Genomic DNA, 129,956 nt, shown 5'->3' with positions numbered 1-129,956 from the left:
TATGCCCCTCGTGTATTTCAATAATCTGCAAAGGTTCTTACTTGCCACTTGAAAGAAATTGCACTTCAAGGGGACCCACATGGCTTGTCCACCACGCAGGCTTCACCAAAGACACGTGCCATTATGGGGCCCGTAGAAAATGCTTGAGTTGGGGATAGTGCAAGTCGGTATTGGATTCGTTCTCATCTACTCAGAATCCAATCACAAAAACCTATAAATAGCAAATGGAAACCCAGGCAAATGCACCCATCAGAAATTGTGAAAACATAGAGAAATGTTGAACCAATATGATTCCTATCCCTCAGTTGGCTACCAACAAGAAACCTATGTTGTGTGCGAGGAGGGTTCGTACACCCCTAGTGGCTACAAAACCGGTGTCCTGGGCATGCACATGCCCCCTAGCATCACCGGCCCTCCACCCTCAACCCACTATATGATGGCTGAGTGTGGCTACCCTAAGCCACAAGAGGGGATGTGGAGTGGCCCTCATAAGCACCACAATGAGTGGGATGGCAAGGGTCATGACCCCCACAAGCAAGGCTATAATACTGGTTACGGTGGCTATGCTCAGCCACATGAGGGGCATAGCGGCAAGAACAAGCACCACAGTGACAGGAGGGTTAAACCTGACCACTACAGCCAGGGATACAATTCCCCCGGATATGTGACTGGTGATGGATATGGTTCTGCAATGCAGCCTGTGGGGTATGGGTGTGGCTCTACTTATGAGGGCCAATGTCCCAGTACACACCATGAAAAGGTGGAGTACTGGGGAGTTAGGGACGTAAAGGACTGAGGCATAGTGTGAAAACATGCCTAATATACGGCCTTGGCAATAGCTGATCAAATAGCTCTCTAAATAATGCTCAAGGTGCTTACTTAGTAAAGTACTCTGTGTTTTCTGATTAAGCAAAGACAAAAAAAAGATTGTACTAAATAACATGGTATAAGACCTGTGTTTTCTTCTACCTGTTCCTTTTCACTTCCGGGGCCACTGAAAATACATGACAGGAATTCTACCAAATATAAACAGTAAAAGAAAAACGGGAAAAATGGGAAACAACTTATGCATACCGAATACATGGACTTAAAAAGTGTTGCAAGTTGTGTAGATATATCAACCTCTGTGGAAGCAACTTAATTTCTGCTGCTATCACTTTAATACTAACAATTGAACCATCGGATCTGCAGTTTCTTTAGTCATGTTATTCGCAAGTTGCTTCAAGTTCTTGTACGATGGTTGACAAACATGTGTTCAAATTAAAAATGAAGTACTCATGAAAAAGAAAAACATTTGGTCTTACAAATTTTTATCTGAGTTTATTTCATCATGTCCTCAAAGGCACAAATTTATCCAACATAATGTCTGCGGCTCATGAATTACTTCTCCTTGAGCTTTTAGCCTTTGATTGAAATTCAAGCTCGTTTTACCATCAACTGTTGTGCAATCCAATCACTACTAGATACTTACGAGTTCTTAGAGTACATGAATCATACTGCTTATCTGTCATTGGGATTGTTTTTGAGCTTATAACAATGATTCTCTCCCTTAGACGTTTAAACTTATGAACTAAGTCCTTCTGGTTATGGAAGTATAATTAGCTAGTCAGCAGTACTGTTCTGTTTATCTTTGTGATCTAGTTCATTACAGCGGAAATTGATGGAAAACAGACATTGAATAAGTCGTTCAACTGTCGACAAAATAAGTGATGAAAGATTGACGTTGACATATCCAAAGACCAAGAGAAGAACTAAAGAACTTGTGCTGTTTCTGATTAGGGTAGTCCTACGGTACACACCCCTTATTAGGGAGTGTACCGTACGCATCATGATTTTAAACCCTTGGATTTCAAAGTAAATAATTCGAACAATCCATTTATTAAATCAATTTATAAAATAAAAAAGGGCTTATCAGGTAACAGGTTGTTCTCTCCTCATTGACTTTCTCTCCCTCTCCCTCATGTGTAAAATAATACAAATTATATAACATAACCACAATTGTTATGACAATACAAAAAATTGACACTTTCTTACTACAATGTGTCGTACCAAAAGAAATCGATCAAAAGATACTAGATACAAGATCAAAATATATCGTAGTACAATCAATAATTATTATACCCAAGCAAGATACATGTTTAAAATATCACAAATTAAATATTGTATAACTTAACATCCTAACAGTTCTGATCGATCATTTTAAAAATACACTGACTAACAACATTTAGACTGTACAGTCAATTTATAGTATTTGGTATGAAACCTTGTCCTCTGTTGTAGTTGAATGTAATGTAGCCATAAGACCGTGACACAATAATGACGATCAAATCCGTTGAATTTTTTATGTTTGTTGATTAAGTCACCTACGTAAATTTTTGTCTCAATCAGGTTTAGAAAGCTCCACCATCGGCACACAAATTGAATAATAGAATGATATTTTTCATCCAATTAAGTGTCTAGTTATAAGCCATCAACTTCATTCTTTGTACGAATGACCTAATTAATATTATGTAAAAGATAGACGATTTTGATAAAATAAAATAAAATAAAATAAAAACACCTTACGTGGGGCTCAAATGGTGCATTATTATATTTTAATGTTGTATTGAAATTGAACGACGAGATTTGTTGAAGTATGAAACTTTAAGGACTAACTATGTAATTTATCCTAAAAAATAACAACATTCTTTAAAAAAGAAGAAGGAACGAATGGTGTAAGACTTGAACGCCAGATCTTTTAGATAAATGTCCAAACTCCAACACTTTATCACTATGGTACACAATTGAGAATTTGTAATTCTAAAGGCTATTAATTATATAATATTTTCTTGTATGTAGAGGCTTTATTTTCAGGCTAAAAATTTGAGAAGACAGAGACCTCAAATGCCTCTGTCCTAGTGTTGGGCCTACACTTGTAGATCATATTATAACCTATGTCATTGGTGTAAATCAATATGTTGACTATAATAATTTTTTTTGAAAGAAAGTACAATGACAATAAATTTACAAAATTATTTAGATTTTACTTCCATGATCTAGTTCCAAAGACCACCATTAAATTTTGATTGGACTGCATAGAGTGAAAGTTTGACACCGATTCATGTGTCAAATATATAGTGCCAATTGTTAAGTGCACCGCCCTAAATATTAATAAGATTAGGTATTAATATAATTAATTTCACCAATTACAAAAAGAGGAGTAATTTTCACACTCTATTTTTTGATATTCACACTTATTTTTTTGTACTCAATTTTAGTATCGAAAGTGTATGCATATGAGACAGTAGGATAATTATTTTTTTAGTGACCTCTCATTTTTCCACGAAGGAATTTTGATTTTTTGAATTAAATTTTGTAGAGAAAGAATTTGATTTAGACAATATTTTGAGAGGAAATTGTAGTTATATTCAAAAATTTGGGTATAGTACTTACTGAATTTGTGGTATGATATTTTGTTGATTATAACTATTGTTAATTGAACATTCTGATTGAATTTTTTTATACGACACATTGTGGGTATGAAAACGTCAGTTTATGGTGTTGTTATAACAAATTTGGTTATATTACTGAATTTGTGGTATTTTAGACATGTGTTATTACAGAATATTTTAATTAATTTCATTTGGTACGACACATTGTGGTAAGAAAAAGTCAATTTATGGTATTTGTCATAATAATTATGGTTTGTTATATAATTTGTGGTATTTAAATATGTTTTCTTTTGATAAGACACTTTGTGTTAAGAAAATGACAATTTTAGGTGTTGTCATAATAATTGTGGTTATTTTATAAAATTTGTGGCATTTTACAAATATTTTTGGCTTGAGTATAACAATTGTTGATTCTGGTACGACATATTTTGATTTTGTTACGGAATATCATATGAGTCAAAAAAAATTTGGTACGATTCATTGTGGTAAGATAATTCCAATTTATGGTGTTGTTATAACATTTGTGGGTAACATTATTTAATTTTTGATATTGTACGCATATATTTGGTTAGAGTACAAGTATTATGGATTTCGGTACGAATAATTATGGTTACATAATGACAATATTTTTTAATTATGGGTAACCTGCTAATGACCTGTTCAACAAGTAAATTTTAATGTACAAGTCGTAACTAGAATCATAAATATGCATTAAAAAACCAAAAATCGGCATAATAAAAATCACAAATTATCATAATTTAGACATACGGTAGACCCTGTGTACCATAGCTTCCTCCCCCAAAAGATGATGCCATTAGCATTATTGAAAAGATGCGACAAACGAAAAAACTAAAGAAAAATTCCGTAGGGGCGAATGACAAGTGACGAGACATTTATTGAGAGAACCATCAACAGTTGGGACTAGGAGGGAGGGCTGATGGTGGTGGTGTGTCGGCCCGTCTGTCGCGATTGAATGGCGAATTATTCCTGGCTTTTTGGACCAGCATTTTTGGATTCTTGGCAGCAATTCCATCTCGAATTATCAGAAAAATGACAAAACTAAAGAAGAAAGATCCCTTTGAAAAGTTTAGTGGACATTGGACAAGGACAACTCAGGAAGGCATAACATGATATCATTTCGATATCATTTTGAAATTGGAAAAAAGAAGATTAAGATGGTTTTAAATGAGTTTAGGGTGGCATATAATTAAGCATATCATGCAATAAGGGAATCAAACTATCGAGCTTTTCCACACTGAAAAAAGAAAGAAAGAGAAGGGAACAAATCCAAGATACAGTAGTTTGCTTAACAGAGAGGAAAGAAACATAATAAACGAATCTGGTTATATGAATCCTGCTGCTGGCTACCCACAACAACTACAAGGCTATTTTTGCTACCAGCAAGGTGTATCATGTACCGACCATATTATTACCCAACTAATGACTAAGTGACATTTTATTCAAGAAAACTTGACAAAGGATACATCAAGTTGGGGGAGAGGGGAGGGGAATCCAACCAAAGGTTGAATGAAAAAATAACCAAATGGGAAAAAAGCCCAAAACACCCGGTACCCAACCAATGACTATTACAGGCTTACAGCTATGTACTGGGGATGGTGCCTACTCAATTCATGGCCTCACGTCTGCACTCTAACCATCACAGGATGGTTAAAGGAGGCCGTAATAATCAGCAACATGAGGGTTGGAAAGGCATGAACAAACACTGAGAAGGATAGTATGGTACATGTTACCATCACCACAGCCAGGGCTACGATGGAAACCAAGCATCCAAGTTTTCACGTTGTGGATATTGGTCTTACCTAGAGGTGTCAAATGGGCCGTGCCGGCACCGGCACGGGGCAGCACGGCACGTCACAGGCACGGTATTGGCCTGGCACGACACGACACAGCACGATTGTAGTAGGCCCGGGGCACAGCACGGGCATGGAAGTGGGCGGCACAGCACGGGCACGGCACGAAAGTTGGCCTGGCACGGCACGGCACGACACGGTCGTAGACGGGCACGACAGGGGCACGGGCACGAAAAGTGGACAGGCACGGCACGGCACGGCACGGTTCTAGCAAGGCACGGGCATGGGCACGACTCGGCAAGACATGGGCACGAAAGGGCACGGCACGAGGCACGAGAAAAAAAATTAAATAAGCCAAATGGCTTTTTTTTTAAATTTTTAAAAAAATTAAACAATTTCTATTGGGTAAAAAATATTTGTTTACCTTTTTTTAAATGTAAACAACTAAGATATTTAATTTTTTTTAAAAAACAATTTATTAAAAAATCATGTTTTTAAAAAATTATTTTTTCACTTTTAAAAAACTATCAAATTTTATTCGGTAAAAATATTTGTTTTGTTTTTGTTAGTAAAATTAAATAGGCTTTGAACTTTTGGCTTGCAAATTTAACATTACAATACAAGATAACAAGTAAAATTATAAAAACTTATCAAAATATTTATGGTGCAAGAGTAATTTAATGTGAAAGGAAACGTGCAAAAGTCATATATTATTTACCCCAAACGGCACGACACGACACGATTGACAAATGGCACGGCACAGCACGACACGATTGAAGTAAACAGGCCGGCACGGCACGGCACGATTGACAAACGGCACGGCACGACACGACATGATTCAAGTAAATAAAGTAAACGGGCTGGCACGGCACGGCACGAAGCACGGTTAGCACGAAGTTAAACGGGCCATGCCGGCGCGGCACGGCCCATTTGACACCTCTAGTCTTACCATATGGTCACGGACATGTCCATGGGGTACCTCATAATAAGGTTCAGGCAGCGGGTATGAATACGGAATACCCAAACTACCTTAGTTTTCATAACAAGTTTTCACATTGATGGACTGATATATTAAGTGTATATGTAAGGAAACGGTTTGGCTATAGCTCAAGCACCACTTTAAATAATGTTACGATGCATGTGTACCAGCCAATCTCTGTATTAGCTGCATAATAACAGCATAAGCAAAGATACATAGGTTGAATCACAAGAAGCAAACTAAGGGATGTAATAGAAGGATCTTGGTGAAACATCTTCCTTCTGCTTATTTATTCTCCCCCGTACTTCAAAACATAAAACGTAAACGAAGATGGTACCATATGACTAGCGGAGCAGTAAAGATAAAACAAAGATAGTGCAATAGGACTAGCTGAGGCAGTACCAAGAGAAGGTGGTAGCAGTTTCACTGTCCTTCACATTTTCTGGCATCCCTGGCCCAGTGTTTCAATGCCCCTTGTTGCATCATGTTCTTGTAAAGTTGTTCACAGTCGACATTTTTTTGAAATTTGTTTCCTGAGGATTTTTCATGATGAATGCATTTAAAATGACATTTTCTGAATTGTGTTCTGTAAAATTGATTCTAGAAACTGCAACCAGACAATGGCTCCTGCCCTTGGCAATGAATCTGTTGACTGTTGCCATTGAGTAACTTTTGTTGCCTGGACGGCTGGACCTGTGATCAGCTGCGTCACTTAGCGTATTTGGATTTTGTCAGTGATATAAAGCTTGAAGCACATAAAAGTAGCACTAAATTTACATATTCCACTTACAACATGACTTGGAGAAGTAGTACGTTACACAATCTTACACACACTTTTTGTTCAGATACCCATTCCTACGACTCGAACTCATAACCACTAGTCCTCACGCCAAGTCACGATCTTTGGATAACTGAACCAAACCAAATCGAGCCTTATGTCTCAATCAATTGGGGTCGGCTACATGAATCTTTTTTTTCCATTGAGCTCTGTTAAGGACCACTTGTTTACTCAAACCTATTATACTCATATTTTTGCGCACAACAGTATCTAATGTCAATTTAAGTCTTCCCATCTCCATAGCGTTACTACCCAAAGCTATCATATCAGCTCTTTTAACTACTGCATCTCCAGGTCTACGGTAGACATACCCAAACCAACTTAGCCTATTTTCTATCAACTTCTCCTCTATAGGTGCTACACCTACCATCTCACAAATCGTTTCATTTCTAATCCTATCTCTTCTAGTCTTGCCACACATCCACCTCAACATTCTCATTTCCGCTACACTCATCTTGCACACGTGTTGTTTCTTAATAGACCAATATTCTGTCCGGTAAAGCATCGTAGGTCTTATGGCAATTCTATAGAATTTTTCCGGTACCCTCTTGTCACATAGTACACCCGTAGTGCTCCTCCACTTGAGCCACCCCACTTGGATCCTATGGATTCATGTCATAAAGATCTGACGGATTTTTTTACATGTTGGCTGTCAGTTACCTAACACACAACCCTCCGCCTTCATGGTTGTGTTTACTTTACCAATCGAATAAAGTGGCAGGAAATCGTTTTGTATCAAGTGATTATCAATTATCCTAGAACAGTTTATATGTGATCCTATCGGGAGAAAGAATCATATCATTAAAGGTGAAGAAGCTATGCATTCCAGAAGCTATGCCAAAAACCAACCTAGTTTTCAAACTAGAGAAGAATGCTGCTGCTACTTCTAGCGTCCGCCAGTCTTATCAATTCTAATGCAACTGATAGGAATATTGATAGACGCGTAAATTGTTCATATACGCGTCTCATAATCTATCTTTGCTAAGTTTATTTATATAATATTACTTGGAGATTTGTGCTTTTATTTTTGTTGTAGGTATTTGAAAGGTTTGACACAAAAAAAAAAGCGTAAAGTTAAAATATTAAACGATGTCCAAAGGGCTGAATCGCAATACGAAGTTAGGAGTTTGGCACTGGAATTAACCGAAGTTAATTGGCCAACGAATTGGAAGTTTAAATGAGAAATTGGACTTGCACTGCTTTGACTAAGGATGGGCTCATGATATTATAATAATATCTTATTTTAGGGTTTTTAAAATTAAAGGAGGGGACGGCATCAGTATTACTTATAAAAGGGAGATTACAAGCATAAGGGGCATGACGCCTTCGGGAAGAGAAAAGAAAGAAAAACAGGAGGAAGTCGGCTATAGCAACAAAAAGAGAGGACTTTTTGGAGCCACGCACAGAACAGAAAAGAAAGCTACGCATAAGTTCCGAGGCGAGTTGGCGTTCACTGCTGCGCAACAGAGGAGCAATTAGGATTGGTTCATACTTACCGAAACCTTTATTCTCTTGCATGGAGTTTTATTATTTCGTGACTGTTCATATTTTCTTCATGTCTGGCTAAATTTCTTCTCTAGGGTGTAGATGAAACTCGAACTTTGAGTAACGATGTTTATGTTTTGATTTAGTGTTTTTATTATTCGAATCGTGGTTGTATGATATAAGGATTTATTTGCGGTATTAATTTTCTCTATCAAATCTTGTGTACAATTTTCTAGATTTTTATGCACGTTCATGCAACAGTTCTTAATTGTTCTGTGATAGCTGGGTAAGATGGGTTATGCTCCGTAAGACGCGTCGTGCTATTAGACGATCCGTGCCATAGAGACGGATCGTACTAGTAAGACGGTTCGTGCTAGGCGGCGATACCTCATGCTATTCGGTGATTCATAGAAATCTTTTGGCGATACCGTGAGGGCCCGCAAACCCTAACAATATCTGGATTGATTCGAATAATAGACATTTATCATCGTATAGAGATTGTTACAACGGGTCGAGTGGATTCGAAACCCTAGATCTTTTCTCTCATAAACTCTCACTTTTTATTGCTTATTTTTATTCAGCTTTAAATATTTTAGAAATCAACAATCAAATCTCTTTTCGAATTAAGTTAGAAATCAATTAAAGCAATCGCAATTTAGCCTTCGTAATCCCTGAGGATGATACTCGGAGTACTTAACCGCTATCTTTTAGGTAGTAATAATTATTCTGTTTTATTAATTATTTTTGATATGGAAACGACACGATCAAATATGCTAGTGTAGTTTAGATATATCCGGTCTAAGAATAATATTATAGAGCCTTAAAGATTCCCATCTCTCCTTTCAAGTTTAGGCCACAAATTTAGACCAAGCATATTAGCTTTGTCGAAAATAGAAAGAAGGGGAATGAGATTCTACCTAATCCCAGTACCAAACCATTAGTCTATAAATGAGGTCGAATAATACAATGTTAGACGCATTGAAAACCAATTCAATTGATTTTACTGACCAGAGAAACGCAAAGAAGATCCAAAGAAAATGCAGCATGGAAGCTCAGCGCATCATGCCAAGCGTCAACTCCGCCCAGTAGCTTCCGAAGACTACAAGGTGCCCCAAGTTCTTTAACATCCTTCTAATTCTTACAATTACTTCTACTATTTACAACGAACAAATTCCTGATTTGTTTTTTCTATTTGCTTTCTAGTTCATAGGTAACCCGACAGGCCAATAATATTAGTCAAATGGCTCCTCACTAGTTGGCATATCACCTAATAGCATTGATTTCATGCATTCGACAATTTACACATACATGTATAGATTACATGAAAAGAGTCACAGATATAGGTTTTTTTTCATATAGACTACATCAACAAACAAAATTCCTTAAATGGGCGGTCGATCCAATAATTATGCATCAAAATTCTGCTTACAACGCCCAAATGACTCTATGAATGGATTGAAATATGGAGACTCCTATATAAATTTTTTGTTTTTCTTCTTATGATTTTGTCTCGTAATGTTTATGTAAAAAGCTTATCAACCCGTGCTACTTTTAACTTGGCTTCGTTAAACAAAACTTTTGGCTCTGTCCCTACAGGTGCGTGAATCAAGGTTTGAGCAAATGCCAAGTGGGCTCCTTGATCCTCCTCCATATTCAAGATTTGAGCAAATGCCGAGTAGGCTCCTTGATCCTCCTCCATATGCAGATTCTTACATGAAATCCTACAGCTTTGATGAGTATAGGCCTGAAACTCAACACAAGGTTGTAGTGGTGGACAATCGACTCGCAAAATACAAAGTTAATGAGGAAGACGAGGATGTCAATACTGAAGCAGATGATTTCATCAAACATGCGCATAAGAAGTTTCAGATTCGCCAAAGAACAGTGTCTATTTTCGATTGAAGCTTTAAAAAAAAAATCAGTAACTGAAGACCAAATACCTAATCCATAAACAATATCTGGGAGTGGTTTTACAAATAATTCCTCCAATACTAGTTTTCGATGCTTTTATTTTTTTAAGTTTCTTTTTTTGTTATGTCTGTTTTTTATTGTAATGATTAATCAGTAAACCAAGGGAGGATTGTAGGAATACAGTAATTGAGTTTGTTTTTGTTTATATGGAATTCTTTGGGGAGAATGAAAATGAATTGCTTCCAAGTGAGAGGTGCAAGTTCCTACCTAAACCCCATCTTTCACTAGTAGTGAAAATACGAGATACCAATGTTGTGAATACTGTACCGTACCAATTATGGCCGGTACATACCGCTTTTCCACAAAACCGGTTCCTCAACCCTCTGGTTTCGTTCCAGTTCAAATACAAGCCATACCGGAGAATACCAGCTAGTTTCTTTCTTTGAAAAGATTAATGACATCATCCCACACATAAAAGCAATTTACAGGAGACAAACCAAAGAAAAACAAGTACTGCTAAAAAAACTGGATTTATCTTAAATCCTAACGCTGTTCAGAATATTATCCCTCAAAGAGTGACGATCTTGCGAGGTTTCGCAATAGATAGTGGTTATTCATACCTCAAAAAGTTACCCATCTTTCTACCAGCAAAACGTTTTGTGGTAAAGTTTGTTGAAGGAAATCGCTAAATTGACAACCATGATGCCTGTAAGAGATGCATCTATATTGCACAATGGGAGGACTGCCATAAGGGAAAGGCCATAAGGATAAAGGTGACAAGCTTTCTGAAGGTAAAATACAGCAGCCAAAGGCGATTCAATATCGACGTCAAGCACAAGCATAAAAATGAAGAGAGTGAAAAGTGAACCATCCTCTGCGTCTTGAATGAACTCTTTGAAATTGATCAAAAACTGATCCACAGCAATAGCCGCACGACACTGAGACTTACAAACAACATTTCACCAGAGTATACACCAGTTTGTTGATATTCACATGCAGCAGTTGGGACTATAACATTGTACAGGGGTAGACCACCTCAGCAAGAAATCGGCTATACAGCAGCGGCTAAAACACTTCCAAATTCTCACTTATTCTTTCAAAATCCAAATGTTCACAAATCAATCGAACTGTTCAATGAAGGTAGAACTTCACACTTTCATTAAACCTCCCGATGAGGGTCATCAGAATCAGATGCAGCCATAGAAGAAGGAAGCCAAAGTTCAACGCGAGTCCCACCCACTCCAACAGCGGCATCTGTTCTCCGTGGCGATATGACACGGACAATGCACCCATAGCTTTCCAGTATCTCCCGAGCAACAGTAAGCCCTGCAACAAAGTTCCATGTCATGTTGTCTTCGATCATACCTTCTGAGAAGAGGTCCGCTCCGAATGGTGCAAGAGAATGCATCTGTGTCTGCAAGAAAATGAAGCCGGAAAACGATTCAAATATAAGCAATTACAAGTCCCACAATTCAACACAATAAGTCCACAGATCAATAAAGACAACACACTCTATTTTTCTATTTAATTTTCCTTCTCACCACCATATAGCCATCAAAACTGCTATAAATCATAGAGTAGCCTCTAGGGCTGTAATCGAGCCGAGTTGAGTCGAGCCGAGCTTTAGGCTGCTTGAGCTCGGCTCGCAAATTATTGATACAGCTCCAGCTCGGCTAGCGTAGGCTCAACAGGTGTGGAATCGATCTTGAACAAGAGGCATGGTGATAAATTCTCTCTATACAAGTTCTGTAGTTTGGTCAATGTGGGACTGCTGTAGAGCCCCACGCATTTACTCTTAACATTTTACTTGTCCCACATCGGAGAACAAGAAACCCACCAGCCACTCCTTTCTGTATAAAACATTCCACTCCCCTACTCCTCTTGAATCAAATCTCAATGCCCAAGGCGCTGACACTTGGCAGCCTCTTGTCCAGTCTGTCTTAGTAATACAAACGATGTGTGTAATATATCTGCATATGTATATGTACACATAGTATATATATCTTTGCTCAAGCCGAGTTTTCAACAGCTCGAGCTCAGCTAATTTATCTAACAAGCTAAAATGCTAGGCTCAAGCTTGTTTGTTTAGCGTCCGAGTCAAGCTTGAACGAGCTCTTCTCGAGCGGCATGGCTCATTCGCAGCCCTAGTAGCCTATTGGGATCATGGACTTTTGGAGGTACTTTGAAACATAGCCAGTTTTTGTTCTTATCTTTTCCTCTATATTTCTTTTCCTGCTACAACTATCTCCACTATTCCAATATCCAAAATAGCGTCAGCCTGAGGAAGATACAATACATGCTGTTAGCACCTTCCTCGAGGAATTGAACTTGTTCAGTGAATTTGAATATCTCTATTATTTTAAGCAGAACACATTTCCTTAGATCCCAAACATACAAGACTTGGAAATCGTACTCTATTCAACTGTTCGAGTGACATAAGGAGGCTAAAATGTATTTATGATCTCTAAACGGGCAGCAGGAAGAAATAGGCAGTATGCAACTTTTTACCATGTAATGCATATCCGGTCCATCATCATCGATCATTACAAGAGTGCCACCTGCTGGTGCACCAGTAGACACAATTTCAACCTTGCCCCCAACTTGTGTGCGCAATAAAGCCCCCTCAATTAGATTGCTCAAAGCCTGGCGCAGAGCAGGTTCTTCTACATCAACCTGCATAGATGGTGAAAGTTCACATAGCTCAACCAAGCGTTGCTGCTTACGTGCCAGAGGTTCAACAGCTCCAACCAAATCTTCCAATACACCAGAAACATTGCATGGTCTTCTGTGACAAAGGGAGAGAGAACAGAGAGACCAATTAATATCTCAACAGACTGTTCCACAAAAGGAGAGGATAAGGAGCACAAACTTCCAGACAGATTCAAACAGAATGAAAGAAAACAAGGGCAAAACCGTACCTTACACCTTCTTGTTGTAGTGGTGCAAGAGCAAGAGGAGGCATAGGCATCTCTAAATCATTGGATCTAGAGGAGAGTCCATCACTTTCCACGGAGATGCTGGTGGACGTCTGAGACCTAACTGACTCAGGATGGACATAAGAAGAGCGATGCACTTTGTTCCATGTTTCTTCATTATACCGCACTATATTAGCCTGGAAATCAGCACAATTTAAATAAATAGATATAATACTGTAGTTGGACACCTTGAAAAAATTTACACCCTCCCTCTCCTCTACCATGCTTGAAACCTTAACTTTGGGTTACAACAATAAAGAGGAACTGACAAACAGCAAAAGTTGACTGGTAGGGATGTATAAATTCAAGGCGGCATCAGAAAAATCCAGTTTCATGGACAAGCTCAAATGGGAACAGAACGAAATATATGACCCCAAATCACAAAGAAAATTAATGTAATCAAGTACAACATGTCTCAAAGAAATAGAAGGCAATCAGAGAGAGAGAGAGAGAGAACCTTTGTCAGATAAACAGCATCCTGGAGTTGTTGAAGCGTTTCTCTCATACGATCACCTTGAACTAAAATGTCTTCAACAATGTCATAAGAGATCTGAAAATAAATATTCATGATGAAAAATCTATGTTACTACCGAAATTTGGAAAGTGTAGAAGTCAATAAATACACCCATGCCATGGACGCACCCACCTCACTTCTCTTCATGTGAAGAGACAACATTTTACTTAAAGTTCGAATGCTAGATAGAGGTCCACGAATCTGCAAAACTAAATTGGTGAGAATATAACAACAAATTCCTAAATTCATTTCACAACCAAGGACAACAAAAGAGAACATCTTACTTGTTCAACCAAACTACTCATCCTGATGTTATTTTGCCATGATGATTGCTGGAGCAACATGGCTTTCTGTAAAACAAAATGGAAAAAATCCGCAATTCAACTTTTTATCCAACACAATTCAACATGATGGAAGCAACAATATGCACACAGAATCTGAAGCTTCAGTACCCACTGCGATACCGCTTTCCTAAAAGGAACAAACTGATTACAACTCATATTCCTGAGGAGTGTGCATAGTTGTTTGACAACCAACAAAGTGCAACACAGCTTAATAACAGGGTAAAGACTGCTACTCGCAGACCAACCATAAATTGTCCTACTTAATGCACCAGGACAAAATCAAAACTGATACCTGCCAAACAAATGAATTATTTATAATTTTGTTTTGTGTTACTAGGCATCAAAAGCATGAACCTGGCTTTTATAACTATAAGATGAGGTCTCATGCGATTTTGTAGTAATAAAACCTGGTACCAATGCCTTTGCATTTGATCCATCCACTGGTATTACTTTAAAAGTATACTACTATACTCCTATAATAAAATTATTAATACCTATTTACCAGTGTAGCTCAATAGGCTACGGCCAAGACTGCAACATTCATCAGGAAGACAAATATTAAAGAAACATACCAAATTGAATCAATTACTTGTGTCCCATAGTACTTCAATAAGTGTCGTACAAACCAATGTTTGAAATTCCATCCCCGACCCAAAAAAGAAGAAGAAGAAGAATGAAACTAAAAGAGAAGAAATAATTGAAAAGGGCTGAACCTGATCCATCACATATGCCATAGCAAGAGAGCGAGAAATGTTATTAGCATTTAATCTCTGCTCTGCAGTGAACTTGGACATTTCTAATTGGCTGTTCTTGAGAGCTTGGATTTCCCATGATTTTGTATCTATACATGGTGGAAAAGCATAAGATTCCTCTGGCAATGGGCATTGCTTTATATCATGCTCTTCCCTTTTCAGCTCCATCTTTGGAAGTTCAGCAACCAAAAAACCCACAACAAATGGATGTTTCACCATAGGGAAGACTACAGCCCTGCACTCGCAAATAAATTCGGCCTACAATTCAAATCAAAATCACTCAAAATTAGTGAAGAATGAAGAGGAACAACAAAGAGTGCAGGTCCAACTCATACAGGGACTGAGACAGAAAAACATCGTACTTGTTGACTTGCAATGGCAGCTTCTGCTGCTCTTAACCCTGTTGGGTTACTAAAACTACTGAACAATACCACAATATCAGTCGCATCAACTGCTGGATAGACAAAAACTCGGTGCAGCTCCAATCGGTCCATGACATAACTTCCAGCTGGTCTTACAAAGACCTGCATGATCAAACATTGAATTTCTCAATCAAAACTTTGAACAATAAATATCCAACAAGAAGAAGAAATAGTATTCAAATAGTATACCGGATTGAGTTTTACTACAAAATTCACCAAATCAAGGGATGCTCAAATTGTTTTGCTCTTCACTATTCACACAACTATGTCATTGATGAAGGTTTTACTCAAGTTTGTGCATATGTATTTGGGTTTATCCATTGAAGTACCTGATACCAAATGAATCTTTTGCCTAAATTTTAACACAAAAATGAGTAAAAATTCAAGTAAGGGCTGGAGATGCTAATAGCATACACTAGCATTAACAACTTAAAATGGTGAACATTAGCATGCATAGCTATGAAGATACATTGCTCTTGTTTGCTTGTCAGTTTTGAGATAAAAGAGTTGTATAGGTTTGCGTATTTTCCTGTCTTTAGTCACTTTTTTAAACATTTTAACAAATTTTTTTATTTTTTGAATAGGAGCACGCTATGTCCATCCTAAAAGTAGAAAATGAATTAGAAGTCTGATAAATAAAATCACTAATGACGAAAAAACACAGATGGCAAAGTAGTCAAAAAAGTTTGGAGATAATTGTTTTGAGAGGAGAAAAGTACCTCCCTCCGTTCCAAAATTGTTAAACAACACGAATTTTCAAAAAAAAATCAAACTTCTTTCAACAATTTACTAGTTATCAATGAATTCTTTTAATTTATGGACAAAATTTGAATGTTTTCTTTAAGAAATGGACTATTTTAAACGGATCGGACAAACATTTTTGAAGGAGGTGGTATTATGCAAAGTAATGTGAAATGATTCAATTCAATTAGCAAACTAACCGAGAGAAGAGCATCGGGATGGACGATTCGGCGAAAGAGATCCAACTGTTCGACGCAAAGCCTCTGAAAGTCAGGACTCGGCATCACCAGTCCTTTGCTCTTCGCTCCGTCCTTTTCGATCCTCTGCACGAATTCCACGGGGGAGGTCGAGGCCTTGCGCAAGGCCCATGCCACAGCCGAAGCCGAAGACACCGTGACTTCTCCTTGTTCAGACTCATCGATAGAGACGTGGCGGAGGAGGTTAGGGTCGGCGAGGGAGGAGGAGGAGGAGGCGTTGGTGGTGAGGAGTGAGAGTTGGGAGGTTCGGTGAGTGGAGGTGGAGGTGGGGAGGCAGAAGGAGGAGGTAGTGGTGGTGGGGCAGAGGTGGTGGGTGAGGGTGTTAATACAGTTGGTGGTGGAGAGAGGTGGTGTGATGGTGGAGAGCAGCATCGCGATTGATTGATCTTTCCCACAATGGACGGTCGAAAAAGAAAAAAAATTCAGTCCCGAGGGGTACCACTTGGTACTTGCTCGCGCATCCGAGCAGTCCATTTCATTTTTAAACGGCTTAGATTTGGAGAGAGAAAATGAGAGGAAAAGTGTTGGGGTTTCAATCCAAGCCGTCCAAAAATATATCGGATAGCTCGAATGCTCTGAGCGAATACTACATAGAATATACCTGCTCGGCACTGAAAAATCTATCAAATGGGGGAATATTTTGAGACGGGCAATGCTAAGGACACCTCAAAGTTTAAGTTGGTTCAGAATGTCATCTAGTGTGGGCGTTCGAGCATTGGGAGGACGAGGACCTTTCCGCCCCCTGCGTTTAAGATATCTACATTCAATTGTGCTCCGGAGACACGGTCGAAGCACACCTGCCAGGTTCGCCGTGTTTGGATATTTTGTATTTATAAATAAATTATCTATCTATAAATTTATATTTACATGATGATAGGACCCACATTACTATTTAGTGGATATCACAATCAATCACTTGTAAAAGAAGATGTACAAATTGATGTGTTTCTTGCATTTTTGTTTTGAGACTGAAAGGCTGCACACAAACAAAGCCGAGTCGATCTTTGGAGTGTCTGGTATTAGCTCGTTTAAAATTAGTATCTTAGCTCGACGCCCAAATAATTGAGCTCGAGCACGGTTTGTTCAAAATTAAGCGGTCTGTGCTTGTTTCATTTATTTAGCGTTCATGTGTTAACAAGTCGAGCTTTTACAAACGAGCTGACCTTTTTCTATATGAGCCGAATTACAATTATCTCGAACTTGGCTCACTTACTAAATGAGCTTCAAACTCTAGTTTGCGCTCGACTTATTTACTAACAAACCGAGCCCATAAAGAGTTGAGTCTTGAATTGCTCGTGAAACAGCTCAGTTTATTTGAAGCTCTAGACTTAAATGTAGGAAACGGTCCGCCTGTGAAGTAGTGGGGTGAAGCTAGGTCACATAACACGCATGTGTAAGGGGTGCACATGGTCCAAATCGGTTTAGTTTCATAAGAATTCGAAAACTGAACCGTTACTCATGGTCATGGCCATACATCTATTGGACGATGAGCTCGGTTTTATAATAAATTGAGGTGCGCGTAAATTGACTCCGACACCTAAATTGTAAAGCAAGTGATTGATGATGAAGTGGACCGAAGCCAAACCAAAATGAAGCGACCCACGTGTTTGAGTTAGAACGGGACATGATTAGGGGGTGTGTTTTTTCTAGATTAAGTGAATGATATTTTAATATTTTCTGAATTTTGTGTTAGATTCACATAAGTTTTTTAAGAATTTTTGATATTTTCTGAATTTTGTGTTAGATTCACATAGGTTTTTTAAGAATTTTTAATATTTTCTGAATTTTTTGTTAGATTCACATAAGTTTTTTAAGAATTAATCATTCCTTTGACGAGATAAATTGAACAAGTCTAAATTATGATTAAAATAACTCAAGAAGGCATCTCGGATCCTTCATGCACCAAACAACCTTTTAAATTTGGTAGAAAAGAATGATAAAACTGAGGTCTAATTTTTTCATCCAATCGAACTTACAACAATTTACAAAAGAATAAAAAAAAAATCACAAAATCCAGTCGCACCCCAATTTTGCATGAAACGAACGTCCATTTATTTATTTTTTTATTTTTATATTGGAACTAGCATCATATTACACAACTCAAAAATACATTGCGTCACTTGTTCTAACTTTTTGAATTATGAATATAGAAAATTATTCAACTGGTGATGAAGACCAAGTTCCACGCTTCGAGAATCCAAATCGTGTTAGATGAGTATTTCGGTTTACATTTATTAACTACTCTATAAGTTAGAATATTGAAGAATAGATGTTTCCTAAATAATGAGCAAACCAAGCTGTTTGCAAATGCAAAAGTACATTAATGAGAGAAATTTGTTTACGGAGCCGGCCGCTGCAAAGCGGCTCTTTATGAAGCTGAACGATCTCAAGTATCATTTTCGACAATCAACGGTTGAGATATATTTTTAATCTTGATCGTACAAAAATATTTTGGACGACCGAGATTGCGCGCCTATTTACGGTGCTCTGAAAATAAGTTTTCCTCGTAGATTAATATAGAGAGACAGAGAGAGAGTGTTCACAAGATAAGAGTTGATATAATTTATACTCTCCCAGCCTAGCACAAATGACTCTGTGGCCCAATGGATAAGGCGCTGGTCTACGAAACCAGAGATTCTGGGTTCGATCCCCAGCAGAGTCGTGCCTTGTTTATTTTCTTTTTTTTCCAGTCACTGCAGCAGATTAATTACGCTTAAACCTTTTTTTTTTTCAATATATAAAAAACCTACAAGGTTGACCAAAAATGGAAAGAAATTTTCTGTTTTTTTTCCCAGTCACTGCAGCAGATTAATTACGCTTAAACCTTTTTTTTTTCAATATATAAAAAACCCACTACAAGGTTGACAAAAAATGGAAAGAAATTTTATTTTGAACAGAAAAATGACAAAATCACCAGAAATGCTACACACACATACAATCTGTGCACAGATTGTGCACAGATTTTGTTGTGGGGCCCATCACGGGTCCCACACAAATCATCCGAGCCGTTCATTAAATGTAAAATATTTTTTCAAGGGTCCCCGTAAAAAATAATCTCAATCCGATACCTATAAATGCTCGATCCAATCGTATAACTTTTCATTATCCGAAAATCTGAATGAAAAGTTAGATGGTTGGATGAAATACCTATAGGTATTGGATTGAGCTTATTTTTTACAGGGACCCTTAAAAAAATGTTTTACATTTAATGAACGGCTTGGATGATTTGTGTGGGACCCTTGGTGGGCCCCACAACGAAATCTGTGCAAAATCTGTGCACAAAAATCTGTACCGGTAGCAGGACTCCAAAATCACTACAAGTTTCAGAGCCAATTGGCCTACATGGTTACAAATATCATACCCAAGTGTCATCTTCGATCCATTGATTACAAAGGATCGATACAAAATCTTGTTGACATCAATAATTCTACCTATTCATATGATATTTGTCCGATCCCATGTCTACTCCGGACAATCAAACACGCTCATATAGTGAAAAAGCTTGGCACATTTGGAAGGAAAGAAACGACTTCGTGTTTAATCATCTGGAGGTAAACCCCCTGTCTACTGTGGTTAGAGCTTTCAAAGCTCAAACTGAATTTGGATTAATCTCGGCTATTCAGAGAGAGGTTTTGGAGCACAATGATGCTCCCCCTTCTGCCAATCTGGCCTGGAGAAAACCAATCCCTGGTAGCCTGAAAATTAACTGTGATGTCGCAATTCCCCTGGATAGTGAAAAAGCTACAGCAGCAATGGTGGTTCGTAATGAAGTAGGTGAGCTGATTGATGGTTCGACTGCTACCTTCCCAGTCTACTCAGTTTTACATGGAGAGCTAGAAGCGATCAGGAGGGCATGTCACATGGTTGAAGGCCTAAAAGTTAGCCAAGTCATAATTGAATCGGACAACAGGAGGGCCATTGAACTCAGTGTCTCAGAACTTGTGCCCCCGTGGGAAGTTTTTGAAGTAGTAATGGACATAAGGAGGCTGATGAAGCAGAAGAACTTGAAGATGGAATGGGTGAAGAGATCTGGCAACAAGATTGCTCACCAAGTGGCAGCATGGGCATCAAAAGGCCAACTTCAACCTGACTGGGTTTTTAGCCCCCCCATTGCTTTATTTTCTTTGCTGTATGCAGATGCTTTTAATTCTGAGTTGTAGCCCTGAGGGCCTTTTTGTCTGATCAAAAAAAAAAAAAAAACACGCTCATATAGTTACAATTTTCATCATTGCGAGTGAAGAGACTTGTGACATGCTTGGGTGACCGGAATCTGAGGAGGATCCGAGAGCGAACCGTCAAGGATCCGATCGGCCACCCAGTGGTTTGCAGCTTCAGTGTAATGGATTTTATCCCAGCTTATGTATTCAGATGGGTTGTTGCAAGGAGCTCCAAAAACCTCTGTCCCATTCACTAAGGCCTTTTCCCCACATTCCAAACGGTAACCCTCATGACAGCCGCAGCAGTACCCGAGAGGATTAACAAAACCTGCATCCAGAGAAAGAGAGAGAGAGAGAGATTATAACTCTTAAATTGTTCATTGGCATCCTATAAGACAACTTTCAAGAACAGGCGTGGCCCCATGAATGTGTCTCGAATTCAACTCGGGTATCTACAGATGAAGGGTCCCCCGTCGCCATGAACATTTCGTATAATATGATGTGATAGTCGGTACGTTTAGACTAGCTTGAACACCTTTTTAAACCAACTAGAGGACTTAGGCAAGGGGACCCGTTAAACTGGGGGAGACTAACGGAGGTTAAAGGAAAAGGTGGGCTTGGATTCAGAGACTTAGAAGCCTTCAATCTAGCTATATATGCTTGCAAAGCAGGGTTGGAGGTTGTTTACAGGTGATGATTCTTTGCTATACCAGGTCTTTAAAACGAAGTATTTTCCTAACGCATCGTTTTTGGAGGCACAACCCAAACGAACTTCATCTTGGGCGTGGCAAAGTATTTTGGCAAGCAGGGAGATAATCAAAAGAGGATGGCAGTGGCGAGTGGCTAATGGAGAAAGTATTTAACATTTGGGAAGACCCATGGCTTATGGACCCGCTCTACCCCAAAGTCTTGACGCCTGATTCGAACGATGGGAGGTGCATGGGAAAGAGTGAGTGACCTGATCGATAAGAATACCAAGAGTTGGAACATAGCCCTAATTAGGGAGATTTTTCTGGAACGAGATGCTACTCAAATTTTGAACATTCTCCTCAGTTCTATGGGCTTGAAGGATGGTAAAATTTGGAGAAGGACGGACCATGGAAAATTCTCAGTTAAGACTGCCTATGTAATCGCGAAGGAAATGGCTTGCGGGCAAGGGACAAATGGCGGTGTTGGAGGACAAACCAGTGATGGAAGTAACGATGAGAATAAATGGCGTAGGATCTGGAAAATTCAAGCACCCATGAAGGTTAGAGTTTTTACGTGGAAGTGTTTACATAATATTGTTCCAGTGAATGAAATTCTTTACCGACGCACGATACCTGTTTGATAGAATGTATCCTTTATGTGGGTTGGAAGCAGAGACAGTATCCCATATGCTCTGCCAACGCGAAAAAGTGGTTCGTGTATGGTTATCATCACCCTTTCGGTTTAGACCAGAAGTTATGATTGCTACTCAGTTTGAAGAAATGTGGAAAAGAATGGGTAATGCTACTGTTGAAAGCGGAAAGTGGGATAGTTTGGGACTCTTTGCTCTTTATCTGTTGGAATATTTGGAAGGGAAGGAATGACAAAGTTTTCTCGGGTTCCAGGCAATCGGAAGAGAGGAATCTGCGCTAAGGCAGTGGCGGAATTCACGGAGTTTGGGCAAGCTATTATGGAAGAGAAAGCTGGACATGGGGATAATCATTCAGAGGCTACACTTTCATGGCAGAAAACCACCACCAGGGTTCCTTAAAGTTAATATTGATGGTGCTTTTGTGAAGGAAACTGGTAAAGGAGCAGTGGGAGTAGTAATAAGAAATGAGAGGGGTGAAATTTTGAAAATGAAAGCTGTGCCTATTTCCTTATGCTTACTCGGCAGAGATGACTGAAGTTTTGGGTTTTCGTCGGGCGATGGAAGCAATTCAGGAAATGCGCGGCAACAAGTTTATGTTGGAAGGGGATGCTCAGAGGATTATCAGAATGTTGCAAGGAATGAATCGTATCAGTGCCAATTTGGAAGTGGTTATTTTCGATATTTTAGAGTTAGCTCGTAATTTATGTTCTTGTTCTTTTCATTATAATCCTCGTAGTTGTAATAGGGTGGCTCATTTGGTTGCCAAGCATGCCGTATCTCTGGATCTTCTGCCGACCTGGTTGGATAATTTCCCAATTTGGGCTCAGTTGGAAGCTTCGTTGGACATTTCTTTTGATTAGCTTTGAATAAAACTTATTTGCCGATGGACACCAAAAAAAATAAATAAATAACACCTTTTTAAAAGTCGTCAAATTTTTCCACACAAAAGCTTGAAGAAGCCCACCACAAACTCCGCGCTTTTACAACCCCTAAAGCTACGTACCGGGCCTAACTAAGTCAACAACATCAAGTTCTCGAGATTCGAACTCACGAGGTCTGATATAAAAAGTCGCAGAAACTGGCCAACTGAGACAACCGAACGAAACTAGACGAACTTACCGTGCGCATTTGCTTCGCTGATCAGAGAATACTTGGCTGAGTAGATATCAACATAGATCAACGATGCATCTTGAAATCTAATCCTGATCTGGGACACCTTGTCCTTGAGCTGTTTGTTGAACTCTTGAGCCACCTTATTGTAAGACTTGACACAGCCAACTTTGTCAGCATTGCCTGGTTTTGGTGGACAGTTCGCCTTAAAGTAGGCCAAGCAGCCTATGGGGCCGGTATTGTGTATCCAAAATGCCCTTGCTCCTTGTTGGTATAGTCTCTGGAACAATAACAGAGAAAAAAGTGGAATCAATAAATCGCTCTAGATCGGTCTAAATCAGACATCTTATTCTGGTTTTTTGGAAGGACGGTTCCGTTCGGTTTGGTTCTGATTACGAAAAGTTATGAACTTGTTGGTTACGGTTTTGGTTTATGGATTTATGCTAAAGAACCGCGTTGAACCTTCTGAATTATTTCAAATACATGAATTCAGGTAGCAGTATGGATACTCTTTAATTAGTCATTACTTTTTCTCACTGTATTACTGTAACTCGTGAAATCAATGTATATGAATGTTGCATTTCTATTTTAATTTGTGAGAAACAAAGAATTTGAAACGTTTAAATGTGCTGGTGAGTTTTTGGATTTTGCTTCTATGACTAGAATCAGCTTTTGCTATACTTCAATATAGTCTAGATATAGTGGTCAGTTATTATGTACCGAAACTGTAGAACCAACCCGGAACCAAAACTAATATTCGTGGTCTGGTACCGGTGATGTTCTACGGTTCAGGTTGGTTTCTATTTCTATAGAACCATAGGAGTTGGGCTGGATTCCGTGTTTATCTTAGAATCGAACCAGACCGGTCCATGAACAATTATGCACTCATGAGAGTGTAAAGAAAATATGAGCAGCGCATGAATTTTGTTACTATATTCCTAGTGATCAATGCAGTGCAATTGAGAAATCAAGTTTGTCAAGTTGGTTGTCTTATTTCTCTCCCCAGTGGTGACATGAGTTCAAGTCCCACAGGAAGGAGGTTTGGGGTTCAGGCCAGGCTATGGATAGCCTCTGAACCCCCTGTTGACTAACATACTAACACCCCGCTAACCCCTGCCGATGTATACTGTATGACAAAAAAAAATAGAGTGCAATTGGCAAGATGAGTTTACCTCTAAGGCCAAGGCAAACACATCAATTATGCCAGGAATTGAAGACTGCACTTGCTCCTCTGTCTCCGATGCTAATCCATGGAAAAGATCATTCTGTCCAGTATCCATTGTATAAAGGGCGTTTGAGAAATCATCAGGTGCTGGGAGCCTCATCTTGGCACATGAACTCTGAGCTGATCAATGATCATGCCATGAAAAAAAAAAACTATGAAAATGAAATTCACCAGTAGCCCATCACGGTTCCTACGATCTGAGCCGTTTATTTCATACTCTTTAATGTAGTTCATCTAAAAATGTGAAGTGATCCGATAACTATTATCGTAACCGGTGTGATTTTATCATAATTTTCTACAAAACAGTGGATAGCCTAATTTCAAACTGTACTAATCCTACAATATTTCGAAGCAAAATAGAATGAGATCGCACTGTAAATCTGTAATGATTCTTTGTTAACCCTCGGGCGGTAGCCTAGTGGTAAATAGCTCACTCCCACAGAATTTGTTTTCAGGAGGTGGCAAGTTCGAGGTGTAACCGGATTGTGAGCCTCTAGCTCTCGGTGTGACAGTAAAAAATCTACCAGTGATAGGTTCCTCATGGGTCTACAAGTTTGGAGTCCCTATAGTCACGCTCAAAGAGATATTGCCACAGCTGGTTGTCCCCTCCTGCATCTTTTGATCGGAAAAAGAAAATTATGATCCCCTTGTTATGAAGGATCTCCACAAAGGGCTTACAAATGAACAGTTCGAGTCATTGTTATGGATCTTACGGATGGACAGCCCCCTCAAATCGATGCAAATATGGACTTGGTCAAGCTAGAATTAATTCAAGAAAGCCAAGAAATTTTTTTTTGTTACTACTAGCATTAGCCAGAGAAGAAATGGAGTGAATTACTTGTTCTGACCTTGGTTGTACAAATCGATGGAGCGAGACTTGAACTGTTCGAACTGAGAAAGCTGTATATGGAGATGCACGGGGTTCAGGCCAGGAATTAGCTTTATGGTTGACCCACTTGCAGCAAAATTTGCTCCATGGCTGAAATTTGATCCAACTGAATCCAGGTATGCACTCAAGTATGGCAGTCCCAACCTCTCAGCTGCACAAATTGAAAGAGAGAGATGATGCTTATGGTTTGGCTCTCCATAATTTCAGTTTCCTTTGTTGTGGACTACTGCAACTAAGGATATGACCACTTAAACAGTAAAATGGAAGCAAGAACATTAAATGGAAGGTGCAATTCAATAAAAAAAATTTACAACTCAGGCGTCCAGGCCAACTTACGAGCACATTGACTAATATGGGAATTAATCTCACCGCTCACTTACCACTAGCAATAGACCCAATTTGGATGGCAGCAATCTTGATGAAAAATCTGCATTGGGTGACGGTTCCTTATGACTTTGTGAAGCTAGATCACATGTTTGTAAACTAAGTAGAAATCCGATTCTAGTAATCTCACATTCTACTTCACATTATTAAAGGACCGATTCTAATCGATTTCCCAGAAGTTGTTTCCCATGCAACATTCTTGAATTAAACCAAACACCTGAATAAGATAAGTCCAAAAGTTGTTTTCTCTATATACATTCTTGAATTGTTTCAAACGATTAGATTAGACACTCCTAGTTTACGAGGTCAGCAAAGAGGTTTCCATAGCATACAAATATAGTCATAGGTCAATTCTCCAGGAAATGAGTCATCAAGCACGATTGACCTAGGGTTTTTTTTTTATATATAATTAATTTTCTCATTTCATTCTTCAATGTCTCTCTCAATCTGTTAGGGGGGTTTCTTAATGACGATGAGATCTCCCCCTCCCCGCTCAACATCTCCGACTAGTCGACTACAACCCCACGCTTGTCCAGGTAATAACGAATGATCGGGTCTGTTCCTTAAACTAACCAAACGTTTACTTACTCGGTCCAATTCTCACTTTCCGTTCCTGTTTTCGACTGGTTTAATGAACAATTATGCCTTCTGTTAATGCAGTTATGGTCTGGTTTGGGGTGGTCTTTTAGTCTTATTCTGGGCTTCATGTTCTCTGGTGGTCTTCCAGGTTTTGGGTTTGGGTCATAGGCTAGTTTCTGGTGTCTTGTGTGTCTGTTACTCTTGTGTCTTGTTGATTACTGCTTGCTTTGGATTGCCCTGCTGCTTTCTCTATGTTTGATGCCATCCTCTTGCTGCAGTTGTCTCCTATGTTGCTATTCTACTATATCCTGAGCCTGCCTTATTACCTTCTTTGAATCAGGCGGTTCAAACTGGTTTTGATCTTTGCATTGGTTGCAGCATCCTCCCATCATAATGGGTACCAGGTTTGGGGACAGCCCGTTTATTATTATGCGTTTGTCCTTCAATGGGCCCCCACCTACTGCCGCTATGGGCTGTTTATTGAATGGGGTAGGAGCACTTGCTCCACCATTGTGTGACCACAGTAGGCCACGACTGAAGAGTTCTTCATCCATGGGTTATGGGCAACGGAAAAAAAAGGGATGTTTTAAGTTACAAGGATGTCACTGTTACGTGTTCTAGCAAAAGGGATGTTCTAGTGAGAGGTCTTGTGTAGAAATTCTATAACAATTAGTAGCATTTCTCTTACCTAGAAAATCGATAATCAACCGCCCATCGGAAAACCGGCCGGAAGGTTTACCGAAGAAGGTCTGCCCGTACGGAGGCGGGAGGCCGGCCATCGCGGCCGACATGCCTCCGGTGTCGGAATTCGAGTCCCCGAAATTGAAAACTGCTGCAAAATGACAACTGCCTGAGTGACCAAGACTATGTTTCTTCCCCTGCCTCCTCGTGGCCCTGATAACAGAGAAACCAAAAACCAAAACAAGTCCAATAGCCACTGTTTCCATCCTCTTTCTTTTCCCCCAAGGGCCCTTCCATCTCTTTAGCGTACTAGAATCCACAGAGGTCATTTTCGTCATACAAGTCAAATGAATTTTAGAAGAGGTAAAATTTGTGAATGGAAGAAAATTTTGGAGAGCGTATTAGTTTCTAATTAATGGCAATAATGGTTGCTCATTTAGTTCTCAAAGCACAGAAAATAACGGAACTCGTTGGTTAAGCTTGTTTTCTTTTGGTAAATTACATTGAAGTATTGAACATGGCTCAAATCTGTTGAAAAAATAATACTACTATTTCCGGACACAGACCTGGAGAAGATTTGTGCTGTGCCCGGAGTAGTACGAAACGTGCACCGGATAAATGTATGTGACTGCATATTACATTTACAGGATCATGCGCATCGGACATATGTACGTGATGTAACCCGGACTCTTTTGTGGGATATTGTTTTCCTAACACTCCCGTCATTTGTATCTGCCCTCGACATAGAGCGAACTGGAAATGGTCTCAATTGATAAAACATGGTTAACATAAAACACGGTTAACATGTATTTCCTCCCTACATCAACTCAAATTTGAGTAAACATGGCCTTTGGGAATGAAGAATTAACCTCTGTATGAGAGAGAGAGAGAGAGAGAGAGAGAGAGAGAGAGAGAGAGAGATTGATATGCTCCACAGTCCATAGCAGACTGAGCTTTTAAACGAAGTTTCACTCAAATTCGATTAAAACATGACGCAAGTGACCAAATAAAATTGAGAATTACGGTCTCAATCCCAAGGATTCATTCACTGGATGGAAGGAATGAGGTTGCCACAGGAGCGAATTCAGAATTCATGGGTTCCGCTGCAGTTATTTTTCCCAATGAGAATAAAAGCTTCTAATTCTCATGAGCAGATTGATAACACGTTAAACATCAGCAATTTAGAGAGAGAGACTGCAAAACCGCAACGCCAAGAATGTATATCACAATTAGGAGTCTTAAGGACAACACATAACGGTTCAATACCGTACCTTCATACATATTTTAGAGAAGAGTCGAAAAAATGCAATTTTACAAAGCTTAGAGTTGTAACAATCAATCAGCGCAAGAGTTCCCGGTGGCAATAGTCAAATAAATCCTGGCCCCATTCCTCAGAGCAAAATTAAGAGAAATAAACTAAAAAGGTAAAGAAATATTATTTCTTCTAATTGCCAAAAGTAGAAGGGAGAACTCAATGAATCCACAGCCAAACTGAAGGCTCACCATCTTCTATCCCTTGACCCTGGCCTGCCAAAAAACAAAAATTCAGACATTAGCAATATTTTGTGACAAGTGCATACAAAGAACTAATCGTATCATTCTCAGTTGCGTAGTAACAGCGGGGACAGTTACTGCTATTGCTGCTGCTTCTTGTATAATGCCTAAGGAATGTGTCAATTTTGTTTTCAAGCATTAGGACTAATTAATTGCCTAACCAGAGATACTGGCACAAAAGGATTCACGAGCCAAACCCATTTGGTAGACAGACAATGGCAGAAACGCGAGGTTGGAACTTTCAGAAAAACAGAACATTACACAGGCAAGAATGATGGATAGTCATGTTTAACAACTGTACACGTAATTGTACGTATGATACTGCTATTGAATAGCACCATTCATGCACTACGTCTCAAATGTTACTTTGCACTGTCCTTATTCTAAACAACGCAAATAAAGTAAAGTACACAACAACAACAACAGAACCCATGTAGTCCCCAATCATTGGGAGTATGGGCGGGGGAAGATTGGAAATAGACCTAACCTTTGACAATATGCACAAAGTGATTGCTCTCAGAATACCACTGAAATAGTGGCCCCCCTATACCTGTTTTGTAGTACAAATAAAGTAATGTGAAGAACTAATACCACATTTTGTCAATTTTTGTAGTAAAAGAATTGGCAGAAGCATTTATACACTTTTTATCTCCAAAATTGATCAGCATATTCAAAGTGTACCATTTTGAATTTTTGCAATTGTAACGAACAACGATCCTTTTGGATATGTATAAGATATTTATAAAATGGAGTCAATCAACACAGCAGTATCTTTACATTCTTCTCAATGCGTGGATGGAAGATTGGCTCTGTTCCATTCCTGCATATTAAATCAATGTACCATACATGCAAGATTGCTGTTTTACTAAACAAACTAGGGCTAGTCTAGTTGCTAACATTTGTAAACCCACTACCAAGAGCTCAGAGTGTCAAGTCATGCCGAAGGTAAGAATTGATTATTAGTTCTCCTGTATAGGAGTCTTTCGTTGCTAGTTAAAATTTCTTTGTTTGATGCAGCTACTATCGTATCTCTTTGAATGTAATTCTCCCACCGTTTGACATGAAAAACAAGACATTACTGTTCACCAAATGTCATGTGCACTACATATTATGCATGCTGGAAAGGCTTGAATAAAACACATTCGGATTTGCATACAAAAATGTTAATCCCAATAAGTCTCCCTGCTTCCTTAATTTCCTATTACATTCTATGTTTGGATGTTTCCATTCCCACGTGCCAGGCAGGGTTTCACATGAGGGAAAGTGTTGGAAAGCTGGGTATACATTGTTCGGCCCATTTCCTAACAACCTAAGCTTTTTGGAACAAATGGTGATTCTCACGAAATCGTGCAGTGGAAACCTAACCTATATACAAGTTCAATAACCAGGGCATCAGATCTTGAAGGAAACTCATGAATCGGGATTTTGGTAGAGAAAACTCATACTTCCTTGAAAAAACTGCAAGAGGAACAAAAAGCAGAGATAAGAAAGAGCTATTGGTTGCATTACATACCTGTCCATGTCCCTACTGCTTAGGAATCCACCTTCCCTGCCACCTTGAAAAGATCTTCTATCATCACCTTGCCTTGACCACATATCTCCCGTGCCACGTGATCGAGGCCTGTCCATAAACTCCACATTTCTGGGCTCTTGAAATGACTGAGGAGGGGGCCTCTCATGAAAGCTAGAAACCCTGCCTGCTCCAGAACCCGGCCTCTCAATGGCTTTCTGACCAAAGCGGACTTTGTCATCCAATTCCCTGATCAGCAGCTCCAAATCCCTTTGTCTACTAATTATTTGATCATGCAAAGTAGTCTGGTCCTCACCAGACCCTTCCAGGGGTTCACTGTTTGCATGTGAAGAAGATTCGAGTTCCTTTAGATGGTCTATTTCTTCTTTCAAGTTCTTCTCAGCCTCTGTCTCAGGCCTGAAACGATTTCCCTCATTTAGAGATCAAGAAAAATGTTTTAATAGTGGGAGAACTAACTCACACAGCAAACCCATATAGCAGTGGAAAACAAATATGTCAGACAGTACGCACAACCATGAACGCAACGAGATGACAATTCAGAATGCATCTAACAAACAGCAATTATTTAGTGCCCTTCAAAATTAGCCTCAGGGGATAAAAAAACTTGCCAGCATTCGGAGAGAATTCGCTAACAAACATTGTATGTAGAGGCTAAATAGTCCTAGCGATACAGACAGCAATAAATATTGGTCGTGCAAAACATAAGGCTCTCCGGGGAAGGGGGGGGGAACTTTTGCAAAGCACATTCCAATGTCAAAGACCTTATTGACATGATGGTCATCACCACTAAGACTTTTAAAGGAAACAACCAGGGGTAAGACAGTCTGAGAAAATAATTATGTCAGAATACAAATTCCATTTTGCAGAGAGAAAAGCACAGGTACAACTGCAAATGGATTCATCAGAGCCAATGGGTCAGAATTTCATGCTAAACCCACATATAACCCCTTCCCAAAATATATGGTTCAACTGTGAATGTATGCATAGGAGTGTGTTACTATTAGTTTATCTCTTAGTTCAAATTCTTCTTAGCCTGTCTCAGGCCTGAAACAATACGTTAACTGTGTCTGTTGTCTAGCTTAGCTACTGAGCTTCAACAAATAACTAACTTAAATGGCAAACTCAGAGAAGAATGGTGAACACATTAGTCAGACAATGTGCACAACCATGGATGCAACAAGATGACACTTGGTAGGGCATCTAAGTTAACAATCAGTGCTTAATTCGAGCCTTGTGGGCTTAAAAAAAACTTAGAGAAGCTTGCCTCCACGGTATTTCAGAAAGGATTCTCTGTGAAGAGAAAGAAATATTAAGGACATGTCATCAGCACCACTGAGAAAAGTACAGCAACAATCAGAATGGAGAAGCTTAAGGTAGGTTGTGAGTCCTGGGTCAGAGTAATGAAAGTCAATGGTGCAAAACATAAGGCTTTACCTAGCTGTAAACGAAGAAAGAACGAAAGAAAGAAAGAAAGAAGAGAGGCCGTCGCAAATCAGGTGACATTAAAGACCTTATTCACCGGGTGGTCATCACAAGCAAAACCTCTAAAGGAACCAAATGGGGTAAGGTAGTTTGAGAAATTAAATACTTCACCTAAACTTTCTATGTGTTTTTAGCAGAAACAAAGCATCAATTTACATATACGAGCGTAAAATGAAATAAATGAAGTCAATTGGCAAGAATCTCACGCTAAAACCACTTATTACCCCATGCCCAAATGAAACTAATGGTCCAACTTTTGATATATTTACATACAAGTGGCACATTTGTTGATATTCAAAAGCTGTCACCTGGCCCATGCCTTTTCTAAATCCACAAAACTTTCCAACTCTCAGTCATTTATCTCCCCCTTTCCCTTATCAGGAGATCTCATCCCATCAACATAATGATAGAATTAATCATCTGCCAACACCCGAAAAGTTTTCCGAGATAATGTAGCTCCAAGTAGTTTCAACAACATAAATTTCCCTAACTAGATCAAGAAGCACTTCATAAGCGTAAATTACACCACTGTCGAAAAACCTTATCAGCAGAAGCTAATGAACAAATACCTACATTACGCCAAAAAAGGCAACACGCGAATTGGTTGGCAACATACACAATTTGGCTTATGCAGTATATCATATCAACAAGAGGAAGGACCTTTGTAATCATCAAGAATCGTTTATTATCACAAACGCTGGTTTCCTTCGTGTCACACCATTTCATTTGCATTGCACCCATTGGATACTGCCTTTTTAATGGCGAGAGTCGTTTTTGCACACTGTATTTTGTCAAACTAGCAAATGAGAAATAGGGTAGTAGCAACAACCTTATTTTCAACAACCTTTATTTTAAGCGACAATAGTTTATGAACCTGGGAGATTTTGTATCCATAAAGAGAAGTCTAATGTATAAGAAATAAAGAATGAATGATGAAAATGTGGGATCAGGGTTTGGAACTCTGTACAATCTTTAATACAATTAATTCTTTTTTGCATGCCGTCACTGAGACAGTTCTCAGTCCCCGAACCTAAATGACAATAACAACCTTGCATTGGATTTGAGTATTGTTGCTGCTACAGATATGTGCCGAAGTTAATTAAGGACAAACACAACAAATGAGCCATCTTAATCATCATTCCATAAAGAGCTGTGTAAGGGGGCAGAAACAAAATCCCAAGTCCTTTCTAAAAGGAATTCTTGAACAGTTCTATAGTCAAGAATCCAAAGTGCAAGTACACAGGAAGTGCAAATTAATAACAAGTAGGTATGAATACCTAAAACAGCTTCTACGTAGAGATGTATAGCACATCTTTATGATTAGTCATTGTTTCCTAATATACCCACAAATAATATAAGACATCATAATTCTGGCATTAATTATTAACTCAACCTTCCCAAAAACAAGTAGATTTGTTACAAAAATATGAGCATAATATAATAACTGAAAGGGTGCAAACAGACAGACATCAATAGCTTATATGGGTAGTAAGTATTACAGCATGTTACAAGAACCGATAGTAAAAGGCTATACGCCTCAACATAAAGAGATTAAACCCTAAATAGCTTCAACAACATAAATCTTAGATTGTTCACTGAAACAGAAATGCTGCTGCTATATTGTAACTGGTAACCAAACGAAGGCAAGGAAGTAAACAAAACAAACCTGTCAACCCGGCGATGCTCCAAATCCAAATCAATCTTCCTCCAATCCATACCTTTCTCTTGAAGCAAGACTTCCCTAGGCTTAGCATCCCCGAAAGGATTCACCTTCGGCCTCGGCTGCTTCACACCCCCTCCTCCTTCTGTCCCCTGCAACCCTAACCCTTCAGACCGGCTCGACTGTGCACTCGAAGGCCTACTAGAATGCTCACTCGTCGGCCTACTACTACTACTTCTCTTCGCCTCAATCTCCAAATCCACTTTCTTCCAATCCAAACCCTTTTCAGCCAGCACCTCCTCTCTAGGCCTTGCTGTCCCAAATGGGTTCGGCTTATTACTACTAGTCTTCACCACCGGCTCAACCACCCCACCTCCTCCTAAACCCTCTCCTCGCGGCGGATCCAACACCAATCTCCGCCTTTCCAACGGCTGCTCCCTCTCTCCCTCCCCAAATCCAACCCCTCTAGACCACCTATCCGGCTCTGGCCTAGAATCACGAAAATTCGACCCGAATGTAGATGACCTAACTGGTACCATTGGCTTTTTCCCCGCTCCCCAATTGTCAACCTCATCAGCCCTAGACATGCCCATACCACCAGCACCGCCACCACCGCCACCTAGGGCACCATACCGATTCGAGCGCCCCGAATCAGACGAGGGCAATGGGAAAGAAGATTTCTTTCCCATTGCCCAGTTATCGGCCTCGTCAGCCCTAGACGGCTGATCGAAATCCGAAACCCTAGAGGGCGGCCCACCCCCCCTACGATCGTCATCAAATCCCCCGTACGATCTACGACCGCCGCCGCCGCCACCACGATCCTCATCCCGATCGCGGCGGCCGTAATTAGAAAACCCCCCGCCGAGCCGCCCGAACGACGACTCCTCGCCCGGGGCCCGCTGCGTGGGCCCCGTGGGGAGGCGGAACATCTCATCCGGGGTCAGGCCCCTGCTGGGCGGGGGGACCTGCTGCTGCTGCATGTTGAACTCCTGCAAGGTCATCTTTTTCTTCTTCTGTTTGGTGGAGGAAGCCTCTTTCAGGCTGGGAAAGTTGCCGGCGCCTGCGGCGGCGGCGGCGGCGGCCTGGGCCTTCTCCTCGGCCTCCTCGCGCTCGGCCTCGGCGGCCCATGCGCCGATTGGTCCCCAGGTTTTCGACATTTTTTTTTTTTTTCACGATTTCGATCTGAAAGGAATGAGAAGCGTTCGGTGATATACGTGCGTGGAGTGTTAGGGAAATGGACAGGCTCCGTATTAAGGGAACCGGGGCTCCGAGATCCAAAGGGTTATACAGTTGTTGCCTGTTGGTCGTTTATGCCTTTTTGTGGGGTATGTTGTGGGGACGATCCAACCATCCATCTTGATACGGATGGTTCAAATTTAATTTGAATTCCTACAAATTTGAATCGTTCATTATTTGGACAAAAATTCGAGTCGTCCATTGCTTAAATAAACTGCCAAATCAACCGCGCTATACCGAGTAGTGCAGGGGTGCACTACAACGCTCTCAATCTCTTCAACACATAATCGTTGTTTGATATATAGATACATAATCGTGTCTGGAGTTGTATTTTGAAATTGTGCACTTAGCCTGACTCGTGTTTGAAAAGTTAGGAGCTAGAGTAGTAGAATTGTGGCTGTACTTTTAAGAATACTAGTGTAATTTCGCGTGCTTTGCATGATGTTGTGTACTCATTGGTGTAATTGTTTATGTATATAAAATAGTTCAAATTAATATTTAGTTTTGAAAATAAAGAAATCGTAAGAATAAGTAATTGAATGAAAGGTTATTTTTACAAAAATAAAAAAATAGTATTTTATAAGCAATGCCAAAGGAGTTCTTGTACGAAAAAAATAACATAAAAAACAATATTTTGGAGTACCAAATTATTTTTAATTTCGTAGTCTCAAATAATTAATTAAGGCTATTGTAATTTCATAGATTAATCAAACATATGCACTAAAACTGAAGACAGTTACAAATAACTCAACCTTATTAAAATAAAGATTATAAGGAAAGATATTTCTGATTCCTTCAGGACAAATTAAACATTGCATAAACATATATCAAAGAAATAAGTATTTGGATTAAAATATAAATTTCTTCTCAAACAATAGTAACAATAATCAAGATAACGTCATGGATTAGATTCTAAAATTGTGCGAATAATTATGCTTTTTCGTCTATGTGTTTTGGAAAATAACTATAAAACCTTGCCGCAAGAGAGTCTTTCTTCAAATATCATACAAAAGTAGAGCTCGATTTACTGAGAGCACACAACAAACTATCATGCTGAAAAAGATAGAACCATAAAAATAAAACAATTAGAAAACCCCAGAAAGAAGAGACCATTCAAAATACTTACAATTTGAAGAATTTCTAACAAAATCATAGTCTAAGGTTATGAAATCTAAGAGAATGAGAGAGAGATCGGGGGAGATCTAGTAGGAACGAGGAGAGAGAGATCAACAAGGATTTCTTTCTTTCTAATGGTTAGATTGAGAAGATGTATAAAGTTTTTTCTTCTTAAAAAAGCAAATAGGGCCCTAAAATACCCATGGAAAGCCTTTTCTTCTTAACTAAGCAACCTAAAATATCGAAAATACCCTCGAAAAACATTGTCTTCTTGACTAAGCAAAAGAGGACCTTAAATACCTAAATTACTCTCGAAAAACCTTTACTTCTTGGCTAAGCAAAATAGGACATAAAATACCTCCCAAAAGCCTTTTCTTCTTCATTAAGCAAAAGAGGACCCAAAATATCTAAAATACCGTCGAAAAGCCTCTTCTTCTTGACTAAACAAAGTAGGATCTAAAATAATCTCAACTCAAGACATCCAAAAGAAATTTGAAAGACGAAATCTACAAGGGTAATTTTGTCGTTTGACATGGTAGCTTGGCTTGCCTTAAATTAGGGAAAAGAAAGATTTTTTTTTTTGTACCTATAAAAACAATATCCCTTAAATTAGGAAAAAAAAGATTTTTTTATACCTCATTTTCTTCTTGACTAAGTAAAAGACCTAACACTGAAATGCCTAAAATATCCCCATATCTTAACTCCACTATTGACAAACTACAAGGACAAATTGGTAATTTCATGGTGTGGCTTGGCTTGCGATCCTACGTTCTTTTAGATCTTCCAAACAAGGCGAATTGACGACCATATCCTTCAACTCAAACTATAAGGGTAATTCTACGATGGGTAATTTTGTATTTTCACGGCATGCCTTGGCTTACTATCCTATCTTCTTTTATTATAAGTGTATTGATTCACTGCAACCCCAATGAGTTTGGTCAAGTGAGCTTGCGAAGGCAATACGCATTTGTACTCCTAAGTTTGTATGTTCGAATCTCATGAAGTCAACCATTCTAAAAATTGGGGTCACTGGAAGATTTGTCTAGTCATTACCTTCATGACCTTGAAATTAGTCGAGGATGCAAACAAGTTAACTTGGATATCTGGCTAACTTGCGTGACATGATGCGAATTTTTCTGTTGTTTAACATTGATTTTTTTGAACACCAATTACAACAATCTCTTCCGTGTATAAAACAAGGGAGTAACAATTTATTTTGATAGGTAGAAAGAACTTGAAACCATGTTTGTTTTGGATCTCTAGACCCAGCCGTTCCACTCATTATCCCAAAAAACTTCCTCAAGTCTCAAACCGAACAAGGTCTGAATGTCTCAAATTTCCATGTTGTGGTTAAAAACATTCAGTCTATGGGAAAATAGAGAGCGGGGGGTGGGAAAATTCCAGAAACAAGAAACACGTTTGTACAAATAATTGTACGACTCACAATGGGTGCGCCCCCTGCACATTCTACTTTGTGTTTTATTTTTCTCAAAACAATTAAGGAAATTCCTGAGTTCTAGAAAATTTGGAATTGTTGTCTGAAGACTTCTCAACCAACACTACATTTTGCATACAAAATTTAAATTTATAGTTATATATTACTACAAGGTAACGACGAAAATTGTATGTATGTACCACTCTAATAATATAGTAGTACTGTCATTTTAATGCTTGTGATTAGTGATGCAGTCGCGTGACGTGGTATCAAAATTCCTTCTTAATTTGTGATCGATATTTATTCTAGGTGATCCGTTCATGCTTCTTACCCCATTTATTCTTATTATAGGTCTATTGCTTTACCATTTTTAAATACTAAGTGATGGGTCAAGACTGGTAAATGGTAATCTTAGGCAAAAAGTATCTGTAGTTTGAGACTGTATTCACACCGTACTGTACGTGTAGCGAAACGAAGAAAATAAAAACAGTATATACATTTTCTAATTAGTGGATCGTTTGTTATTTAGCAGGTGGTACTACGAAAATTGTAGAGTGTGGTGGCAGATCTTGTTGGCTACATGGCATGAGCTGGATTTCTAGGGGCGGCAGAGTCCGACTTTTAGAATATCGATCTTAAATGAAGATGGACCGAATTAACAAAGACAATTTCTTATCGACATAGTACAGTACTACGAATTCATTACATAAACTTATATTCAAATAACAGGGTAAATTTTTTTAAAATGAAGACCGAATGTATTTTTATTTGCGATTTACAAGCAGCTAATTGATTAAACCCTTGCTCACTTCTACGGTCCCCCGGCCGTTAAATTCAGGATAATATCATTATCGCTCACGAGGCCAGGTGTTTCACTACACAAGCATAAGAAGAAGGGGTTAAAGCTTTCATGGCAATTAAGTTGGATCTTAAAAAAAACATATGACAGAGTTAGACTGAACTTTTTGGAGGCTGTGATGAAGAAGACGGGGTTTCAGGACTTACGGGTGAAATGGATTATGCTTTTGTGTTTCCATTATCTGATACTCGGGCGTGGTTAAAGGATCCAAAACGTGTGAGATAACCCCCCCTTATAGAGGTCTTCGAGATCCTCTCTCTCTCTCCTTACCTCTTTAAGACGGTAGCAGATGTTCTTCCCTTGTCGATTTCAGAGGCATATGTAAACAAGAAAATCAAAGGGTTGAGAGTGCGCATTAGGGGGCCTATACTTTCCCACCTCTTCTTTGCTGACGACTCTCTAGTTTCCCTAGAAGTACCTGGTGGGATTAAACGCGGAAGCACCTAAGGACCGAGATTTGAAACACAACCATAATCACAATCAATGGAAGTACGATGAAAAATAAAATATAGAGAGACACGCAAGAATTACGTGGTTCGGCAATAACATGCCTACTCCACGGGGAGGATCCCGTTCTTTTACTATGAGACATGCCTACTCCACGGAGAGGATTCCGTTCTTTTACTATGAGCGAATTAGTACAAGAGAACACCCGAATTTGAAAACCCAAACCCAACCTCTTATACACCCACTCTCACACCAAGTACAAGACTTGACTTTTACACTTACACACCGGAAAGTCTACTGGCACAGCAAATCTGTGCACAGATTGTGCATAGATTTCTATGTGGGGCCCACTAAGAGTCCCACACAAGTGATCTGAGTCGTTCATTATGTTTAAAATATTTTTTCAAGGGCCCTCGCGAAAAATAAACTCAATCCGATACCTATAAGTGCTTGATTTAATCATCTAACTTTTCATTCAGTAGACTGGTTCCTTACCCACACTGTTTTTCACCTCATTCTCTACGCCGAAAATACTTCCTCTCATGCCAATTTATATGCACCCACCAAATCCATGCAATAATAACCATTTGCCCGTTCCCAACAAAGGAGTTGGAAGGTCACACGGCAAGAAAGAAATCAGCCAACACCAGCTATCACTTCGGTTCCAGAGACAAAAAAAAAAAAAAAAAATCATGTGCAAGACTTTTAATTAAACTGGAATTTGAACCATCCCAACAGTACCAACAGAGATCTGCAGAGCTATCAAAGGATATCCTGAATAGCTTATGTGAAGCTTCAAGAGAGTCGGCGAATTACCATGCATCAGAAATCTTCTTCTCAACTAGCACGCCAACTTCTGCGAAGGAAAAAATTGGCCTCTGGGATGAAGTAAGGGACTAAATAGCTAGGCATTCCAACTGGTTGGGGGACACTGAGTCGAAGAACCAAGCTCTTTGCTTGTGTACAAAGAAAGATAAATGGAGAAAATTAAAATTGATTTTGACACTCTACTTTTGTGTCTTTTTCCTATTTGAAATTATAACAATATCTTTTAAAGTGAATGAACACTAATAAAATAAATGATAATTTCACATAGAATAAAAGACAAAAAGTGAAGTGCCAAAACCACTTTCCAAAATTAAGGGGTGGAAACAAAGCATGTTATCTCAAGCGGGGAAAGAGGTATTGATTGATTAAAAGCGGGGCTCAAGGGAAACAAAGCATGTTATCTCAAGCGGGGAAAGAGGTATTGATTGATTAAGTCCTGGATGGAAATGGGTGTCCGTTTTCAAAACCAGAAGTTGGAGGTGTTATGCCAAGTTATATTGTAAAGGAATGGGATCCTCTCCGTAAGGGTAAGCAAAATAACTGTCAAATCGTGAATCTAGTCCAATACCAATAGTGTGGTTTAGAGTTTGATTTGGGGTTTGGGCCTATTTTTTTTGGCTATTTGGTGTTGAGCTGTAATTTTCTTATTTGAACTTTTAGGCCTTTGCCATTAGCTGTTTTTACTTGTCTGATCTGGGTATTTTAGACCCATGACTGTTCCGGGCTTGACCCAATTCTCGGGCTTTGGCCCTCAAGTGTTTGGGCTTCGGCTCTTTAGGCGTTGACCAACATTTGGTTGGATCCCCCTTCCCTCTTCTCCCTACTTGATGTACCCTATCAAGTTTCTTAATAAATTTTGGCCATTTCAAAAAAAAAATAAAAAAATCCAAACTAAATGGCTTGGTTTAGTTTTTCAATAATGTGATTGGTCTCGATTTTAAAAAAATAAAAAACCGTGTTAAATGGTTTAGTGTGTGGATTTATGTTAATGTTCCAATTTCAAACCGATCATTTTATATGTGTGTGTAAATAATTTGTGTAAATAAATTGAATAAATTTTTTTCATAATAAATTAATTTTCTAATACTATAATGCTCCATTCTACCACCCTATTTTTTCCTATTATTATAGCCGATTCTTATAATTTCAATCAATACACTAAAGATGCATGGTTTAGATTTAGTCAATTAGTTTTTTTAATCTTTTTTCTCGACTACTAATTTTCTAATCTAATATTCTATTCCATGACCTTATTTATTCACAACTACCGGTATTCTACTCATTTTTGGTTGATGTTAGTATTTTACTGACTTTTGTTGATTTTAATATAACTATTCCTAATATAAGGGTAAAACCGGTAAAAAGAACTCAACAGTGCGCAGAAAGGCTGCTTGTACAGCAAATGGGCACAGCTATCGTGGTATGGGGTTCATTTGGATTCCGAAAGACTGAAGAAACGAAGCCAGAAACCCTAGGAAATGAATTCGATGAGGAGTATCTTCTCTCTCCCCAGCGTTGCGCTGAGATCACCGAGCTTCGAGCTTCAACAATGGCGGGGGATCAGGGTGAAGGTTCGGTACGGAAACCTAGAACAGGCGTTGACGTTCATGCAGAGGAAGATGCAGTCGAGCGGGATCGAACGGATGATAAAGCACGAGCAGACTCACCACATCAAGAATTCGGAGAAGCGCGTCTTGGCCCGTAAGAACCTCGAGCGAAAGATCAGGTCTCAGGAGCTTGCGAGGAAGCTCAAGTCTATACTCATTAAGAAAGTCAGGTAATCATATACAAACCTCTCTTTAAATAATCTCTCTTATAGCTTTGCAGTTTAGAAATTGGAACTGATTAGAAATTGAAAAATGTTGTGGCTGTTTCTGATAGGATTGTGGACTAAAACTGGAAAATTACGGAAGTAGAAGTAGGAAAGGGGAATTATATTGATTGATCTCAGACTGGATTACACTTGGGAACATTTTGTCCCATTTCTTAGGTCATAATTATCTGCTCCCTTCTCTCACTCAGACTGGATTATTGTTTGGGCTGCACTTTTGATCACCGGAGGGTTCACAAAGTTATGGGTACTTCCCGAGTCGATTAGGATTGTTATGGCCCTGCCCTTAACAGACCCCAGTACCCTCATAGTTCTTAATGAGTTGCTCCCAAAAAGAGCATGTGCTGAGATGTGCATATCATCATCTGGTATAGGTTCCTCTACATCTTGAGTGTCTTGTCCTGTGTCATCTTCTTCCTCATCCTCCCCAATCATGAGATAGAGCTGTTTCTTTTGACATTGGTGGCCACGTACTAATTTTTCATCACAATTATAACATAAACCTTTTTCTCGCTTGGCTTCCATTTCCTTTGGGGTCAGTCGTTTTATAGGAAATGGTACTGCACTAGAAGAAGCAGCAGCTGAAAACTTAGATTCCATTGAAGTAGTATTTGGATAGCTCAGGATCAGATCTTACCCCATTTGAAGGTCAGGGTTTAGGAATGGTCAGGGTTGTAACCATAGGAGTCCAGCCACTGGTGGGTGGTTTGGGCAGGACTCTTGATCGCTTGGCCACTGCTTCAAAACTCTCCTTCTGTAGTTGCGCAAGCTCCATTGCCTGAGTGATATTGGATGGCTGAAACATTTGCATTCCTGCCTTGATATCATGATTATCATCCCTCTAACCACTTACGAAGCAACTTACAAAGAATTCCTCTGTTAGGCCCATGGTACGATTAGCAAGCTCCTCAAACCGCTCCTGGTAGGCCTTTACCATGTTCGACTGTACCATGTTCGACTGTCTAAGTTTGGTTAACTCCCCCATCACATCCTCAAACGCATTCACCCCAAACCTCATCTCCAAAACGTAAACTCCTTCCACAGTGCTGGTTTTTGTGCCTTCTCGAACCATTGGATGGCTCGATCATCCAAATGCATCACCGCCAATTTTACCTTCTGTTCCTCTTCGATTTTGTTAAATTCGAAAAACCTCTCGCATTTGTAGATTCACCCTGTTGGATCTACCCCTGAGAAATGGGGGAAATCGATTTTTGCAATTCGTGTCTGTACAAAACTGGAGCTTACAAGGGGTGTTTTCTGTTTCTCATTAGACGATTCTACCAATTCGCCTTCTGGAGTCAAATTTTTTGATGCGAGCTGTTCACATTTCAAACTTAGGGCGATGATCAGGTCCTTGAGTTGATCTATCGCATGCGATTGTTGGGCTATTGCGTTCAAATGCTGATCGGCGTTTTCCTTGAGTTGTCGTAGGGCTTCCTCGGCTCTTTTCTATTCTTGTGCTCTGGTTTCCGCCATAGGCGTTATGTCCAAGGAACTACAGCTCTGATACCAGTGATAGGATTGTGGACTAAAACTGGAAAATTATGGAAGAAGAAGAAGGAAAGGGGAATTATATTGATGAACTCAGACTGGATTACACTTGGGGAACATTTCGTCCCATTTCTTAGGTCATAATTATCTGCTCCCTTCTCTCACTAACCTCCCCTTTATATAAGCTACTCCCTAACAGAAAAGGGAATAAAACAGAAAATGCAAAAGGAAAAACAAAAACAAATTGGGAGCTAACAACTCGTAACAAACTCTTCAACAAAATAGCACTCCACCTCTCTGTTGCTTGTCCATTTATCCAGCAGGAGCACCCTCCGCATCAGCGTGCCTCTGTCCAATAGAATTGCCACATCTAGCAAGGGGTGTATCAGTTTTCTTGCATAATTGAGCACCACAGTACTTTGATCAGGGGCGGGTCCAGGATTTTCATTAAACGGTAACAAATATGTAAAGAAAATTTTTGTACACAAAAAAGCTCTATATAAAATGAACACAAAAAAGCTCTATATAAAATGAACATATTTATTTTAGTTGAGGATTTATTACGCCTATTTTGTTGTGTGTGTTTTGTTTGCTCAGCCTAGTTTATTGTGTTTTGTTGAGCTATATTATCTATTTATCCATAAATTTAAGTGAATTTTCATTTATGGGGTTTGCTTGAACCCCATCAACATAAAATGCAGCCGCCCCTGTCTTCGATACACTTTGGATATAGAAAACCAGAAAAAAAGAAATAGGAATGAAGCTAAAGAAATGGAGGATTACAACCAATGGTAGTTCCGAATTGGAATCTGAAAAACACACGATACAATAGCAAAGGCTGGCTCCCTCGCCCCCTCTCTTATACACAGCCCAGAACTTGAGAAGGAAAAGTTGGTACAGGAAACGACTCAACGAACCAAACATCTAACAGTATAAACAAACCGACTCTCTAATTTGCACTTGAACCACCAAGCACCTGATATTTACAAATTAAACCCCAGCCGTGATCATTTTTCAGCCTGCATAGATTACCTAGCGGTTCTATGGTTAGGCCATATCCAACCCTTATTTGTACCTTTCATTCAAATTTTTGTAAGAATTTGAGTAAAAGCTTTATTTGGGATGAAGTGCTCTAAGATAAACTCAAATCTTAGCATGAGTGTTAGTAAAAGCTATGGCAAAGTTGTAGAATTGAGAGGCACAAAATAGCCTTCTACAATTTGATTAGATGTTTGAGTCTCCCTTCATTTGAGTTAAAGTTTGGGTAAAGGTCAATTTGGTAAAGGTTCGAGTCAAGGGTTGGAGTGAGTTTTGAGGTGTTTTACTCAATTTTTGGTTATGCATAGAAAAAGGGCGAGAATTTTGAGTTTTACTCAGGTATTGGTTATCTAATTGTATGTTTCTTAAGGATTGTGATGAAAGTTTTGAAAGAAACTTTTTTTTGGTACCATTGCTTTATGAGAGTTTTGATGCAAATTGTTCAATTACACTATGCAAAAGAATTGTTCAATTGCGCACGAACGACGTAGTTAACTTCACCAGTAGATAAGTTTTGAGATTTGTCACAAGGTAGTTTCCATTACAGGGAAGGATAGTATGTGTACCAAGTCCGGAGTTGCTCCATAGTTTGGCTCCTTGGATATTTCAACTTGTTTCCTTGAGGGATGACAGTTCATTCCTTAATATATTCGATGCACAAATTCACCCGAATGGTTTATGCTTCGGGACCTCGTTTTACCTTGTTATTGGAACCCTGTACTGTGTTTCTGTTGATGATGTTTTCACATGAGTTTTCCCATCGAAGTACCTATGCATTTAGCAGAATAGCAGGCCTAGTTCTCTAGAACTTTTGTTTAATTGAATCTACGGAAGATCCAATTTTATACAAAATCAGATTCATCATTTTTCAACTCATATTGCCAAGGTGACATTGCTTGCCTTAGAACCTTTGTTTTGCATTTTATAGATGTTTCATTTGAGGAAGTTCAGTTTTTTAGAGTCCATTCTTTTGAGTATAACCATTGAAGTCTACGAATTAACCAGGCCTAGTATCTCTAGAAATTTTGATCGATTGAATCTACCGAAGGTCCAATTGTTGTACAAAATCAGATTCATCATTTTGAACTCCTATTGCCAAGATGATCGCTTGCCCTGGTGTGTTTGTTTCGCATTTTACAGATGTTCTCTGGAGAATTTGGTTTTTTACCGTCCTTTTTTAGTTTGTATGATAAGTAGTAGGAGTAATTTGCAATAAGGCGGATTTGAAAGTGCAAATGGATGGGTTGGTGGGAATCAACTACTTGTCTACCATTAACAACTATTGGATAACAATCAACTATGTACTTTCACTGACACAATTGCACAATCTCTCTCTCTCTCTCTCCCCACAAGCGTACAAACTATGTATCTTGTATAAACCCCAGGAATGATCCACAGTCATTGCTACCTTAAGATTTGTATAGTGAATGAAGCTTGATTTTATTTATGGGTGTCATTTTCTAATTCAGCCTTCATAGCTTACTCATCTCTTTATGTTGCTTCATCCATTCTGACCAATTTTGACCCCAACTCATGCCGACTCTTCAATTTTGACCCCATTTTTTCTTACCCCAATCATTCCGGATTCTGTTTGTTGTCGTTCCACAGTTTGCCTTTCTGGTTTCTGTTTAGTCTATAGGGGCAGATCTCTATGGTTGTATGAGCTATTATTTCCAACGTTTCTAGTTGAAAGAGTTCTTCACAAAAGTTTCTACTCACATTGTCCATGGACTGATTTATCTGTGAGACTGGCTACTCTTATGCTGACGTGCTCGATTTCCATGTGTGCAGGGGTCTATGAGAGCAGATATGAAAGCAGTGATTTTGTTGATTGGCTTCTTACAAAAGGGACTCTCTATATGGCTTCTGATTCACTAGTCATTTATTATTCCCCCATCAATCCCTACTTTCTGGACTTTAGAAACAAAGCAATTGAGTTGGTTTCTTCTGTATGAAGCATTTTAGACATTTGGTCATTCACAAGATGGAGTTGTTCACATTTATCTGCCACATTCACCTGATTGGTAATTCGCTTTCCGTATATGCCTATAAATTCTTTTCTGTCCCCAGAAGCATTGTGTAATCGATGTGTAAGATTTTTGCAAATAGGCCTGAGCTTTTTGTCTCATCGAAATGGGATTATTTGATTATAACCTTGAATCAGGCTGTCATGTAAAGTTTAAAGTTTTCAGCATCGAAGCAGACCATCAAGAAAGTGTGTTAAGGTTGCTGGTTTGGAATAGGTCTGGCAAAGTCTTGTGGTTTTCTGGAGGAATATCGAGAGGAGACAGAAAATGTGAATTATATCTCCTACAAAATGATGACTGTTCATGTCAATAGTTATCGGCATGCTTATGCGATACAGTTACTCTACATTGTTATACTCTAAAACCGTGACATCGTGACCTATCACTGTTATGACGACCGATTCCGACATTTCAAACCTTGGATTAGGCCTCACTAAATCAGGAATGTTTTCCGTCAAAAGTACTACCAGATTCTGCAGCTGTCAAGAAGATTCATGGGACCTTTCTTCCCCCCAAACCCTAGAAATAGAATGGATCAAATTTCTAACAAAAACAATTATGTACCTTGTCGAGCCGGGCCCAGCAGATAGTATCTATACATGCGACCACTGGCGATTTGGCTTCCAAGAGAGTTGGAAGTGACGGCTTGCTTGTTTAGAAGCTCTTCTTTTCAAAACGGTGTGGAAAAACGTCACAATCTACGCAGATTTCTAGGAACTTGTTTATGGATTGAGTGATTCAACAAAGCTCCGACACAGTATTGCAATCAGTTATCGAAGATATTCGTGTTCTGTTTATCTATTTCAAGTCAGTGTTTGTTTGTAAAGTTCAACGCTGTTATGTAATACCAGCCCATCTTTTGGCTACCACGGCCACCAGAAACATGGGCAGTGTATTGTTCTTGTAACTCTCTCTCTCTCTCTCTCTCTCTCTCTCTCCATATATTCAATTTTTCAAAACGATTTAATATGATACGAGAGACCAGTTAAAAGATTCTATGTAAATATAAATAACTAATGTAAAGTATGCGATATAATTCCTTAACTAATGTAAAGTATGCGATATAATTCCTTAACTAATGTAAAGTATGCGATATAATCCCTTTCTTGAATAACTTTAAGCATCAGCACGAATTGGTAATGGTGGCCTCGTATTTTGATAAAACCCAATAGGTCACTCGATTGCGAACATGACGGTAAGTTCGATTTCCACCGCAGCAATAAATTATAGTACTATTGATCTCTCTTTGTCTGGTCGGTCTAGTTGTTAACTTCGGAGTTCTAAAATTAATTCATGTGCTCGTAAATTGGTTTCGACATTTGATAATCGGAAAATTATTCAATACTTTGAGAGTATATTCTCTCCTCTCATATAACATATGGGGCCTGTACGAGATCTGCATGTAGGTCCCACATGTTATATGAAAAGATGGATTAATTTGTACTCGTAAATTGGTTCGGACCCCTAATAATAAGAAAATTATTCAATACTTTAGGAGTATACTCTCTCCTCTCATATAACATGTGGGGTCTGTACGGAATCTGCATGTAGGCCCCACATGTTATATGAGTAGATGGAGTATACCCCGGAGTACTGAATAATTACCCCTAATAATAATTGTGAAGAAATCATTTTATAGCTTGGGACAAAATCCTACAAAATGTTTCCTGGATAAATATACCCTCCTAGGAATGGCAACGGGATGGGACGGGGCGGATTTTGGCACACCCTGACCCAAAAATTATTACCTGGCCCCGACGACCCCGACCTGACTGGGTATTTTTTGGGTACCCGTTCCCAACCCAATTGGGGAATGGGTTTACCCGCCCCGTCCTATTCCGTAAGAAATTAAAAAAATTGTTAATCTAAAAGTAAAATAAAAGAAAATAGTTATAAATAAAGTGGTAGTTTAGTATAATGGTGAAAATATAAAGGTAAGAATATAAATTTTTTTATATAATGATACTAATATTAGGGTAAAAATATTAAAATTTTAAGTATAATGATAATTATATTAGGATAAAAGTATATTTTTATATATAAATATATTTCGGGACGGGTTCGGGGCGGGGTGCTTTCACCCCGAACACCCCAAACCCGGTCGGTTTTAGGATTTTAACCCCGATCCTATACCCGAAAATGAGGTGAAAATCCCGGTCTGGTTGGGGCGGAGTGGGTCCAATTGTCATGCCTGTACCCTCCACATGATTGTTCAATGCACTTGGCACCATCACATGATTTCCTAAACTCTTCTTCCATCACACATTTGTGTGGTTTCTACCATAAAGTGTGTGGAGCTCGCACAAATGTGTGGTAGCGAAGAGTTTGGACCAAGGACAGCACACTGCACAACAAGTCCCCATGTTCTGTAGTGTACTGTGTGTCATCTAGATTATCCGTCTCGACAATTAATAATTCAAATTTAAAAAAAGATCTTTCAAGGAAAAATTTCCTGAAAAAGTTTCTAAAAATCCAAACCATCCGAAATACTTTTGAACGGTTGAAATCGCACAATACCATGCCATCAATAGGTGCACAACACGCCCCCGGCTTCCACACTGCACAGCACGCTCCCATGTTCCGCTTGGTGCACCGGGACATGGAATAATTACTCCCTCCACAGAAGCTCAAGGCCTGAAGACCTGTGCAACAAATTTTGGGCAAACGGGTGCTTACATTAACAAGCCTTCTCTCATCGAGGTTTTGTGTCGAGGGTTTTAGGAAGTTTAAGGCTGAGCTTTGGAGCAAAGCTCGCTCGCTCTCTCTCTCTCTCTCTCTCTCTCTCTCTCTCTCTCTCTCCATCTGTGCATGGACTATGGACACTGTGAGACTTCGCGTTGAGTTCGAAGATCGCCACATTCTGAGCAAGTCACAGCGATCGGAGAGACTGAAACGAAGCTGGCTCCTCCTTAAACCTCTATCACAAGAGACCATCTCTGACCTCTCCTCCTACCTCCTCGACATTTTCGACCTCTATCACTCTTGCCCTAATGGCCTCATCCTCTCTGTAAGTCTCTCTCCCTCTCTCACTACACGCCCTCGTATCACTCGAACGACGTAGTACGTACCATTCAAGTGTTTAAACTATCTTGTTTCGCTCAAATTTCATGGCTTGTAATTGGGTATTCGATGTAATTGGTGTTGCAAACCTGTTGTTGATTTCATTACCTATAAGAATATCAGTACTCATATTGGGGGAGCTTCTTGATATTCGAGTAATTAATTATTAAGGGTGTGTTCCGCTTTCCCCCTTAAAAAATAAATACTTATTCGCAATTTTCAAGCTTAAAAATAATAGGCTTACTAAAATAAAAAAAATATGCAATATAGATCTTGTTTGATAGAAACCATGCAAAAAAAATTGAAAAATTATTTTCGTAGGCCTATTATTTTTAAGCTTGAAAATAGGTCCATATTTTATTTTTTAAGTACTTATTTGAGAATCTGAAACGGCCCTCTAAGTGGTCGTGGAAACTGCCATAGGGAGCCTACAGTTAGTGGTGGGACCTTAAAAAATACGTGGTGTTGAGGGGTATTGAGGAGGGCTGCAAACGAACCAAATTGCTCGCGAGTGTCTTGTGGCAAGGCTCGTTAAGGCTTGGCTTAGCTGAGCTCGAGTTTGAGTTTTAGGCTCATTTAAAGAGGCTCGTTCAGTAAATTAGGCAAGGTCATCTCGTTAAGCACTTGGCTCGATAAGGGCTTGGCTCGTTTGTGGACGAGCCAAGCTTGAGCTCCAAACGGGCGGAGCTCGAACAACGGAGCTTGAACACTATAAAGTTCAGCTTGCCTCGGCTCGTTTGCACCCCTAGTATCGAGGCACCACATGGCAGTGCCCCAACACCACCCCATATGTTGGACCCTACAGAAATGTGCAGTGTTGATAGGTGTTGGTGGTGCCCCAAGTTCAAGTTCACCCAATAATTTCTCCTTGATATCCACAGCCCCTTTGGGATAGCAAGAAAGGAGGAGAAAAGAAAAGAAAGGAGAATTCCATCACTTGTTTGGATAAGTGAAATAGGTTGTTTGAGGTGTGAAGTGGATAGAAAGGATGGATTTTTATTGGTCTGCTTTTGTTTCTAATTGAATCTTACCATTTTGGTGAGAAACCATGACTCTTTCTTTTCTCTCCTTTTCGTGTAATTCGAAGGGCCTGTTTTTGAGTGACTGGTAATTTCTGTGGTTGCTCAATGATTCTGAAGTGGTTTACGACTTGCTAGGGTTTTGACTGATTTGTTGCTGCTTATTGGAGGAATTCGCATGATTTTTAGTTTTGCGTTGAGGCCACATTCACCCAATATGATGGGTAATCCTACAAGTAGTCTTACCGGGCTATTAGAGAGGGATTACAAATACCACATCCGAAGGTATTGTATTTCCCATGTATGGCTGTGGGGATGTGCAATGGATTTGTTATCCTTCCGCTAGTAGTTGCATGATCGAGTGCTGGAAATGAGGTTCTATGGGATATACAATCCAATTGCATGTCTAATCTGGCTAGTCAGACTGGTCCGAAAGTGTGTTTGATTGGAGCAATTTCATCGTAAAAAGTCATCACTGTTTTCCATGTCCACGGCTGAGTATACCATGGTATTTTGCTTGAGCTTTTTCCACTTAGATGTATTTTGAGCACGTTGTTATTATTTTCTTGCAGATGGACGGCTTTGTGTTGCCACCTTTTGAGTCAACATGTATATTAAAGGATAAAGATGTAATCAGGTCGGTTGACACTTGGACTTTGTATTCTTTCTGATACTGTCAGATTGAAATTTGAAACTAATTCATGTAATTTTATCCTATTTCTTTTTACTAGTGTCAAAAGGAAGGGAGAACTGTTGTCTGAGATTGTTGAGGTATCTGATGGAATAAATTTAACTGAGGAAGACGAGATTGAGGAGAAGCAACCTGTGCTCACCGATGTGCCACTTCTAGCAAATGAGGAGTTTGAAAAGGAGACTGGTGGTTACCAGAGTGAACCTGAAGAGGATGAAGACAACCAGTCAGAGGATGAATTGCATGTGGAGATTTCACCTGTTTCCAAGAAGAGAAAAGCATCAAAGAAACTCCAGAGCTCTAAGTATGTTTTAAAACCCGTATTTGCACCCTATTCTTGTGATGTGCATAATAACTGCAATAGCGTGGATCATACTCGTATGGCAACGTTCATTCTACATCAATCGGTGGTTTTTTGTTGTGGGAGCAATTCTACGTAGCAACAATTACATCCTTAACTGATATAGCCATATGGTATGAGGTATCCATACCAAATAAAGGCAGCACAACAACCCACATATTCGCAGCCAGTCTAAATAAAGAAGCAAGTGATCCGTAAATTCCCTGCCTCCTTGCACTTATTGCTCCACTGAAGGATGCTTTTCCTTCTTTTATTCTGCGGTCCATCTTTCGAGTATTCCCCTGGGCTTACAACCTCTAAAAATGGAACCTTTCTAGTTGTTCTTGATTTCCAAATACCCTCTCAATGGATACATCCTTTAAGTTTTACAGCTCACAGGTCCCCATTGGACGACTTAACCTGAAACTTGTATTAAATTTGCATTATCTCTTGGCATCAGCCCACTCGATTTCACCATTCCAAGTCCCTATGTTATTTATCCTGAAAGTGTTCTCCAAATTTCCACAATCCTCTTTGTGTTCTTTTTTCTACCTAGTTGATCATTATAAGCTTAATATCGTTGTTTTACTGGGTTCATGCATCTGAATTTTGGAACTCAAACTCTCCCAACAATGGTGAATTGCCTGTTTTCACTTTCTAAAGTACATTTCTGTTGATTTACCAACTGCCCTATCTTTCAATCCTTTGATTATTTAGCTGATGCTTTTAATTTTGTCCTTCTAGTTGATGGTTATATGAGCATCTGTCTATCAACTGTTTAAACATGTGAACGACAGGAAGAAGATTAAACGTCACAAGGATCCCAAAGATGTTGAAAATGGTTTCCATAAAGAGCAGCAGGAGGGCTGTGAACACCACCCTGGAAAGAGTATGGACAAGAAGAAGAAACAGAAAGATTCTGGTGTAAAGAGTAAAACCAATGCAGAAAGTGCCCCTAGCGCTGTTCAAACAAATGATGACATGTTTGAACGTTCGCCTACTCTAAAGATGTATGTTGTGGGGGTTCTTTAGTCTCTCAAAGGAGAAGTGTTCGAATTTTATATTCTTTTGTATGGGTTTAATTATTTAGTTTGTTAGCTTTTGACGAATGAACTTTTCAAAATTTGGGTGGAAAACATAGTTTAGTTGTGCTCTTTATTTTACGTTGAGTTTTCACTCGACCCATGTATGAGCTAGAATTGTTTGTTTTATATGCTCTCCAGTGTGATTAGGCGGCTCTGACTTTAGGATGTATTTGGCTATGAGTTGTAGACAACTTTTGTGTCAGTATAAAGTTCCATTGTGATTTGTGAAGATACCTCCTAAAACTGTAAATGAAAGACAAACGGCGTATGCAACTTAGGAATGCACATGCTTTGACTTGCACACACATGCGGTGCTGGAGAGAGCCCCCTTTCTGCGTTTACCCCTCAGAAATTACGAGTCAATGCATCTATGACCAATTGAATATTAACAGCTAAACACTTGCCATGGCATTGTTGTCTTGATAATGTTAAACACTTTATAGTTTTTTTTGCCTAAGGTTCTTTTTCTCTGGGGGAAGTCATTCTCTGGTGGTGGGGAACTTGAGGTGGGGAAATGGAGGCTCAAGGCTTCGTTTGTAATCCAGTTTTGTTTGATGTGACTGATTTGGAGAGAGCAACAAGAGGACATTTCCAGGTGTGGAGGAGCTGTTTTTTTTTTTGGGTGGAAGGAGCCTGTTTATATGCCAAAAAGTATCTTGTCTGTTTTGTATACCTGGGATACAGGGATACTTTCGCTTACTTTGGACGAAATTGTCGAGTTTGGCTTACTTGATTTTCTTCTGCCGGGGAGTTCTCTGATGATAAACCGTTGCTTCTTTGATATTTTTTTTTAACCATATGTTTATACACAAAAATCTTTAGTCATGATATATATGTGCATTTTTGAGACTTGGTTGCTGGAATCTGTGTATTGTAGGTCTGGCCAGCTTCAGGAAAATGGGATAGGATGCAATAACATAACTCAGACACCTGATGGAACCAGAAAGGTCTGGAATGATGTAAATGGTTTAATTGGTTTAAGCTTTTCTAATGGGTTTGTCTTTCCACGTATGAATTTAGGTGTTTCTCCTTCTGTTGTACTTCAAACTGTGGTTCTAGTTAATGGTTTAACTAATACCTACCTTATCTCTTTTCTCAGGTCAGTAGAAGTTCTCGGAGGAAAAAAGCCCGGAGGCAATGGTTACGGGAAAAAGTAAAGGCTGAAAAGAATGAGGTACTTTGGCCCTGACGACTTAAGAAATTGTTTCCCCCTCTTGCTCTCCCTACACCCCCTCCTCAAATAATGCTATCTTTGGACCATTTTTTTTTAAGGGTATCTTTGGACAGTTTGTGAGCTCTTATATGCAGGTGCATGAGATGCAATCTCCTGAAAAGGATGAGCAAGAAAAGGATACACTTGAGAGTTCTCTACAAGATCTAGTACAAAACCAAGAACGTGAAGCAGATAATGAGATTTGTGAGATTGTTGAAGATGACAAGATCGTCCCCATTGTGATTAGGCCAGGACATATTCGCTTTGAGCCACTGGAAGAAGGTGAGGTTGTCTCTGTGTGTTTGTGCTTGTATCAACACATTCTGCATACACGTTTAGATCTGCCTGCATTGATATGATTTGTATGAAAATTGAGGTTCCAGGAAAGATAAGTGTTTTTCTTAATTTATCATTTATGGCAGTGGCCTGCGGCCTGCCATAAGTTTGAGCTGTTGCTTGAATATTCACGGCCTAGAACGGAAAAAGAATTGGGCGCTACCATCTTATTGTTATTTAGTGTCGTACTAAACGATTTGGCTTGATTACATGAGCCATCTACTATCAGGCATTTTGCCTGTTTAAAACTGTAGACATCATACTGCCATGAGACGATTAAGTGCTAAGATGTGAATTAATTGGCTAGAATCATCACATCATAATGTTTTTAGTTCTATGTGGCTCATCTTCTGAAGGAATCATTGCACTTCCAAGCCCTGGTTCTTTTATTTTTTTGGTTTCTTTCAAACAGCAGCTGCCCTAGTTGAATGCTATGTTACTAAAGGCATGTCTAAATCCCTGCCCCTGGCCTTCATTCTACACTGGACAATTGATGTTTGTTTATCACTTTCTTTTCCACATCTGAGCTTTGAGTATCTATTGAAAAGTTTAGATAGGGATCTCTTACAACTGATAGGTGAGAGTTCCCTGTAACTTCTCTACATAAAGAGGTTCTACAGTGTGCATGAATCCAAACTTGCCGTAGCCCGTAACTTACTGTGCTGAATTTCTCATAACGGGTGTGTATGAGTTAGGGACTAGCTGATCCTAGAAACCCGTTTGTTGTTTTTTTTTGTTCGACTTTGTTTTTTCCCGGTGAATGTAGATCATATACCATAAGACCTGCGAATACAGAAGGGATACTACCCTTGGCCAAACTGAATAAACCAAAAGGCTACAACAAAAACCCTACTAACTCTTATCCAAAACCAACCATACGCGGAAAAACTTTTGCCACTAAGAATATTGGCAGATAGAGTCCAAGTCTGGCAAATTTGAGAGCTAAGGTAGCAATTCTTGATTCTCCTCCAGGAATTTGCTCCCCCTTTGATGTTAGTGACTATAGAGCATAAAACTGCCTCACCATTTTTAGCTTTCCTCTGGCATTCCTCTCATGCCATATGTGATATAGATATAGATATAGATATACAATACCAGCTAGGGCCAACTTGAACATAACACTAGCCAAGGTCTTCCCCTTCACATTCCCCAAAATCCACGCTAACTCTGTTCTCCAAGGCCAGAAGTCCTGTTCTTACCCATTTTCCTCTATAGATTTGCCCAAATCAACTTTGAATACATACAATCAAAGAAGAGATTGTCAATAGTTTCTTCCATTCTACTACAAAGAAAACAATGGGGATCGAATTCTACCCTTTGTTGCAAGTCTAGCTCTGCAGCAATTCCATAAAATAAATGCCCGTCTTGGGATGTTACCTTCAAACCAGACAATGTGGTGCCAAGGGACCTTCTAACCTGCTTCACTAGTAGCTATCATTGCAGATTGCACTGTAAGTATCCCATTAGCACGTGGAACCCATCTAACAAAATCAACCCTATCTGGATTTGCCGCGGGGAGTTAGGTGAGGGGTGGGTGGGACAGTCCCTGATCTCCTGAATAGCACCGCTTCTCTGCCTAGGCCATCTCCGCTCCCCATCATTGATGATTGATGACACCTTGGTCAGATTACAAACTTCCCACATCTCTGACTGCTGCATCTCCATATATGTCTGACAGAGTCACGGAGGGTCTTGAGGGTGCCAATTATCCAACCACAAGAAGGTGTTGCAGCCATTACCCGCTATGTATCTGATCAAGGGCTTAGGGAGAAGTATGAGATTAGACAATTTCCTGATAGTCGAAGAAGAGTTCTGAAGGGCCTTGAGGCTTACCGTTTGTTTTTTTTTTAATTATTTGTGATGAAGTATGAGTTTGTTGGATAAACTGGATAAAGATGCTTGCAAGGTGGATAGGGAAGTAATGTGCAAATGGAAACAAAAGTAATTGAGAAAATTGACATATTTTAAAACTGCATGCTACGACAAACTATTTCTCACATTGTAATAAGTGAAGTATTGGCTGCTGTTACCTATTTTTAGTTTTCACCATAACAGTAGATGAAGCAACAAGTTTGATGACTTTTGAACAGAGATCTAGATAGATTAATTATTGTATAAGTTCGTGTTGATTTTATTGCATCCCTTTTTCATGATGTGGAACAGTGGGATATGGAATCCTACTGATGTTAATCATTTACTTCTTAAAATGGCACAACACTACTACTTGCATGCAATACCAATGCAGATCTTCTAACATAGGGGAATTGTTGTTGAATGCAGACCAGGCTGTCCAGCAAAATAAAGTTTACGTGGTATGTTTGTTTCATGCTTTGTTTTTATATTTTCAATACTTATCTTTGGTTCCAATTTATTCTTTTGTGGACTTATGGCGGCGTTTTCTTTCCAGCTTGCTCATTTTGAATAGCTAGTTCACAGTATTCTCTTCCTGTATATTTAAATCCCTTCATAACCAAAAGTGTGTTTTATCTCCCGTATGAAATTGAATGTTTGTGTGCTGGCTAGCTCCACTTTTTGACAAAGTACACGAGGCTGAAATTGTTTTCTAAATAAACGTGTATCCAATTGAACGGCTTGGAGAAGATTACGCAAAAGGAAATTTACTGGAAGAATTACTCTTGCTGTCGGGTGTTACGTTCTTCCTCTATTCCTGCAACTTTTTGTCTAGAATTACACTGAAGATAGTTGATACTCCTATCTCCCATCACCCATTATCCAGCAGTTTCGTACTAAATGTTTGTCAGACTGGAGTTCTGTTAAGCTCTGTTTTTGCGAAATATTGAGTGTGTATTGAGAGCTCACGGAATACTTCTCCTCTTTTTCTTTGTGTGTGTGTGTGTATCAGTATTCCCACCAAAAAGCATGAAATAAGTTACCCATCCTTGGATGTGTGTCTTCCTACTTATGCTTTTATTCTTTACTCATGGAAGCTTTGCATTATCATTTAAATTGCAGCAAGCCCAGTCAAGGCTGGTATAAATATTATTCATACACCTGTTCTATACTTTTATATGGAGATTGAGCTTCTCAAATCATGCTTCAGGAAACATTTAAGTGGAACGGAATCACCAGCAAGAAAAAGGGTCAAAAGTGGGGTACAGAAAAACTTCCATACCGGAGGAATGACTATAAGGAGTCCAACAAAGAACATTCTGAGATGATAACTGCAAAAAAATTGAAACCTCCAATTGATCCCATTGACTTTGATAAGCTTGCACCATTTACCGGCTTGCCTAAGGTAGGTTTATATGCACATGTATAAATAGATGTATGTGTGTACATGTGCATATTCTCCTTGCATGGGTCTTTGTATTTCTCCTCTTAGTTGATGTTAGTGGACTTCGTTTACCATTGCTTGACAATCTTACCCATTAACTTTTTAACTCTCCTACATTCACTATCCTATTAAATTGATATGTTGCCATTGTTTTGCAGGAAGGGGATGTGATTGCATATCGTCTACTGGAGTTATCATCGACCTGGACACCCGAGCTTTCCTCTTTCCGAGTATGCCTTTGATACCACTGGTGATTCTGCAATTCCCATTAGGGCAAATGCAATACGTTTAACATTTTGTTGTTGCTTTAGGTTGGGAAAACATCTTGGTATGATCCCGTATCCGGAAAAGTTCTACTAACACCCATCCCAGAACATCCAATTATCTTCAAGAAGCCGGATGAAGATCGATGTTCAGAACAACCAGATAACTCTCTTTACAGGGAGGATGGATCTCTAGAGGAACAACCAGATAACTCTCTTTACGGGGAGGATGGATCTCTAGAGGTACTCGAGCTTTACACTATGAACTCTTACACTTCCTTTCTTATTTTGATTAGCTACCAATGACACATGGATGTATGAGGATTGGTGAACACAGTAAAAGGGTACATGTACTGTGGCAATTTCAAATACTATACATGTACTCTGTAGTCTATCCAATTTTTTCTTGTGCCCCCATAAAACTGCACCAGACGCCTTACTGTACAAGTTTGAAACACCAAATCTCCTCTCTCTCTCTCTCTCTCTCTCGTGAAACTTTTTCTCTTCTCTTGCGATTTTTGATTGTAGATGCCTAATATACTATTAGATGTTGATATGTTTCGTTTGTGTGCTGATTATATGCTAAAATTTGAATGTTTGTAAGTCATTGATTTAATTCTTTCTTTGAAAAAAAATTAGGCCTTCTGATTTATGCTCATTGCTGGCAAACTCGGGGGCTTTCATTGGGTTTCTTTAGATTAATTCTGGGGCTTTTGAAAACAGATTATTGAAAAACTAATCTACTGATGAGTACTTTTGAAAACAGCTTATGTAAATAATTCACAGTTGGGAATTAGGATTAGTAGATGCCCTCACTATCATAACTGTCTATTCATGGAGGATGAATAGGTGACCCCACTGTGTATTGTTTCTGGACCTGCCCAGGAAAGGTGAATTTTTGACCTTGCATTTCAAGTTTGTGAAATGTATGAAATTTTGTTTTTTCTGCAGATTGATTTCTTGTCACTTGTTGATGTCCGAATTGTCAAGCTTGGTATATCACATTCTGCAAAAGCAGTAACCAGTAATGTTAATAACGGTTCCACAGCCAACGAAGCTTCCACATCCACGGTGGTGCCCTTCAATAACGATAAACACACTGATGCCCCCACCCCAGGTACTTATGATTGGTCACCGAAATGGTTTAGTTTTGGTTTTCTATTCAGTGGAATGTCCTGAAAACTGTGCATATTCTTGACTGCAGGAAAAGAAGGTAATGAGTGGGATGAAATCAGCCAAGCTCTAAGCGCAAAGAAAGAACAGCTGATTCGGGAGAATGGTTGGAATAAGGAGGGTTCTGGAAAGGGCTCATGGTCTTATAGAGCCTTGAGAAGCAGTGCACTTGGCCCGACAATGGCTATTCTAAGAGCAAGGAACGATATATAAGAATGAGTTGTTACCTTGTGTGGGTGGATGAATATGTTATGTACTTTTACAGAAAGAGAAGAATCTCCCTACTCTTCGAGCTCTGTTCAACATAAGAAGCTTTTGAGCTTGAGCTTTTGTATGGGGGCTGGAACCCGAGTTTGCTTCTTGGTTACTCTGCTTTATATCGAGGAAAAAATAGCAAATTTGTTTATACTGTTGGTTAATCATGTTTGTTTTTTATTGGATTCCAAATATCAAGGTTTGGCATTCTCTATTTCTGTTTCTTTGTTGGGACTTTTGGCCTAAGGGGAAGATTGGCCAGAAAATGGTTCCTTTAATATTAGGGTATCTTAGCTTAATTTTCCATTCCATTCTACGCTGTGCTTGTCCACCTGCTGTACAGAGGTCAACATACCTGGCATTGTTCTCAATTTTGAAAAAAAAAAAAACTTATGATGAGACACAAACTTTTAAAATTTAGCTTAGGAATTCGCTCATCAATCATTCTCCAACTATAAACACTTACATAAACATTTACACAAATTCACTCACAATGAGGTACATACATACTACGCCTCCAATGTGTGTGGAACCTACTAAAAGATGCAAGTGTGTGTGCTTATATAATAATTGATTTGCTCACTTCCAAGGTGTTTCAGGTTCGTAACTTCACTGGTGCTATTAGGGCTGTCCAAGAAAAATTGAGAACCGTGAAATCGGTCCGGACCGATTCGATTTGTGTTTTTTGGATTTTGTCCGTGGATTAATGATCCGAACACGGATTTGAAAATTAAAAAACCGTGAGATACGGATTAGGATTGAATTTTCATTTCAAAACAGTGGATTAACCGAACCGGACGATGAGATATTTAAAAAAATAAAAATATAGATATGTGTGTAATGAGGAATTTTCAAGAGAGGGATCCCTCATTTTGTTAAAATGAGGGACTTTCATTTTCCGATCAAATTTTGAAAATCCGAACCGTTCAATGTGCGCAGAACGTAATTTTAAGGGTTCCCGCGAGAAATCAGCAAAAAATATGACTGGGAAGGGCATCATCCGAGCAGTTTTTTTTTGAACCGTTCAATGAAAACTGCTCGGATGAAGCCCTTCCCGGTCATTTTTTTTGCTGATTTCTCACAAGGACCCTTAAATCACGTTCTGATTACTTTGAGCGGCTCAGATCATCGAAATTCAATCGGGAAGGGGAGTCCCGCATTTTAATAAAATGAGGGATCTCTCACCAGAACCTAACTCTGTGTAATATATATAAATAATTGTAATTTTACTAATTTGCTTGTTTGTTTTGAGAAACAAATTTGCTATTTTTTGTTTGGTTTTTATGGGATGTAATAAGTAGATCATGCTTGACTAGAATTTGTGTATTTTGGACAATGATTAATTTTATTTGCTTGTTGTCTTGCAGCCTTTACCATGTTTATTGCCTTAATGCCTTTACAATTTGGGATAAAACCGGGATTAAACCGTGATTCACGGTTCGAAATCCGAACCGAACCATGAGACTTTTGAATTAAGATTGGATTGCATTTTCTAAAATCGTGAGATACGGATTAGGATTGGATTTATACGAATCCGATCCGATCCGGACCGTGGACAGCCCTAGGTGCTACTGCCTATTGCATATAGGACTTTTCCCATCTTTAATTGCCCCGGATACTTAAGTTGTCTGTGTGTGTGTGAGAGAGAGATGAACTTTAACCTTAGAGAGAGAGAGAGAGAGAGAGAGAGAGAGAGAGAGAGAGAGAGAGAGAGATATGAACTTCAACCTTCCAGAGACTTTTAGTTGGGGAATATCAGACTTGATATTAAATCAAAAAAAAAAAAAAATCAGACTCGATAAAATGTAATTCCATACTTTCAATGAACAACTCCATAACATAAATGAAAAAACGCAACTTCCCCGCCAAATTCAAGCCCAGCAAGGAAAAGAAAAGAACTTGAAGCAAGTTTCCTTAATACACAAGTGGAGCGGTAGCCAAATGGCAGGTACCATGTACTCCATGCATTTGATAGAAGTGCAAACCTCATTAACTACATCTAACAATGTTACTCTCACCGAGCACGAAGTTCCCTTCATACAATCCAACTGAAAGTACTGAAAATCGCAAACATTGGCCATGAAAAGCAACACCTTCGGCGTTGTGTTTAGCGAAAGCTATATCAACAATAAGGTTTGCTAGATTTACAACAAGATTAAAAGAAAATCGATTGCATATAATTATTCATCCGACTGCAATTATTCGCTTATATACTCACTCCTATATGCATATAGAGAAGGCTAGTCTTCTGTACATGATTTGTCATAAACCCAGTGGCATACATCACACAAGCAGAGTAGAAGCACTTCTACTGCCTGGGATGCCAATTTGTATGAAAAAATCTGCAACAGATCGCTGACCATAACCTCTTAATCTGGATGTTTCTGGAGGGTTTGAATCATCTTTCTATCCCCTCGGTTTGTCGCCTCAGGTCTCCGCCTTGTGAAATGAGAACCAGTTCAGATGATTTAGGAGCTGCTCTGGCTCCTCACCTTCTCTCACAATCTGCACAATCCGTGGAAAATCAGATAAGAAAGTTAGTCCATTACATTTTACAGAACGAACAAAACAGAAGTGCAACTAGCACCCTTCTGCAATTTGTAGATCGTGAAGTTTGGTAGGAGTTGGTTTTGCTACAAGCCAATTGGGTTTTGAAAAAGGCGACTGGCTCTAGGACCCAACGGGTGTTTGGTAGTGGACTTGAACTGAAATCATGGTTCAACAGAGGCATTTTGATATACGAACGAATCACCATAGGTTGTGCAAACAGCATTTTTGGATTGGGTGTGTAAATAATCAAAAGACAAGCTCATGTTCACAAGGCAGTACATAATGAGATAAAGATGTTGATCATAAACAGAACTGTAACTTCCAATTCCAAGTAAACTTGTTTAGGGAGAAAGTCAGAGAAACTACATGGATCTAGTGGGCGATTTATTTCAGAAAGATCCTCTACTTTTTCTCAACGCAAAACATTTGTCCAGTGGCTGCTATCCAGACAGTATACATCATACGTGCAGTCACTTTCACAACAAAACCAGAAATCCAGGAATCAATATTGACATGTTTGAAGCCATGCTAGGCAAAAGGCAAAAGGACGCAAATATTATAGAAAAACTAAAGAGGCAATATACCTGCACGGAGGAATTCAACGGCAAACCCATCTGTTTAAGAAAGTTGCAGCCAACCGTATCCCACTGGATATGACTATTTTCGCTTCCCTCATCACTACTGATCAGTTGATGCTTCCCGTCTCCGCAAGAAAATTGACGCCCCAGCCATATGTACAAAACATTAGCATTATTTGTCCCTGAGCTTCCAACTGAGTCGTATGTTAGATACACAGATGTAGAATCTAGGTTATTAAAGGGGTGCATATCTACTTTATCCAAAGTAGGCCACTTATAAAGAACCAAGTTGGTTACTTCCGCTTCTGTAACACTACTTCTTGCATCACTTGATGGAAGATCAAATGCATCATATTCTCTCCTTTCAATATCACACTGTAATTCATTGGGAGGAACATCTACCATTTCAGCATCCAAAAATCCTTCTTGCTCACTCTGGTTGCACTCGACATCCCTCATCACGCTATCCTCTGAATCAGGTAGAGAAAACGAATATGATCTTGTTAGGCGCTGTGGAACTTGAGATGTCTCATCAACTGAAGGAAGCCTCATGCGCGGCGGAGGATTACTCCCCCTGCGCTCAGCAATAGAGAGGGTAGTTCCCTTGCACGGAAAACAAGCGTTTGACTCCGTCAGTACATGGTTACCAGAAAATGCTTTTTCCCAAGAATGAGAAGTTCTTTTACAAAGATAACAAACATTTTCCCCCAAGGAAGTATCATTTTTGCGGTAAGGATTTGGAGATTCTAACCCAGACGGTGAAGACTGAGATGATAAATACGACAAGTCGGACCAGTTAGAAGAAGAGGGTGAGAAAGTAAACGAACTGGAGAAATCAGATGTTGAAGGGGAGAGTGAAGGGGATTTGGAACCGAACTTTGGGCTACTTTCGAGAAAAGAAGAAAAAGAATAACTACAACTGGGTGTTGGTGACGATAAAGGATCAGTGAGAGGATCAGAGAGGCTGCCAGTTGGAGAACAAAAGAAGAGATCCGGTGAACCAGATTTACAGCTCGAAGGCAATGGAGAATCAGGGTAGTCTGATCCATGACTTGATGTAGTGGCTTCAATGCTCAATTTAGATGACCTTATAAGTTCTTTCAAATTCCCCCTGGCAAACTTCTTTCTCAATATGCCCCAGCCATTTTCCCTAGCCGGAAGACAAGTTTCGGATCTAGCTCCAGACAGTGGAAAAGGCGGAACAATCCCACCAGAAAGCGCCTTATGGAACATTTCAAAGTCCTTATCATAAAGATCAACCTTCCTTTCACCATCAAACGCAGAACCATTTTCACCGCTACCATCAGCTAAGAGTTCTTTGTTCACAATAGACTCCCAAAATTCAGATGGCTCTTTACCTTCTTCGATGGTCACAACTGGTCCCTGTGCCATTTCATATCTGATTACCTGAAAGGCAGCTTCCCTTGCAATATCCGACATCACTGAGACACAATACTTCCCAATCCACACATAAACGGCCGAAGGAACATGAATAATGAACGCTCCTCTAGAATCAAGGCCTTCAGCACCTGTCTGACTCAACATTTTTGGCACAAGATGAAGGGGATCATACGGGGAGTGAGGTGCCATATGATACATCCGCAACACCGAATTCGGGCTCGCCAGAAAGTCCAATGTTCGATTCTGGCATAGTAACAGCTGGCAAGCAAAACCCATGTTGGGATTCGTCACCCCACGTGCCGCCTTCACATATTGGAAAGCATCTTCAAAGGTTTGCTTCTTCCACCACATGAGGTATGCAATAACCAAAGAGGTCGATCGTGACACCCCTTGGCAACAATGGACGAGCACTCGCCCACTTTGTTCTCGAACATCCTCAAAGTAATCAAAAACATCATAGAGTATACTCGTGATATCCTCAGACGGGCTATCATGCAGCCAAAGGGTCTTATATACAAGCTCATTCTTAAAATATTCAGGACAAACAAAACCAACGCAATTCAACACATGGGTGATCCCATTATCGCGAAGAACTTCCCGGTTCTTTGCTACCGCATCGCTCCCTAAATAAATATGATCCGTGATTCTCGAACACTCCTTGTCGAAAAAGGCAAGCTTGTCTTTTTTGCATTCGAATTCTCTTTCGGGTTGTTCTGAGTCCAGGTTCAGAGTTTGTTTAATTGACCCTTTTGCCCCGGGGGTAGGGGCTTGAGGCCATATGCCAAGATCATCAGAGCCTGCCTTTGGCCAGTCCTCAAGGTTCTTCTGGGATATCCAAAGGGGTTGTAGAGGTGGAAGACACAACCTGGACTTATTGTTCGGTTTCGGCCGAGGACTAGGGGTTCTAGGTGACCTGTCAGTCCACGAAACCGACCGTAAATATGATTTCCGATTAGCACCACCACCACCACCGGCGGCGGATGGCCGGCCGTTGTCTTGTTCTTGCCCTAACATCTCCCAATCGTTGTCAAATTCTACAAATACAAAGAAAGCTAATTGGGGATACTTCTAGGAAAGGGGCAAAGTAACAATCAAGATTAGGGTTTTGAAAATAAGTAACCCAACATTCAGAATACCAATTTCTCTGTGCCTTTTTTTTTCTCAACTAAAACCTTTGACCATCTTCCTCCACATACGCAAGGACCATGTCTCTATCTCTATCTCTCTCTCTCTCTCTACATATGTTTCTAGAGAGAGGAGGAGGAGAAGAAGAAATCAAACAAAAATACGACCAAGTAAAACCTAAAGAAAAGCTGCCAATAAGAATAACATAGAGAGAGTAAAGTGCATAGAAAAAGACTTACTTGAACAAGTGGATCGGTCTTTGGGGATTTGCAGCCGACATTGAATACCCTATAACATGGGAATCAAGACCCATTCAAAGATTGTGGAGAGAGAGAGAGAGAGAGAGTGTTTGAAGGAACAAGTCAGGTAGACCAGAAACAGAAAGCAAGAAGCTGTAGAAGGAAGAAGAAGTGGTTGGAGGGGTGGGCAGTTTTGGACCCAAACAGAATCAGTCAAACTGCCACGTCATAGTGCTTGCCCTTAAAGCACGCATGTCAAGTCATGTGATGTCATTAAAATTCTTGTTGAATAGGAATTGAATTTAGCCCAAAAAAAAAAAAAAAAAAAATGGAAGTTTGGCATGTTTGTAGTTGTTTTTAGAAAGTGGACACTATGGGACCGCATCATTTCCTAAGTAAATATTTCATCCGTCCCGATTTATTTGTCTATTTTCACTATTTGAGACTTCATATATAAGTGTCTGTATGTTTCAATTTATAATTTTTTATATGCAATATAGATCTTATTTAATAGATCTCAATTAGGTCTAAAATATGATATTTTTGAAATTATGTAAAACATTACAGATTGTGAGATATAGATAATTTTTTAAAAGACACGTATGTCGAAATTGGACAAACAAACTGGGACGGAGGGAGTATGATCCGTGATTCTCGAACACTCCTTGTCGAAAAAAAGAGCTGTGGTTACATTGTTTGTACACTGGATTATGTTAGACCCACTTCAGAAGATTATCAAAGCCATTCAATTTATTTAAACTATGTTTTTAATAGTTTCTGTAACAAAAAAAACTCATTCGGATATTGATAAAAATTTGATCGATTTTTTGTTCCTAAATTCGCTGGGACAAAAATTGAATGAACTTGTCTTTTACAAATGAGATGATTTTTTCACACAGACTCTCAAAATAATATTTCAAGCAAATTAAACGGCTTCAATCAATAATATAGGATCTCAAAATGAGTCCCACGCAATACGGTGTGAACCAAATGGTGTACCCCTAATCAGGCTCAGTTAGCATCTCTCTCTCTCTTTTTTCCAGCACAGTTAGCAAACCCTTTGTCCAAGTGCACCTCATTGTTTTGGTTTCTATTCTGTCTATGTTGAATGACAAAATTGTCCTTCGTATATGCTTTTCTTCACTCATGAAAAGGGTAATATTGTAATTGAAAAGGAACTTGAACCCAAACAAAAAGAGAACCGCATGTGGATAACATGAGAGTGTAAAAATCAAACTCCCTAACTAAAGTTCGATATTGTTATTACTAGGATGAAGATTTTTTTTTTTGGTTCAAATGGGAGTATAAAAATTTGCACACAGATGACTCCACATACTTCTTCTAAGGGTGCGTTATGTCAACACCACATATTTATCTGTAAAGAATTCCACTGCACATGCATCAGGACCATAACTTAGGTCATAAGATGTGTTCAATCTCAAGATGTCAACAGTGCCGAAAAGTACATTCTGCCCACTTACTGACAATAAAAATTTGAATCCAAACATTGAATGATTCAATCAAGACCGACCTAAAATATTTGGTTGAGTGGGGCCATACATATATTTCCAATTAAAAAAATAACAAAAATATTTATCCATATAATTGTTTTAGTTCACATTTAACATGGTAAATGCTTTAGCTTCAATGTATTACCCTCTTTGACACAAGTTTGAAACATAGTAGCAATAGCAATATTTTTTACAAATAAGCACTTAAAACAAAAATTTACCTTGCTGGGATTCAAACTCAGGCACTTTCTACGGGATAGAATGTACTTTACCACTAAATCACCAATAGAACTTCTTCTATATTGTGGACAAAAAAAGAGAATGTGTGTATATATATACACACACATGTACACACTCTCTCTTCTTTTGAAGGGGGCCCTATTATTAGCCCAAAATTTGGAGGCCGTAGCAGCAGGCCTCTTGGGCCTTGCCCTAGGGCCGACCCTGAATTCAATACTTGGATTCAAATTTTTGTTGCCAGTACTTAAAAAATAAGAGTCTTACCTATTGAATCGAATGGGTTAGTTAGTGTTGGAGGAAGAAATATATTGCCAACAAGTTAACAGGAAAAACTATTAACAGTTGATTAAAAAGAACTTATTAACAAGCAAAAGGGAGAGCTAGGACTTATGAAAATAAAAAATAAAAAAGGGAGGCTAGATGAGAGCAATTTTTGTTCACCATCGCTTTGTTCACCCTCGCAAGGGTATGCTCATTCCATGTTTTATTACCATAATCAGAACTGTTCATGTTGTCTAAATTCATTTGTTAGGAGACTATGCAAAAATTTATCTTAATAGGAGACTGATAAGCGATTGATCTAAAAGTTCAATAATTCAGTCAAGAATTTTAGAGAAAATAAATAAACTCCTAGATGAAGCAGTTATTGATATTCGATTGAGCTGAATTTTGTCTAGATATCCTAGAAAATGAATTTGGAAAAATTGAACGATTTCAATTAGAAAAGTGAGACATGGAATTAGCATACCCTCGCTGAGCGTGAACAAAATTGCTCTCGGGATAGGATGTTAAGTTGCCTTCGAACCCTTTAAACCTCAACCGACCTCTTATTCTTCAATTCCACTCTAGACCCACAATTTTAATTGGACCCTGAATTTTGGTAAGTATCGCAAATAGCAACTCTCAGAAAAACAGTATTTATTGGTACTAGTAGAGCTATGGACGAATTATTGTTTGTTTTTTAAAATAATACACGAATATAATTCTAGACTTAGGTCATTCTTGTACAAGTAAAACAGGAGGGTTTTTTTTTTCAATATCATATAAGTCTTGTTTTTTTTTTTTGCAAAGACATTCTTCTTTATAAAGTGTAGGAAATGAAGGACACGAATCATCATTATCATGAGCTTCGGTGGCACCAAGAAAGTGAAAATTTAGTTCGAACGTACATTGCGGAAAAAGATATAGCCAACTAGGATATCTGATGTTGCTGTCCCAAGCCAGTCTCAAAGGAAAAAATGCTCACAATTTATGTATATGCTCCAATAGCTATTAGCAATACTTCTATTCGAAATACTCATTTATCATTACGTGCATGAGATCTACACGAGTGTGTGACTCTTAATAACTCTTGGAATTTCTCGCAAAACAATTAAATGTGGGGCTCAAGTGCAAAAAGCCATGGTTAGGTTTATGACAATTTGTTATTTTTAGGCTTATTTAAATGGACATCCCTGAACGATGACATAGGGTAGCTTCAGACAGTTACGAATCAAATCCTTAAACACAACATGCAAATGATCATCATTTCATCCATGTTTTAAATTAAGCATTGAACTAGATTTTTAAGGTTTAGTAAACAACTGTAAGATTACCAATTTGACCTTGGAATTGATTGGAGAGCGTGGGCAAATAATATGTGATGTGGTCTTACGTGCAGATCGAAGAGAGATCGTTGGCCAAGTGTGTCGTGAAGCAAGACATGTTGCTTGTATCCATAATGTCTATACTTTATGCATGTATCTACCCCAAGATATTTCTTAGTTTAATTACGAATGAGGGTTAAAGCAGTCACATGTCAGTCAATCGTCATCGATAAATTTTGATTAGTATTTTTAGAAATCGACTGATAGAAAGGGTGAATGTGGTACCCTACCATATTTATAGGTGGCTATTTATGTGCTTCTCAAGTTTAGGAGGATAAGTTGATTATTGAGATATAATTGAGGGGTTGTCTAAGAGCATCCACAATGTAATAATCAAAATCAAAAGATTGTTAAAGTTAGCAATGTGTGCTTAAAAAAGTGCTCACATTGTAATAATCAAAGTTAGCAACCTCCTAACCAATAATTAAATTTATGCATTTGAATAATCAAAAGTAACAATATGGGACTTCACATTGCTAACTTTAGCAACCCTCTAAATAAATAATCAAAGCTGACGTGACAAATTTTAATTATTCACTTTTGATTATTACATTGCGGATGCTCTAAGTTACCAAGCCTACTCTTTTGTTGTTTGAATAAATTGGCACTGATGTTGATCGTAGACCATAGTTGAATTTTGACCAACTCGGCCATCAATAAAACAAACAACCAAAATTGCGGCTTGAAAGTTTCAACAAAATGATTCAAATCAAATAAATAAAAAATTAAATAAAATTGAGAAGCAGTCCTTTTCATTGTGACAACGTTTTCTACAGTCGCACCAATTTTATTTTCAACTACACTATTTAAGTCCAGTTTCAAAATGGAATCAGACTTTTTAGCAGTTTGCCGAGCACTGCACGGAGTTAGTAAATTTTTTTTTTTTTGAACGCATATATACTGTTATCCTATAAAACAATATAGTATTTCCTTTTACGATTAGTCTCGTTAGTCTTATAGTAGTGTGTTACGGACCTTAATTTGAACGTGTCCGTAATTGGACTGGCCCATTTTATCGAGTTTATGGGCCGGTTGGCTAGTAGAACCTGTGGTCCTAACTCTCATATTGTCCTCAAAAAAAATAAATTTTATTTTTGCTGATTAAAAAAAAAAAAAAACTTTTATATTGTCCTCTTATCACGGACCGAATCTCCTATTTAAAGGCCTCCAAAGTGCCGAATCCCTAATTTTCTTCCATTGTGAGAGTGAGAAAGAACTCGACGAGCAAAGGAAAGCTCTCGAGGAAAGGAACGAACCAAAGCCTTTGAGAGGAACGGGTGGCTGATGAAGCTAAAAAGAAACGGGAGGCAAAGACGAGAGAAGAAAGAAGGCCTCCACTAAAAATGTGAAAATGCACCTCAACCATTAGATCAAAACAATCCCAACCCTCCACTAAAAATTTGTCTTTATGTGGTCCTTACACCGTTGTGTTTTTAATTTTTTTAAAAACGCTGAAAATGAGAGACTACAGAATTTGTCCCAGAATTTATAATCCAATATTCTATATAAATTCTCCGGTTAAACCGGTCTTAAAAGAACGTTTTGTAACATAAATAGTGCAATAGTTTATAGCCGTAGAGATTATTCCACCCGTATTATGTTCAACTAGGCTAGATGTTCTTGTTGGGCCCCGAGTGCTCCCATAAATTAAGGGGAAAATGACGGCCTAGGACATATTTTGATAATTAATACCCGCCCAAGACGTGATGAGAATATTTGTTAATGCTGAAAATGTCATTGGCGGATATTAATTATCAAAATACGCCATTGACCGTCATTTTCCCTAAATTTGGTAACACAATGCTACTTCCTGCGTGCGGGTGCGACGTCGAATGTTATAAAGAATTTAATTAAAACTCTTCCGAATACCAATTTTATTTGATGGAGATGGTAAAAAAGCGATCCGACAGTTGTTTCGAATTAACGAACAGTTGTTTCGAATTAACGAATGGCCACCATAGAGACAACAAATCGTTCAAAATAAATGGCAGTAAGTCAGTCCCCATCTATCAAAGAAACAAAGCATATGTGATAGTAGGTCAAGGTTGGTGGGCAAGGCCCAATTAGAATAGTCTTTTAGATGGTGTCATTGCATGAGAAGAAAAATATGTGCAGGCATGTCCATTTGGTTGAAGTCATCACAATCACTCAGCACACACAATGTGAGCTAAAGCTACCTCTCTTTCCATTATATCCATTCTATGTTTACAAAGAGGACACTGGCGGGACCTTAGTTTAGGTACGTGTGGTGGAATTTTTTACAGATAGTAGTGTTGTGTGATGGGATAATACTCTTTGGCAAAGGTGGCGTCACACCATACTTGCACTTCCATTTTTGTAAAGGAAAAAAAGAGTTCCATTTGAATCTCATTCAATTAGGTAGAAATCATCGCTTGGGTATGGAGTATGAGCCTATGACCCTCTGTTTTCAATAGTAGGAGTAAAAAATGAGTTTTAAGATGTGCCTGCCAAACAATCAAAGCCCAAAAATGAGATAATGGGAAGTAGAAAAGTAAGGTGCCAAACACCCCGATAGCAGAGTAGCACCGGTATGTCACAACCATCAAAGTAAGTTTTTGACAAATCAAATGGTTACTTCCGATTAAAGTGGTCCAAAATGAGTTGTCAAATAGGCTCTTTTACCCCATTTTAGTGCCAAAAACAGAAGGGTTTATTGGATTTTCTCTCCAAAATTTCACTCTAGTTCCTTCAACTGCTATGGTGATTGGCGAATGTCATCTCATTGAACTTAAGATGCCCACAAGGTGGTTCATACATCTACTTATAAATAATAATATCACCCTTCTGTCTCTCTAGCAACGTTTGTGAGACTGACTGAATACGATATGTGACTAATGTGAGCGTGACATTTCTCTACCCTCATTAACACCCTTACAATTCTACCATAGTCCTCATTCTAGTCATTTGCAATTTCACCAGAATCTCACTTTGGTCCCTCGAAGTCTAATTTTTCCATCACAACGTCATATGAGGCACAATTCCAGTTCTTAGTTACCTCGCCACCTCTAGGGGATGAAATGCTAACATTTCAACTCAGACTTAAATTTTAAAGAGATTGACTGTAACAATTCCAAGTTGAGGAGAAGGATATTTTTGGGATTAAAAAAAAAAAAGAACAGGGAATTTATGACTGATAAAGAGATTGACTGTAACAATTCCAAGTTGAGGGGAAGGATATTTTTGGGATTAAAAAAAAAAGCAGGGAATTTATGACTGATAAACGAAAGGAACGACTGAACGAGCCGAACAATTGATCGCTCAAGCTTGATTGGAAAACACAACGAGCTTTGATAATATCTTCTTCAAGCTTCGCTTGTTTATGAGACGAATCAATCTCAAACGAGTTTTAACCTAGACGATCTCGAGTACCTTGAATTTTTTAATCATCACGTCAAATGAGCCAAACAACGTTCGAGTCAAGGGCGGAACCAGGAATAAAATCTACCTTGGGCTAACCCAAATTATATATATATATATATATATAAACCAAAAAGAGGCAAACTTATATATAAATACGTATATGTTCAAAAATAAATAAAAGAGAAGTACAAAAAAATGTACACTATCGAAGTTGTACCCTACGATATTTCACAAAATAGAAATCATCTATTATCAAATCTGAGTAGATGTTTTGGACAAGATCTCTTTCGATGTACATAATCATAGAATTCACTAGAAAATCATCCTCCATTTTGTTGCGCAAATTAGTTTTCACATGCTTTCGAGTTCATCCGGTTCGGAGTATCAGTCCAGTCGCCAATCGAACCCTTCGAGCATCGCTGTTGAAATCGTTGCTTCAGGCCTTCAGGGCATTTGTCTAGGTGTAATAGATGACAAAACGGGGATTACGATTGACGAGGGAGTGACAAAACGTAATGCGTTGTGTGTTTTTATCTCAGCAATTAGGCTGGGTTGTAAAAAATGGGTTGGGCTAAATGGGTTAGGCATTGTATGGGCTGTGTTTTTACATATAATTTTTTTTTTTTTTTGGTTTTTTGAAGATCACCTGGGCTACAGCCTACTGTAGCCCAGGCACAGTACCGCCCTTGGTTCGAGTTTGGTTTTATATTTTTGAAGGCTGTCAACTCGACAGTAGATCATCCCATATATTTAAAAACAAGAACAAAAATCACAAAACTACAAAACAAGAACAAAATGCTACACAAAAAAGGCCACTCAACACCGATGTCTAACCCAACACTCCGCTCATGGAGGTGGATGGAGGATTGCCACAAGATCTTGTTCCAGCCGCAGTATCGTCACTGAATTTACATCTTGACGCTTTTACCGTCGCCGTTGGAGAGCTCAGGAAACCATTGCCCATCTGACCTGATTCAAGAGCCATACCGAGATCTAGAACTCGAGATTTGAGTCTCCATTATTCAAAAAAATGACAAGGAGAGCGAGAGATCTCCTCTCCCTAAGAAAAGAGAGTCTCAACCCTCTCGCAACCTCAAAGGTAAGAGAGGAGAGGAGAGAGAGAGCCTGGATCAGCAAGGGACTAAGAGTGAGAGAGGAGAAAGAAGGAAGAGATCGGTGAAAAGAGTGGAAACCCACCACACGAAGTCTCTCTCTCTCTAGCACTCTTGCCTCTCAAATTCTATCGAGCTTTGTTTGAAATTTTAATGAGCATAAAAAATATTCAAGCTTGATTTGTTTATATAACAATTCAATGTCAATCGAGCGAACACAAGCTTGAACTCAAGAAAATTAATTCATTTACCAGCGAAGTCCCGATACGGATACGAAGTAGCTTTTCGTCGATTAAAAAAAATAAAGATTATCAGAATTAGTAGTAGCATAAAGAGAGAAACGAAGCTTAAAAACAACTCTATTATGGGCCTCAACGCATCCTAGGAGCCCTGAAAAAAAAACAATCTAGAACCAGATTCCCAGACTCAAGCCCACAACACTCTTAGAAGTGGGGACATTGGAGGGTTCGGACTTGGACTAGGGCCCAAGTACACCAACGACTCTCTCTCTCTCTCTCTCTCTCTCTCTCTCTCTCTCCTCGCAATCGCCCGACGATTCCTCCGTTGCCGAATGCAAGGTTCTCTCTTTCTGTCTCCGTTCAATTCACTCTACTGTTTTACTCGACCTTATAGCTTCATTTACGCCATTGGCATTCTAATTTCCACACACCCATATGCATGTTGATCAAAAACCCAATTTTGCAAACCCACAAGAAAATCGATGCTATGCATTCGATTCTTGAGACACCCATTTTGATATGTATAGAGCTCTTGGCTATTCTCGACTAATGTACCGCGCTCGCATAGCTAACTACGTCAAAACCGGCCTCATTGATCAAGCCGTCCAAGTGTTCGACGAAATGACTCAAACAGACTGTAGAGTGTTCAGCATTGACTACAACCGTTTTATTGGCGTTTTAGTTCACCATTCCCGCTTTGATTTGGCTGAAAAGTATTATAATAAGATGGTCTCAGATGGGTGCTCTTTAACCTCTTTTACATATTCAAGATTCATTGTTGGGTTGTGTAAAGTTAAAGATTTACAATTCGTTGAGAAACTTTTGGATGACATGGGTAAACTCGGGGAAATCCCGGATATTTGGGCTTTCAATGTATATTTGGATCGGTTGTGCACCGAGGGTTTGGTGGACAAGGCTTTGGAGGTGTTTTGGGTGATGGCTGAGAAGGGGAGAGAGCCTGATGTTGTGAGTTATACTATTGTTATTAGTGGGTTGTGTAGGGCTAGAAGATATGAGAACGCCGTCGAGCTTTGGCATTTGATGGTTGAGAAGGGCGTTAGTCCTGATTGTAAAGCGTGTAGGGCGATTGTTTTGGGTTTGTGTGATGGTGGGAAAGTGGATTTAGCTTATGAGCTTACCGTGGGGGCAATGAAGGGTGAAGTTGAGTTTAACACGTCAATTTATAATGCACTTATTCATGGGTTTTGTCAATCTGGTCGGATTGACAAAGCTCAAGCGATTAAGACGTTTATGAGCCGGAATGGGTGCGAACCAGATTTAGTTACGTATAATATTTTGTTGAACTATTGTTGCAATGAGCTTATGTTTGATGAGGCAGAGAAGTTAATGGAGAAAATGAAGAAGAGTGGAAAGGAACCTGATGGGTATAGCTACAACCAACTTCTTAAAGGCCTTTGCAAAATCAATAGGTTGGATAAGGCCTACCGGTTGATGCTGAAGATGGAGGCAAAAGGGTTGGTTGATGTTGTATCTTTTAACACAATTATTAAAGCACTCTGCAAGGCCGGCCACATTAAAAGAGCTTATAAGCTGTTTGAGGAGATGGGCCAAAAGGGTATAGCTCCAGATGTGGTGACGTTTACAATACTTATAGAAGGTTTTCTGAGAGAAGGTAGCCCAAATTTGGCCAAGAAGCTTCTAGATCAGATGAGTGGGATGGGCCTGTCACTTGATCGAATATTGTACACTACAATTGTCGACCATCTGTGTAAGACTGGGAGAATAGGGTTGGCTTACAGCATTTTCTGTGACATGGTAGAGCAGGGAATCACCCCTGATGTAGTTTCCTATAATGCATTGATAAATGGGCTTTGCAAGACTTCTAGAGTAAGTGAAGCTATGCTTCTGTATGATGAGATGCTAACAAAAGGATGCCATCCGGATGAGGTGACATTCAAATTGATCATTGGAGGCCTTTTACAAGAGAAAAAGCTTTCGGCAGCGTGTACAGTCTGGGATCAAATGATGCAGAAGGGCTTCACTCTCGACAGAGATGTTTCTGAGATTCTTATAAAAGCTATCCACTCAACAGATTCCTCTTGCAGGAATATCAGAAATGGTTAGTATCTTTGTAGTTCTATCTCTTCATGCTTTGTAGAGCTGTTAATGTTTTCATGCATGCTTGTGCTCGTTGCAATGCCAAGTCACGCACACTGAAAACCTGAGAGAAAGAAAGAAAGAAGAGAAAGTTCTAAAAGAAGTCACCGATAGATGTGATATGGACCACTGTTCTCATTTCGTAGTACAATTCCGTTTGGATGAATTGTGAACTTTTAAAAAATTCACGGTCCTATGCATTAAGAGATGGGTCATCAGGTGTTTGAGATGGTTTGCAGATGTATTCTAGCATGCAGAAATTCATGTATGGCTTTTGCTTCAAATACTTTTCGTAGCCACATAACTAAATATGCCATGTAGAACTAACTGTTGAACTAACAATGTATTTTTTGGGTACGGAACTTTTCAGGTTGAACTTTACGAGTCTTGGTGCATTTCTGTTACACTCCAACAAAAGCTGCTCAGGCAGTAATCAACGGATGGATACTCACTGCTGATATGCATCTGCAAACAGAACAACTCGTGATGAATCCAAGCTCGAAGTCCTGTTGCAAAGGTAGGGCAATCACATGCGTCAAGTTCTATTTTGTTTTTTTTTCTTTCCCTTCTGTTGAATAATTTCTTTGTTGTCAAGCACAGAGTAAAGAAGAGCAAGAGAAATGCTCTCTTACGATTCTGAAGGGATACTGATAGCAAAATAAAGCAGAGACCTTCATAAATGTAACCCGCAGGGATACTGTTGTATTTGGTTGAAGACAGTTCATATTACTCAACAATGGAGGTAATTTCCTAGAGCGAGAGCTGAAACAGCTATCCAATGGTGGTATCAAGCCAACTGATAAACTGTAACTTTCGAAGCAAATTCTTGATTGCGGCCGCAACTATATTCGATAGGTGATTTAAGAAGGGCTTAAGCTGCAAATGGCTGTTGATCCTGATTTGCTGATAGATAATTTCTTTATTTTTTTTACATTGAGCTTAGGAGTGGTGAGCCCCTGCAAGAGCTGGCCGCTGCCTTTTTTTTTTTCCCCTTCCGGGCTAGTTCTTGATTTCCTTGAGATAGGAAGTCTATTTCTGTGTTTTAGTTATTCTTTGGGTTTGACATTGATTAGGTCGAATTGCACATTTATGTTGTATTTTAGGTCCCCATAAGGTGATGAGCTTATTTTTGTGGATAGGCACCATGTCTGCATGAGTCCCTCTCTTTAACTTCATCTCACGTTAAAAAAACATGTTCGAGCAATTCTTTTACATTCACCATTTTCACTTCATCACGTTAAAAAAAACCTTCGAATTCCCGTGACCCATCACTGCAAGACAAACCCATAAATTTTAAACTTTGTCTGCGACAACCGCAGCCTCGATCCATATCCCCAGCCACAGCAAAAACCCACACTTCGATTTCCAGCCACAGCAACAATGCCCACAACGAAACCATTAAGGAAACTGTGGATTTTTGTTGAATATGCAGTACTCCTTAGGGTAAAAACACCCTAAATTGCTTGCAACGTTGAAGCACAAGATGTGAGGAATCAAACAAAATCTTGTGATACAATTCTCCATACTAACTGCAACAGACTATATATTCACAACACCAGTGACTTGTTAAAAGAATGTTGCTCACATTTTTTACAATACAAGTATACAATATCGTAGGAAAACAGTTGAATCCAGAATTTCCATGTCCAAAGAGCAAAACTGCTGTAACAGCATATATGGTACAAAACTCGAACGAGAAGATTTCTTCTCCCAGCATTGGATAATTTACACAAGTGGAATGATAATCATCGCCCCCATTAATAAGCCAAACCAAACCAAATCATCCCACTCCACGCCACGCGCCAAGGATCTGAAAACACACGTCCCCAGTATAGATAAAGCATCCAAGCATATTCTCCTTAATATCTCCGCAGATATTCTCTGGTAAAGAAAGGGTGCCTCAGGGCTTCATGAGCTGTCATTCTCATGGAAGGGTCATATCTAAGGAGACCTTGCAAGAGGTCTATGAGATCTCCAGCGGAATGATCAACGTGATGCATTACTAGATTCTGCCAACGGCAATTAACAAAATTATTTTCAAGAAACAGAAAGGCAATATGTGTATTATGTACATTCATGATCAGATATAGGAATCACCTGAAGACGGGGTAGCTTCATGACAGCTTTAATGCTATCCCTGGAGGTTGCACCCTCCGGCCAATCCAATCTGCCTCTTTTGACATACTTCTCAGCATGTCGGCTGGACCACAACAAGAAGCACCAAGAAGAAATTAACAAATTGTTGTATTACCATATAGAATGACTTATAACACTTGTAGAACAGCACCCACTCTACTCTTCTCAACATGTGTTCAGGTATGGGGCCTAAAACCCTCTCCATCATGGCCAGGTGCTCCAAGTTCTCGTGTGTCTGGAACAAAGCTTCTCCCTGGAAACCACCACATATTTAGCATATGGATTTTCCTCTAATATGTTGGATTTAGCTAACATACATAAGTGACAATAAACATACAGAGCATAGTTCCACCAAGATACAACCAACACTCCATATATCACAAGGATAGCTCCATCCCAGACCTGAAAGTATAGAAATAAGTGAAATAAGCTTCCACCCATTCATGTAAACACTATGGCAAAGCACGTGCAAAACTTTTAATTTAAGCCAACTGATTACCAAGAATAACCTCAGGTGCACGGTAATGCCTAGTAGATACAATATAGTTGTGTTCTTGATGCTCATACGCTGTGCTACCAAAATCAATAACCTTAATAGCACTTGACTTTGGCAATCTCTTAAAACAAGATCCATCTCTTGGTGAGCAAGATCCGACCTGTAATAAGAAGTACAATTGCTCTTCCCATATGAAACAAGAGGAAAGGAAAGGAAAATGGCTTGAACAAAAAATGGAACTAAAATGTAGGATATAAATAATCTTGAAAATAAATAAATGAGCTGAGACGCGAGATTGAAGTCTTTGAGAAAAGCAGCAGTACCTTGTAGTCAGGTACTTTCACATAATCAGGTGAAATGAAAAGTATGTTCTCAGGCTTCAAGTCAGTATGAATGAGGCGCATATCATGCGTAACTGCAATGTTAAACCAAAACAGCATAAGTAATTTAAGTAAAGCAAATGTAAAAAACTAAACAGCCCCATGCATTTAGTATGAAGACAATTGTGACAAAAGATTGCTTTCGAGAAAGAGAGCGCGCGCAGAGAGAGAGAGAGAGAGAGAGAGAGAGAGAGAGAGAGAGATGTTAAAGGGTTCAGATATCTTTTACTGGAACAGATGTATCATGTTTGAAAAAGATAAGCGAAGAGCAGATGTATTGACAACACACATGCTACACATTCCAACAATTGTCTGCCAATCTCGCGGACTAGATCAACCGGAAAGGAGCGGTAATTGTTTTTCCGAAGAAAATCGAATAAGCTTGGTCCAAGCTTCTCAAAGACCTGTTGACATCATTTCAATTCATTGACAAGTCTTAATCCCCGGGAAATTGTAAAGTTGGGGAAATCATGTCGCTGAAATCGATTCTGTACTTACTATACAAATATGATTACGATAGTCAAACCAGTTCCGTATTTGAACACAACTGCAAAGAATAAACACACTTAACCACCTAAGCAATAACATAGAAACCCAAAAATAGAGACAATAATCCACAAGAAAAACACCATTAACTATGTGAGAGACCATACTAACCGGCTGCCACATCTATCATATCTTCCAAGCAATTGAAGCACATCTATTTCCATCATTGCTGCTTCACGATATTTCTTAATGCTTCTTACAACTTTTATGGCAACCATCTCTTTTGCTTCCCTATCCCAACATTCGAAAACCTGGCCAAAGGTACCTGTAAAATAAGAAGGATGTATGAATAAATCCATGCCATTGGGGAGCTTCTAGATTAAAATTTAAATTTAGAGCCAGAGAGAAGTGAACAGGCTAAGGCTAACCTTCACCAATTTTTCTCAGAATCTTATCTGCAATTAGAAAACCAAAGAAAATAAGGTGATTAAGATTTGTTGGCAGGCATTAAAAAAAAAAAAACATCAATGTTCAACTATAAGTTGTACGTCTGTTTAACTCCACGAAATAAATTAAAAAATAGGTAGAGCAAAACATCAAATTGAAGAGAAATCAGTGGAAGGATTGTTTTACTAATCAAAAGGACTTTGCTCTTGGTTGGCATCACCTATTGGGTAAAGGACATAAAATATGCAACTCCAAAAATATCTTGAACACCCAATAACAAAAAATTTACGTTCTCCACGTCCAGATTCTGATGCTAAATAATTATTTTCCCAATAGAACAAAATGCATTTTACAGCCTCAATATAGAACTAAATAGAGTAGCTGAAAATATTGCAGAGAAACATTGAAGAAGTAAAAATTGTATTACAAAAGGTTAAAATCCTCTTGAACAAACAGGGAGGTAACTCGATAGAAAAGTTCAAAATGCAGAAACAGTAGTACACATAACAAAAATGCTGAGAACAAAATATGTCACGTATGATGAAAAAACGAAATTACAGCGCAGAGTTAAATTCTCTCCGAGCTCAAACATGTAATGTCCATCTTTGTCATCATCTCGCCATGGGGGAGAGCCTTTTTGAGCCAATCCTTTTACGAATAGACTAGCATGGTCTGCGACAACCCTTGAATGTCCAAAGCTCTTCACATTTCCAACATCTTGCCCATTATATATTCCTGATTGGGCCTACACACAGTCATCCATTCACACTCCGCCAGAGAAATATCAAAGAAAATATCCCTTCCCACTAATTTTTTTTTGTTTCTCTCAAATATACTGAAACAATATCAGAAAGCAAATTTTAAATGCCAGATGATCATTAGCTAGTATTTCAACATGACCACCAAAAAAAGAAGAAAAGTACGAGTCCATATCAATAACAAAAAGCCAAAGAAATTTTCTGGCAGTTATTAAGAATAATAATACGTAAATAAACAAATGAGCATGTGTATTCAGTATTCTGCAGAACAAGGAGGTCAATCTCATCACGAAAACTGAGCCAAAAAAGTAAATGTTGATAACTACACCCTACACACACATGCATGTACACATATGAGCTTATTTGATAACACAGTTCAGCGTTTCAAATTTATGAGATGCAGTGGCTTGTAACGGTTTGACGAAGCAGAATCATCTGCCATTTACCATAATTTAGTAAACTGAAAATGAGTCTTAACATAAGTCAGAGAGACTTGATCACCAGTTACCACTGCATGCTTAATGTGTACGTATATGGTAGTTTTCATTTCCATTCTCAACTAATTGATGTTATTGTAAGACTCGTACACTATGGATTCAATCCCTAGCAGTATAAAAGTCAGTAATATAATTTCCAGTGCTTATCTTCCAGTTTTATCAGACCAAAAACCTGCTCTGAGAAAAACACCAGAGTGAGCAGCACCATATGGACAACCAAACCACATTACGTAGTGCATCCACCTTTCTGAAGTCATAGACGATCGAAAGTATATCAATTTGTTTAATAGATGACATTAACTAATGTATCATTGCTCTCCAACCACCTTTAGAAAAGATAAACAGATCAGAGTAGGATGGCACCATTGCAAAAATTCCTAGTTCCTTAGGACGCCCCTGCATGAGGTCCTGACTCCTGAATACATGAGGAATGCAGAGTGTCTTTTAGAAGGTGAATAGGAAGATGCCGTTCATCATAACCAACTTGTTCAAGCTCTCATACAATCATTGGAAAACTCAAAGCAATGCTAGTCTGCTAGACATATTCATTTCCCACCGTCTAATTCAAAATAAATGCTGCATGATTCCACGCTAAGATTGATTAAACTTTGTAAATATATATTCTTCTGTTTCTCAAGGTATCCAACTATTTCTATCCTTTTCACTTCAACGCAAACATAATCCGCCTCCCCACTATGTTTATCCCAAATCTTTATAAAATTATGGTTATAATCTGTGGATATGATGCTTGTACAAGTGGTGAAAACGAAAACTTCAAAGAGGCTACCAGGAGGAATCACTTTTGCCTGGGTGCCAAATGAATCTGAAAAATCACCAACATTGCAGTGAAACAGGAATAGACTTCCATATGCCCACTAAAACGTCATTAGGATGCAAAATGAACCAACCTACAACCTAACTCGTCAACCCTCTTCCCCTACATCTCAAATTCTCGTTCCCATTACATTATCCAAAATATAGAAATCAAAACACCCCATTCCACTGAGATATCAGATGAAACCTTAGGCTCCATTTGGAGAGACACCTATTTCAAAATAAGGGCTTTGATAATCTATTCGACAATAAAAGGAGCCTCCCTGTAATTGCTTAGAGAAACCAAAGCTAAGCAAACACAGCCTTAATTTGAAAACTACATGTAGCCGTTTTTTCCATTGAGATTTGTCGAGTGCCACGTGTTCAATGATATTCAAAAAAACATAGATTTTTTCGAATTATCGCCTATGATGTCCCCTTAGTACTACTCTCAACCGTAACCATATCATTCCTCCTAATTACCACATCGGACTTATAGTTACCTGGTGAAAGTATAGTGAAAATGGGTTAGAGATCGATTATCCGTATTGGAAAATGCTTAAGGGACAGCAGCTCCCCCAACTCCGAAAATGCTAACCACAATCCTAGGGCAGTGAATAATGAGTAAAAAGTGTATCGCTATATCCCCGTAAAGTATGCATTGAAATTCTAACTTATTTGGCAATATATTAGCAAGACCCATCTATAAAATTATAGGGATCCACGAGTAATCAAAATCAATTATTTTTGAATCACATAAATAGTCATTTCAAAATGCATCACAATAAACTGCTAAACTAAACTATCTAATCAGAATTTGGGATTCAATTACTTTTGAATCACATAAATAGTCATTTCAAAACGCATCACAATAAAGCTCCTAAACTAAACTATCTAATCGGAATTTGGGATGTCCCTATGACATGTAGAATTCATTCCCGTGAAAATTCACTTATAAAGAAACAGAGCCTAAACTAACAAGTGAATTACAAAAGGAGACGAAACCTTATCCCAAATGTAAAGACTTCACCTTTGGAGTATGAGAGAGGTCCCAGCCTAACCTCGGACGCTTCCTTGGACGGCGATCCATGTGGGAATAAGGATATTGACGATTCCCGCACTCCATTTCCATAGATTGATCGAAGAACACATGAGAGAGAGAGAGAGAGAGAGAGAGAGCCCTAGAGAGCTCGACGTGACGTGTAACGAAATGGGAACCGGAGAGAATGGATTATTCGAATGCGACGAGAAGCATGGGATTCATTTTTAGCCCCGTGATCTTCACCGTTGACTCTTTTTTCTTTTTTCTTTTAACATTGTGACTTTTTTTTTTTTTTTTTTGGAACAGAAACATTGTGACTAGTATTTAATTTTTTTACAATAATTCTACAACCACACTCATTTTACACACCCAAATGCAAAGACTTGGCCTTGCTTCGTTTGGGTTATTTTTTGTTTTTATTTACTCTCACCGTCCCATAATATTTGTTCGATCCGTGAAACGAAGACTACAAAATAATGCATTTCTTTCGAGAAAAAATTTAAATTTTTTTCATAAGTTAAAAGAACTCATCGAGATCTAGTAAATTGTTGAATTTTTTTTTCACTTTTCTTACAAAAATAATATTAATTTTACGTCTCCGTTTTGCGGACCGGACAAATATTATGGGACGGAGGAAGTATTTCTTTGCTTTTTTAATCAATCTATTTGAATTATTTATTCGGCTCAATAAAAGGAGAGTAAAATTCAAAAATTATGATCTGAAGTTTAAAATTTTTATTAGAGACAAAAATAATCTGAATTTTAGGATATTTTGAAAGAGCTTTTCACGCTAATACTCACGCTTGTGTACTCCCAATTATATGATTTAGAATCGGATTTCCACATGTAAGATATTTGATAACATTTCTCATCCCTATTCAAAAAAAAAAAAAATCAGATAATTTATGTCTTTAGTAATCTTTTTTAAGTTTCTCGTTGTTATATTTTACTTTTAACATTCCTCTCGTGGAACTGAATAAATAATTCAAATAAATTGACTCAAAATAAAAGGAATAAAATGAATGACGACAAAAATATAATTAAAAAAAAGTTAGGCCAAATCACTCAAATAATTCTTAACACAAATTCTCCATTTCGCACTCATATTTTTCACACTTTTCTTTCTCACGAATCGCAATAATTTAATATACTTTGAAACAACTTTTCACACGCATGCTCACGCTTATATATACATATACACTCGCATCATCATTCGACTCATAATTGGATTCCCACGTTTCAGAATATTTGACTGTATTTCTCATTCCAATATCTCCATCTGATTTTGCTGCCCAAGATACGTACGTTAAGTAGGTAACCCTTCAAATTGTTCGAAGTAAAATCTATCTAGATAAAGAGTCCTTTTGTATTCTAGCGAACCTGTCTTTATTGGCTTACTACGGCCGCATTCTCTTGAATGTAATTTAAATTTAAAAGTTCTGTCTTTATTTGAATTGTTTTTACATTTGTTAATTTTGCGTCAAATTTTTTGGATTATTATTCATCTCGACGAGATGAATTAGAAAAGTACAAAATTTTACTTTTACCTATATATTTAGAGAAATAATCACTTTTTAACCAAAAAAAAAAAATCAATTGACCACTTTTTGCTTAAAAATTGTTATTTCTCAAAATACTAACGTTATAGTACTAAGGTTAAAGTAAAAAAATTTACTTTTCCCTTCCCGATTGCTCTAGTCGAGACGAATAAATTATTCATAAAAATTTGGCATAAAATTAACAAATGCAAAAGAAGTTCAAATAAGGACAAAACTCGCAGATTTAAGTTAAGTTTAAGAGAACGCAACCTAGGATGAAAACGGACTTTGGGTTGGTGTTGTGCAGTGAGGTGCACAGAGTCGTGTTACACACCTCCGAGCTGTTGGATCGTGCATCCGACGGCTCGGATCTCATATCGGAAACCAACGATCGAGAACTGTTCATTGCCGATATGAGATCCGAGCCGTCATATGCACAATCTGACGGCTCGAAGTTGCGCAGTGTTGCGCACACCACTGCATAGCACTATCCCCAATTGGATGAAAACATGGACAAATCATTCCTGAATCTTTGAAATGGGTGAGGATTTATTGGATGTGTACTGGATTAAATATCGGTAGAAGAGTTCTAGCTGGGAAGGGAGATAGTACGGATTGGGGGAACTATCTTGATGATCGAAACTCTAGTAATTTCTCTTCTCTTCTGATCTCTTCTCCTCCTTTTCAGTCTCGAACTTAAGCTTCGGAGGGGTATTCCGGGCAAACCCCGACCGGGTAACCATACGGTTCTTCGAGTCTTGCAGGTATTCGATCTCGTCGAAACTGTACTTGGTTCCATTCTTGTAAATTTATTTTTCTTTCCCGTTTTGTGTATTTTGTTCGTGTCTTTTATTGTTAGATTCAAGTGATAATCATTCGTCTTGACGAAAAGAATCTAAAACATAAGTAAACTTGACGAGAAGAATCTAAAAAGTAAGTAAAAAATTAAGACGAAAACAAAAAATTACTATATTTAAATATTTACAACATTGATCCATATTTTTTTACTTTTTCAATTCATGACGAGACGATTTAATCTAAAAAATTATGACAAAAAACTAAGCAAAAAGTTATGAATAATAAAAAATACCGAAATAAGTTTTAAATTATAATATTACAAAAATCCAACCTTAGCACGATTTTCAGAGGCTTGCTTTTCCTGGGTGAAACCCATGCATATATGCACCGTCCACAATAGTGTTTACTGTTATGTTATGAACTGTTTGTATTAATGGTATTATTGGTTTGTAATAGGAGTGTAATATACAGTAATAAAGTACATGTCCTTCTTTTTTTTTTAAGCAGTGGTGAGTTGTATGAAATGTCATAATCAATAATTGGTGTAATAAGTGTAATCGGTGAGTTGCATGAAGTGTCATAATCAATAATTTGTGTAATAAGTGTAATCGTCCTTGTAGTCGAGATAAGTTTTTTTTGTAGTCAAGAAATATTGTCAATAGAAGACTAAGAACAGTAATGTTCAATTATATGTGTATTGTTCGTATTCTCCTCCTTACTCCTATAAACTCCTATAAAAGGAGGAGGCCTCCACCGATGTAAAGGCAGACTTAAGCAATATATCTGTTGTGTTTATATCCCTTGTATTTGTACTCTCTTGGTCCTAACATACTTTATGTTTGTACCCACTTCGTGTCTTTATTACTGTATATTACATCACTCCTATTAACCAAACTTATTCAAATATGGTTGTCACACAATTCTATCTTAGGTGTCTCGTAAATATATATAAGAGCCTAATCTTAGTACAGTCTTGCTATTGTCAGCTCATTGGGCTGACGATAAGCTTATCACACTAGATGGCAAGAAAAACACGTATTTCTGCGTACTTTTTATCCCTTTAATATACATTCACACACTCATTATTGTCAGCCTATTGGGCTGATTTTAGAATTTTCCATCTTAGTATATTACCATAGCAGTAGTGCATCATTTAATACACACGTGATGAACTTTGAATCAGTCTTTGATGGAATTTTGCGTATGTATATATATATATATATAGGGGAAGAATTGTAATTGGTCTTGGTCCATCCTATCATTGTTTCCCTGAACTTGAGAGAAGATGACTTGTATTACACATAATGGAGTAATATATACAAGGCGTGGAGTTTAAGTCATATTATTATATATATTAGTCTTCTCTCAGAATTCTTCATTCATTACAGGGGTACTTCTTTCTGGGTAATTTCCCATCCTCTTTCTGGTTAGAACTCCCTCAGAAGATCCACAAAAACAGGTACGAATTATGGGTTTGAATTCGTGCTTTCCAAGGGTCGTTCCTTTAGTTTAGTCAATAATTGCGCGCAGCAGCCGCACTTTGTTATGGTCCACTGTTTGGTTTTAAACTTCCTATGGATTGAGGTCAAAACATCAGCAAATCGCAATGATATATCTATGCTGCCATGTCAATACAACTCCCATGCTTACCATAATATTTTGAAAATCGGAGCAATCTCTGAATTTAATTTGCGATATTTCGCTTGAATTTCGCAACTTGTGGGTTTCTTGGAAATATCTGCATTTCAGTCTATTTAATTTGTGGGTTTTTCTTTGTACTGGTGATATTTTTTTCAGAAAAGATCAGATAGTTTCATTTTAGTGAATTTCTGTAAGAGGAGAGGAAGGTTGGTTTATTAAATTTGGGGGCTTTTCTTGTACTAGATTGTAGAGGTGATGGGAGGTAAAAGTTCGAAAGAGACGACCCAAAGGCATTTCCCATCGTATAGTCACCAACCGTACCCACAATCGCCTTACCATCAGCAGCATCCAAGCCATACCCCTCGGCATCACCACGCCCCTGCACCATATGAACATGGGGGCCATACCCATCGTAAAAACCAGAAGTTGGAGAAGAAGTTTTCAATCATATCTGATGATTACCATACACTGGAACAGGTTAGACCATGTACAATTTTCTTTTGTGAATTGCTCTTTTTTTTGACTTCCTTCAACGATTTTTGGTGTACCTCTGGATATATCCATACTAATTGGGCACGCAATGAATGTTGCTAAAACTCTTGTATCAGTAGGAATTAGGATCTTGCATGACCTTTCACATTCTTGTGCACTGTTGTATTAAGCAAACTCTCTAATACCATTGTTCTGAAGTGAAACATGTCCATTTCCCTGAAAGAGGTAAAATTGTGACTTCTAAGAACTCCGATTTTGCTGTCAATTTAGTTGTCCTTGGTGCTGGCTAGCCTGCATCGAGAAGTAAAGTAAGATGCGACGTAAAAGCATCTCAACAGTACAAATTCAAGCTCCATATCCGCCCGCCTCTCTGAGCACGTTTCCCAGATCATATTTTGACCAAATAAACCATCTTTGTATCTGCCATTCTCCGCAAGGATAACGTTTGTCAGTGAAAGACTACAACACTACTGCAACATCCGCAATAGTGATCTCCTGCAGAATTAGATTGTAATCCGATTGTGTAGAAGAGCTTGAAAAACTTAAAACAGATAATTAAGGTTGGCTGGGAGGGAACCGTAACTATGTGCCTAACTTTTTAGTGTCAAAAATTGGATTTTGATCATTTCTAGATGTGCCAAACTGGGGAATTGAGTGCCAATGATGGTTTTTCTGTTTTGGACAATCGTGCAATATCGGCATGTAGGAGTTTGCGTTAAAGGGAGGGGGAATGGTTCAACTCTTACCATGGCTCATGAGGAAAAAAGGAGAGCGGGAGACAGGAACCTAATTTGAAATTTCAATGGCCAAGTAGAAACGTCAACTTAAAAAATCTATGGGCAAGACTTTTGAAACTTCATTCACAAACGTCAACTTAAAAAATCTATGGGCAAGCGTCCACCTAACATTGACAATAAACCTGTGCCTGATAAGAATATTTTTGTATCGACCTTATCATAGTCTGGTTGATATATTTTGATACTCAAACAACTGTTAAATGAATCAAAATTGTTAGATATGAGTGGAAAAACAATTTGAGTTGCACAAAGGGTCGATTGCATGGCCTTTCTTCTCCGTGCACAGGGGCGGATCCAATGTAGACATAGGCGGGTCACGTGATCCACCTGAAAATATCGGGAATTTTTTTCTGAACATAGAAACACTAACATTCATTTTTTATTTTTGCTATATTTTTCTGAACACATGTTCTCTTTGTATTGGATTGTGAGTATTTTTATTAAATTTATGCTCGAAAAGTGACCCATCTGTCCAAATTTTCTGGATCCACCACTGTCCATGCATGCCTTTTTCTTTGAAAACCGACTTAACGAAATATGAGGTACTGACAACATAACTTCTATCTTCAAATGGCTTTGATTTCAGTTGCAAAATTTTTCTTTTCGTGCACCTTGTGTGGTAATGTACAAGTAATATCAATTCATATCTCAGTATGTAAAAGGATTTAGTTATTGCAATTAATAGCGCATTGGAATCCCAAATTTCCAATTTCATCTCATGAATAATTTGGAATGTTCCACCACCACAGGTTACAGATGCCCTTGCCCAAGCTGGACTAGAGTCCTCTAATCTCATTGTTGGTATTGATTTCACAAAAAGCAATGAGTGGACAGGTTCAAGATCATTCAATCATCGGAGCTTACATCACATTGGAAGTGGTCTGAACCCATACGAACAAGCAATATCTATTATCGGGAAAACTTTATCTGCTTTCGACGAGGATAACTTGATTCCATGTTTTGGATTTGGAGATGGTAATTTTTGTAGAAAAAAGGGAATATTGTATGTTCTGTAGAATAAGTATGTAGATTCAAAGATGATTTTGTCTCTTGCTTTTTGTTTTGCAGCCTCAACACATGATCAAGAGGTTTTCAGTTTTGATCCAGAGGAAAGATATTGTAACGGATTTGAGGAAGTACTGAGAAGATACAGAGAAATAGTTCCGCATCTTAAACTTTCAGGTGCCTGTTCTGTGTCTATTTATTCACGCCATTAGCATTTTAAAAGATTCACCGTCGTGTTCATTGACCACAAGGACTTCTCTTTGTTTATGGCAGGACCCACATCTTTTGCCCCGATAATAGAAATGGCTATGAGTATTGTCGAGGAGAGTGGCAGCCAGTACCATGTGTTGCTGATAGTTGCTGATGGGCAGGTGACTGATCACTTGGACACGACTTTAACTTCTTCTTCTTTTCTTTTCTTTTTTTTTTTTTTTGTAGACTGATCTTTTCTATTGTAGTAAGTTTTAGAATTTCTTTAGTGAATATGTCAATGTGTGAATATCGTGCCCAGGATTCTTGGGGGGGGGGGGGGGGGGGGGGGGGGTGTTGTGGGGTTTAAGGCAATGCCAAAGTTATGACCATGTCAACTGATCAATGGGCTCTGTATTTGCTTAAAGAAAAGAAGGGCAAAATAAACAAACTAACAAGGAATTCCCAGGACTACTTGAGAAGGGACTTAGTATTTAGCATAAATGATTGGGAGCCCATTCTCAAGTACTTTCACTGATTGTCTGTTAATATTAGGTGACGAGAAGTGTTGATACTGCGCATGGTAAGGTCAGCCCACAGGAACAGAATACTATCGATGCCATTATCAAAGCAAGGTATAAACCTTTTCTTAATCTTGAGATTTTTATTGCCCCTTGCATTTCCCTCGTGGATTTCAGTATCAGTTGTTGTTTTGAACATGTAATTATTTGCTTTTTAATTGCAGTGAGTACCCCTTGTCGATAATCCTAGTAGGGGTAGGAGATGGCCCATGGGACACGATGAGAGAGTTCGACGATAACATTCCTTGTCGAGCATTTGACAATTTTCAGGTTCCAGTAGTTTGACATTTGAATCTCTAAAAATTAGACTCATTTCTTAGAAATTTGCTTATTTAGTTGTGACTGCTTTTGTGCCTTGATAGTTTGTGAATTTTACGGAAATCATGTCAAAGAACATGGATCCTTTGAGAAAACAAACAGAATTTGCTCTCTCTGCGTTGATGGAAATACCTTCTCAATATAAAGCAACTCTTGAATTGAGTATCTTGGGGTAAAAATTAACTCCTATGCCACATGTATTCTGGATTTAGATTTAATCTCCAGTTACTAAAAAGACTCCATATTTTTCCTTTTTCTTCCCTATAAAGTCAACGAACGGGAAATGCTCCAAAAAGGGTCCCTCTTCCCCCACCTCGTTACAGTGCAGCTTCTACCGGCAATAGCTCAAAACCATACAACTCAAGCAGTTTTCAGCAAAGTACCCCTCCTTACCAAGGATACGATACTGCAACTTCAGGCACTGCTCCATATTCAAGCGTTGATCAGGTTAGTATCTCAATCAATATTCCTGCTATACCCTCTATTGAGTTAAACACTTTCCTTCATGCCCTTTGTTTTTTTATCTTGTTACAGGTTTGCCCTATATGTCTTACTAATCCGAAGGACATGGCTTTTGCTTGCGGGCATCAGGTCAGTTACTCTAAATCCACTTCCAGGCTCTCACATTCTTCTTTGTTACTTTGGGTTCTTTATATACATCTTAGTTTCTTCTTTGTGAGCAGACTTGCCGTGATTGTGGAGAACACATCAGTTCATGTCCCATTTGCCGCGCACCAATCAAAACCAGAATAAGGCTCTATTAACAGGTTTCTCTTGGTTCCTCTGTGGTCTCAAGGCCGGCCCAACCCCAAGGCCCAAGAAGCCTGGGCATTGGGCATCCAAAAAAGTCCAACTTTTTGGGGCACTCCAATATTTTTACTATTTGGGTTTGAGTAGGACTCTTTTTAAGCCCAATAGAATGAAAAAAATGCCCAATTAGAGGTAATGAGTTAGTCCAACCCACCATCCCATAAGCCCAAGTGCCCAACCTACTAAATCCCCAAAATCATTTCCCCCAAATCTGCGAATAACACCTCCCAAAAATCATTTCCCCCCAAACCCACCCCAAAAACTTGACGATCTCGTATTTTGTGTTCATATGTAATGATTAGTAGAACTTTATATTGGTTTGGTTTTCTGGTATTGTGATTGTTACTGAAAAAATTGTTATGTATTAATTCTTTAAGGGTACACTTTCTTTTATTAGGCCTTGGGCACTAAAAACCCTTGGGCCGGCCCTGTGTGGTCTGTTACTGCTCTTGATCGGCTAGCGGTGCATCAGACGGCCTGGATTTCGAGGAAAAAAAGAGGTTAGCTGCTGCGATTTTCTCACGTATTTCGTTTACGTTTTCTTACTTTTACACTGCTTTCAACTTCTTGTACTAACCTTTTATGGTATATATCCAGGATCCGGGTTGTCCTTTTTGGAGAGTTGCAAATGATAAAGGTTAGCCATACTCGATCTTTGACCCGAAATGTAATATATTAGCCTGGTACAAATTACTTGAGATGGATTCGTTGCCCGAGCGCAGGATGGATGAGTTTATGTCATCACAGATACTCCATTGTTTTGTGGGTACTTAGAAGTAGAGAATACGTACATTCTTTTGGTTTGTTTGAAGGTTGTGAGTATTCTTTTGCAAGGGATCGCAATAACTTGTGTGAAATTATCAAAATTTTCAAGCTCGATTCTTGTTAGCTCGTGCCTTAGTATGTAAGCGGAAAAAAACTTGCATATTCTGGACGGTAAATACTTGAATTCTGCCCAAACTCGACTTGACAAATACAATGCAAGGAAAACAAAGCTACACGAACTAAATAGAGGAAAGTCCACTTTGACCTCCTGTGGTATGGGCCATGTGCGGATATACCCTCTATGGTTTAAAAGTGTGCACATAACCTCCTGTGGTTTTAAAATTGTGCGGATAGACTCCCTGTCGTCATGTTTTCCGTCCATATTAACGGAGGTGTATCTCACACGCCTCTAGAATGTAATCTGAGTCGTTCATAATGTATTAAATAAACAATAGAATATCTCTGTAAAAATTCATCTCGATCAAGTATCAATAACCCAGTGATCTAATTTGTGGTAAATTCAAATTGGAAAATTTAATTTCATAACAAAATTGATTCGACCATGAACTTTTCATTTTTTGATTGACTTGAATTTTGGCATAGATGTAGTATTCGTCAAACTCTACAATATCAACGGTTTGGATTCAATTTTTGGTATAGGGGATGGTATGGTTAGATTTAAAAAAGAAAACGAATCAAGGGAGATGATGAGGGTATATCGGTCTTTTAAAGTTGTGTCCGTTAAAATGGACGGAAAACATGACGGCAGGGGGTCTATCCGCACAATTTTAAAATCACAAGAGGTTATGTGCACACTTTTAAACCATAGAGTGTGTATCCGCGCATGGCCCATACCACAGGGGGTCAAAGTGGACTTTCCTCAACTAAATATGTGATCGCCACAATTAGATTGGCTCAAATGCTAAGCAAACTAAACTTGAACATATTTTAAAGAAGCTTAAACAACCGGTCTCCATTTGGCTTGTTTACAACCATATTCCTTCGTTTCTTCCTCCTATCTCAAAGCTCAAGATGAAACTATATATGTAGTGATGTAAGTGAGAAAACTTCACTTGAGAACCTCAACAGCTCATTCTTGCATTGCATCTCCTCCTTCAATCACTTCCACCATCTGTTTCAAAACCTCTGCAATCACTGCAACAATAAAGGGAGGGAAAATCAACATAACGTTCCGACTTCGCTCCTGTTAGAGATATGGACACCTTGCCACGATGCTAAACTAGTTTTTTTCTCTGCGGATTGTCGCCCGATTACATCACGACGAGTCCAATCTTGTTCACTCACGTGTGACTCTACGGGTTATCAATGTGGAGTGAACTAAATTATTTCTCATGGAAGTAGAAATGAAATGTTGTGAAGATAACTTAATTGTCGATTTCACACCTAATATAGTGATAAATCAAGCTAATTCACATACTCTTATCACAAATACAAGTAATTAACAGGTCCAATTGTTTATTTCCATCCAAGATTCATTAGCGGTTTGCACTTAGTTAAAGGAAAATCAGGCTAAGAATGCACTGATCTGCTCACAAACATGAGTCATATCCAGTTATGGATTTTCTCCCAAGACTTGTTATCATTGCTGAAATAGAAACCGTCGGGTCTTGCAAGCCAGTAACAATTATAATGTATTGTACCATTCCAACACTTGTCACCTATTTTGGCATTGTAAACATCAAAAATTGTTGTATTATGTGAACCCCAATAAAAATGACAGAAGAATAGAGTGGTTCCCCAAACGTTGGTAGTGAATTTCCAACTGAATGATTGGCCATTGTTGATCCTCTGCATTCCGAGATCATCGTCTTTAGACTGACAACGAGCCCACAATGGCGTGGGATTGTTCGGAACACCGCTGATTATATGAACCGCTACATCACTTAGTTGTGCACGAGCAAGCTGAAGTTGAAGTATCAAAGTTAGGTTGATCAAAAAGGAAAGAAAGCAATGTCGACCCATTGTATCTCTTTAAATGTGAGATAGATTTGTACTTCTTAACCTCACTAGAGATACCCATATTTATACACTCACCAAGGCAAAAGGGATTAATGAAATTCAATTTTGCCGATAAAAAAGGAGGAAATTCTCCTTTTATTTGGTTGGGGAAGGCAATTGGATTTTCTTTTTAAAAAGTCAGATTTACATAATCCGCACTAGATTTCCCTCCAAATCCTACAGCGCTTCTTGCTCTAGCATTCAAGTTTGCGTTTGGCTTTGTTCTTTTCTCTTCTACAAAAACTTGTGTCCAATTTTTTTTTACTCGCTTCTCCTTTTGTGGTTATATATGGTACTCCATCCGTCCCTTTTTAAGTGTCCTGCTTCGTAATTCCAACTTATTAAAAAGACATCATCATTATACCTTTCACATCAATTTTTTCCTCCACTTTCCCTACTTACCCATCATCATTACACTTTTACTCACTTACTTTTTAAAATAGAATCTACTTTTAGGGATAAAATAGACAATTCACCAACTTTTACCCACTAACTTTACAAAATGGACACTTATTAAGGGACAGTCCAAAATGGAATACCGGACTATAAATAAGAAACGGAGGGAGTACCTCTATTTAAAAAGTAAAAAAATAAAAAAATATTCTGCACTTTTTAATCATTTTCAGATACAGAACTTCATCTTTTTTAGGGTAGAGTTAGAAGTGGAGAATAGAAGAAAGATTATAATATGTAAATTTTTTTATTTGTTTGTTGTAAGTATTATTTCGTAAGGGATTGTGGTAATATGTGTGTGTAATTATCAAAATCTTCAAGCTTGATTCTTATTCAGCTAGTCAAAAGTTTGTACCTTACGACCTAAGCAAACAAAACTCTAAAACATATTTTTGGAGCTCGTTAGTATTTGAGTTCTGCCGAAACTCGACTTGATAAGTCAATCTAATTCACATACCCTTATCACAAATACTAGTAAATGTAGTAATTATCAGGTTCAAGTGTTTATTTCCATCCAAGATTCATTAGCGGTTTGCGCTTAATTGCAAATCAGGCTAAGAATTTATATTGATCTGATCACAAATTAAACATGAGTCATGTCCAATCATTGAATATCTCCCAAGACTTGTTATCCTTGCTGAGATAGAAACCGTCAGGTCTTGCAACCCAGTAACAATCATATCGAGGAAAATCCCAGTTCCTGTCAGCTATTGTGGCATTGAAAACATCGAAACTTGTGTTATGTGAACCCCAATAAAAATGACAGAAGAAGAGAGTAGTTCCCCAAAAGTTGATAGTGAATCTCCGATTGAATGATTGGCCATTGTTGAGCATGTGCATCCCAAGATCATCGTCTTTCGATTGACAATGAGCCCGCAGTGGCATCAGATTGTTTGGAACGCCGCTGATTATATGATCCCCCACCTGAGTTAGTTGTGCACAAGCAAGCTGAAGTATCAATGTTAGGTTGATCAAGAAGGAAACAAAGCAATGACCCATTGTATCTCTTGAAATATGAGACTTCTTACCTCACTCGAGATACCTATATTTGTACACTCGATCACAAAGGCGCGCACACACAGACACACACACACGTACATATGGAATTAATGAAACTATTACACTCCATGAGGCACGTCGAAGAGACATTATAAACTTTTACGTACACTCCACGTGGCAAACTTATCATGTGGCAAGTGCTTCTCCCTCCCGCATTCAAATTTGTGTTTGGCTTTGTTCTTTTTCTCTTTCTACAAAAACTTGTGTCCAAAATTTTTTACCGCTTCATCATTCATGTTTTTCCGTCGTTGGCGATTCTTTTGTTGAAATTTTAAAACTTCGCTTCTACTTTTGGGGTTATAGTTATTTATCATACCTCTATTTAGAAAGTAAAAAAATAAAAAACATTTTGCAAAAATTCACTAGGAAAAAAGTTATTCAGTAAAAAGTCATATGGTCGAAAAGAAAAGTCAAAGCTAGCAAATTTTTCGTTCTTACTAAACATTTTATAAAGGAATCCCTTTTATAAACTTAGTAATTTTTTTTACTTTTTAAATGTGGCTATTTTAGGTGAATGTATTCAAAAAATAAAAAAGTTTGTTAAAATATTGTTAGAAATCAATTAAAGACGAAAAAAATACACAGCCCTATTTTAGATTTACATAATCCGCACTAGGTTTCCCTCCAAATCCTACATTGCTTCTCCCTCCCGCATTCAAGTTTGCGTTTGGCTTTGTTCTTTTCTCTTCTACACAAGCTTGTGTCCAAATTTTTTTACCGCTTCATCATTCATGTTTTTTCGTCGTTAGTGATTCTTTTTTTTTTTTGAAATTTTACAACTTTGCTTTTCCTTTTGTGGTTATATATCATACCTCTATTTAAAAAGTGAAAAAATAAAAAATATTCTGCACTTTTTAATCATTTTCAGGTACAGAACATCTTTTCAGGGTAGTTTAGAAATGGAGAATAGAAGAAGGATTATATGTAAATTTCTTTATTTGTTTGAAGGTTGTAAGTATTATTTTGTAAGGGATTGTGGTAATATACATATATGTGTGCAGTAATTTCTTTATATGTGTACATGCCTCGGTCGACCAAAATCTTTTCCGATATGTTTGTTTAATATTTTTTATATCTCACTAGTTAAGTTCACGGGCGTTGCACGTCGATTCTGCACTTGATATAATGATAAGTCAAACCAAAGTTGTCAATTTCGTATCGGCCAGCGTACCGTTTTCTCTTCAAGTTTTTAACATTTGTTCAAGTATTTAAGTAACTCATTTTAATTTCAGTTCTTTATGAAAGTTATTCGTTTATATTTGATTAGGTGATATTTTTTGTTTATTTTTCTCTCGCATAATAGAAGTATGTTTCAAGTTGGGGTTTCTTCTTTTTTATGCATAATGATTGGTGAGTAATCGTATAGGTAGGGTCGCGGAGTGATTAGCACACCGTGACCAGTCCGGACACTGCTCCTATTTTTAAAATAAAAATAAACGATTTTAGATTGAAAAAATACTTCTCGTAGACGAACCCGGGCATTGTCAGAGCCCGTGTGAACGGGGGAATGGGGGTCCAAAACTCATTCTCCGCTGCACATGGATAAACGGCGACCATAGAGTCTCGCATCTTGCGGGGTATCTTTTTCAATCTAAATTAAATTGAACGTTTTTAAGAACATCGAATGAAGCAGGTTAATCCGGATTGGTTGCGAGTGCGATGAACCTTACGACCGTACCTTTCTTTTAATTATTTGAAAAGTACAATCAATTTCTAGGCTGCCCTATTCGGCTAAATAAGCCACTTTGGCTTATTTTTTGTCCTTATTCAAATTTTTTTCGTATTTGTTAATTTTCCGTCAATTTTTTAGGAATTATTGCATCATCATGACGAGAAGAATCTAAAAAGTAAAAAATTATGATCGAAATCCAATTTTTTTTTGAATAAAGACAAAAAAATTGGCTTATTAGCTTATTTTTGTTTTTATTCAAAAAAAATTGGATTTTGATCAAAAAAATTTACTTTTTAGATTTCTCTTGTCACGATGATGAAATAATCCCAAAAAAATTGAGGAGAAACTAACAAATACGAATTTTTTTTGAATAAGGACAAAAAATAAGCCAAAGTGGCTTATGTAGCCGAACGGGTGATAAAACTGACAGGGGTGACTACCTAAGAGCCTGTTAAATAAGTTAAACCCAAATTTTTAGTTAGTACACATTATCGTCTCTGTGGATTTGAATCCGGACTTACCGAATATTGTGCTACGTCGGTCTCAGCCATTCGCTTGGGGCAATCCATTATTTTGGGTCTAGGAATCCGTCAAGCACCTAATAAATCTTTTTAACTTCTCTAAACAAACCCTGTTCATAATCCTAAAATCGAAAGAATCACTTTTCCTCCGCTATGAGTGAATGTCTAGGTTTTGACTAATTTACTACAGTATTGGATATTTTTTTAAGTTTTTGTTTTTCATGAAATTTTGCTTCACATTATTGTAGATTTTTACTTTGTCTCAATGAGAAAAATTCAAAACAGTGAAAAAGTATTACCAAAAACTGCAAAAAGTTTATTAAAGACAAAAAAAAAATTCAAGTTTTTGGATTACTTTTGTCCTTAATGAATTTTTTAAAGGTAAAATCATAATGTTTTCCTTGTCATATTCCTCTTGTTAATACTTCATTCATTCCAACCATAAAACGATAATTTAAAAATATTATAATTTTTACAAGAAAAATTCAAACTATTTTCAACAGTTTACTAGATATAAATGAGTTATTTTAATTTATGAAAAAAAATTAAATTTTTTCTTGAAAAAAATATATTATTTTTAGGTTCTCATTTTGCGGACAAAATGAACAATGTGAGACGAATGGAGTGTCTATTCACCACAATTCGACACAAATCATAGACTTTTAAGCTAAGGCTATATTCGAACTAGGTATATATTTGACATTTGATATGAAAGACAGTGACTAGAATGAAGTATTTTATCTATTTATTTATTTTTATCCAATACTATATTTATGCCCAGTGGATAGACCACGTTGAATTTTAAGTATTTATTTTTTAGAATTGAAAAAATAAGGGTCTATATTTGATCTGGTCCCCTTTCCTTCTTAGTGTAGACACCCCATTCTGGATTGTCCAGATAACGTTATTTGTCGATCTTTTATTTTCCCGATGATGATTTTGGTCGAGAACAGTCTGAGGTTAATGGTGTGTTTGAGCTTTGAGCGTCCCAAACCCCTTTTCAAACCCATTTCAAACCTTTTAAACCAGAGCCAAACAGCCCCAGCAAAACCCAACTGGCACACGCCAGTGTATTGGACGCGTACGCCAGTTAGCTGCCACGTGTCAGTCATCGACCGTTGACCCAGTTATAATTGGCGCACGCAGGTTCATATGTAGCGCACGCCAGTCAATTCCAGTCAAATCAACTTTATTCAGCCACTTGGGCGGGACTTTTGTGCCACCCTGACGTCGGCCACAGTAGCCCCTGATGATTATATCGTCCAGGCCCGTTCCCTCTCTCTCCTACAACCCCCATCAAGGCAAGTCCCATGCATTTAATGCATGAGATGCTCCCTTCCTCCTCCAACCAGCCAAACAAGGCCCTAGACCAAACTGATCTCAGTCACTCCCCCTCTATATATACTCCCCTCTCACACTCTTGCAAAGGGTTACCAAGTTCACAAAGGGTTAGCATCATCAAGAAGCAAAAGCACCCCTCTTCTCTCTTCTTGCTCTTTTTCTCCTCTTCTTCCATTGAAAGAGAAAGGAAGGGAGCCCACTTTTCATACACCCTACTGATATCCAGTCACCTTCTAAGCCTCCATCTTCAATCCATAAGCTCAATACCTCTTCCAAACCTCAATACAAAAAGGTATATCACATTTATGTTCTTTTCTGTTTTTGACTCCTGAGGGGAACCAGCAAGGCCCAGGCTGGTAAACAATACCAGTCCTGGCCTTGAACTGGTAAAAATACAACAATCGTATGCGACGATACTTGGCGCACGCCAGTTTCTACATGCCGTACGCCAGTCATGGCAGTACGAGCACAACTGGCGTGGGGATCGTGGATCGTCATTTCTTTTGTTTTATCTTTCTGTCAATCACCCTTGCATGCTAAACAACCGGTTTGTTGCTTTCTGTATGCTTAGAACTATTTAGACGTAAAGGTTATTGCCTGCTCTTTGTTTATTCCAAAGGCCTCTGGGATCCTTTTGGTCATGTTCCAGAGCCCAGATGATGCAAAAACCAAGCACTGGATTAGGGTCAAACGTGCGTACGGATGACTGGCGTACGACAGTTAAAGCTAGGATCCAGTGGCTGGCCCTTGCATCTTAGCTTAATCTTGGCCTCCTTCCTATCCCCACTCTGTTTAGGGGGTTTCTTTTCTATTTTTCATGGCTTTAAGCCGTCTCATCTGTCTGTAAATACATATATCCTGTTTATTTAACTGCATGGTTTGTCCTGGGTGTGCGCTGGTCCTTTTCCAGAGCCCAGAGGGTTGCAAATAAGGACTGTGAAACTAGATGAGTGGAGTACGCCAGTCTCTCTGTGGCGTGCGCAAGTCAAATCAGCTTGCTGTGGCTTGGCCAGTGCATGCTGGTAGAATTTGCTCACGCCCCTGCGGGGCAGCGTACTGCAATTTGTCCAGTTTGCTCAGTGCTTGTTCTCAATCTATATTTAGCATTGCAATCAAGCCATTCATAAACATTTTGTCACATAATCACAACTTGTTGAAGTTTTAACCCCCATTAACTGTTCCCCCGCCCTAACTGGCTAAAAAATGATCAAATGAGAGAAAAATGCAAACGTTTTATAAAATGCCCGAGTAGAGACCGATCTCCGGATTGGGCGAGAGGGGTGCCATAAAACCCTTCCCCTCTCGTAACCTGGCTCCCGAACCTCAGATATCGAAGGTGACGACGGTCCAGTCTACAAATCTTTTCAAAATCAAACAAACGTAGCAAACGTTTTTGAGTTTGGTTCCTTGGGTGCTTTCACCGCTAAAACCCGAGTGGTGACTCTGAATCGAGGCGTTTCGCCGCGCTCTTCCAACAAAGGGGGCCGCGCCCGATTTTTCAAATAGAATTTCCGGGTGGCGTGCCCACACTTAGCCAATCATACAAAGTATTATATACCATTAAATATGGAGTGTAATAAAAAATAAAACTAGCTTCTCTTTCTTCTTCCTTAAGCTTCCTTTTAATCGTTTCTCTTCAAGTCCAGATGAATGTCGAAGACAGCTCATTCAACATTACATATATGCCTATGGACGAGATAGCCACCTACCAGCTCACTCTACACGCTCTCTCTCAATTCTTATTCTCGCAAAATTTAATGACCAAATTAAACCAAATCGAGTATTGTGTTCCAAACGATTACCGTCGGCCACATGAATCTTATTTTTTCATTGAACTCTGTCTAAGGCTGCTATTCACTTGGATTCAGTAAGTCCAAAAATCCTTATGTATTATGGCATCCAAAATAGTTTGAGATATTTACGGAAGACGTTTATATAGTGCTTGCTCTCGGGATGCTGCTTTCTTTCGCTCACGCTCATGCACACACATTAAGTGACTAATTATATGAGCATACATTAAGTGACAAATTATATGAGCATGTATATAGGTCGGTACAAAGTTAGCTCCACAAGCATTTTGGCAGAATCATGAGAAAGAGAATAATAATGCTGGCCAGAGATGGGTATTGTATGGTTGGGGAGATAAGTGTCTCAGAAAACAATTGCAGGCCTTCCATCCTTATGGGCAACCAGCTAGCTAGCTAGTCCCCCCATCCTTTTTCAACCCTTCTGAATATCTGTATTCTGGCTTTATCTCATTGTCTCCATCTCCAGTTTACTATTTTATATACCCAATCACTAACTCTTCAATAAAATATGCTGTACATGAATGGCTGCAATGCGCTCTCTCTCTCTCTCTCTCTCTCTCTCTCTCTCTCTCAACAAAATCTTTTTCTTTATGAGGAGAGATGAACGAGTTGGCAACTTGGATCATGTATGTGCAAGTAGGAACGCTCAGAGAACGATAGGTATATTTATAAAAGAATATCAGGCAAAGCACATAATTACAATGAGAATATACTATAAAATAATTCCCTGACTACTGTATTTTATATGTTCATTGTTTCCTATAGTGGGATATCTATCTATCTTGAAAAGCCTCAAGATCCATATATAGCAGCTTATATTCATCGGAAGCTTTAACGACTTTAATTTGCTACTTAATTACTGAATATATATTATCTATCAACGTGGAGCATTCTGTTACATCCGTGCATGCATTTTGTTTGTAAGTTAAGTCTATTATCGTGGGTCATGAATTACTTATGTTTGTTTTTAGAATATGAAATAAATAGAGTATGTCCTAATGTCTGGAAAAAAATTCGAATCTAAGTCGATCCAAAGCCTAGGCGATCGCTCAAATCTTATGCAACGAATGTGATGTATATTATCTGGCTAATTATAACACACTATATACGATCACAATTTTCCATTTTCTTGCATTGGCTAAATACACACACACAATATGATGTAAATGTCTAGTCGGCACCACGTCAAAACAAGGGAAGTTGATAATTTGATTAGTTTAATGAGGATAACAAAATAATTGGCACTCTTGAGATCAATCAGGTTATTTTAGAAACACAAGTCTAAACTAGTTGTGAATGGATATGTTATCTTAACTTCATTTGGGGTGTACAGGTCATATTAGCATAGGAAAACACCCCAAGATTGTCGATTGCGTAATTAGATAAACAGTAATTTAATAGAGGTTGTCAATGGTGGTGGGTGATAGAAGTAATAGAAATGATACGGACACTCAGTCTAGGAAACTGTTCAAGAAATCCAATCAACGATCCAAATTCAAAGAAACTCTTCCAGTGAAGAGTTTTGGTCTTTTAAAAATTTTTTGGACTATTGATTGGATTTTCTGTCCTCTCTTTCCTAGACTGTACCAGATCTATAGAAGTAATTAGCCATGACGTATCATTTTAAACTCCAAAAGTTGGTCAAGTTCTTGTTATTTATTACTAATTTTTGTATCCTTATTTCCAAATGAGGTCATGAATAGTTAGCAGATGAGTGCACGGTGCTTCAAGGGACTTCTCCAACATACATTAGTGTGGGGGCCACAAATTTATAGATGGAATCGATATTGATGGATATTAATGTATGATGGAAAAAGTTGTTGAAGCACTATAGTCCATATACATGGCGATGCTAGCTAGCTCCAAGAGCAAGTAATAATTCCTCAGTCGTACCTCCTCCTCAGATTTTGTTTTCACAAGCTGTGGCTGCAGCAACTGCGCATCACCAAATAATATCACGATATCTTCTTCCCTCTCCCCACTACCATTGACGCAGCTGCTTCGAAGCTCGATACATTTGTTTGGCCTTTCTTTTCTTCTTTTCAAATGATCCAACTTGCCAACTTGCATGCATGTGATCACTTAAAAGAATGCCTCTCTCTCTCTCTCTCTCTCTCTCTCTCTCTCTCTCTCTCTCTCTCTCTCTCTCTCTCTCTCTCTCTCTCTCTCTCTCTCTCCGGGGGATGTGTAACATGAGTGGCCTGCATGCATTGGATTCCAGCAGCTTTTGCTCGCCTTCATTGCTTTAATTAGTCATGCTACATCCATATATACTAAACGGGGTTGGCGTTGGATTCAGATTAAGCGATTAAAGGGTTTGCTCTCATCTAATTAAACTCTCAGGTTCAATTTTCCTTACCTCAACTTTCGGGAGCGCGTGGAAAAGCTGTGGGGCTATATGAGGATAGACTGTAGGGATTAACCGAGGTGCTCGCAAGCTAACTCGAAACATCTTCCATTAGTTAAAAAAGGAAAACAAAAACTAACCAAAGTATGTGATGATGATGAAGATACCTAGGCCATGAGGCCATTTTCCTCTCTCTTTTTTTTTAAATTTTAACTCAAGTGTTGAGTTAACTTACGCGCACCTCGACTAATCATAGAGAACCAAAGGCACTGCCAACTCGCGGGGGTCTCAATTTAAGGTAAAGCAAAAGTATGTATGAATTGACCTCAAAGAATTGATAGCACCTGAAATATTTCAAATTAACGTGAAACTTTTGAAGAGAAGAAACCCCTAATTTCATGGCCTTGCCAACAGCCCTCAGGGTTATCACTAGATAATATTGGACTAAACAATTTAAAGTACTCCATTAGTTGAAAAGTGGATTATCCAGCTAATCAGAAGGAATTGATTAGGTTTTACCTTTACTCCTTTTAAATTACTACACTATATTTCAATTATCAATGAAGGATTAGTAAATTAAGCACATAAAAAGTGAGGTTATGAAAGGAACATAAGTATTCGGGAAGATCACAGATTTGTTGGTAATGACAGTTTAATTACTGTTTGCGTTGACCTGAAATTATTAATAAATCCGTAATCGAGATAAGTTCGCGGGGATTGGTAGTTAATTAATCAAAGATGCTACGTGCACAACAATTGTGCAAAACATCAAACACAACCAATCTCCATCCGTCCATTATTGTAATAAATGATCAAGATTCGTTTAAACTTTTCCTTGGAAGAGTTAAACTTTTCCTTTGAAGAGTTTTTTTAAAATCTAGAGCGTCCAAACACATCTGAACGGTCAAAATTGGTTACACAACACACACAACGGTTGTGTGAGTATCATTTTCGTTAATTATAATAATTATTTAGTTGTACCAACCGGTTGTCGTTTAATCTTCAAACAACAATGCTACAATTACATACAAACACTTACACATACTCACACCCATCCCACTTACACACACTCACAAAGGGGGTGGACTGTGTGTGTAAGTGTTTATGTGGTTGTAAAATTATTGATTTGCAAAGGAAAATGATATTGACACTCCAAAAATTGATGAAAGTACTTCAAAAAATAAAGAAAATTGACTTTGAAATTACGTTGATTTTGGAGTGCCTGCATTAATTTTTAGAATACCAATATCATTTTCCTTTTCAAATTATGGGATTTCCCTCCCCACATGTGCTATTGGGCCCACACCGAAGCCGCAATTTTTTTTAATAAAAATTTATAAATGTGTCACAAATTTAAAGTGATCAATGTTATAACTCTGATACAACTATTGTGAATTTATCAAACAAAAGCACACAAGGTAGAGCTGATAAGCGCTAGCGAACGAATAGAGCTGATAAGCGCTAGCGAACGAAGCTATTCAAGTTTTGGCTTGTATTCGTTCATTAAAATCTTGATTGAGATCTATTTAAAATGGTTATAGACGAAGCCTGACAATTTTTTTGGAGTTTTTGACATTTTCGAATGAAGTTCAAATAAGGTATGGTCATCTTGTTCATCAACTTATAATTAATAATTGAAATTTGACCTACTTGAGATCGAATGATAATCTTCTAGATTAAAGCTTATTTGAGATCAATCCATCTCAAGTCGATCAATGTTAAGAATAGTTTTATAAATCTTTAAAATTTTTAAAAAAATAATTCGTTGCTAGATTCATTTAGCTCGTTTTGTATGCTAGCTATACTGACGACACATATGAAAGGACTTCCCCGCGCTGCGAGGGGACCCAAATCAATGGACACTTTATTTGGTGATGCTTCAAACCCCACCCTCCACTCTCCTTCCCCAAGGATAGTATCGATCAACTAAAATTTGCTTGAATTTTAAAAAAAAATCTAAATCAATGGACATTTTTGTCCTTTGAACGAAGTACTCCGACAAAAGCCAAATGGGTGCTTGAATCCTTCAAATTAGTGCAGCCAACAACTCCCAAACTTGGTTATACCAAATCACATAAATCCGAAAGTACTGCTTCAACAACCCAAAAAAACAAAAGAGATTTCATAGCTTTTGATTTTGGCTGCATGCGTATGGAATGTCTACCATAATAGATTTTTTATTTTTTTTTAAATGTAAAGCTAAACAAATTCTTTGAGTTTTAGTATTATTTTTTAGCTATTTTAATGGATTTTTTGTGTTGTCGATTTTCTGAAAAAGAAGCCAGACTAGACTGACTTTTAGTTGTCTATAATATTTTACGTGTTTAACCACCATAAAAAAAAAAAAAAGAAGAAGTATGATTAAGTAAGATTTTTTTAGATAAAAATTGAAAATTAAAATTCCATTAGCCATCCCACACATCATTAATATGAGCAGGACTACTAACGCAGATTTTCTGATACGTACAAATTCGAATAAATATATTTGATGTTATTTGATCACATGAAGTCTACAAGTTGCACGTGAAATTAATTCATCGGATACACATTTTCCTTAATATATATATATATATATATATATATATATATATATATGCATACAAAATAAAATGCATATATATTCCTAATTTCCAACTCCATCTCTTTTCCAAATTCACATATCCAATTTCAAAAACCATTAGAATGCAAATTCCCACTAACCTTCGAAACCCCCACCTCCCACACCTTAATGTCCCCATCCAAACTCCCACTAAAAACCCTAACACCGCCACCACCCGCGGCGGACCCACCTTCATCAACCACCACCGCCAAAGACCTCACCGGCTTCTCGTGCGCATCCGACACAGTCAAGCAACAAAACTTCCCGTCATGCCCCCGCTGCCAAATCCTGACCGTTCGATCGGCGGACCCACTGAACAACAAATCGGAGACATTGATTAAACAGAGTATGGCCTTCGAGTGGCCCCGCAGAGCACCGGTGACCACCATGTAGTTAGCACTGTCCTCTCTCTCCCACACGAGGATTGAACGGTCACATGCGCCAGAAAACAAAACCGTTCCGTCGCCGTTCAATGCCAGTGCGTTAACGGCGGATTTGTGCTTTTCTAAAGTCGCTATTGGTCCGTATTGTCTCTCTCCGAACGGGATTCCCCATACTTTGATCCGGCAGTCCGCCGACGCCGTGTAAATTATGCCTGTTAGAACACAAACACAAAATTTTGAACACAACAAAATATATATGAAATATTTTTTACAATGTATACATTCACCGATATATTCAGAGACGTCCTATGTTAGTATGCATTATATTTATGTTTCAATCTGTGCACACAAGTATATACAGATAAATTTTTCTTAATAGCTGAATAGTATGAGCCAGTTTAAGCTTATCTCGACTAATCAACGTCTATTGTTCTCCATTGAAAATTGGACCTCTTTCTTGTACTTGTGACATGCTACTATAAAACAAGTGAAAACTATACAATGCATGTTAATGGTAATGAATTTGCATTATGGCAAATAATAAACTTTGATTAATTTCGTAACATATTAACACTATATTCAGGGAGTTAGGCCTCGCTTCGCTAAGATTTACAGTATTTTGAAGTACTTGTTTTTCGTTTTACGAGAAAAATCATTCTCTCACAATATATTCAAAAAATAAATATTTATTTTAATTAGCGGAACAGTGCCTTAATATTTTTGATAAAGCAAGCAATTAATCAAGGTGTGCTAAAGCTAACACTGAGTTATTGAAATAAGTATTCTGTAATTTCGTGTCATTACCGTCACCGGAAACTGCGACCGCATTAATCGCGTCGTCATGCGCCTCAACCGACTGCACGCAACGGAAATCCGACGGCCTCCAAATCTTCAAACATTTGTCCCAAGACACCGAACAAATCAAATCGCCACTAGCAGCCAATCCCGAGACGGCGTCGTGGTGCTCGATCCACAGCCGCTTCTTGTGCCGCCTAACCGTGACGTAGTTCTTCGGGAAAACAGAACGCCGTAAACGGTCCTTGACGGTGGGCAGAGTGGCCACGAGTTCGTGTTTTTTATCCGCCGCTAATTCCCACACGCGGATTCTACTGTCCTGGTGAGCGGTGAGGACTTTTCCGCGGTGGAAAGTGATGGATTTCACGGAACCGGAGGAGGGATCGCGGCTGTTGAAAGTGTCGACGAGAGCATAGTTGTCGGTGACGTCGAAGACGTGGATTTGGTGGCCGGAGGCGGCGTAGAGGAGGGGGTGGCGGAGAGCGAGGGAGGCGATGACGCCGCAGGGGGAGAGGGAGGGGAGGGTGTGGTGGAGAGAGAGGGGTAGTGGGGAGGAGAGAGAGGAGGAGGGGGAGAGGAGGAGGTTGGTTTGGAGGGAAGGGATAGAGGGGAGGGTTTGGAGGGAGAGGTTGGTTTGGAGGCTGTTGTAGCTGGTGAGGGAAGATAGTGATGTTGATGCTGATGATGAGGTGTTGTCTGAGCTGCTGCTAGTGCCGGAGGATAGGTGGTTGAGTGGTGGCATCGTGGTGGTGGTGGAGAAGGTTGATAGCCAGGATCGGATCTTCATGGAGAGAGAGATGAGAGAGAGAGAGAGAGAGAGAGAGATGTGTGATTATTGATGGAGCATTGCAAGAGTGTGGGCATGGTAATATAGTCCCTCCCAAAGTTGTCAATACCATACCAGCCAGCGTACCGTTTTCACTATTGAAATGGTAAGTACCGGTACCGGGCTGTATCCCGGTACCATTCCGGATTTACCGCAATTAATATTTTATATATATATATATATATATATATATAATATATATCTACCATTTTTGCATAATTTTAAGTATAAACATAAACAAAATGTAAAGGGAAAAAAAAAAAGAAAGAGAAGATAATTTTGTACCGGCCAGAATACCGGAAAATGTCCGAAACAGACCGGTATCGTCCGATACATCCGGTATTGGCCGGTATTTCAACCGGAACAAATCTCTAGTGTTTGTGTTCCGTTTAAGCACCGGTACGATACGTACCAATCGGTACGGAACGGATTTCACAACTCTAGTCCCTCCATACAATTTGTTCAATAGTAGTATATATTTTTAAAATACTTATTGTCCTTTTTGTAAAGTGAAAGTAAAGAATAGTCCATAAACTTCTACGGACAAGGTATCATTTTTTTTTTAATCATATCAGCGACAAAGTATCATTTACTAGTAATAATTGAAAATAATCTTTAATTAACTAAACAAATGATAACATTAAGAATGTAATTAATCTTTTTAATGGTCACATGCATGGATAGCATACTTCCCTACAAAGTTTGTTGAGGACAATTCTTGGGTTTCAGTCCGGTGGTGATGAAAAAAGTAATAAGCCTTTGTTGTTCGTCAGATTGCATGTTTGAATCTCACAAAAATTTTTAAGGCCAGTGGAGGATTTTCTCAATCTTTATTACTTCAGGACTTCGAAATTAAGGGGTGTTTTTACTAACAAAAATTACTAAAAATTTAATACATTTTACTGTCTCGCTTCTACTAACAAAAAAGTTTCTGCATTTTACTTTTCTTTGCTACAATAACTTTATTCAGAAATCCATCAACAACTTATTCACTATCGGAAACAACTTACATTTTTCAACAACTTATTCTCTATCGAAAATACTTAACAACTTTTCGATCATAAATAAAAATTTACAATTTCTTTCACTACTGGACACACCTCCATCGTCGAGGTGCGGAGAAGATGGCATAGACACAAGTAATATAAGACTGAGGGAGCATGTGATGGCCGACGTGGAGGGATGGTAGTGGTGTGGAAAGAAATTTAAAAAAAAAGACTTGAATATATACTATACTATAAATATGGCGGAGTTGAGATGTTCGTTTTTCAAGGCTTGAAAGCTGACTGCAGCTCGAACTCTTCTGTCACCTTTATTAAAGGCAACTGGACAAACTCTGCAAGTGGAGACTAAAAATAGTAGCTGTTTTTTACATTACAACATGCTCCTCCAAAAATGGGAAACCTCCTAAAGTCTTTTGTCTGGTCTCCAAAAATTCCCTAAGGAGGGGTCCAACAATCTATGATATTAGTGATCTTCAAAGGATAGCTTTGAATTCCTATACCAATGCATAATTTTTACAGCCGTGCTACAGTTCCCGGCCGAAGGATCCCGACCGGATCCCGACAGCGTGCCGGGCCTATTTTGGCCACCGGGCGGCTGATTCGAGCCGTCCAAAAATTATATAAAAAAAAATCGAAGGGGCCTACGCAAGAATCAACAGCATCCGATATGTGTAGATAGCCGATCCAAACACTTCATTTTTTTGGATCGGCCACCTACACACATCGAATGCCGTTGATTCTCGCGTGGAGCCCACTAGTTTTTTTTTAAGAATATTTGAACGACTCAGATCAGCTGTCCGATGGCCGGAGTGGGCCTGGCGTGCCGTCGGGGTCCTTAGACTTTCTGTAATTTTTAGATACTGATGAGACAGTAGCAAGAGGGAAAACTGTGCAAACGACTGGGGAACGTGCCTCTTGGTTAAAACTAGTGGAAGTTCAACCAAAGTCCAATGGTGGCTCCACCTTATGGCAAGGGTGGTACCTCAAACATCCTGAAAAAAAAAATTATTCAGAATACATGTAAATTATTTAATTTTTTTTATTTAAAATTTTTAGTTTTAGCCTTCTTCTTCTTCTTTTTTGACGAACAAGCTCAAAGGTTTAGCCTTCTTGAACACCCTATACATGTATAAATTCTAGAGGTAGCAGAGATTTGAACACCCTTTAGAGAATTCCAGGAACTGCCATTGAACCAAACCATGTACATGTTGGGATTTTACCACCCCTTTAATCTTTAGATGTCAAGTCAAGAGAAAATAAAGTAAGCAAACAAAAAACGAAAGCACAAGAATGCCAAGATATATGTGCATGGTTCCACAAAGCACGAAGCAAAATGTACTCCACAAGCGAAGAGAAAGAGAATTCACTATAACCAAAGAGCAAAATTACAACAGAGCCGGCCATACCCGTCATTCCACGTATTGAAGCATAACCTTGTCATATATAGGAGTCCAAGCACAATAGAAAACATTCAAAAAGGGAAAAAATTCAAGGCACATCCCTAACAGAACGTACCATGGCCGTGTCCCCCTGACTCAATTTTGAGGGATTTATATCTACTCCGATCCATCTAGCTGTCAATTTTAAGAAGTGGAGTACTGGTGGTGGAATACGAACTTGCCCCCTCGCTAGCTCCTGCAAATAAAATCCTAGCTCGACACCTGACACCTGCATACTTGTTCTATAGCATGAGATCGATAACTAGCTAGCTGAGTAATCTTGATTTTGTCTTTAAAAACAAGCTTTATCTGTCCCACTCGGTTGCAAATATACTGTGTGGCCCAGTTTCAAGAAAGGGTATCAATCAAACACTGAACATCATGAAGTGAAGCTTCACTATAGCCCAAAGTCTCCAGACCAAGTAGTGCTCAATGTGTTAGTGATCGAGTTGGATCACAACGAAAAATCTCGATGTCGAAATCACTCAATGCCACTCGAATTAAAATAGATGAAATGTAGACATGCTTAAATGGCCGGTATAAAAATATATTTAGCATCCTGAGATGTTGTTCTACAGTTATATTCTCTTTGTCCCACTTTGTTTCACCATTTTAAAAATCCCAACTAAATTAATTATGGAGACATGAATCATCGTTATAAATTTTAAGCTTCACTTTTCACAATATGCTCCCACCTTTGTTTGTTTCCAAGAAGATTTTTAACACTCTTAACACAAAAGAGTGGCAAATAAATTTATTTTGTTTGGTTGTCAATTTTGTGATAAATTTTGAGATAAAAGGTTGTATAAGTTTGCGTATTTTTCCGTCTTTAGTCAGTTTTTTAACATTTTAACAAACTTTTTTATTTTTTGAATAGAGGTATGTTATATACATCCAAAAAGAAAAAAAAAATTAGATTAAAAATTATTAAAAACAAAAAACAGATGACGAAATAATTAAAAAATTTGGAGAAAATATTTCTGAGAGTAGAACCAAACAAAAGTAACTTATGAAACAGTCATGCTACTCACACGGCAAATATGCATAGATTGCATTGTGGGGCCCACTCTGGGTCCCATACAAACAATCCAATCCGTTAATTAAATGTAAAACATATATTTAAGAGCCCATGCGAAGAATCAGCTTAATTTGATGCCTATAAGTGTTTGATCCAATCATCTAACTTTTCATTTAGATTTCAGGATAATGAAAAGTTCGATGATAGGAATTGAGCTGATTTTTCGCGAGCACCCTTGAAAAAATGTTTTACATTTAATTAATAGGTCGGATCGTTTGTGTAGGACACGGAGTGGACCCCACATCATAATTTGTACAAAAAAGTCTGTGAGGATCATTTCTGCTTATGAAATGGGCAAACGATTTGGGTGCTGCTAAATATAACTGTGAATTTACTACATGTAACCAATTTATAAAAGGAAATTTTGGAATTCTCTTTTATGAATTGGCTACATATAGTAAATTTGCAGTTGTATTTAGCCGGGCCCACCATTTTTGGACAAGTATCACCTAAAACGTCGTCGTCTTTAAATGGGCAAACAATTTGGTACAAGTATCACCTAAAACGTCGTCGTCTTTCACCATCGATTTGTTTGCATCGATCCCATCACCTACTCCGCGCTCTCACCAATTGGGGAAAATTCTGATAAATTTTAGGGCAAAATTTTTGACCTTCCCACAAAGAAGAAGAAGCAGAGAACTCGATCCCCTAAAACAACCCAAAGATGGTGAAAGTGGCAACTTACTTCGCCATGACACTCGGCGCCTTCGTATTCTGGCAATCCATGGATAAAATTCACGTCTGGATCGCCCTCCACCAGGACGAAAAGGTTCCCCATTCTCTCTCTCTCTCTCTCTCTCTCTCTCTCTCTCTCTCTCTCTCTCTCTCTCTCTTCATATCTGTGTATGTATACGAATTTGATTATATCGTTCTTTTATGCATGCATATGGATGTGTATCTAACGGGTTATGAAGAGTAATCCAGATCTAGATTGGCTCAGTTCGAGTTATCGACTTTTTGTATAGTTGCGTCATCTCTTATTGTTAACGATTGAAGCGTGCTTAAAGGTTGCATAATCTGGTTTGAAATCATATGAGTGTGTGGTATTTCGAAGGTAAGTCTTGAATTTCCCCTTTGGAATATTGTGATGTACACTAAGTAAGTTGTGGAGTTAATGCATTCGAATCAAAGCTCATCGGCAATGATTGGAGAGGCCGCCCGGTTACTTGTTTTAGAGTTGATAATTGACCAACGTGGGACGAGCACTGACACACTCCGGACATGTGACCCTGACTCGCACGGGGGGAGATAAACGAATGATCCATAACATAGGGGTTACAACGATACAAAGTGCAGTTAGGCACAAACAATGGGGTAACAATCAAGAGAGTCTTGTGCAAAAGTCTTTGAAATCGTAGCTCTCATGCCATGTTAAAACATTCAACTCGAAACTAATTGGCAATGCGTGGGAAACTGCCCAGGCTCAGGATGCTCAGCTTGAAAATTTGACACTGAGCTATGCGCTTGTTTGAACTAGCTCAACCGCTGGAATTTTTGTCTTCATTTCTGTATGGTGGTAGTTATCTTTGGGTTTGGGTTTGTTCATACCAGTAATTAGTGTTGAACTATCCTTAATTGGTCAAGGCTGTGGTATGTATTCAACATTTTAGCTGGACATTCATTTAGAAGCATGTACTTTATTTATATTTTCTGTAGAATTGTGCATAACAGACTTAGCAGTATCATAATATGCATGAAAAGTAGACTAATCTGACACTTGGAATACCAATGAAACAGACCTAACCTGACCTTTGGAGACATACAATTGGGCCACTTGGAATACCACTAATCTGACAATTGGAGACAGACCTAACCTTTGACAATATGCACAAAGTGGTTGCTCTCGGAATACTATTGAAACATTGGCCCTCCTATACTTGTTTTGATGCAGGACCATGCCCCCAAATCAAAGCCAATTGACATCAGAGAGGGTAGGCCTAGAGATCCAATTCAATTTCTATGCACATTACCATGCTTCCTTCGTTGATAGTCCAGAGCATCCGTATGCCCAATGCCTAAAAAAATAAACAAAAACCAACAGAATACAACCTTAGGGAAAAGTGAATTTTATTCCTCACGGTCATCAATCATCGTATCAAAACATTCCCTCTGCCACAATCAGGACTATTTTCCCCATCAGTCCGTGAAATTCAAAATAGCAGCCCCAGCCTCACACGCCCTGGCCGCCCAGGACGGCTCCACGGTTGGCGACGACGGAACCGGCATACAAACGAACTCCGACAGCAGCTCCTGTATGCCTTTCAAGTAGAACGTGTAGAACAGCTTGAAGGGGAAAACGATCTGCTGCAGCTTCACCTGGCCAAACACCCCCTCAAAGATGCCCGACCTGCCGGTCACAGCGAGGCACGTGTCTTGGTTGGTGACGTAAGCCCCCTGGACCGCTAGGTGACCGTAGTCGCCGAAGTAGAAGCTGTATGTGGCCTCGTACCAGTCAACTTTCTTTTCCGGTTCGTTTTTTATTAAGATGCATAGGCCGGCTGTTATTCCCAACTGCTTTTGCAGGTCTCCGGCGTAGAGCTGGAAAAATGAGTTGAATTAGACAAGGGTGAGAACATAAATGATTGAAGTTTCTCGTCAAATCACGCCATTTTAGTTCGATTTCCTAAGAACAATGGCAGACACATAATATCTATTTCGCTGAGGGCATCTCCAATCCATTCTTCATTTCTTCAAATACAGAGGAAAACCAACTCCAACCCATCCTCTATTTCACCTTTTTTCCTCTATGAATAGTGACACAAAATGTCACATCAACCCTTTAAAATGGAGGATTGGACTCCTCTATGCACCCTCTATATTTGGAGGACTTAGAAGAAAAAATGTGTTTAACCCTCCAAAAATGGACGGTTAATGAGACACTTTGTGACTATTCACCCTCAAAAGGTGAATGAAATAGAGGTTAAAAAGTGAAATAGAGGATTGAAAAAGTAGATTTGAAGGAAAAAAAAATAAAGATAAGGAGAATGGGTTGAAGATGCTCTAAACCAAATTATATGCATTTCCATTGATAGGGAAAAGCATGGTTTCACAACTATATGTTACTACTGCTAAGAGGCTAGGAGCATCTCCAGTAGTTGGTCAAACCTTGAGCCATTGCCCTTTTTTGGGGGGGCTAGAATAACAAATTACTCTCTTCAATAGTTGACTTGGTAGTTAATGCAAGAGACTTAAGATTTGTATCCTCTTAATAAGTCAGGTTTAAACTTCCTAGGAGTTGTACAAATTAATTTTTTAAGAAAATGTTTCCCAGAGGAATAATTGGACTTACTTTGTTGCTGAAAGGGACGAGATCGCCTAGGGAATTGACAGTCTTTTGGCTCAATTGAAGGTAAGGGCTTCCCCGATCTCTCTCGTTGATCTCATACACAAACAGCTTTTGAACTTCACCTGAAATTGGAAAACAGGGGGGGAAAAATAGAAACAGAGAAAGAAACGAATCAATTTTGTCAAATCACTTAAATTTGGAAAGTTGGAGGGTTAATTTGGGATAATGAAACAATTTGCTTACTGGGTCTTGAAGCATCTGATGGGTTGCTCTGGCTTTTGCAAGTGAATGATCTTGTGGCAGTGATAGAGGAGGTGGTGAGTCTGCTGTTTTGGGAGAAAAGGGGGTTTGAGGGCTTGAAGGAAAGCAGTTTTTGGGCAGGGGTCGTGGCGGCAGCGGAGGGGCGGTGGTGGGAGGTAGCTTGATGGAGAAGGAGATGGCTCTAAGAGCGGCAGAGGAGGAAGAGGCAGCCATTTGGTGTGGAGGAATTTTGAGGGGAGAGAAAGGGAAAAGATGGCTCTGAGATGGCTATGGGGAGAAGGTAGGCATGTATATATACACAGACAGTTGCTGGTACCTGGCTTAGTTTTGACACCTGGAACTAACAGGTTGCTGGAACTAGGCTTAGTTTTGGAACCTGGATAGTATTCGTTTCTTTCCTTTCCTACAAATACTTTGCTTGGATACTTGAAGAAATGTTAGTGTTTCTTTTCAAAATTGTGGAATCTGATACTTGGCTTAGGTTTTTACATTTTTGATACATAGCTTAGGTTTTTACTTTTTTGGATTATGAAATCAAGTATTTAAAAGTCGAATTTGGTTGATCTAATCCCTGAATAGTGAGACTTTTGGTCCGGACATGGATTGCATTTTCAAAAAAAACCGTGACTCGTGGATTAGAATTGTAACAACCCGGATTTTGGCACTATCTTAGTTTGAACTAGCTCAATCGCTGGAATTTTTGTATTAGTTATCTTTGGGTTTGTGTTTGTTCGTACTAGTAATTAGTGTTGAACTATCCTTAATTGGTCAAGGCTATTCAACATTTTAGCTGGACATTCATTTAGAAGCATGTACTAATATTTTGCTGTAGAATTGTGCAAAACGGACTTAACAGTATCATAATATGCATGAAAAGTAGTCTAATCTGACACTTGGACGCATACTCTGAAAAGACTCCTACCGCCACCTGACTCTCATGTTGAGTCCCTGAAACATAGTTGTTGATCTTTGGGCAGATCATGCTGCATAATTTTATGGTGTATGATTGAAATTGCAGAAACAAGTTAACATTTTGTGCTAGAAGGGTAAATGCTTGCTTTTTTCTGAATGTTTGCAGCAAGAAAGAATGGAGAGGGAAGCGGAGATAAGGAGGGTGAGAGAAGAAATGCTGCGGGAACAAGCGGAGAAAAAGGATGCCCTATCCTAAGTTCTGTGTTTGAATGCGGGTGGCCTTTTTGCTGTGAACTTGCTGTTTTTGCTGTGTTTCTCTGAATTTTTCTCGTCAGAGTTGACGGAGATCTCATAAAATATGATTCCTGTATTAAACTGGTGAATTTGCATTGTTATGAAAAACTACTGTTGTTCTGCCCATTTTTAAGCTACATTCTGGTTAGGCAGTGAATGGAACATGTCTTTTTGCTTCCACCATAGAGCTTATGCATCTTCATTGATATCACTGTTGGTTGAGAGAACACCTGCTCTCTCTCAACCACATCCCATCTGCCCCCAGAATTAGGTATGCTGCTTCCCTATAGTGCTATATTTGTGTGAAGAACTGTGTGACTTTCGATCTTCATCTGGTTGACTTTGTATATGGGGAAATACAATTTGTGGAACATTTACTGGTTGTATTGTGTCTGATGCTGAGCTAAGGGACTGGAATCCTTTATTGTTGTACTCAGAAATTAGATTTTTAGCTTCGTTTGTGTTTTGTGTTCAATAAGCGATAGACAGATGCTGCTTGTGCAAGTTTTGAATTACACGCGTTCTTTTGCCCAATTTGAGGGGTGTTTCGTTTGGCAGTCTCCTCCCGATCAGCAAAGTAAGCCTATGTTTCACTGTACAGAGTTATGGGCTAGGGAGAAAGGCTAAGATTTTGATTCCTCATTATATTGCGAAAGGATTCAGGTTTTTTCAACACTTCGGTTCTAGCTGTAGAAAGAAGTAAATAATACCCTATAAAGTGTAGGACTGATTCTTGTGGTGGTTAGTGATGCTTCTTCTCCTCTAGGTAGAAAGTAGAAACTTTTAACTTGAGTAACCATTTGTTTGCTTCGGACCGCATTTTGATTGGCAAAGTCAATATCAGGAAGAAGAAAAGGTCAATTCATCAGCTTTTCTCTTAGAGAGTTGATAGAAATTGAAAAATCCAGTGGAAGGTCTTACACATCTTATGTCATCTCAGGAAGCAGAAAAGGTCAATTCATCAGCTTTTCTCTTAGGGAGTTGATAGAAATCAAAAAATCCAGTGGAAGCTTTTACACATTTTATGTCATCTCGATTTTCTTTGAACCGGCGTGAATTAGAAACAACTAAAACCGGTTAAACCGGAGGGCGATTGTCTGAACTCAAAATTTGTGGTATGGTTGGGGTTCCTGTGTAGCAATACTTGGTAACTTTAAGCATTTCGCATCGGTTTTTGAAAGGTCATTCATGATTCTGATTGCGCGATTCCGGCTGTATTTTTCCTGTTTGGTGCATCCACAACTACTACAATTTTCCTCGCTTCGTTCTTGTGCTTCTCTTTACGTCGTTCTGCACGCTGTTCTACAACAGTACGTTACTTCGCATGTTGTTCTAGAGCAAGTTGTTAAAAAGCACCCCTCTGAATACCTAACAGTCTAGAAACAGAGTCCGTTACTTGTTATACAGAATTCATTATCCTCTTGCAAACAATGTGAATACCTCTTTGTGCTTCTCATTATCTGTTGATGGGTTCCTCCTGAAACAATCGGGCCGCAATTTTTTCCTTCGATGATGTATTGCAACCTTATGCATTGCCACAAACAGAGAATACGTAAACGCATCAAAATCGTTTAGCTTTCAAGCAAACCGACGGCATGGCAGTTGCGGGCACTTTTCCCTCACACACTCGCAAGAAATCGTGCCCGTAGCCTCTGAATACCTAACAGACTCCCTTTTCATGTACATCCAATAACCACCCTCTAAAAATAGCATGCTCTCCCTAAATAGAAAACCCCCTTTTTTCCCCTTTGCTTTCCATCTTAAAGCTTCAAAAAAGCTAAAACCTTACATCAGTCACTGTTTTGTTAATCATCCCTCTGTAGCCTATATAAGGCCATGTATTCTTCTCTATACTGTACCCATATTTACCCATTTCTCCATTCAGATTTCTAGCTATGAATATGGGGAAACTTTTCTTGATTTCTGTGTGTCTGGCCCTGGTTTTCGGGCTCGTTAAGAGCTTAGACTTCTCCGAAAAGGACCTGGCCTCCGAGGAGAGCTTGTGGGACTTGTACGAGAGGTGGAGGAGCCACCACACGGTGTCCCGAGACCTCACCGAGAAGCAGAAGCGCTTCAACGTTTTCAAGGAGAATGTGAAGCACATTCATGAAGTTAACAAGATGGAAAGGCCTTACAAGTTGAAACTCAACAAGTTTGGTGACATGACCAACCATGAGTTCAGAAGCGCCTATGGTTCCAAGATTGAGCACTTCCGGATGTTCCGTGGCGAAAGGGGCGTTACCGGCAGGTTCATGCACGCGAAGACCGAAAATCTGCCGGCGTCGGTTGATTGGAGGAAGAAAGGAGCTGTCACTGGTGTCAAGGACCAAGGCAGATGTGGTATGTTTCATTACACCCGAAATTTGTTTCATATCTCTTCTTCTTCTATAAAAACATGGACATGATGTCTCCTGTTTCACATATATATACCTCAATTCTCAATCTTTATTCCTAAGGTGGCCTCAAGAGTGAGGTGCAGTTGACGCCTCCCGTATGTTCTCATGCATGAGGGCGGGTTTTGCTCTCCCCTGGCAACAAATGACGTTACTAACCCGCTAACCATGAGCTGAGACCAAAAAAAGTAAGAGTCATAGGCTCTGACCCAACTGAGACAACTTACAAGTGACTGTCTCAGAATTTTGTGAAAAGCAAGTGTAAGATGTTCAAATTCGTATCAAGTTTTCCACCCACTCTCACTTCATTGACCTCCACACCACATCTCAAGAGTAAATAAGATGCTTCTTAAGTAAATAGTAGTACGGGATAAGTAGAGCCAACCTGACCCACCTTCATCTGGTTAGTCGATGGGGGATAAGGTATGCCCAGCGCAGATTGATGGGACGTCTTTCCCCTTATTTACCCAATCAATCCATTTTGCATACTCACACTAGTCGGGAGCACCACATGCACAATCCTATGAAATCCATGATAGAGGGATTTACCCTTAAGTGATAGTCGAATCTGCGAGACAATATAAAGTGAGAATCGAATCTGCGAGACAATTTAAAGTGAAAGTCGAATCTGCGAGACAATATACTTTAACTGGCGACTTGGTACACAGGGCTCACTCCGGGTTGTATAAATGGTCAGATGCATCTATCCCACCACCATAACTGTTCTAGACTTGAACCTTCCCAAATTTAAGCAATGGGGTTATTGTTTTCACTTTTAGCTATTAGTACATCTCAAAATATATCGCTTTTCTATTCACATCATTTTGCTTTGTGTTGCTGCAGGGAGCTGTTGGGCATTTTCAGCTGTAGTTGGAGTAGAAGGAATCAACAAAATCAAAACAAATCAGCTGGTCTCTTTGTCCGAGCAAGAGCTAGTTGATTGCGCAACCGATAACGAGGGATGCAATGGAGGAATGATGGAGAATGCATTTGAGTTTATCAAGAACAATGGGGGATTAACAACTGAGAGTATTTACCCTTACAGTGCAAGAGATGGGAACTGTGATTCATCTAAAGTATGCTCTCTCTTCTTCTTTTTTTGTGTTTGTTTAATAAAATTAGGAACTTGACCCCTCTCTAGTTGACCAAAAGATATCGTCCTAAAAATATGAGGTATTGTTGTGGCGTCTACAACTTCTCTATTATTTGGGGACCTACCCTTCCCCAGACCCTGCAATAGCGGGAGCTTCGTGCACTGGGTTTGCCCTTTTAATCACTTGGAGTCGGCGTGGTAAGTAGAGTCGTGAAAAGGGCTTGATGCAGGGTTGAATGTTGATTATTTTGGGGTCTTGAAATAAAAATTCCAAGACCAGCCCTACACATTTTCACGAACCTAAATTAATAACAACAATATCGTACTTTGAAGCACCATAGTTACAAGATTTCAAAAAGATGACAGAAAAGGCTATAGAAGTACCAATTGAACATAACTTTTCTTGTATTTTTAGCTGTAAAATTATGAATAGTGAGAACGATAAACAATTTCTTCGCCGACCTGTTATAAAGGATAGCAAATTTGGGCTAGTGTTGGCTAAAAAAATTGGGCCTCAGAGTCATTCTAGTATGCTTTAGTGAGGCCAGTCCGGGTTTCACAAAGAGAGAATCACGAGTTTGAGTCTCATGAAACACGTGATTTCCCAGAGGGGCCATTCCCAGGAATTTGATCGATACCACGTTTGTATGTGCTAGATGAAGGACTACACATACGCGGTATGAGTCGGGTCAAAAGCCTCAAATGCTATACTGATTATTGACAAATAAGTTGAACAATATTTCTATGTAAGCAACACCTGAGGCTGAGTTGTTATGGTTTTGCAGATGAATTCTCCAGTGGTGATGATTGATGGGTATGAAAGTGTGCCTGAAAATGATGAAAATGCGCTGATGAAAGCTGCTGCAAACCAGCCTGTATCGGTTGGAATAGCTGCTGGTGGTTCTGATTTGCAATTCTACTCTGAGGTGAGCTTTTCTTTGGTCCATTAATTCTGAAGTGTTTAGATAATTCGGAATCCGATAAAAGAAAATTTTATAGCAAGAAATTGGATAAATATGATTCTCAGATTATCCTAAGATTAGAGACAATAATGGCACAACATGTCTTCAAGGTTTTCTGCTTTGTTTGGAATACTAAATTATAGATGGGAAATGCTAATTAATAACTGCCCAATGAGCTATCAATAAGACAAAAAATAATAAAACACAATTTTCGGTGTGTTAAAGTGATTTGAAAAGTGTTAAGAGTGCATCGAAAACTATATTCTTTTGTATTCTTCTTGACTTATTGACAACCCAGTGGACTGTCAATAGCATAACCGTTTTTTGATTTAGTATGAAATTAAGAATTACTTCCTATTTCAATCAACTCCAAACGAGAGATTATCTAAATTCTGAAATTGTGGTGCCAGGGAGTGTTCACCGGTAGTTGCGGCACGGAGCTCGACCACGGGGTGGCGGTCGTGGGCTACGGAGCAACGGCCGACGGCACAAAATACTGGATTGTGAAAAACTCATGGGGGGGCGATTGGGGAGAACAGGGTTACATACGGATGCAGCGGATGGTGGACTCCCCTGAGGGACTCTGTGGCATTGCTAAGGAGGCCTCGTACCCGATCAAGTTGAACTCGGATAATCCTAGAAGGCCCTCAGTCAAGGATGAGCTCTAGGGTTTCATAGGTTTGGATTTGTGGTTTTTGTTTTGGTTTTGGCTTTGGTTCTATGGGGAGGTTGGACTCCTGGACTTGTTGACCAATAAGTCTCTATGCTGGATTATATGGGTATCAGGGTATGTGAAGAATGGATTTGTTTGCTTTATGTATTGGTTTGGATGATAATAAAAGGTCTTTGATGTCTTTGACAAGAGAGAAACCAGTTATTCATAGCTCCGCGCAATTTCAGCCGTCCGTTTCGGTAATCTATGATCCGGATTAAAAAAAATAACTCCCCCAACGAAGAGTTAAACTCTTCAAGCGAATAGTTTTTTTAAAATCTAAACTGTCCAAAATACTTTTGGACGCGCAATTGAGCGCCATAAAGTATATTCACGGCTCCATCGTAGAAAAGTTTTTCTCTTTTGACAATGACATGAAAGTTTCTTGATTTCATGGTTGATGATACTATCGGAATCGGAACACATGGCAAGTCCAGATTGGAAGTTGATGGGGGTGTCACTTGTCACGTATGACGGCTTCCAAATGCTAGTAAGTCGTACCTTATTCTTTCTCCCGAGTATACCTTCGTGTTTCACTTGGTGAAAAAAACTCGATTAGTCCACGTAAGCGGAGTCTATTACAGAGCTCACTTTGATTATTCGAACGAAAAAAATATTAGATTGAATCATAGTTGTAACTGTTTAATTTTTTTTTTTTGAAATGACGTTGTAACTGTTTAATTTCACCACATTTATTTAGGAAATATTGGAAGTATACAAACCCTAAAATGAAATTATCGAAAACATACTTGCCATCCATCTTTGGACAGAACTGACAAAAGTAGATCTTGGGCCAGACAATAAGCCCACATACTACATATAAAGCCCAGATCATGAAACATTTTCCGCTTTGTGATCGAGGCCAGCCCGAGGAACAGTTCAATTCTTTCGGGCTTATTTTTGGGCCTCCCAACATCTAAGCAGAGTAAAAGCCCCTAAAAATTCCTCAAAGGATGGCTACAAAACAAAAGATTTTCGAGTAAAATGATTGCATGCCAAACACCCAGGACGGACGCAGAATTTTAAGGTTGGGTGGATAAACATTAGAAAAAAATTGCGACGTATAAAGAGTGATATTAATTGTGCCAACATTAGTCGTAAAAAATACTACCAAAACTATTGTTATATACGTATATTTTAAGGTATTTCCAAGAGTACCATTATGTATTCGACAAAAGTATTAGTAGCATTGGTGTTTCATTCTTGGATGGGCGGTTGTGAGATTGTTCAAAAAGTTGTTGGGAGATTGTTCAAAAAGTTGTTGGGACTGCGAACATTTATAGTTTTAACTTTTTTTGGACAAAAACTACTATAATTCTAATAGATATATGAACTGTACGTAGAGCAGGCATCCGGGTTCATTCGCCCATTGGTCTATTCTTGCCAACACAACCCTAATTTTAGAACTAGTGGAAAAGTCTTGTTTTTAGAACTTTTAAAATAAAAAAAATCCCTTCCCAAGTGATGCAAAAGGAAATTTATCAGTGTCATCTAAAATGACACGTTTTTGATTGGTTAATTACAACATCCAAAACTTACATGAGCCTAAAGAGTCCATCTACTCATTGTTTATTGATTTTGAGTTTGATGTTCCAATAATAAATAGTTAGGGACTGATTTTGGCGACGCTAATTGATAACCATTTCCTATATATAAGTACACATAAGTCTGAGTAGTTTCCCCATCGTTAGTAAGAGTAAAAGCACACAAAATTATTTGTTTCCTTTGAGTTTTTAGCAGGAGAGACGAGAGAGGTGTATTATTATCTTCTTGTTCAAGAGAGAGAGAGAGAATGGAAGGTGAAGAATGAAGGATTAAACAGGATGGAATAATTAAACAGCAAATTATTATACAAATACATATTGTAAACCAAAGACGACAGAGGTAGCCGTACATTTGTTCTTCCTAAAGTTCGCCGCTAACCAAGTGGAGTATGTCTATTTTTAAATCAAGTAATTACTACTACTCCATTTTTTATGTTGGTAATACAGATGTCTCGGGCCAGCATGCGCGCATCTTGAACTAATTCCTACAGTTCCTCCCACAGCCATTTCACACGTTTGGGTGGAGATGAGATGACTCAAAGAGCTGCCGGTACGGGGAATTAAATCTGAAATAAGTCCCACATATGCCGAGACCACTAGGCCAACTCTTGGGTTTAAGACCTTAGTCTCATAATCTTTCAAAATGTCATGCTTTAAGGGAAGTGCTACAATATACATCCTTTATTTGGATGTGTATGATATGCACTCAAATTATTTGTCATTGGATGCTTAAGAAATAATCTAGACCCTTAAAAAAGTTACGATATGATTACAACATATTACCGGTTACCTAAACAATAGCTAACCCAAAGAATTAAAAAGAAAATAACCCTATTGTCTTTCTAATTCCCCTTTCGACCAAACCCTAGACCCATCGCCGTCCCCCATCTCAATCCGTCCATCACCGCCGCTCGTCCCAGTCCGTCCGTCGCCGCCTCTATCACTTCCGTTATATATGTTCCTCCTCTTTCTACGGTCTCTACCTCTCTCCGTGGTTCCTTTAATCGTGTTTGCCTTCGTAAAACTCCCGCCACACCTTAGCCCATGTTCTTCCCGCCACTCCCACTCACACACGCCAATTATGTGACTACTTCTCCTATACTTTAAACAGGAAGGTGTACCAGTACTACTATGCAGTAGGTTTTGTTTAGTTTAATGTGCATATATATATCTATGTAATGTTTTGGTTTCCCGGTGGAATAAATTGAACTTAATTCTAAAGTGTTAAACAGGACAGGAGGGGGAAAGAAAAGGTGTATTGAGTGTCCGAAGTGGCCAAACGTGTGACCTAGATACCCTAAAAAACAATGCACGCAAACAGGCAGCCACGAAAACAGTGTCCTCCATTATGGGCACTGCCCTTCTCCCAATCCCAATTCCCAAATCCAATCTATCTTTGACCACTTCCCCTGTTTTGGTCAAAAACAAAAAATTTGCAATAACAAGAACACAATTAGATTATTAAACTAACAAAAAAAATGGAAAGAGGAAACACATATCCTCGATTGGAACAACTATTATATGCTTGGTAAAAGACAAGTAGGATCTCACTTTATGCAAATGCTTTTTGTAGGATTCATAGTTATCTAATCATGGGGGCTTGTTTGGTGGTGGTGTTTTACAATTTATTAGTACTCACTTATTAGACATCTACTAATGTATGCTACTCTTTACTGGAAACTATTATTTCAATCCCAAAAACGTTTTTTTCGAGTCCACGTTGCACCCAAAAATGGGTTCTATTTTGGGGGAGAATTGAATAAGGATCCGGCTTCTCTGCAGTCAACTGAAGAGAAGCGTGTGTGATTCGATCTAAACCGTTCATCTTGATAATTAATGGTTCAGATCTGCTGAAACTTTTAGTGGTAAAAGTATGGAGTATATTTTTACCTTTAAGAATATGAAAACAAATCTGGACCATTAAAAATATCATCCGACGGTTGCGATCATTTGAACTACTACAGTCTAAAATTGGACTGTAGACAAGCCAGATTCTTCAATAATTGAGATCATTCATTTTGTTTAGCTTGTTGAGAATATCAACTATACCAAAATTAAAGTTGATTGGATACATGACAAATGATTTGGGAAAGAAGATAGTGGGTTTCATCGAATTAAAAGTGAAATGTATTGAAGACTTTTCCAGTACTTTTTACGCTCCATGTAGAATATCCCAAGGAAAGAAGATAGTGGGTTTCCTCGAATTAAAAGTGGTTAACTTATCAAGTGGAGTACTATTATTATTTCCAGCAGACCAATTTCCTTGAAAACTGATATTCTCAATTGACAGGTATCCTTCAACATTTTACACAAGTAATAAGGAAAATGCAATAGACTTATTCACGGAGCTGCACGATCTCGACCGTCCATTTCTGCTTTAGACAGGTACGAATTTAAATGAAACTTTTTCAGGGTAAACTCTTATCCAAAAAAATTTCATTAACATTTACTTTTGGACGTTCACGATTCACCTACATAAACAGTGCTTACGGTACCCTCTGTTAAAAAAAATGTTTTGTTTGGATTGCATTTTGAAAAAAAAAATTCAACTCAAAAAACACACATTACCTCTACTTCCAATCATTACTCATCCATATTTTCAATCATTATTCTCATTTCTTCTCTCTTCAATCACTACCTCTACTTTCAATCATTTCTCTCTCCACTCATAACCCTAAAAAATTTCTCAAAAATTTCAAATAAACTCATCCAAACACATTATTTCTCTCTCAAGAAAAATGTCGTTAAACAGGTTGATACTCTCTATTTTCAAAAAAAAAAAACAGGTCGATACAAAAGTAGATACACAAAGACGTTAACCGTGAGCTTTGTCGCAACGATGAAGGGCCGGGAAGACCGTGAAAAAAGTATGAAATGCAGGGGGTAATCATGACATTTTCTTGTCTCCATTTGTAGTTCTGTTCTGCCATCATCAGTGAAACAAAGCCCAAGTTGAGGGAAAAAACACTGTTACAACTGGATAGGCAGGGGGGGTCGTCGTACCACATTTGGCATGAATTCAGATATGGTTTCAATTGACTGAAATGCCCCTCATTTCAATTTAGGTCTCCCTCTCCCTCTCTCTTTCTTTTCTTCTCTTTTTTATTTTTTATTTTTATAGCTTTGCCTAATTCTATGTGTGTAAATTGCCGTTGAAACAAATAATGACATGGTTGTCCAAATTGAAAAATGATTGTGGACCTTGTGGTACTACTGCTGCTGGCTAAGCTATTTTAGCTCTCTTATCGGTGGAGATAATGCTTTGGTTCTAAAAAAAAATTGGAGATGTTTAGTGGCGGTTTGGGGCAGGGCGGGTTTTAATGTAGCTTGGCCTGACCCCGCCCATAACCCAATAGTTATGGCAAGTGCTCCTATTTCCTCCTGGTTCGGATGACAAATTTACTCGCCCCTCCCTGTAAAATAGGGGGAAACGGCTGTTTAACCTAAAAGCAAAATGGGAGAAAATAATTAAATATATAAGGTGGTAATATATATAAGCATAAAAATATAGTTTCATAGGCAAAAACATTTTGGGGCAGGTTCGGGGCAAGTATGGGTTGGAGTTAATATTATCCGGAACCCTATGCGATCCCAATCAGGCTTTTCTAAATTTCTTCAAATCCAACCTGGTTCTTGAAAATTTGACAAGAACCAGCCTCGATCGGGTCGCTGTCGTGATGAAGCCAATTGCCAAGCCTAGGCGGAGCCAAAATTTTGATTCCTAGAGCGCCCAAAAAACTTGAACAAGGATAAAACGGTAAAATGCCAAAAGCCTCCAAAGCCTTTTTATGAGAAAACAAGGCCTATAGTAGTATGAGAAATGGTTAACTATACAAGGGAAGTTTAACTACTAATTAGTAACAAGTACGCTAGTAAACCATACAAGTGATTAGTATAAAATGTGGGGGTAAGACAAAAACTGTCAGGCATTTGACACCAACAATACGAGGTTTGATGATCACATGAGTACTTGTGCAAAGAAGAACCGAACCGAACCAAACCCGGCACCAAACAGGCCCTGGACCCGGACCCAGGTGGCAAATATAATGTGGTCCAGGTGTCAAAACCCCACAATGCAAAACAAGAAACAGGATTTAAAACAGAACATAGGCTAAAAAAAGAGGATTTTTGCAGAGAGAGAGCAGGAGGAAGGGACTGATCACTGGGCAATCAAAATGGGATCATACATTTATTACTATGATCACAAGTGGTGTAGACAACTGTATGTTTTGGGGTTAATCGCAGGAAAAAAAAGACATGAGCATCCAAAGACGTGGGGAGAGAGAGAGAGAGAGAGAGAGAGAGAGAGAGAGATTCTGGCCCTTTCTTTCCATTCCATTAAAATCTCTGCCACAGCTCTGGTAGTACGGATGAAGGTCAAAGCATTATCCTCATTCGTGTTTTTTTCGCATGTTTTTTTTTTTTTGCATATGTTAATTTTTCGTTGATTTTTTGAATTATTGTTTTGTCATGACGAAATGAATCTAAAAAGTAAAAAATTACAATCAAAACCTAATTTTTTTAAATAAAGACGAAAATAAGCCAATTTTTTCTTCTTTATTAAAAAAAAGGATTTCGATCATAATTTTTTACTTTTTAGATTTCTCTTGTCGTGACAAAGCAATAATTCTCAAAAAATCGACGAAAAACTAAAAAATGTGAAAAAAAATTGAATAAGGACAAATAAAATGAGCCAAATGACTTATTTAGCCGAATGAAACAACCACAACTACTGGTTGCGCCACTTTGCCAACTTTTCTTTAATTTAGAGCATAAAACTTAGGTCTAGTTAATACTTAGTTAGATTATTAATTTATTTATCTTTATTAAACATTTTTTGTATTTTTTTAGTTCCGTGTGAAAAAAAATTTGAAAAAATTATTAATTTGTATCGAAGAGAGAAATTAAAATTTAAAATAATTATAATTCGAACCTAAAATTTTTAGAATAAAAACAACAAATCATAAAGCCCCACAAAAGGTATGCCATTGTTGTTGTAAAGAACTCCTGGACTAGCAAGTAGGTCCAAAACCAATGAATAATTTCTCCTGAAATCCAACCTGTTACCAACTCACATGCTCTCTCTCTCTCTCTCTCTCTCTCTCTCTCTCTCACACACACACACACACACACACACACACACACACACAGAGTATGCATGGATAACCGAGCTTCCAAATGGTTCCTCCCTTTGCATGGAAGTGGAACACGTCGGTTGACCCAGCAGTAGATGCTCATGCTCCTCTCTCTCTCTCTCTCTCTCTCTCTCTCACACGTTAATTTACTTTCTCTTTGTACCGTAGAGTAAAGTACGAAAGAGTCTAAATCTAAACTCTAAAGTACCCTATGAAAATGCATAAACCTTAGGCTACCTTATGAAAATATCTAAAACACTAAACTCAAGTGTCTAAACCTAAATCATATGGTACCCCATGAAAAATGCCTAAAACGTCTAAAATCCTAGACTCTATGAAAATACCCTAACTACTAAAACCCTATAATAAGAAAGTGCATCCCAAAATCTTATAAAAGTGCCTAAACTCTAAGGTACTCTACCCTACCTTAGCCTAGAATACCTTGCCTTGCTCTATTATAGGATTACCCTACCATATGATAAGAAAAAATAAATAAAGTAAGAAATTGTATTTATTCAAAAGGTAAAAGAATAATATTCATAATGTGATCGTCCAGATAAATAAAAATTGAGTTCATTCTTAATGAAAATTAACATGCATTTTCTATCCTTAGATGTAATTTTCTCTTCTCTTATCTTAACCGAAAAGGATCAGCGGTCAGTGAGGTGGCGTGGTAGTGAGCAATTAAAGGGGAAATTACATATCAGTGGAGAAAGGGGTAAATAATGCCCAAGTGATGGAGAGATTTTTTCAAAATTTCATAAATATGGAACGGAGGAAAAATAATTTCCCATACATGAAACGGAGGAAAAATAATTCCCCATACATGGAGTCCGAATCTGGATCTCCTAAGTTGCCCTTTCTATGAATTTAAGTTGCCCCTTTTATGTACCTAAGTTGCCCCTTCTATGAATCTAAGTTGCTCATTCTATGAATTTCCTGGGTATTCAATTTCTTGAGTATTTCTTCCATTTCCTTACCATTTTTATTATTTTTTGAGAAATTTGGAATCTGGGTTACTTGCAGATTTGCATGAAACGGACCAATTGAAATTCTCCATACATGAAACAGAGGAAAAAAAATTCCCAAAACATGAATTAGGTTTGTAGTGAAATCTGAGTTTGAACCTAAGTTGCCCCTTCTATGAATTTAAGTTGCTCCTTATATGGATCTAAGTTGTCCCTTCTATGAACCTAAGTTGTCCATTCTATGAACTTTTTAAATATTCAATTTTTTGAGCATTTCTTCAATCTCGTTACCATTTCTATTATTTTCTGATAAATTTGAGATCTGGGTTACTTGTAGTTACTTGTAGATTTGAGTTTTTAAAGTATTTTGAGATTAGTGTATTTTGGCTAATTTTTTAGAAAGAGAAATGATAGAGAAAATAAGATATATGTTTTCTAGCATCCACTTTATGCTTTTAGATTTTAGGAATTGCCACTTAAAATTTCTCATTTGGTTTTACTTGAAAATGTGAAGAAGTTATGCTACTAGCTAATCAAGGGGCAACTTAAGTTCATAGAAAGGGCAACTTAGGTGTATAGAAGGGACAATTTAAATTCATAGAAGGGGCAACTTAGGTTCAAACTCAGATTTGACTACAAACCGACTTCTTGTTTTGGGAATTTTTTTCCTCCGTTTCATGCATAGAGAATTTCAGTTGGTCCGTTTCATGCAAATCTACAAGTAACCCAGATTCCAAATTTCTCAAAAAATAATAAAAATGGTAAGGAAATGGAAGAAATACTCAAGAAATTGAATACCCAGGAAATTCATAGAATGAGCAACTTAGGTTCATAGAAGGGGCAACTTAGGTACATAAAAGGGGCAACTTAAATTCATAGAAAGGGCAACTTAGGAGATCCAGATTCGGACTCCATGTATGGGGAATTATTTTTCCTCCGTTTCATGTATGGGGAATTATTTTTCTTCCGTTCCATATTTATGGAATTTTGAAAAAACCTCTCCATCACTTGGGCATTATTTACTCCTTTCTCCACTGATATGTAATTTCCCCTAAAAAACACCTTTTCCCTGTATAAGTCTGGCGTAAGTTAGATGGCGCAAATTAGGCAAGTCAACAGGAGGTGGCTAAGCTGCGCTAGGGCAACCAAAAGCACCATATAAGAGAGAGAGAGAGAGAGAGAGAGAGAGAGAGCGCCCCCAATAATGGAAGATCTATTCATTCCAGTGTTGACTTGCACTACTACTAGCTTCTCGTACATCATCATTAGAAAGAACTACGTACATCACTATCAAAATCTTTTTGTGACGGGAGGAGTCGGAATTTTAACTTAGCGGTGACGAATATGTATTCTAAAACTATAAATTAAAAGATAAATACAACACGAGACATCTATACACTTAACAAAATTAAAGAAAAAATGATGTAATAAACAATATTTCTCATATGCATGTAAAAAATACCAAAAAATAGTAGTAATTCATTAAAAGTGACGCATCTTGGCAAATGGAGAGTTAGCAAAGTACTTAGTAGGTATTTACGTACGTACTCTCAAACACATATTTGATAGGGTTCAAACTTCATTTACTATAATCAACAACGCAGATTTTTATTGGAAAAAAATGAGATATCTTAAATTGCATGTGTTCGACGCTTTTACACGTTAAAAACATTTATAGTAGAATCAACATTAAAACTTCTATTAATATCTTTTGTTTCTCAAGATATGTAATACCTATTTTCCTAGTGAAGAAGAATATAAGGTTTGGTATTTATAAATTATAGTAATTTCAAAATTATGAAAAAAAAGATCTAGCCGTGCCAGAATTAAAAGGTTTGGCGGTAAAAATAAAAATTCCTACTACGATAAATGCTATTTTTTAAAATTGTTGCCCTGGTGGCCATCATCACTAGCCACCTCTGGCTCCATTCTTGCGAGGAGATCTAAAAGATAAACAATTCCAATCAAAATAGTAAGAAATAGAATTTGTATTTTACCAACAACAAACAAAAAAAAGAAGAAGGAATTTGCATGCAAATGAGAAATATTTCCATTAACATAGGAACAAACATTCAACAGACCCTTCATTAATGTTCCCAAACATTTTTATTACAAAAACAGAAATTCCTTGGAACGAAAAGCACTAAAATCCTTCTATCGAAAACCATTACAATATCCAACAAAAGACATTACTTAATTTCATGCTTACACACACACATGCTAAAACCTTTCTTTTTCTTTTTCTCAAAGAGGATCCTTGCCTGAAATAACACCTACTCAACAAGTACCCATGCAGAGAGAGAGAGAGAGAGAGAGAGAGAGAGAGAGAGAGACTTCACAGCTAGCTATAGCTTAGGCTAATCTTCAGCTAGCTATAGCTTAGGCTAATCTTGGAACAGGTTTCTTGGGCTCGGAGCTCAAAAAGAAGGCACCCCCTCATTAGGGTTGGGTTTCCAAGCTGTTGGTTGCCAGTTATAGCCAACCCCCAGTCACAGTATGTAGTTGTAATTATTAGCAGTTTTTATAGCCCCAAACTACAGCTTCCATATCTGAATGATTACAAAAGTAGAGATTTTGATTTGATATCGTCTCTAGAGTAATGATACCGACACAGATGTCTATGCACAAAACCGCCCAAAATGTATACGCACTATCCAATGCAGCTGGACCCAAGAGACCTTTGCACAACTAGATTCGAATCTGTGCACGAACATCTGTCTCTGACCGACATTTCTACAAATTCTCAGCTATTGGTCATATGGGTCATGACCACTATCGCCGCCGTTTGAGGAGGTGGTGTTACTGCCGCCGCCACCACCGACATCGTTAACACC

General features: G+C 38.5%; 15 protein-coding genes and 2 non-coding genes across 25 annotated transcripts in view; 7 read left to right on the top strand and 10 right to left on the bottom strand.

Moving 5' to 3' along the window:
• Positions 1–8,372: 8,372 nt before the first annotated feature.
• LOC131311718 (uncharacterized) lies at positions 8,373–10,660 on the top strand. Its single transcript, XM_058339276.1, has 2 exons — positions 8,373–9,650; positions 10,141–10,660. The coding sequence occupies exons 1-2, from the start codon at positions 9,582–9,584 to the stop codon at positions 10,444–10,446; spliced, it is 375 nt and encodes a 124-aa protein (XP_058195259.1). The 5' UTR covers positions 8,373–9,581; the 3' UTR covers positions 10,447–10,660.
• A 670-nt stretch (positions 10,661–11,330) lies between these two features.
• LOC131311172 (chloroplast sensor kinase, chloroplastic) lies at positions 11,331–17,175 on the bottom strand. 2 transcript variants are annotated; one of them, XM_058338515.1, is made up of 9 exons: positions 16,404–17,175; positions 15,403–15,564; positions 15,002–15,298; positions 14,229–14,294; positions 14,077–14,145; positions 13,888–13,980; positions 13,374–13,567; positions 12,964–13,237; positions 11,331–11,869 (listed from the first exon to the last, which is right to left on the bottom strand). In XM_058338515.1, exons 1-9 carry the CDS (start codon positions 16,932–16,934, stop codon positions 11,615–11,617), a joined length of 1,941 nt encoding a protein of 646 aa, XP_058194498.1. In that variant the 5' UTR covers positions 16,935–17,175; the 3' UTR covers positions 11,331–11,614. The 2 variants fall into 2 exon arrangements, with proteins under 2 accessions (XP_058194498.1, XP_058194497.1); XM_058338514.1 differs by having other exon boundaries at positions 12,964–13,240; positions 16,404–16,883.
• A 1,874-nt stretch (positions 17,176–19,049) lies between these two features.
• Positions 19,050–19,122, top strand: TRNAR-ACG (transfer RNA arginine (anticodon ACG)). The gene has a single exon. It is a non-coding gene; the product is annotated as a tRNA-Arg (tRNA).
• A 1,541-nt stretch (positions 19,123–20,663) lies between these two features.
• LOC131310934 (GDSL esterase/lipase At3g27950-like) lies at positions 20,664–27,269 on the bottom strand. Its single transcript, XM_058338209.1, has 5 exons — positions 26,832–27,269; positions 25,140–25,331; positions 24,239–24,411; positions 23,076–23,346; positions 20,664–20,945 (listed from the first exon to the last, which is right to left on the bottom strand). The coding sequence occupies exons 1-5, from the start codon at positions 27,160–27,162 to the stop codon at positions 20,686–20,688; spliced, it is 1,227 nt and encodes a 408-aa protein (XP_058194192.1). The 5' UTR covers positions 27,163–27,269; the 3' UTR covers positions 20,664–20,685.
• Positions 27,270–28,016: 747 nt separating this feature from the next.
• Positions 28,017–34,261, bottom strand: LOC131310927 (eukaryotic translation initiation factor 4B2-like). Of its 2 annotated transcripts, none has more exons than XM_058338198.1 (3): positions 33,058–34,259; positions 29,892–30,305; positions 28,017–28,351 (listed from the first exon to the last, which is right to left on the bottom strand). In XM_058338198.1, the coding sequence occupies exons 1-3, from the start codon at positions 34,206–34,208 to the stop codon at positions 28,324–28,326; spliced, it is 1,593 nt and encodes a 530-aa protein (XP_058194181.1). In that variant the 5' UTR covers positions 34,209–34,259; the 3' UTR covers positions 28,017–28,323. The 2 variants fall into 2 exon arrangements, with proteins under 2 accessions (XP_058194181.1, XP_058194180.1); XM_058338197.1 differs by lacking the exon at positions 28,017–28,351 and adding an exon at positions 28,860–28,928 and having other exon boundaries at positions 33,058–34,261.
• Positions 34,262–40,348: 6,087 nt separating this feature from the next.
• LOC131311480 (uncharacterized) lies at positions 40,349–45,492 on the top strand. Its single transcript, XM_058338968.1, has 2 exons — positions 40,349–40,749; positions 45,124–45,492. The coding sequence occupies exons 1-2, from the start codon at positions 40,451–40,453 to the stop codon at positions 45,131–45,133; spliced, it is 309 nt and encodes a 102-aa protein (XP_058194951.1). The 5' UTR covers positions 40,349–40,450; the 3' UTR covers positions 45,134–45,492.
• A 2,460-nt stretch (positions 45,493–47,952) lies between these two features.
• Positions 47,953–58,307, top strand: LOC131311208 (coilin). Of its 2 annotated transcripts, none has more exons than XM_058338554.1 (13): positions 47,953–48,366; positions 50,011–50,075; positions 50,170–50,433; positions 51,267–51,479; positions 52,432–52,501; positions 52,654–52,728; positions 52,863–53,049; positions 55,384–55,415; positions 56,165–56,359; positions 56,557–56,628; positions 56,710–56,904; positions 57,613–57,778; positions 57,866–58,307. In XM_058338554.1, exons 1-13 carry the CDS (start codon positions 48,175–48,177, stop codon positions 58,045–58,047), a joined length of 1,908 nt encoding a protein of 635 aa, XP_058194537.1. In that variant the 5' UTR covers positions 47,953–48,174; the 3' UTR covers positions 58,048–58,307. The 2 variants fall into 2 exon arrangements, with proteins under 2 accessions (XP_058194537.1, XP_058194536.1); XM_058338553.1 differs by having other exon boundaries at positions 48,031–48,366; positions 55,363–55,415.
• A 1,696-nt stretch (positions 58,308–60,003) lies between these two features.
• Positions 60,004–64,141, bottom strand: LOC131310668 (protein-tyrosine-phosphatase MKP1-like). 2 transcript variants are annotated; one of them, XM_058337821.1, is made up of 3 exons: positions 63,983–64,141; positions 61,224–63,652; positions 60,004–60,594 (listed from the first exon to the last, which is right to left on the bottom strand). In XM_058337821.1, the coding sequence occupies exons 2-3, from the start codon at positions 63,630–63,632 to the stop codon at positions 60,517–60,519; spliced, it is 2,487 nt and encodes an 828-aa protein (XP_058193804.1). In that variant the 5' UTR covers positions 63,633–63,652; positions 63,983–64,141; the 3' UTR covers positions 60,004–60,516. The 2 variants fall into 2 exon arrangements, with proteins under 2 accessions (XP_058193804.1, XP_058193805.1); XM_058337822.1 differs by having other exon boundaries at positions 61,224–63,865; positions 63,983–64,140.
• An 8,207-nt stretch (positions 64,142–72,348) lies between these two features.
• LOC131310174 (pentatricopeptide repeat-containing protein At1g13040, mitochondrial) lies at positions 72,349–76,012 on the top strand. Its single transcript, XM_058337056.1, has 3 exons — positions 72,349–74,191; positions 74,600–74,746; positions 74,830–76,012. The coding sequence occupies exons 1-2, from the start codon at positions 72,631–72,633 to the stop codon at positions 74,602–74,604; spliced, it is 1,566 nt and encodes a 521-aa protein (XP_058193039.1). The 5' UTR covers positions 72,349–72,630; the 3' UTR covers positions 74,605–74,746; positions 74,830–76,012.
• LOC131310175 (serine/threonine-protein kinase AFC2-like) lies at positions 75,756–81,480 on the bottom strand. Of its 4 annotated transcripts, none has more exons than XM_058337057.1 (12): positions 81,273–81,480; positions 78,733–78,919; positions 78,156–78,182; positions 77,899–78,052; positions 77,740–77,788; positions 77,531–77,645; positions 77,185–77,276; positions 76,865–77,021; positions 76,703–76,767; positions 76,521–76,618; positions 76,327–76,429; positions 75,756–76,238 (listed from the first exon to the last, which is right to left on the bottom strand). In XM_058337057.1, the coding sequence occupies exons 1-12, from the start codon at positions 81,372–81,374 to the stop codon at positions 76,089–76,091; spliced, it is 1,299 nt and encodes a 432-aa protein (XP_058193040.1). In that variant the 5' UTR covers positions 81,375–81,480; the 3' UTR covers positions 75,756–76,088. The 4 variants fall into 4 exon arrangements, with proteins under 4 accessions (XP_058193040.1, XP_058193041.1, XP_058193043.1 ...); XM_058337058.1 differs by having other exon boundaries at positions 78,733–79,844; positions 81,273–81,395; XM_058337060.1 differs by lacking the exon at positions 78,733–78,919 and having other exon boundaries at positions 81,273–81,403.
• A 2,906-nt stretch (positions 81,481–84,386) lies between these two features.
• On the top strand, positions 84,387–90,341 carry LOC131311608 (E3 ubiquitin-protein ligase RGLG2-like). 2 transcript variants are annotated; one of them, XM_058339109.1, is made up of 13 exons: positions 84,387–85,079; positions 85,505–85,738; positions 87,300–87,525; positions 87,619–87,732; positions 87,829–87,926; positions 88,300–88,379; positions 88,490–88,595; positions 88,688–88,815; positions 88,913–89,090; positions 89,178–89,234; positions 89,327–89,435; positions 89,893–89,953; positions 90,051–90,341. In XM_058339109.1, the coding sequence occupies exons 2-11, from the start codon at positions 85,517–85,519 to the stop codon at positions 89,405–89,407; spliced, it is 1,290 nt and encodes a 429-aa protein (XP_058195092.1). In that variant the 5' UTR covers positions 84,387–85,079; positions 85,505–85,516; the 3' UTR covers positions 89,408–89,435; positions 89,893–89,953; positions 90,051–90,341. The 2 variants fall into 2 exon arrangements, with proteins under 2 accessions (XP_058195092.1, XP_058195091.1); XM_058339108.1 differs by having other exon boundaries at positions 88,913–89,234.
• A 2,773-nt stretch (positions 90,342–93,114) lies between these two features.
• Positions 93,115–93,703, bottom strand: LOC131311721 (S-protein homolog 5-like). Its single transcript, XM_058339279.1, has one exon. It carries the CDS (start codon positions 93,687–93,689, stop codon positions 93,285–93,287), a length of 405 nt encoding a protein of 134 aa, XP_058195262.1. The 5' UTR covers positions 93,690–93,703; the 3' UTR covers positions 93,115–93,284.
• A 10,359-nt stretch (positions 93,704–104,062) lies between these two features.
• LOC131310827 (protein JINGUBANG) lies at positions 104,063–106,037 on the bottom strand. The gene is made up of 2 exons (XM_058338043.1): positions 105,225–106,037; positions 104,063–104,632 (listed from the first exon to the last, which is right to left on the bottom strand). The coding sequence occupies exons 1-2, from the start codon at positions 106,000–106,002 to the stop codon at positions 104,106–104,108; spliced, it is 1,305 nt and encodes a 434-aa protein (XP_058194026.1). The 5' UTR covers positions 106,003–106,037; the 3' UTR covers positions 104,063–104,105.
• A 4,096-nt stretch (positions 106,038–110,133) lies between these two features.
• LOC131309346 (allene oxide cyclase, chloroplastic-like) lies at positions 110,134–116,188 on the bottom strand. The gene is made up of 5 exons (XM_058336007.1): positions 116,105–116,188; positions 115,756–115,839; positions 113,092–113,290; positions 112,852–112,970; positions 110,134–112,100 (listed from the first exon to the last, which is right to left on the bottom strand). The coding sequence occupies exons 1-5, from the start codon at positions 116,186–116,188 to the stop codon at positions 111,699–111,701; spliced, it is 888 nt and encodes a 295-aa protein (XP_058191990.1). The 3' UTR covers positions 110,134–111,698.
• Positions 111,441–111,548, bottom strand: LOC131312169 (small nucleolar RNA snoR100). Its single transcript, XR_009195746.1, has one exon. It is a non-coding gene; the product is annotated as a small nucleolar RNA snoR100 (small nucleolar RNA).
• Positions 115,812–119,616, top strand: LOC131311003 (vignain-like). Its single transcript, XM_058338303.1, has 4 exons — positions 115,812–116,659; positions 117,556–117,784; positions 118,587–118,727; positions 119,174–119,616. Exons 1-4 carry the CDS (start codon positions 116,211–116,213, stop codon positions 119,429–119,431), a joined length of 1,077 nt encoding a protein of 358 aa, XP_058194286.1. The 5' UTR covers positions 115,812–116,210; the 3' UTR covers positions 119,432–119,616.
• A 9,877-nt stretch (positions 119,617–129,493) lies between these two features.
• The window catches only part of LOC131310950 (protein terminal ear1-like), a 6,291-nt gene continuing 5,828 nt past the window's right edge, over positions 129,494–129,956 (bottom strand). Inside the window, exon 5 of the mRNA XM_058338227.1 lies at positions 129,494–129,956. This exon is cut by the window's right edge and continues 303 nt beyond it. Coding sequence (XP_058194210.1) covers positions 129,870–129,956 — 87 coding nt within the window. The 3' untranslated portion in view covers positions 129,494–129,869.

Source organism: Rhododendron vialii, chromosome 12a, assembly GCF_030253575.1.
Source record: "Rhododendron vialii isolate Sample 1 chromosome 12a, ASM3025357v1".
NCBI lineage: Eukaryota > Viridiplantae > Streptophyta > Magnoliopsida > Ericales > Ericaceae > Rhododendron > Rhododendron vialii.
The sequence above is the reverse complement of the archived record's forward strand: the minus strand, read 5'-3'. Positions and strand labels throughout refer to the sequence as shown.

Coding starts and splice junctions, on each gene's coding strand:
- LOC131311718 (XM_058339276.1), top strand. CDS start 9,582: ATGCAGCATGGAAGCTCAGCGCATCATGCCAAGCGTCAACTCCGCCCA. Junction 9,651..10,140: donor TAGCTTCCGAAGACTACAAG/GTGCCCCAAGTT, acceptor CTGTCCCTACAG/GTGCGTGAATCAAGGTTTGA.
- LOC131311172 (XM_058338515.1), bottom strand. CDS start 16,934: ATGGACTGCTCGGATGCGCGAGCAAGTACCAAGTGGTACCCCTCGGGA. Junction 15,565..16,403: donor ATCCCGATGCTCTTCTCTCG/GTTAGTTTGCTA, acceptor TTGATCATGCAG/GTCTTTGTAAGACCAGCTGG. Junction 11,870..12,963: donor GACCGGATATGCATTACATG/GTAAAAAGTTGC, acceptor ATTTTCTTGCAG/ACACAGATGCATTCTCTTGC.
- LOC131310934 (XM_058338209.1), bottom strand. CDS start 27,162: ATGACGAAAATGACCTCTGTGGATTCTAGTACGCTAAAGAGATGGAAG. Junction 25,332..26,831: donor GTTGATTATCGATTTTCTAG/GTAAGAGAAATG, acceptor CAATTTGTGCAG/CTGAGAGGTTGGGACTGCCA. Junction 20,946..23,075: donor CAGCGAAGCAAATGCGCACG/GTAAGTTCGTCT, acceptor CTCTGGATGCAG/GTTTTGTTAATCCTCTCGGG.
- LOC131310927 (XM_058338197.1), bottom strand. CDS start 34,208: ATGTCGAAAACCTGGGGACCAATCGGCGCATGGGCCGCCGAGGCCGAG. Junction 30,306..33,057: donor GAGCATCGCCGGGTTGACAG/GTTTGTTTTGTT, acceptor AAATCGTTTCAG/GCCTGAGACAGAGGCTGAGA. Junction 28,929..29,891: donor AGCAGTAGGGACATGGACAG/GTATGTAATGCA, acceptor ACTACAAAACAG/GTATAGGGGGGCCACTATTT.
- LOC131311480 (XM_058338968.1), top strand. CDS start 40,451: ATGAATTCGATGAGGAGTATCTTCTCTCTCCCCAGCGTTGCGCTGAGA.
- LOC131311208 (XM_058338553.1), top strand. CDS start 48,175: ATGGACACTGTGAGACTTCGCGTTGAGTTCGAAGATCGCCACATTCTG. Junction 56,360..56,556: donor CATTTACCGGCTTGCCTAAG/GTAGGTTTATAT, acceptor ATTGTTTTGCAG/GAAGGGGATGTGATTGCATA. Junction 56,905..57,612: donor GGGAGGATGGATCTCTAGAG/GTACTCGAGCTT, acceptor TTTTTTCTGCAG/ATTGATTTCTTGTCACTTGT.
- LOC131310668 (XM_058337821.1), bottom strand. CDS start 63,632: ATGTTAGGGCAAGAACAAGACAACGGCCGGCCATCCGCCGCCGGTGGT. Junction 60,595..61,223: donor CGTTGAATTCCTCCGTGCAG/GTATATTGCCTC, acceptor CGGATTGTGCAG/ATTGTGAGAGAAGGTGAGGA.
- LOC131310174 (XM_058337056.1), top strand. CDS start 72,631: ATGTATAGAGCTCTTGGCTATTCTCGACTAATGTACCGCGCTCGCATA.
- LOC131310175 (XM_058337057.1), bottom strand. CDS start 81,374: ATGGAAATGGAGTGCGGGAATCGTCAATATCCTTATTCCCACATGGAT. Junction 78,920..81,272: donor ACCTCTCTCATACTCCAAAG/GTGAAGTCTTTA, acceptor GACTGTGTGTAG/GCCCAATCAGGAATATATAA. Junction 78,183..78,732: donor AGAGAATTTAACTCTGCGCT/GTAATTTCGTTT, acceptor TTCTAATTGCAG/ATAAGATTCTGAGAAAAATT.
- LOC131311608 (XM_058339108.1), top strand. CDS start 85,517: ATGGGAGGTAAAAGTTCGAAAGAGACGACCCAAAGGCATTTCCCATCG. Junction 85,739..87,299: donor ATTACCATACACTGGAACAG/GTTAGACCATGT, acceptor CCACCACCACAG/GTTACAGATGCCCTTGCCCA. Junction 87,526..87,618: donor ATGTTTTGGATTTGGAGATG/GTAATTTTTGTA, acceptor TTTGTTTTGCAG/CCTCAACACATGATCAAGAG.
- LOC131311721 (XM_058339279.1), bottom strand. CDS start 93,689: ATGGGTCATTGCTTTGTTTCCTTCTTGATCAACCTAACATTGATACTT.
- LOC131310827 (XM_058338043.1), bottom strand. CDS start 106,002: ATGAAGATCCGATCCTGGCTATCAACCTTCTCCACCACCACCACGATG. Junction 104,633..105,224: donor GGTCGCAGTTTCCGGTGACG/GTAATGACACGA, acceptor GTGTTCTAACAG/GCATAATTTACACGGCGTCG.
- LOC131309346 (XM_058336007.1), bottom strand. CDS start 116,188: ATGGGTAAATATGGGTACAGTATAGAGAAGAATACATGGCCTTATATA. Junction 113,291..115,755: donor ATAATGAGAAGCACAAAGAG/GTATTCACATTG, acceptor TGCCGCTCTTAG/AGCCATCTCCTTCTCCATCA. Junction 112,101..112,851: donor TCGTCCCTTTCAGCAACAAA/GTAAGTCCAATT, acceptor TCATTTTTCCAG/CTCTACGCCGGAGACCTGCA.
- LOC131311003 (XM_058338303.1), top strand. CDS start 116,211: ATGAATATGGGGAAACTTTTCTTGATTTCTGTGTGTCTGGCCCTGGTT. Junction 117,785..118,586: donor GGAACTGTGATTCATCTAAA/GTATGCTCTCTC, acceptor ATGGTTTTGCAG/ATGAATTCTCCAGTGGTGAT. Junction 118,728..119,173: donor ATTTGCAATTCTACTCTGAG/GTGAGCTTTTCT, acceptor TTGTGGTGCCAG/GGAGTGTTCACCGGTAGTTG.